Here is a 144,179-nt window from a genome sequence, read left to right on the forward strand (position 1 = left end):
AACACAATAATTGTGGGGGACCTCAACATGGCTTTGTCAACACTGGATAGGTCAACCACACTAAAACCCAACAAGAATATACAAGACCTAAAAGGAGAAATGGAAGAAAGAGGCCTAGTGGATATATACAGGACACTCCATCCCCAGAAACCTGGATACACATTCTTCTCAAATGTACATGGGACATTCTCCAGGATAGACTACATGCTGGCACATAAAACATGCCTCCATAATATCAAGCGGATAGATATTTTGCAGACTACCATCGCTGACCACAAGGCTCTGAAATTATTTGTGAATTCCAAAGGAACACAGAAGAAAAACTTTAACACCTGGAAGTTAAACAGCCTCATACTGAATAACCAGTGGGTCCGAGATGAAATCAAGGAGGAAATCAAAAGGTTCCTGGAAACAAATGACAATAAAGACACAAACTATCAGAACATATGGGACAAAGCAAAAGCAGTACTGAGAGGAAATTTTATAGCTTTGCAAGCACACATCAGGAAGGAAGAGGAGCTTACCTGAGGAGCTTAATGACACAGCTAATAGAACTAGAAAGTGCTCAAGAGAAGGACCCAAAAATAGGGAGACAGAAGGAAATAACAAAGCTGAGAGCTTTTGTTTGGAAACCCAAAAAACAACCCGAAAGATCAATGAAAACAGAAGTTGGTTCTTTGAAAAAATAAACAAGATTGATAGACCCCTGGCAAAACTAACAAAGAAAGAGAGAGAGAGAAACTTGATAACTCGTATTAGGAATGAAAAAGGAGAGATCACTACTGATATGACAGATTTTCAAAGGGTAATCAGAAACTACTTTGAGAAACTCTACGCCACTAAAAATGAGAACCTGGAAGAAATGGATAAAATCTTGGACTCATAATCTTCCACGGTTGAAGGAAGAGGATGTAGCATATCTAAACACCCCCATCACTATTGATGAAATTAAAACGGTCATCAAATGTCTGCCCAAAAACAAAAGCCCAGGCCCATATGGATTCACTAATTAATTCTTTCAAACTTTCCAAAAGGAACTACTACCAATCCTGGCAAGACTCTTTCATGAAATTGAACAAACGGAAACACTTCCAAATAGCTTTTATGAAGCCAACATAACCTTGATACCCAAACCAGACAGAGATGCTATGAAAAAAAGAAAATTACAGACCAATATCGCTGATGAATGCAGATGCAAAGATCCTCAACAAAATCCTGGAAAATAGGATTCAAAGCCACATTAAGAAGATCATCCACTAGGATCAAGTAGGTTTTATCCCAAGAATGCAAGGATGGTTTAACATCCGTAAATCTATCAACATCATACGCAACATTAACAACAAGAAAAATAAAAACCACATGATCATATCAATAGATGCAGAGAAAGCATTTGACAAGGTCCAACACCCATTCTTGATCAAAACTCTCAGCAAGATGGGAATGGAAGGAACCTTTCTCAATATAGTTAAGGCCATCTACCACAAGCCAGTGGCAAATATTATCCTCAATGGAGAAAAACTAAAAGCCTTTCCTCTAAATTCTGGCACAAGACAAGGCTGTCCTCTCTCACCACTCCTATTCAACATAGCACTGGAAGTACTCGCTAGTGATTAGGCAAGAAAAAGATATCAAGGGAATCCAGATAGGAAAGGAAGTAGTCAAGCTCTCACTGCTTGCAGATGACATGATAGTCTACTTAGAAAACCCTAAAGACACTACCAAAAAGCTTCTAGAAAAAATAGACTCATATAGCAAGGTGGCAAAATACAAAATTAACACACAAAAATCAATGGCCTTTCTATACACCAATAGTAATAAGGAAGAAAAGGACATTAAGAAAACAACCCCTTAATATATTCCCATCTGTTAATTTCTGCTTTCACTTGCTTGGAGAGTGCAGTTTCTTCCTTGAAGATGCCTTTAGCCTCAATGTCCTGGAGTGTTTTACCTACGTATTGTTCTATATATCTTATGGTTTTGGGGCTGATATCGAGGTCTTTAATCCATTTGGATTTTACCTTCGTACATGATGTTAGCTGGGGGTCTAAGTTCAATTTTTTGCAAGTGGCTACCCAGTTGTGCCAACACCACTTGTTGAAGAGGCTTTCTTTGTTCCATTTAGGATTTTTTGCTCCTTTATCAAAAATTAGGTGATTGTATGTCTGGGGAATATTCTCTGAGTATTCAAGCTTATTCCACTGATCTGAGGGCCTGTCCTTATTCCAATACCATGCTGTTTTGATAACTATTGCTTTGTAGTAAAGTTTAAAGTTGGGGAAAGTAATTCCTCCCATATTCTTTTTCCCAATGATTGCTTTAGCTATTCGAGGGTGTTTATTGTTCCAAATAAATTTCAAAAGTGCCTGGTCCACTTCTTTGAAGAATGTCATGGGTATCTTTAGGGGGATCGCATTAAATCTGTACAGTGCTTTGGGGAGTATTGCCATTTTAATGATGTTAATCCTGCCAATCCATGAGCAGGGTATGTGCTTCCATTTCCACGTGTCCTCTCTTATTTCTTGGAGCAGAGTTTTATAGTTTTCCTTGTATAGGTCCTTCACATTTTTAGTCAAGTTGATTCCAAGATATTTGAGTTTGTGTGACACTATAGTGAATGGAGTTGTTTTCTTAATGTCCATTTCTTCCTTATTAGTATTGGTGTATAGAAAGGCCATTGATTTTTGTGTGTTAATTTTGTAGCCTGCCACCTTGCTATATGAGTCTATTGTTTCTAGAAGCTTTTTGGTAGAGTCTTTGGGGTTTTCTAAGTAGAGTATCATGTCATCTGCAAACAGTGAGAGCTTGACTTCTTCCTTTCCTATCTGGATTCCCTTGATATCCTTTTCTTGCCTAATCGCTATAGCGAGTACTTCCAGTGCTATGTTGAATAGGAGTGGTGAGAGAGGACAGCCTTGTCTTGTGCCAGAATTTAGAGGAAAGGCTTTCAGTTTTTCTCCATTGAGGACAATATTTGCCTCTGGCTTGTGGTAGATGGCCTTAACTATATTGAGAAAGGTTCCTTCCATTCCCATCTTGCTGAGAGTTTTGATCAAGAATGGGTGTTGGACCTTGTCAAATGCTTTCTCTGCATCGATTGATATGATCATGTGATTTTTATTTTTCTTGCTGTTGATGTTGTGTATTATGTTGATAGATTTACGGATGTTAAACCAGCCTTGCATTCCTGGAATGAAACCTACTTGATCGTAGTGGATGATCTTCTTAATGAGGCATTGAATCCTATTTGCCAGGATTTTGTTGAAGATCTTTGCATCTGCATTCATCAGCGATATTGGTCTGTAATTTTCTTTTTTCATAGCATCTCTGTCTGGTTTAGGTATCAAGGTAATGTTGGCTTCATAAAAGCTATTTGGAAGTTTTCCTGTTTTTTCAATTTCATGAAAGAGTCTTGCCAGGATTGGTAGTAGTTCCTCTTGAAATGTTTGAAAGAATTCATTAGTAAATCCATCTGGGCCTGGGCTTTTGTTTTTGGGCAGACATTTGATTACTTTCTTAATTTCCTCAATAGTAATGGGTGTGTTTAGATATGCTACATCCTCTTCATTCAATCGTGGAAGATTATAAGATTCCAAAAATTTATCCATTTCTTCCAGGTTTTCATTTTTAGGTGCATAGAGATGGGAATATATTAAGCTGAGAAGCTTCTGCACCTCAAAGAAAATAGTGCCCAAGATACAAGAGCCACCAACTGAGTGGGAGAAACTATACACCCAATACCCATCAGATAAGGGGCTAATCTCCAAAATATACAAGGCACTGACAGAACTTTACAAGAAAAAAACATCTAATCCCATCAAAAAATGGGGAGAAGAAATGAACAGACACTTTGACAAAGAAGAAATACAGATGGCCAAAAGACACATGAAAAAGTGCTCCACATCACTAATCATCAGGGAGATGCAAATCAAAACAACGATGAGATACCACCTCACACCACAGAGAATGGCACACATCACAAAGAATGAGAATAAACAGTGTTGGCAGGGATGTGGGGAGAAAGGAACTCTTATCCACTGCTGGTGGGAATGCCGTCTAGTTCAACCTTTATGGAAAGCGATATGGAGATTCCTCCAAAAACTGGAAATCGAGCTCCCATACGATCCAGCTATACCACTCCTAGGAATATACCCTAGGAACACAAAAATACAATACAAAAACCCCTTCCTTACACCTATATTCATTGCAGCACTATTTACCATAGCAAGACTCTGGAAACAACCAAGATGCCCTTCAACAGACGAATGGCTAAAGTAACTGTGGTACATATACACAATGGAATATTATGCAGCTGTCAGGAGAGATGAAGTCATGAAATTTTCCTATACATGGATGTACATGGAATCTATTATGCTGAGTGAAATAAGTCAGAGAGAGAGAGAAAAACGCAGAATGGTCGCACACATTTATGGGTTTTAAGAAAAATGAAAGACATTCTTGCAATAATAACTTTCAGACACAAAAGAGAAAAGAGCTGGAAGTTCCAGCTCACCTCAGGAAGCTCATCACAAAGAGTGATGAGTTTAGTTGGATAAATAACTACATTTTGAACTGTCCTAATAATGAGAATGTATGAGGGAAATTGAGAACCTGTTTAGAGTACAGGCGGGGGTCGGGTGGGGAGGAGGGAGACTTGGGACATTGGTGATGGGAATGTTGCACTGGTGATGGGTGGTGTTAAAAAAATATAAAAAAAATAAATAAATATAGATAAGATGGAAGACTCCAAAATCAAAAAAAAAAAAAAAAGAAATGTGTTGCCTAAGGTTACATTCTGATTCAAATGTATAGCAGTCTGATTTTAATTTCCCACCTGCTCCCTAATGTTGAAAAAAAAAAAAGAAAACAACCCCATTCACAATAGTGCCACATAAACTCAAATATCTTGGAATCAACATGACTAAAAATGTGAAGGGCCTATACAAAGAAAACTATAAAACTCTGCTCAAAGAAATAAGAAAGGACACATGGAAATGGAAACACATACCCTGCTCATGGATTGGCAGGATTAACATCATTAAAATGGCAATACTCCCCAAGGCATTATACAGATTTAATGTGATCCCTCTAAAGATACCCATGACATTCTTCAAAGAAGTGGATCAGGCACTTTTGAAATTCATTTGGAACAATAAACACCCTAGAATAGCTAAAGCAATCATTGGGAAAAAGAATATGGGAGGAATTACTTTCCCCAACTTTAAACTGTACTACAAAGCAATAGTTATCAAAACAGCATGGTATTGGAATAAAGACAGGCCCTCAGATCAGTGGAATAGGCTTGAATACTCAGAAAATGTTCCCCAGACATACAATCACCTAATTTTTGATAAAGAAGCAGGAAATCCTAAATGGAGCAGGGAAAGCCTCTTCAACAAGTGGTGTTGGCACAACTGGGTAGCCACTTGCAAAAAATTGAATTAGACCCCCAGCTAACATCATGTACGAAGGTAAAATCTAAATGAATTAAAGACCTCAATATCAGACCCAAAACCATAAGATATATAGAACAACACATAGTCAAAACACTCCAGGACATTGAGACTACAGGCATCTTCAAGGAGGAAACTGCACTCTCCAAGCAAGTGAAAGCAGAGATTAACAGATGGGAATATATTAAGCTGAGAAGCTTCTGCACCTCAAAGAAAATAGTGCCCAGGATACAAGAGCCACCCACTGAGTGGGAGAAACTATTCACCCAATACACATCAGATAAATAGCTAATCTCCAAAATATACAAGGCACTGACAGAACTTTACAAGAAAAAAACATCTAATCCCATCCAAAAATGGGGAGAAGAAGTGGACAGACACTTTGACAAAGAAGAAATACAAATGGCCAAAAGATACATGAATAAATGCTCCACATCACTAATCACCAGGGCGATGCAAATCAAAACAACGATAAGATACCACCTCACACCACAGAGAATGGCACACATGACAAAGAATGAGAATAAACAGTGTTGGCGGGGATGTGGAGAGAAAGGAACTCTTATCCACTGCTGGTGGGAATGCTGTCTAGTCCAACCTTTATAGAAAGCGATATGGAGATTCCTCGAAAAACTGGAAATTGAGCTCCCATATGATCCAGCTATACCACTCCTAGGAATATACCCTAGGAACACAATAATACAATACAAGAATCCCTTCCTTACAGCTATATTCATTGCAGCACTATCATAGCAAGACTCTGGAAACAACTAAGATGCCCTTCAACAGACGAATGGCTAAAGAAACTGTGGTACATATACACAATGGAATATTATGCAGCTGTCAGGAGAGATGAAGTCATGAAATTTTCCTATACATGGATGTACACGGAATCTATTATGCTGAGTGAAATAAGTCAGGAGAGAGAGAGAAACGCAGAATGGTCTCACTCATCTATGGGTTTTAAGAAAAATGAAAGACATTCTTGCAGTAATAATTTTCAGACACAAAAGAGAAAAGAGCTGGAAGTTCCAGCTCACCTCAGGAAGCTCATCAAAAAAAGTGATGAGTTTAGTTAGAAAAATTACTACATTTTGAACTGTCCTAATAATGAGAATGTATGAGGGAAATGGAGAGCCTGTTTAGAGTACAGGCGTGGGTCTGGTGGGGAGGAGGGAGATTTGGGACATTGCTCCACAATATTTTCTCAATTTTTCTAAAAGTCTGTAGAATAACTGTGGATGAGTGCTCCTTCAATGGTGTTTAACCTAGTAGTTGCATTGCAGATTTAGTGGGCATTAAGGCTTTGGTGAAGAGGTTTTGAAAAGACCAATGTCACATGTTAATATTTTGTTTGTTTGATTCTTGCTTCTTTTTTGTAATTTTTTTTGGGGGAAGTTTACACTAAGTGATTCTCAGGGTTTTCTTCTGTCTCTAACCTTAAAAATCATTTTGGGGTGCCTTGGGTGGTAATGTGGGTAGATGCTGGGAAATTGAAGCTATGTCACACATTCTTTTTTTTTTTAATACTATCTTTATTTAAGCAACATGATTACAAACATATTTGTAGTTGGGTTTCAGTTATAAAAAAATGAACAACCCCTCTTCACCAGTGCAAACTTACCACCACCACTGCCCCCAAACTCACTCTTCTCCCTCCCTTTGCCTGTATTTGAAACAGGCATTCTAATTCTCTCACTCACTAACATTGTCATAATTGTTAGTGTAGTTATTTCTCTAGCTGCACTTACCACTTTTTGTGGTAAGCTTCATATTGTGGTCGTGAGGGTGATCTGACTGTGACATGTAATTTCATTGATCACGAGGGTTGGTAGGTCACACATTCAAGAAAAGTGTGCTTTCTGCTGTACTCTCTCCAGCTGAGACTCCTTTTATAAAAAATATTTTTATGTACCATGATTTACAATATTGATATTGAAAGGGTTTCATGCACAAAATATTCCAATACCACACACTACACACCAAAGTGCCAGTTTCCTTCTATCGTATTTCAGTGATGCCCCTCCGTCCTTTCCTCTTTTCCCGTCAATAATAGGCTTTATATAAAAGACCAATTCTCACTTTCTGTTGTCTTTGAATAACATAGTAAAAAAAGCATCTGTTTATCTCTACACCAGCCTGAGACCATGGGTTGAGTATCATCCTTAGCCACATCCTCCTCGGCCACAGACTTTTCATCAGAGATGTGTTCTTCCTTTTTAATGTTATGAGAATCTCTTAGAAAACAGATGTGAAGATGATTTCCTGCAGGAATCCACTTGAGGTAGTACTACGCACATGCAGTATGTGCCAGAATGGTGCCCAGAACCTACCACATCAGATTGGCAGTGAGTATTGTTGTTACTTTGTTCTAGAAAACTTCATAGGGTAGAGTCTGTATTATACAAATAAATGGCAAGCAGGCTAACTTAAAGAGCCTCTGTCAGAGTAAAATTGAGCCCTGGTTCTTGTAACCAATAGGAAACATAATTCTTGAAGAGCTAAAGTTCATGTGTTGGTAGTTTTTAAGAGTGATATGGTCAACCAAACGAATGGATCCATTAGTTAGCAGCAAGCTTCAGCACAGCTTACTGGTCAGCATTGCTGGAAGATCTGATTTAGACATTAGTTTAATCTACGTTTCTTTTTCTGTCTACTTTTTAGACAAATGTTACATAACAATTTACACTTTCTTTTTCCTAAAAATAGACTGTAATATTAGAAAATTTTCTTTTTTTGTCCCTCCCCCATTCACAATACAGACCAGGCAAAGGGCCTGGGCTGAGGTTTATATGGGGTGCATTTACTGTACCTCCTCTTTCTATAAAGTCAGTGTAAAGAACACTAAGCATTGGGAGGCCTTATATTTTCTTTTCTTTTTCTGGATTATTTTTATATATAAAAGAAAACCTTCACCAGTGCAACATTCTCATCACCAATATCCCAAGTGCCCTTCCTCCCCACCCACCCCACAATGGCCTGTACTCTAGACAGGCTTTCTACTTCCCTCATTCACATTTTCTTATGATAGTTCTCAGCGTAATTATTTCTGTGACTTCACTAAACAATCCCTGTGGTGAGTTTCATGTCGGGAGCTGGACCCTCCAGTTCTCTTCTGTTTTGTCTCTGAGAATCATTACACAAATGTTTTTCATTTTTTCTCAAAACACATAGATGAGTGAGATCATTTTGTGTTTATCTCTCTCCCACTGACGTTTTTCACTCAGCATAATAGATTCCATATACATCCATGTATAGGAAAATTTCATAACTTCATCTCTCCTTATGGCTGCATAATATTCCATTGTGTATATGTACCACAGTTTCTTTAGCCATTCATCTGTTGAAGGGCATCTTGGTTGTTTCCAGTCTGGCTATTGTAAATAGTGCTGCAATGAATATAGGTGTGAGAAAGGGATTTTTGTTTTGTATTTTTGTGTTCCTAGGATATATCCCTAGGAGTGGAATAGCTGGATCATATAGGAGCTCAATTTCCAGCTTTTGGAGAAATCTTCATATCGCTTTCCACAGAGGTTGGACTAGATGGCATTCCCACCAGCAGTGAATAAGACTTCCTTTCTCTCCACATCCCCACCAGCACTGCTTGTTCTCACTCTTTCTGATGTGTGCCAATCTCTGTGGCATGAGATGGTACCTCATAGTTGTTTTGATTTACATCTCCCTTATGATTAGTGATGTGGAGCATTTTTTCATGTGCCTTTTGGCCATTTTTATTTTTTTTTTGTCAAAGTGTCTGTTCATTTCTTCTCCCCATTTTTGATGAGGTTAGATGATATTTTTTCGTAATTTTTAATTTTTTTTTTGTAATTTGAAAATTTTTCTTTGACTATTTTAGTTGAATTTACTTACTTTAATTGAATCCCACAAGTTTGCTGCCATGTTTTATTATGCTTCTTTTTTTTTTTAAATACTTTTTTGATTTTTAACAAGACACAATTTTCTGGGTTTCTGTACTAACTTACAGGGATATTTTACAACATCTGGAATCCTTAATAACCTATAAATGAAGAATGCTTTCCGTTTTTCTTCAGAAAAAATTCATTCGTATGGCTTTCAGTCTTGTCTTCCAAATGGGACGATATGTCTATAAAAAAGAACAGTGTCTGTATTTTTGGTTAAATCTGAAGAAAATACAAGAGAAGTATATGCAGCAACTCACATTATTTTGCTATTGAAACTCAAAAGAATTTAAAAGAAATATTATATTAAAAAATAACAGATACTAAATCAAAAACATCAAAGAAAATAAGCACTAATAATATCAGTGCATATCAACAAACATATTAAGAAAAAATATTAAAATCATTAGCGTGGGGAGACTTGCTTTGGGTCAAGAAAGCCAGCTCTGCCCTAAGAAGTGTGATGTGTCACAAGTACTAACATCAAGACAATGGATTTGTCAGGCATTCTGAAATTTCCCTCGAAAGAAGATAAATTTCATTTGTGATGACTCTTTGGTCTATCTTATATAAAGAATAAGCTAACCTAGAAAAATTTATTTTGGGCGGGGGAGAGGTGATCTAAAGGGCCATAACCAATGGTTCTCTGGGCTTACTCCAGGTTCTGTGCTCAGGAACTATTCCAACATTGCTCAGGTACCCTTATAGAGTGGAAGGAATCTAACCAAATGGAGAACTTGCAAGGGAAGTGCCTTAACACCTGAATTATCTCTTCAGTGTTCACCTGGGAAATATACGGCATAAAGTTGTAAATAAATCGATCTTTCTCCAAACAGCAACTTAAATCTCAACGTGTTCCTTGTATTTTAGATTTTCTCTCACAATCAACTCATTTCTTGTTAGTATAAAAGTTTTATAGCCGTGAGATTTTATAGAATCTGATAATTAGGATTTACTGACGTAATATGTATTTAATTTTTTTTGTTTGATTCTGGATAGTTTAATCCACAGCTGCAACTGGTAACATGATTTTGTCCAAATTCTACACTTTAGTCTTAGCAATTAAAAGACTCTTATGCAATTACACTTGAGTCTAAACACTGATTTAAAAACAAAGAACTTTTTCCTGATGAAAAAAATAGTTTAATAGAATCATGGAACTGCATTTTTAATTAGCAAGCTATCTATGCTATGATTTTGCATTGGCTAGAGAAAATACCTTCAAAACAAGTAAAATAGTAACCTACATTTTTCATAATTGCATTCCAATGTTCTTTATTTTTTTTGCTAAAGGTTCTAAAATTATGGATTAGTAGAAAGTGTTGTAAATGTTAAAGGAAAACTAAGTGTCTCAAATAAAAATTGTTTCTAAATATTTATTTAACTATTATAGTTTAATTATTAATAAAGTTGCTTAAATGTTAAAATGTCCAATAAATTATAGATTTTAAATTTTTGGGAATTAACTTCTTAACTTTGTTTTTGTTTCTTTGTATGCTTGCTTGGGGGCATATCTGGCCATACTGGGACATCATTCAGGGAAATGCTGGAGGAATCATGTGGTGCTGGCATTGAAAAGCAACTGACCTCTCTGGTAAATGAACTAAAATCGCTAAGCCTCTAGTTAACTAGTAATTAGAATATGTTATACTTATCATCTGGTAAATATTTTAATCTCAACTGGTTTTAGCCAATGATATATGTTTTTGTATTATTCAATATGACCAAATCTTGCAATGCAAAACATTGCTAAATGATGTCGCCTCTTTAAATATTATTTGAAGATATGACTTTAGCTGTTCACCTGTAAAAGGATTTTACTTTAAGAGAAAAACATGTATATAAATATAATGCTAAGATTTTATCAGTTTTACAAGCAGTGCTGGCAGGGATGTGGAGAGAAAGAAATTCTTATCCACTGCTAGTGGTAATGTTGTCTAGTCCAACCTTTATGGAAAGCGATATGGAGATTCCTCCAGAAACTGGAAATCGAGCTCCCATATGATCCAACTATCCCACTCCTATGAATATACCCTAGGAAACAAAAATAGAAAACAAAAATTCCTTCCTCACACCTATATTCATTGCAGCACTATTTACAATAGCCAGAATCTGGAAACAACCAAGATGCCCTTCAACAAATGAATGGCTGAAGAAACTGTGGTACAACCCCACACTGCTGTGCCTTTGATCACTCTGAGGACTTCAAGGGAAACTTCTCCTGTGCCTGTCTGTATTTCTGAATACCTGAAGGTCTCCTCAGAGGCCTAGGGAGCGCACCCCCCAAAAATTGTCAAGTAGAGACAGCAGAAGAGCACAGCTGCTCTGCTTCACTTTGAGGCCGCGCACTCTTTCTAACCAATGAACCCCACCACAACACGCAGGAAAAACCACACTACAAGCGTGACAATAGGGAAACCTCTCAGGCAAACACCATCCACAGAGAATGAAGACGAAAGCTCGAATGACCTAATAAATTCCAACCACCTGATTAACCGCTTGGAAAGGAACTTAGAATAGAAATATGGAAGATGTTTGTAGAACTCAAAGAAAGCATAGATCAATCTGAACAGAACACAAAGACAGAAATCAGAAAACTCCAAACTGAAATAACGGATCTGAAAAAAAGGTAGCTCAACTGAAAACCTTAATGAATGGCCTCGCCAGCAGGGTATCAGCAGCTGAGGAGAGAATCGGAGTACTGGAAGATATGATGCAGAAAAACTCAACACAGCAGAAGAAACTGGAAAAGAACCTTAAGACAAACAATCAGGCAATGGAAAAAGTACTCAAGGAATGTGAACAGATGAAAATAGAAGTCTTTGATAAACTCAACAGACACAACATAAGAATGATTGGAGTCCCAGAGACCCAGGTAGGAGATCTCTAGAAAGAATCAACTGTCAAAGATATCATCAAAGAGATACTCCCAGAGTTAAAGACTACATGCAATCAAATCCTGCATGCCCGAAGAGTACCAGCTAAAAGAGACCCAAAGAAAAACACCCCAGGACACATCCTCATTACAATAAAAATTTCCAAAGATAGAGAAAGAATACTGAAAGAAGCAAGATCAAAAAGTTAAATTACATTCAAAGGAGCATTTCTAAGACTTACAGCAGACATGTCACAAAAAACTCTCAAGGCCAGAAGACAGTGGTGGGATATTGTGACAAGACTGAATGACATGAATGCCTCACCAAGAATACTGTACCCAGCCCAACTCACATTCAGGTTTGAAGGAAGAATACATAGCTTCATGGATAAACAAAAGCTCAGAAACTTCACAGATGAAAAACCAGCCTTAAAGGAAAAACTGACAGGTCTACTCTAAGACAAGAGAGACCAACAAACACAGCAAACTTATCTACAAAGATGACATTAAATCCTATGACAATCATCTCCCTAAATGTCAATGGACTAAATTCACCAATTAAAAGACACAGAATGGCAAAATGGGTCAAAAAGATGAATCTAACCTTCTGCTGTCTACAAGAAACATATCGGAATAGTCAGAACAAATATAGACTCAAAATCAAAGGCTAGAGGAAAATTATCCAAGCAAACAACAAACTCTAAAAACTGGGGTGGCCATATTAATATCTGATGACACCAATTTATACTCAGAAAAGTGGTAAGGGACAAAGATGGACACTATGTACTAATCAAGTAATATGTGCAACAGGAAGAAATCAGACTATTAAACATATATGCACCCAATGAGAGACCAGCAAATTATCTAATACAGTTACTGACAAATCTGAAAGAAGAAATTTATAATAACACAATAATTTTTAGAGACCTCAAAACGGCCCTATCAACACTTGATAGGTCAACCAGACTGAAACCCAACAAAAACATACTACCGCTGAAAAGAGTAATGGAAGAAAGAGGACTAGTATATATATATACAGGACATTCCATCCCAAAAATCCTGGATACACATTCTTCTCCAAAGTACATGGGTCATTCTCCAGGATAGACTACATGCTGACATATAAAACATACCTCCATAAAATCAAGAGGATAGAAATCTTGCAGGCTACCTTTGCTGACCAAAAGGCTCTGAAATTAGATGTGAACTACAAAGCCACACAGAAGAAAAACTTTAACAATTGGAAATTAAACACCCTGTTACTGAACAACCAGTGTGTCTGAGATGAAATCAAAGAGGAAATCAAAACTTTCCTGGAAACAAATGATAATGAAGACACAAACTGCCAGAATCTATGGGGTACAGCAAAAGTGGTCCTGAGAGGAAAATTTATAGCTCTACAAGCACACATCAGGAAGGAAGAAGGGGCATACCTGAATAACTTAATGACGCAGCTCAAAAAATTAGAAAATGACCAACAAAAGGAACCAAAAATAGGGAGACAGAAGGAAAAAACAAAGCTGAAAGCAGAACTCAATGAAGTGGAAAACCAAAAAGCAATCCGAAAGATCAACAAAAGCAGAAGCTGGTTCTTTGAAAAAATAAACAAGATTGATAGACCATTGGCAAAACTCACAAAGAAAGAGAGAGAGAAATCTGATAACCATATTAGAAATGAAAAGGGGGAGATCACGACAGATATTGCAGAGATCCAAAGGGTAATCTGAGACTACTTTGAGAAGCTTTATGCTACTAAACATGAGAACCTAGAAGAAATGGAAAAATTCTTGGACACTTATAACCTTCCACATTTAAGTAAGGAGGATGTAGCATAACTAAACATCCCCATCACTACTGAGGAAATTGAAACTGTAATCAAACATCTACCCAAAAAGAAAAGCCCAAGCCCAGACAGATTTCCTAATGAATTTTTTCAAATCTTTCAAGAGGAGCTACTACCAATTCTAGCCAGGTTCTTTCATGAAGTTGAAAAAATGGGAACACTCTCAAACAACTTTTATGAAGCTAACGTCACCTTGATACCAAAACCAGACAGAGATGCTGCCAAAAAAGAAAATTACAGACCAGTATTCCTAATGAATGCTGATGCAAAGATCTTCAACACATTCTTGGCAAATAGGATACAATGCATCATCAAGAAGATCATACACTACTACCCAGGAATGCAAGGATGGTTTAACATCCGTAAATCTATTAACATCATACACAACATCAACAAGAAGAAAATTAAAAATCACATGAGCATACCAATAGACACAGAGAATGCATTTGATAAGGTTCAACACCCATTCTTGATCAAAACTCTCAGCAAGATGGGAATGAAAGGAACTTTTCTCAGTCTAGTTAAAGCCATCTACCACAAGCCAATGGCAAATATCATCCTCAATGGAAAAAAATCTAAAAGCTTTTCCTCTAAATTCTGGTACAAGACAAGGCTGTCCGCTCTCACTACTCCTTTTCATTTAGTACTGGAAGTTCTTGCTGTGGCGATCAGGCAAAAAAAAAAAAAAAAAAAAAAAAAAAAAAAAAAAAAAGATATCAAGGGAACCCAGATAGGAAAGGAAGAAATCAAGCTCTCAGTGTTTGCAGGTGACATGATACTGTACTAAGAAAACCCTAAAGACTCTAACAAAAAGCTTCTAGAAACAATAGATTCATATGGCAAGGAGGCAGTCTACAAAATTAACACACAGAAATCTATGGCCTTTTTATACACCAATAATGATAGGGAAGAGAAGGAAGTCAAGAAGGCAATCCCATTCACATTAGTGCCACACAAACTCAAATATCTTGGAGTCAACTTGACCAAAGATGTGAAGGACCTATACAAAGAAAACTATAAAGCCCTGCTCCAAGAAATAAGAGAGGACACACAGAAATGGAAACACACCCTGCTCATGGATTGGCAGGATTAACATCATTAAAATGGCAATACTCCCCAAAGCATTATACAGATTTAATGCGATCCCCTTAACAATACCCATGACATTCTTCAAAGAAGTGGAACAAACACTTATGAAGTTCATCTGGAACAATAAACACCCTCGAATAGCTAAAGCACTCCTAGAGAAAAGGAAAATGGGAGGCATTATTTTCCCCAACTTTAAGCTGTACTACAAAGCAATAGTTATCAAAACAGCATAGTATTGGAATAAAGACAGACCCTCAGATCAGTGGAATAGGCTGGTGTTCTCAGACAATGTCCCTAGACATACAATTACCTAATTTTTGACAAAGGAGCAAGAAATCCTAAATGGAGCAAAGAAAGCCTCTTTAACAAGTGGTGTTGGCACAACTGTCTAGCCACTTGTAAAAAAGCGAACATAGACCCCCCAGTTAACATCATGTACGAAGGTAAAATCAAAATGGATTAAATACCTTGATATCACACCTGATACCATAAGGTATATAGAACAAAACATTAGTAAAACACTCCATGACATTGAGACTAAAGGCATCTTCAAGGAGGAAACTGCACTTTCCAAACAAGTGGAAGCAGAGATCAACAGATGGGAATATTAAGCTGAGAAGCTTCTGCATCTCGAAAGAAATAGTGCCCAGGATACAAGAGCCACCCACTGAGTGGGAGAAACTATTCACCCAACACCCATAAGATAAGGGGCTAATATCCAAAATATACAGGGCACTGACAGAACTTTACAAGAAAAACATCTAATCCCATCAGAAAATGGGGAGAAGACATGAACAGACGCTTTGATACAAAAGAAATACAAATGGCCAAAAGGCACATGAAAAAATGCTCCTTGTCACTAATCATCAGGGAGATGCAAATCAAAAAAACTATGAGATACCATCTCATATCACAGAGATTGACATACATCACAAAGAATGAGAACGATCAGTGCTGGCGGGGATGTGGAGAGAAAGGAAGTCTTTTCCACTGCTGGTGGAAATGCTGTATAGTCCAATCTTTGTGGAAAGCGATATGGAGATTCCTCCAAAAGCTGGAAATTGAGCTCCCATTCGACCCAGCTATTCCACTCCTAGGGATATACCCTAAGAACACAAGAATACAATACAAGAACCCCTTCCTCACACCTATATTTATTGCATCACTATTCACAATAGCCAGGCTCTGGAAACAACCAAGATGCCCTTCAACAGATGAATGGCTAAAGAAACTGTGGTACATATACACAATGGAATATTATGCAGCCATCAGGAGAGATGAAGTCATGAAATTTTCCTATACATGGATGTACATGGAATCTATTATGCTGAGTTAAATAAGTCAGAGGGAGAGAGAGATGCAGATAGTCTCACTCATCTATGGGTTTTAAGAAAAATAAAAATCATTTTTGCAACAATCCTCAGAGACAATGAGAGGAGGCCTGGAACTTCCAGCTCACTTCATGAAGCTCACCACAAAGAATGGTGAGTGCATTTATAGAAATAAGTACACAGAGAACTACCATAGTCATGTGAATGAATGAGTGAACTGGAAAGCCTGTCTGGAGTACAGGTGGGGTGGTGTGGGATGGAGGGACATTGTTGGTGGGAATGTTGCACTGGTGAAGTGGTGTTCTTTATATCACTGAAACCTAATTACAATCATATATGTAATCAAGATGTTTAAACAAGGGAAAACAAACGAACAAAAAAAGAAATGGAACAAGAAAAAAAATCTGTGGTACATATCCACAATGGAATATTATGCAGCCATCAGAAGACATTAAGTCATGATTTACCTATACATGATTATACTTGGAATCTATTATGCTGAGTGAAATAAGTCAGAGGGAGAGAAATATATGCAGAATAATCTCACTCATCTATGTATTTTAAGAAAAATAAAAGACATTTTGGAATAATTCTCAGAGACAAAGACAGAGGGCTGAAAGGTCCAGCCCACGACATGAAGCTCACTACAAAGAGTGGTGAGTACAGTTAGAGAAATAACTACACTGAGAACTATCATAACAATGTGAATGAATGAGGGAAGAAGAAAGCCTGTCTAGAGTACAGTCGGGTGTTGGGTGGGGAGGAGGGAGGTTTGGGACATAGATGATGAGAATGTTGCACTGGTGAAGGGGGGGTGTTCTTTACATGACTGAAACCCAACTACAATCATATTTGTAATCAAGGTGTTTAAATAAAGATATTTATAAAAAAGATTTTTATCAGTTTTGCAAAATTTGTTTTCTATGAGTTCTGAAGTGAGCAATCCAACTATGTATGGAGGTTGTAGACACTGAATTACCACGAGTCTCTTTAAGAATACCATACATTCCTGACAGGATTCAATTTGAAAGAAGAAACAGACTTATATTATTTAGCAACTCTGTGTTGTTTACATCTGAGAAAGTTTAAATCTCTTGAGTTCTACTTCTGGAACCAGGTTAATGTTTTTTGTGAAATTCTGGACATAAAAATCTTTGACCTTTAGACTGGATAAGTGTTGACAATAATATTGAAAAATATTTAGATGAAATATCTATCTATTGTTTAACTCCTAAGGCAAGTCACTCTGCTACTGATACTATGATTAATCCATCAAATTCTTCCATGTTGTCTTGTATAAAAAAACAAATGGTTTTGGATTAATTCCAGTGCTTCCTCTATAGCTCTTGACAATAAAATTTGAGTTGCTATTATGTATCAAAAAATTTAAATACATGCATGTATTTAAATATGGACTCATATTTAGATCCAGTCTCTAAACAATGCACTAGTATTTGTCAATTTCTAAAACTCCCAATAACTCAAAAATTGCTATATTAAAGAATTAAAAAAAACATTAGATCTTGATAAAAACGAGCCAAGTTGCCATAGGAACATTTTAACGAAAATATTTAGGTAATTTGTAAAAAAAAAAAAAAGAGTTATTTAGTGAAGTTTTCATCCAGGGAAAGTTACAAGATTGCAAAAGATAATAAAGTCACTTTGAATAAAGTTTCTGGAAAGCAAACCATACCATTCTAATGAGCTATGATTAAATAGTTCTGATATAAGTGACATTTTTGGAGGCACATTTAACTCTTAAGGTACAAAATGGATGGAAGGACTAGGAAGATCTCTCCAAGGATTAGTATGCAGACCAAGCTTGAATCCTGGGCTCTCCATGGTTCCCTGAGCATCACTAAAAGGGACTCATGAGCACTCAATTGTCCCCCAATGTGCCCCCTCCAAAATTTATTTTTGGCACATACAGTGGCACTCAGGGTTTACTCCTGTTTCTATGCTCAGAAATTACTCCACATGGGATGAAAAAGTTTGAACAGGGGTTAGCAGCATGCAAGGCAAATGCCCAATCTACTGTGCTATCACTCAGGCCTCTTACCCAATTTTTGTTTGTTTGGTTCTGAGCCACACACGGTGTCTGTCAGAGGTTACTCTTGGCTCTGCACTCAGAAATTACTCCTGGCAGGCTTGGGGACCTGGGATGCTGGAGATCAAACTCAGGTCTGTTGCGTGCAAGGCAAATGCCCTACCTGCTTCTCCCAAATATTTGGGTGATGGTTTTTGGGTCACACCCAGTGGCGCTCAGGGTTACTCCTGGCACGTCAACAATGGATCTTTCACTGCTATTGGGTTTGGGGGAGTTGGGCCACATCTGGAGGTGCTCAGGGGTTACTCCATTCTCTGCACTCAGAAATCGCTCCTGGCATGGGGGGACCATATGGGACGCGAGATCCATCCTGGATCAGCCACGTGCAAGGCAAATGCCATACCGCTATTGCTCCGCCCCCCCAATATTTTTAAGAAAAATAAATCCTGAGAAAATTTTCTCCTTTTTCTTTACATTTAAATAGTAGTGAAGGGGCCAAAGAAATAGCACCGTGAGTAGGGCATTTACCTTGCATGCAGGTTACCCAGGACTTTCCTGGGTTAGATCCTAGAATTCCATATGGTTCCCCAGCTTGCCGGGAGCGATTTCTGAGTGCAGAAAATGGAGTAACCCCTGAGCATCTCCAGATGTGACCCAACTCCCCCAAACCCAATAGTAGTGAAAGATCCATTGTTGACGTGCTACTTGCTGTTCCTTTTTAGTATTAACAAAATCATGGAAACCACCTTCTTATTTGGAGTTGGTGCTTTTTTGATAAGCATCAAAAAAGAGACAGCAAGAACAGCTTCCTCATGGGTATTGCTTTATCTCATGAGTATTACTTGAATCATTCTAGCCAGGTCCAGATGCCTGGTTTAGGTTTGCAAGGTTGTTGCATATTGTTGGGAAGCAGAGGCCGAACAAAATCTAACGATTGCATTTGTGAACTGGATTAAACAAAATCTACCCTAAATCAGTGACTGTTACCTAGGAAAACAGAGGGACATCTGGTGAATATTTTCACTATGTAGAATTAGTTTGAGTATAAATGGAGGTGTTGCAGAGATGTGCTGAGATCGTCACCATCATCAATGTTTCTATGTGATAGTTTGATAATTTTTTGAGGGAGGGAGGTTGTGGATAGTAGGGGGTTGAGCCACATATGGCAGTGTACAGACTTTATCTCTATCTCCATGCTTGGGGCTCAGTGCCAGCAGTATTGAGATCTAAGGCCTGCACTCAGTCCTTTCAACGATCCATTGAGTCCCTTGACTAATAATTTTAAGAAAAAAAAAAAGTAGCGTTTTGTGAAAAATAGATGCCATTCACATGCTCTTCTCCATACTATGGTGCAAATAATAATTTTTCTATTTTTATGATTGAGGAAATCAAGACACAGAGAATTAAAGTAATTTGCTTTAACTCATATTAAAAGGGATCAGAGAGGTGGCACAGAACGATAAGGCATCTGCCTTGCTGGCGCTAACCTAGGATGGCCGCGATTCTATCTCCCAGTGTCCCATATGGTCCCCCAAGCCAGGAGCAACTTCTGAGCACATAGCCAGGAGTAACCCCTGAGCATCACTGGATGTGGCCCTAAAAAACAAAACAAGAAAATCATATTAAAAGCTAGGGCTTAAAGTAGGTCTACCTTTAAATATCTATATGGTATTTACTAACCATGTAACTTTGGACATTTAAAAATTATGTGAGCTTGATCATACCCATTTTGTATCTGATAGGAATGGGACAGAAAAATTGATAAGTTTAAATAAAGACTCTTGATGACAGAGCAGTAATGTATCAATATAAAATTACTCAATTTTATCCTAAAATTAAACATACATACATGTGAATGGACTCATTCTTTCAACCAACCTAAAGCCCTTGTTTTCAAAAACCAGATATAGTATGTCTGGTATCAGAGAGATAATACCTTGGGCAAGGAGCTTTCCTTGCACATTACTGACCTAGGTTTAATTCAGGTCATTATGCTTAGAATCCCATCTTGAAGGCCCTACGGAGAAGCTCACACATAATGAAAGCTAAACACTGGCTGAGCATCAAGTTCATGACAGCATTACTTGCTAGTCAAAGGAAGACCCAGCTTTGAGAATGATACAGTTGAACCAGGACTACTTTGAGTGTTGCTCCTCTGAATAGATAAAAGAGATCTTCCCTTGAGAACTGCCCAAGTTGCAGACTTGATGAGTCACTAATTTTAGGGGTAATTGCTTTTCAGAATTAAAAAGTCAGAACTCTGAATAAGCAGCATATACTCAATGTATCTGTATTCGTATAGCTTCTTACAGGGTTAAAATAGCAAAATAAAAATTTAAAAAGTTCACTTAGAACTTAAAACTTAGAATTTGTCTTCAGAAATTTTCTTTGTGTAGATAGAAATGTATGCTTTAAAACAATAAAACAAGTCAAGATGGAAAAATAAAGATGTCTTGAGAGACTGTGATATATATCTTTGCTTGTAAACCATTTATTTGGAGAGAAACAAATTGAGCACAACAGGAAAAAGTATGCTTTAATATTATGTTAAATAAAATTATGCTAGAAAATGTTATGAAATTTAATAACATGTAGATTAAATTTATAATACCATATTTGGATTTTAAAGTTATTACTGGAAGTCGAGCCCCAAACAAATATTGTCAGGGATGCAGAGAAAAATGAATTCTAATTTTCTGTTGATGGGAATGCAAATTAGTTTAGTCTTTATGAAAAATAATATTGATATATCTTTAAAATTTTAAAATAAAAGTGGGGTTGCTGAGTCTTAAGTCATATGGCAGTTTGGTTCTGAGTTTACTGAGAACCCTCCACTACATAAGGTTTGAACTAGGCAGCATTTCCATTAGTAGTAGATGAGAGTTCTTTTTTTCAACACATCCCACCAACACAAATTGTTCCTAATATTTTGATATGGGCCATCTCACAGGTGTAATATGATATCTCATTGTTGTCTTATTTGGTTTTCCTAATTATAAGTGATAGTGAGCGTTTTTTCATATGCCTGTTTGGCCATCTGTTGTTCTTCCTCAAATAGGATTTTATTCATTTCTTCTTCCCATTTTAAAGAGAATTGTAGATTTTTCAGGGTTAACCATTGTGAGTACTTTGTATATCCTAGACATTAACCCTTTGTCTGATGAGTTGAGTGAATGTGATTTTTTCTACTCAGTCAGCTGTCTTTTAGCTTTAGCCCATGTTTCTTTTACCATACAGAAAGTTTTTTTATTTTGATGTTGTCCCAATTGTTCAGATTTGATTCTATAGTTCTAGCCATTGGCATCACAACTTTGAAGACTCCTTTGAGGTCTAGATCTGAGTGTTTTGCCTATGTTATCCTCAATGTACTTTATGGATTCAGGTATGATCTCAAGGTCTTTGATTCACTTTGAATTGACTTTTTCATAAGGCATAAGAGAGCAATCCTACTTGGGATATCTATATCCAAGACAGAAAAACATTTATTTGAAATGATGTACGCACACTGATACTCTTCACAGCATACAGTAAAATAGCTAAGAGTTGGGATCAATCTAGATGTCCAATAATAGAGGAGTATATTATGGTTTTTGAGAGCAATCTAAGTCTCAGAATATACTGAGGATAAGGAAAGAAATTAAGTGAAGGAGAAGACACATATGATATGAGAGGGCAAGGAACTAAGGGTCTCAGGTGTATTGGTGGTATTAATAAAGAACAGAACTAAATATATAAACCAGAGTCATCAATAATTAATTATGAGATCAAATTTAACAACCAAACTTAAATAGTGGCCATTAAGTTTATTTTATTATTTTATTTATTTATATGTTTATTTTTAATAATATCTTTATTTAAGCACCATGTTTACAAAAATGTTTGTAGTTGTGTTTCAGTCATATAAAAGAACACCCACCTTTACCAGTGCAACATTCCCACTACCAAGTTATGAAGGCAGACTGAGGCAGGGAGGTGACATGGGTTGCACTCTGGGAACATTGGTGGAGGAGGGATGTTGACACTAGTGATGGGATTGGTCCTAAAACATTGTATGTCTAAAATCCAATTATGAATAACCTTTAAATCATAATAGTTTGAATAAAAAATAAAGCAACTGGGAGAGAACATGGAGGTAAAACATTTGCCTTGTATGCAGAAGGACGGTGGTTCAAATCCCGTCATCCCACATGGTCCCCCGAGCCTGCCAGGAGTGATTTCTGAGCTTAGAGCCAGGAGTAACCCCTGAGCGCTGCTGGGTGTGAGCCCCCCCAAAAGACCCCAAAAATAATTAAATAAAATTAAAAAAATAAAGCTACCGCATAATCTAAAAATTCTACTCTTAGATGTCCAGCCCAAGAATATAAAACCACAAATGCAAAAACATATATGTACATCTTTGTTCATAGCAGCACTATTTATAATAGCCAGCAACTAGAAATAATCCAAGTATCCAATAACTCATGAGTGAATAAAGTTCATATAATGTGTATATACATGTATAACTATATTTCTACTCAACTATAAGAGAAGATGCAATTTTGCTTTTAGCTCTATCATGGGTGAATTTAAAGGGTATTATGATAAATAAAAGAAGTTAAAAGGACAAAAGCAAAGCCCAATGACCTCATTCATATGTGATAGATAAAGAAACAAAGAGATAAGACAAAACAACGTACAATGAAAGCAAACCCTAGGCAGATGGGCAGAGCTTGGAGGTAACCCAATGTGAGAGAGAATGGATTGGAAGGATTGGGTAGAAAGTGGAGAAAGTATATAAGTAAAGCCAAGATGTCTTCTCTGATCTTTACCTGCAGATCAGATTTCCAAATATTTTTGTCTTAAGTATCTTTTCATTTTTACTATCAACCTCAATAATTTAATTAAAAATTTTGTGATTTATAATATGAATTATTTCAGTGTCTTCTACCTAGTTTTCAGCATAGATTAACTACTTACCCTCCCTTTTAAAAAATCTATCATGTTTAGTATATTCAAGCTACTGCATGTTACTCTTGATCCAAGTTCTTTGTGTTCTCTATCATGGACATACTTAACTTAAAATTTTAAAAATAAATCATGTGGCCAAATAATGGCTTCTTATTCTTTCTGACTTTATTGCTTGTCACTCTTAAATTTAATGTATCATTTTATTTTCTATATTCCTGAATATACTCTCTTCTCTCAAACTTCAGCATAGTCTTCTCTGCCTAGAATGTCCTCTTTACGTCTGTATCTGGACTCTGGAAACTTTCTACTAATGCTCAGTTTTAACCCATTAAATATCATCTTCAGTATAGGACTACTCGTGTGTTCCAGTGTTACATATGAAATCATTTCCATAAGATTATTATTTCTGTCTGTTGTCTCACCTTTACCTTTCATGTGGGGGCGCTGTTGAGAGGCTAATAAATAGTTTGGGAGCAAGGTGCTCGGGGTCTCTTGGTAGAGTTTACTGACTGGCTCCAGGTGCTTTTTGGGAGCTGGTAGTAGGCTTACAAAGGACTCTGCACACAACCTTCTTACGCCTTTACCCTCCTGTCTGTGTGGATTATTTGCTGCGGATAAATATTACCAAGATCTCCATGAGAATCAATTCCTCATTCTGAGAGCTCTTTGAGGACACACTAATAACCAATCAAGGGGTAAATGGGACACAGCATTCCATGAAGAAATTTTAATGTATTTTTACCATAGAAAGTACATTGATTCAATATTCAGCATGTTTCTTAAGCATGTATTGTATGCCTGGCTTACTGTCCTAGAGAAGCTGAATTATATTGCAACTGTTCATTTATCTTCTTTTCTCTCTCTAATGAATAAACAACTTGAGAGCAAGAACTTTGTCTTAATTATCTTTGTATCATCTGTGTCAAGAACATTGTCCAGCTCCTTGCAGGAAGTGGATAGCAATTGTGACAAATAATGAATAGACATATTATTTTCCAAAAAGTTGAATCAACAAAAATAGATGTCAAAGGAGAGATTCCTTTTCAAAATCCTTGTTTCAACTTTTTCTTTTAATATTAATATAATAAAAGGCAATAATAATCTCTCCATGATGTCTTATCTTTGCATTTATATGTTTTATTTTCTCCTAAATAATTAAGTCATCACATCGTTATTTTTAGAATAAAAAAGGTGAAACTTCTAAGAGAGAGGTCTAAGTAAACTAAGACTCCTCTCTGCCACCTTTAAACTCTCAACCATCCTAGAAGTTCTTTTTCTTAGACCAAGTATCACTCATTTTCATTTCAGGGAAGGATTTTGCATTTTGGTATCAGGCGATTATTTAAGTCTTAGTGATACTGTGTGTATATGAAAGTATATTACTTCTACTGAATTTGTCTGGATTCAAGCAGTCAAATGGTATATTTGATTTTTAGAAAATTTGAGAGAATGGGATATATATCTTTGATGTAAGATTTTTTCTATTTCTCTGAAATCACAGAATATATGTTCATATTCTTATAGACCACTATTCTTATAAACTACTATTACTTGATTTTAGTGGTCACCCCTGAACAATTCAAATGAGAGTTGATGGCTGTCATCATAAAACTGACAAGCTCAGACACAGTCAGATAAATTGGAGGTTTGAATGGAGTTAGCAAGTTGTCTTTGGTGTAGAGAGGCAGGCAATGGACATGAAAACTGTCATTCTAATATTCACTTTCAAGGGAAATAAGTTTGATTTTGCTGAAATGATTCTAAATATCTCCAAAGCAAAAATATTCTTGCCTTGAATAAAACTCCTGTGGTTTATTGTTTCAAAGCTTTAAGCTGTAATGGTTCAATCTAGGGTAGAATTACTTAAAGGAAATGGCCCTAAAATCCTTTCTGTGCTTTGATTTATGAATACAACTTTAGTCTGCACAACTCAGTGAGCAGAAGCTTACCACAGAAACAATTACAGAGCACAAGGACTACTAAAATCCTACCTGTAGAGTTCCTAATTCTGTTTTATTTTGCTTCTGTGCTGGGAACATATTTTTATTCTTAGGTTCTCTATATTTTATTAGGAAAAAAGTGTACAGATTTTAAATATTTAAAAGAACATCAGGATGTTTCTTTTCTGGGCTGATTAGATACAGTCATGCTGAGAAGGTGGAGATGGTGCCTGTAACTGATTCATTGGGCATGACTATCTCAGTTATTCCATAAAGGAAATTATTTCAGTGTGACCTTAAAAAATTGGAAGTGTACATTTAATATTCAGTATTCATCAGCCAGCATACATTGAGCATCAATCTTAGCTTCTGTGGTAAACAGTTGTCCTTTTCCTACCCTCATGCGCTTGTGTAGAAGGTGAATATTTGACTAAGTCTCAAACATTTAAGTGAAAAGACATTATAATAAATATCATGACATGCATTAAAATCATTATTCATGAGTATAATTTATATTGAGATCATATTGTGCAGTCAAGAAGCCTTTACAGAAACCACCCCCCACAAGTGATTTCCGGTCACATTTTAAATCAAGTTTCCAGCACTTACTTACCTGTCTAAAGCACTGCATGGTTTCATTGCAATGATTTAGCCATCATTTACAAGGAGCTTCTTTGCTTACATACCTCTACTCAGGGACTTCTTTTCTTTTCCCTTCTTTCCTCTAGTGAGCTTGTATCTGAGCTCTTGTTTTCTTAGCTTGAGGTGTTTGTCAGATTTTTTTACTGCTGATTTTTTTAAGTTTTTGGACCATACCCAGCTGTAAGTAGGGTTTACTGCTCACACATCACTCCTGCCAGGCTCAGGGGACCATATGGGAGGCCAGGGATCGAACCCCAGTCTGTCCTGGGTCAGCAGTGAGCAAGACAAATGCCCTACCACTATCACTCTGCCCCTGATTATTTCTTTTTGACAGACTTCAGCACAACTGCAACTCATTTGAAAATCTTTCCTTGCCTCTCTAATTTACACAGCGTTTTACACTCACTTATCTTTTCTCTATCCCATTACCTGTCTGAGTTTGTTCACTTAGAAATTTGATATTCCTGGTGTTTGTGTGCATTCATTTATTTACTTTTTAATTCTTTCTCTTTCCTGAAAGTTAGGTTCCATATGATCAATTGTGAGACCATGTCACCAACTCAGCATCTAGTATAAAACTTAGCATGTTAAACTTTTTATTACTCTCAGATTCAACAACTCTGATTCAAATATGCAGAGCATTGTTATACCTAACGTATTTTCTTGATTTGATGTCCACTTTTAATCAGTTAGTAAAGGACTCAAGTTCTAATTGAACTTCCTATTCAATCACATAAATCCTTCTGAAAAATAAAATTTAGTATAAAGTTTCACAACAGAATTAAATCCATTTAAAAATAATCTTCCATAGAGGCTCCTGCCTTTCTCATAGAACCTTAGAACATGAATCACTTGTTTTGCCTCATATCTTCATGTCTTTCTACAAATTGAGAAAGTAAAAAAGAAAAAAACAAACAAAAACAAAAACAAAACATGGATGGGACCCAGAGGCCAAGTGGTCTCAGATGCACTAAGTGGGGAAATAATGGTCAGAACTAAACACCCAAGCCAAATCAATGACAATAGAATCAAGAGACACAAACTATAACAAGATAAACACAAAATGGGCCTGTTACATTGGTAGTCCTGGGGAGTTGGGGTGGAGGTATGTATGGGATGCATGCTAGGAACTCTGGTGGTGAGAGAGCAACATGCACTAAAGGGAAAGCATAGACATGTTCATGTATTGACAGTATAAACCCAAATCTATTTGAATGATCATTGAGCAACAATTAAACAATGTTATAAAAGAACAGGCAACTTTTGAAATAAATTCCAAAAGAAAATTTTAAAATGACAAAATTTATTGGAAAGTAAATTCTAAAATGGCAATTAAAAATATAAAGTTGTAATTATTATTATTTGCTGTGTGCTGTTTTTACGGGGGACTCACTTTTGATTTAGGGAACCATGTGGTGTCAGAGACTGAACTTGGGATTCTCACAAACTCCAAGCACACACTCCAGCCCAACTCAAACAGTTGTTGTTAAATTGAAAAATAGTTCATTGAAATGTTAGTTTTACATAAAGAACAAAATGAAACATAAAATTGTAAAAAGATGAAGCATTTGAAAGAGATCCTAAGATCTATAGCAGACAAAAAGTATTCATCAAGTGTGCTGATAAATTTATGGACAAGAATCCTCAAATGGCTGGAAGAAATGTTTTCAATGTGGAAACACATTCCATTCAGTACTACATGTTCCCCTTAGCATGGCTGAGAGAAACCTGTGAGCTCTCCACCTGTAGTGGCCCCTAAGTATTGTTTGGTGTTTCTCCCCCGACCCCTGCCATTTTTTTGTCTGGAAGAAATGCAGAGAATAGGTAAGTGTTATTAAAAGCTATAATGACTATTTTCTAGAACTGTGGATAATTCTCAGGGTGAAGGAGTACACCATGATTTAACAGAAAAGAAAAAGAAATTACATCTAGAAACGTTACAATGAAATTGCAGACTGTCAAATAAGAAGAGAGTAAGAAGAGAGTAAGTTAGTATACCAGAGGATAGAAAAAAACCCCGAAACAGACCCTTTAGACTCACTGAGTTGAGACTGACAGCATGTTTCTCAGCACCTGCAAACATGGCTCCAAAATAGTGAAACACCAGCTGTAATGTTCTAATGTTTTTTTTATTATTTTATTTAAACACCTTGATTACATACATGATTGTGTTTGGGTTTCAGTCATGTAAAGAACACCACCCATCACCAGTGCAACATTCTCATCACCAATGTCCCAAGTCTCCCTTCTCCCCACCCGACCCCTGCCTGTACTCTAAATAGTAATGTTCTAATGTTAAGTCTATGTCAAAATAGAATTCTATACAGCTAAAGTATAGCCTGGGAATGAGAATAAGTGAAATTAAGGAATAAATGTTTTCTCAGGATAAATTGAATTATTTTATCTATCAACCTAATAGTACTGACATTCTTTTTTTTTTTTTTTTTTTGGTTTTTGGGCCACACCCAGTAACGCTCAGGGGTTGCTCCTGGCTTGGGGGACCATATGGGACACCGGGGGATAGAACCGCGGTCCGTCCAAGGCTAGAGCAGGCAAGGCAGGCACCTTACCTCTAGCGCCACCGCCCGGCCCTGAGTACAGACATTCTTTTTTTTTTTTTTTTTTTTTTTTGGTTTTTGGGCCACACCCGGTGACGCTCAGGGGTTACTCCTGGCTATGCGCTCAGAAGTCGCTCCTGGCTTGGGGGACCATATGGGACGCCGGGGGATCGAACCGCGGTCCGTCTCCTAGGCTAGCGCAGGTAAGGCAGGCACCTTACCTCGAGCGCCACCGCCCGGCCCCCCGAGTACAGACATTCTTATTAGGAAGCTAAAGCATTGTGATACTGGTGCTAAATAACAGGGGAGGCAGATGGACTTGAACTGACATTAACCTTCCTGATGAAAGAGGCGAGTGTAAGATAAGACTAGACTTCTAGACTCTGAATCTAATAAGGAGTTAGGCTCAGCCAAGCAGGTATAGTCATAGAGAATTTGGATTGGCTATTTTTGCCCCTGGGCGACAAGCCATGTTGGTAATTGAGACTTTCTTTCCCACAAGCATCTAGCCTGTTGTTCTCTGTCACTTCGTAACAAATTTATACAATATTAACCCTTGGCAGGTTTGTGTATTGGCTAGAAAGTATATGTTATATTGTTCTCTGACCTTATCAGTATTTTTAAAACTGTTCAAGGGAAGTGAGTGGCAGGGTTTTGTAGCGGTTATTAATATGAAGTTGTCTTTGCAAATGAAGGTTTGTCTATTTTATTTTTATAAAATTGAATTACTATAAACACATAATCAAGCTGGTCAATTTTTGACCTTTTATTATAGGTTAAGCACAATGAAATTGGTATCTATACACAATGAAATGCTGCCAAGAAAGGATGCAATCATGTTATTTGCTTCTGTATGGATTGATCTGAAGATTATCATGAAGTTAGTCAGAAGAGACACAGACACGAATTGTTCTCTCATATATAATATAAATATAAAAAAACAGTAGTAGAATAACAAATGTCCAAGGGCAACAGAAACTGAGAACGTGTCTCAGTAGGAATCAGACCACAGGGGAGGGGGAAACTGGGACTATGGTGGAGGGAAGCCTGGGCTTGGGGTGGGGTTGGAGGAAAATTACCAATGTGGGGGGAAGAAAATTGACACTGGTTATAGGATCTATGTTGACATGTTATATGACTGAAACTCAATCACTGAAGAGCTTCATAAGTCATAGTGCTTTAATAGCAATCTTGAAAAATAGAAGTGTATAAAAACATTATTCAGTATATATGTTTATTCCTAATACAGGACTTTAGATTTTAATGTGGAAAGCCTTAGAAAAAGGTTGTTGCTACTCTGAAGATTTTGGTTACTATTTATCAATATTTTTTTTAATTTAAGGAGTATTTATTTACTTTAAATTTTTTGTTCATTTGGAGACTTTTTTTTTCTTTTCTTTTTTTGGGCCACACCCGGCGATGCTCAGGGGTTACTCCTGGATGTCTGCTCAGAAATAGCTCCTGGCAGGCACGGGGGGGGCCATATGGGACACCAGGATTCGAACCAACCACCTTTGGTCCTGGATCGGCTGCTTGCAAGGCAAACGCTGCTGTGCTATCTCTCTGGGCCCTGGAGACTATTTTTTATTTAAATTTGGTGCTACTTATTTTCTGATTTGTTTTATTTAGGCACAACACCCAGGGGCTAGTCTAGGCTCCATACATGGGGTTCATTGCTCCCAGTGTTCAGACCATATGGTGCTGGGAAAAGAACCTGAGCTTCTTTCACACAAAGCACGTGCTCTAGCCCATTGAGCTGTCTCTTTAGTCCCTCCCCCAAATGTTCACATTCCTGATTAAATGTAAAAAGTCACCAGAAATGGGGCCGGGAAGGTGGCGCTAGAGGTAAGGTGTCTACCTTGCAAGCGCTAGCATAGGACGGACCGCGATTCCATCCCCTGGTGTCCCATATGGTCCCCCCAAGCCAGGGGCGATTTCTGAGCGCATAGCCAGGAGTAACCTCTGAGCGTCAAATGGGTGTGGCCCAAAATATCCCCCCCCCAAAAAAAAATCACCAGAAATGTAAAAGTTTCCTTTTTATTAAATGAGATGCAAGTGCTGCTTTATTCTGAATAAAGATATGATGTATCACTTATGGCATTTTTAAAATTAATATTAAAACACAGTGGTTACAAGTTTTTCATAATACAGTGTTTTCCTCACAACTGGAAAGTTGTTTCTGACTGAATTTCAATCTTACAATGTACAACAGCCTTTACCAGTGCACATTTCCTACCAATGTGCCCATTTTCCCTCCAACTCTTCCCCTTCTCTCTCTCTCCCCCCCCCTTCTCTCTCTTCCTATTTTTTTCCTTTAAGGCACTGTGGTTTGCAATATTGTTGCTAAAAAGATATCATGCATATCACTGTATCTCCTTTCAGCACCTAGAGCACCCTAGAGTAATTATTTTGAATTATGTCATAGTGGTACCTTCTCTGCCCTAACTGCACTCTCAATAGTTTCATTATAAGATTGTTGGCATTGGCCAGAGTGATACTATAGCAAGTAGGATGTTTTTCATGCATGCAGTTGACTCAGGTTTCATTGCCTGGCATCCCTATATGATCCTCTAAGCCCCTGAGTACTGTGAAGGGTGGCCCTAAAGCCAATAAACAAATAAATCAATACTACTACATCATCATTTTTTGTTTTTGTTTTTTGGGCTACACCCGGTGGCACTCAGGGGTTACTTCTGGATATGCACTCAGAAATCACTCCTGGCTTGGGGGAACATATGGGATGCCAGGATCAAATAGTTGTCTGTCCTAGGTTAGCGCGTGCAAGGCAAATGCCCTACTGCTTGCACCACTGCTCTGGCCCTACATCATCAATATTTTTAACTTTTCAGTAATATTTAAAATTCTCTTCAAAAAATAATTTTTCTCCTAATAAATTGTCTTTTTCTGCTTTGGAAGCCACATAGTAATTAATTGCTGTTATTTTAATTCAGTTTACTATAAAATACAATGGGATAATATTTAGCTTAAATACTTAACTGAATACTTATACATATACATATATATTAAAAGATATAAGTCATTCATTCTTAGCAAGATTTTATAGGTGATTTCAAGACCTCACCTGTAGCATATGAAAAAGTTTCCATAAGATGATTCTTGGAATTGTATATAAAAGTGTTTCCTTAGGATTGTTCTGTGACTATTGCCCCACCTAGCCCTTCCAGGTGGGGCGCTGTGGACTTGGGAATAAATAGCTTGAGGGACAGGGGAGAGGGGTCCTTCTGTGAAAGCTGCTGGCTGCAGGAGGATTCTCTGGCTCTCCTTGCCCAATCTTTTAAACCCTATCCTTCTTGTCTGTGTGGATTATTATTTGCTGCGGATAAATATTACCAAGGTCTTCCCCAGAAAGGGGACAAGGGGTTGGGAAGTAATTTCTCATTCTGGGGACTGTTCTTGGATTCACAAATACCCAGCAAAGTTAACAGCGAAGATACATTGCAAATGGCGCCCGAACAGGGACCTGAACCCTGGACCCTTAAATAATTAAGGATTGGGCTGGATGGCGATGGATGGAGGCCTTTGTGCTTAGGCCCCAGCCATGTGGCTTCATCCCTCATCCAGCCGGCGGGTCCCAGTCCCAGGTGAAAGGCGAAATCACTCACTCACAGGCCGGCTTCAGGAAACATCAGCTTTATTCATGCCCTATCCACCACATGTGTGTGGCCTACTCATAACCTTTCAAGCACAGCAATACTTTGCTAGCCCTGCATCTTATCTCCTGTTAGCCATCTTCCCTTTGGGCTCCATGCTGGTCAAAAACCAGAACACAGAGGCCCAAAAGCCAGAGTGCCCAGCAGCGCAGAAAAGGCCGGAATTCCCTTCGTCCAAGGCTTATCTAACTTTTCCAAGACCCCTCCCAGGAATGGGCGGGGTCTTGCAGGTAAGGTAACACCTAATATTCAGTTCCCAAGACCCCTCCCAGAAATGGGTGGGTCTCAGGTAGCTACACCCAGATCCAGGGTCTCAGGTACGTACACCAACATTTCCCCCTTTTCTGAAATATAAAGACCCTTTTGCAATTGTGACTCCACCTTTAGCCAAAGGTGGGTTAATATTTTTATGCACCAACGTAATAGATTGAAAATTAATATACCAGCCCTTTTCAAAAACATAACATTTCTGCAAAATATACTATACACTTGTAACTTAAAATTCTCTTAATGCTTTTTTACCAAGCACTATTTTGGAACTTTCATGTTCCTATACTATTAAACTATATTGGGGGAACTTCCTGTTCCTATTAACCTTCCCTACACACAAGTACTAAAGCATAAATGCATAACATACATTTTAAAAACAGGCTAAGTACATTAAAATACACACAGTAAAATATTTTGCAATTGAAAATATTAACTGGAAAACAAAACACATTTAAATTATAAAGAAAATGACTTAATTAAGACAAAGATGCAGGCAGTTAGAAATCAGATGTTAAATGGGCTAAGTTGTATTACCTTTCTATTTTTTTTAAACCACTAACTCACTAAAACTTATTCCATCACCAACTGTGAGTGAAATATATGACTACCCGCTTAGTCCCTACACCTAAAATCATAAGTTCAGATGATTAATTTGTCCCACGCTGATCTCACCACGTGGCTTCTGTAAACTTTGTGCAGGCCGGTTTCGCTCGTGCTGTTGTTGACCATGTGGTTCCAGGTTTCGCAGCCGGATTGTGCAGTTTCACCTTTGTGATTTGGAGGGTGGATCCCAGGCTCGCCGCTTTTTGCCGGATTAGGCACTTTTTCGCCACTTTTTCCCTCCGGGCGGCACTTAACAAGCAAGTTTTCGGCCACAGCTTTACAGGGCGCTTTTGGATGTTCAGAGTTCAAAGTTATTTAAACTAAAAGTCCAGTCCGAAATTTCCAAAGTCAAAATCCAAATTCAAGCTGAAGGTTGTTTTCAGAAAATCAGTCCGCTTTTAATACAGCTTTTTTTTTTCTCCTCCGTTTCCAATTTAGACTTTTAATAAGTCTGTGAGGAGGCTGAGGTTTTTGTTTATTGTAACAAAGTTTCAGTCCTGGGCCTGGGCCTGGGCTGGAGGTGATGCAAGCTTCCACCTCCCTTGTTTCAATGGCCTTTGAGTCCACAGATGGGGTGTCGGCCATCTTTGAAAATTGTTGCACGTGGCCCAGGGTTTTGGGCTCAGTGCACCCAAAAAGAGCCAAAATGAAACTGAAAAGTAGAAATCTCACCATCATCGCTGTTTTCTTGGGTACAGGTTTCAGGTCAGAGTTTGGAGCGCCAGTTGTTGTATTAAATAATTAGTGATGGGGCTGGATGGCGATGGATGGAGGCCTTTGTGAACTGCTGACTGGACTAGAACTCATCTTGGATTGAATTCAAGTACCTATGGTTCTTCTTTACTTTGGCGCCCATTGTGCAGGTGTGTGTGTGCCTCTTCCTTTGAAATAGGGGCCTAATTCACTGCCTCCAAAGATGGGCTTTCTTCTGCTCAAACTGGACTGGAATGGAAAATGTGTTTCTTCTCGCCTGCTACGCAGCCTTGTGAGCATCTCATCTAAGGATCTCTGTCTCCGAATTACTTTCGGGCTTTGTGATTTCCCCGGGAGCTCTCCATGGCCTATTAGGTCCTGAATCTTGGAATTTCTTACTCGACTTCTGCTTTTCCAAGGGAATACTTACTCGGAATTGATCATCTTGGACGCTGTAGATTTTATTCTACTCTGGAGCTTATAGTTGATTCCTTTACATCTGTTTCTGGTTTTGAACACCCTGTGTTAGGCTAAAAAAATTTTTTTCTATACTTTTTCCAGTGATGCACTTATGAAAACAGCCACTCTTTTACAATTGCTTAGTTATTCTTTACAATTATAAAAAATATTATTTATTTCTGTACATTATTATTGTTTATTGTTTCTTTACAAAAAAAGGGGGAATTGTAGCATATGAAAAAGTTTCCATAAGATGATTCTTGGAATTGTATATAAAAGTGTTTCCTTAGGATTGTTCTGTGACTATTGCCCCACCTAGCCCTTCCAGGTGGGGCGCTGTGGACTTGGGAATAAATAGCTTGAGGGACAGGGGAGAGGGGTCCTTCTGTGAAAGCTGCTGGCTGCAGGAGGATTCTCTGGCTCTCCTTGCCCGATCTTTTAAACCCTATCCTTCTTGTCTGTGTGGATTATTATTTGCTGCGGATAAATATTACCAAGGTCTTTCCCTGAAAGGGGACAAGGGGATGGGAAGTAATTTCTCATTCTGGGGACTGTTCTTGGATTCACAAATACCCAGCAAAGTTAACAGCGAAGATACATTGCACTCACCCACTTTTGTTTAACTTTCATATCAAATTTACTGAGTGTCTTATTATTTTTATTATCAATAAGATATCTTTGGAAAGGAAACTTTCCCTAAAGTTTCAAACAAATGGCCAGTCCTTCCAAGTCATATTCCTAGCTGTTCACTAGGAAATTACCTTCTATTATATTAAGTTATGAAAATTCTCTGAGTGGTTCAAATTCAGGATAATCTGTACTGTTCTCAAGAAAATAGTTATATTTGAGGCATTTACTGAAGCTACTTTTCAGGCAATGAAACAAATGAAGTGATTTGACCTGGTACATTAATATTAAGGCAACTGGGAGACTCTGCGGGGCTCTGATTGCCGCTTTGCTCCTGAGACAAATTGTTGCTTCTCTCCTAAGTACAAAATGAGGCTGTTACATCACATAACAAATGACAGTCCTTTCTGCATGGTAGTGCTTTCTGTCTAATACACAGACATGTTCAAGGGAAACATTGATCTCTGGTCAATATAATTAACTATTTATGCTTTAACATGATTACATTTCATAATAAGAATGTGCTAATGAGGGCTGGTTGGAGTGATAGCACAACAGGTAGGGCCTTTGCTTTTCATGTGGCCAGGCTGGGTTCAATCCCTGGTATCCCATATGCTCTCACAAGCCTGTCAGCATGTTTATGAGTACAGAGCCCAGTATAGCCAAACACACAACAACAAAAAGAATGTGCCAATGTTGTAAAAACAATATTTTGCATGTCTGGTTTGATCTGTATATTTTAATCATGGTTAGTTATGAACTCTCATTATTCCAAATACCAAATGTAATTTTAGGCCACATGGATTTTAGCATAAGGAAATAAATTAGGTGTCTTCAATCCATTTGTGAAGCCTAACTAAATTTGTGTCTATGTTGACAGAGCTTTGACATCATACTTTTTTGAGATGTTATTTTCTTTCTTTCTTTCTTTTTTAAAAATAATATCTTTATTTAAGCATCATGATTATAAATATGTTGTAATTGTGTTAAAGTTATAAACACACACACACACACACACCCTTCACCAGTGCAACCTTCCCACTACCAATGCCCCCCTCCTTCTCCTTCCCATCCCCTGCCTGTATTCGAGACAGGCATTCTACTTCTCTTACTCACTACCATTACCATAATAGTTGTTAGTGTTATTTCTCTAACTGCATTCACCACTCTGTGGTAAGCTTCACTATTTTCTACTTAGTCTAAAACTTTGGGGAATAGAAAAAGTAAGTTTGTGCAATGGTTATATAGATCTGGTTTATGATGAACTTTGTCATGAAGTTAAGTAAAATACAATGACAAACCTTGGTTCTATGAAAATATGTAATAAACGTTAGTGGTAATTGACAATATCTATTACCTCACAGCAAATATTGCATTAAAAATTAGCAAGGAGACTCCCCTGAACTTCATCACATGAACACTAACATCTGAAAATGGCATTCAACCTTTTCTCTTAATACTTCCTATGTTAGTGAAAATGGGAACAAATTTGGCTCTAAATTACCTATCATATTTGTGCCATGAAAATCCAATCCCAATTTTACTTGTTTTTATGACTTTTATTTCTTCAATTTAAATAATCTTTTTATTTTGATTATAGATGTTTCAAAATAAAACTTTATCAAAGACTTGAGAATTGAAAGTTTAATGTTCCTGCACCACAGGTGACTTCGGCAATAATTCTGATTTGAATCCTAGCAATGCATATAGTCCCCAAGCAGCAAGCCAGGAGTGTTCCTTGAAAACTGCCAGATATTGCTCAAATTACGAAATAAAAAATTATTCAATATGTCAATAAATATCATTCCATTGGTTGCATATGTATGTGTGTATACTGACATACATACACACATACATACATTACATTGGTGATGGAAACAAAGCTATGTTGTCCCTTTATTAAAGATATATCAGAGATTTCCCACCAGTAGTTTCTGTAGTATGAATCCCTCAGCAGTGGCACATGTTGTCACTGAGGTGGGCTTAAAAGGGAAGTAGGGGAACTAGGAGCAGAGCTTTTGTCAGTGTCTGAAACTAGTGAAGGTCTAGTGTGCCTCTGTATTAACATGAAGGCCAAATACAATTGATACAGATTACAAATTCAGCAAAACTAGTAAGTTGAAGCTGATTTTCAAAAAGTCATGGTCAAGGGCCGAAGCATTGGCGTAAGCGGTAGGGTGTTTGCCTTGTACGCACTAACCTAGGACGGACTGCAGTTCGATCCCCCAGTGTCCCATATAGTCCCCTAAGCCAGGAGCAATTTCTGAGCACATAGCCAGGAGTAACCCTGAGCGTCACCAGGTGTGGCACCCAAAAAAAGCAAAAAAAAAAAAAAAAAAAAAAAAAGAAAGTCCTGGTCAATTTATTACTGGAAATTAAGTTGCCTTTAAAAAACAACAAAACTATAACCTCTTTATTTCTTGTAACCCACCCCCATGCAGTGCCCGGGAACAAACCCAAGCTGCATACAAAATACCTCCGAGGTACCTCCCTGGCTCCTTGTACATGTTTAGGAAAACTTAGATGCTGGGATAAACCTTCATTAAGGCTTTTGTGAATGCTTGTCTTGCTATTGGGGGATCTGACTATAATTCTATCTCCGCTTTTAATTCATCATTCTGAGTAGGATACCAAATATCTCTGAACTTTAGTTTCTTCTATGCACATCTGAGGGTTAGAATAGGCTAGATAATCTCTATAATTGCTATGGTTCTATTAGTTTATGTTATTTTGTAACATTCATAAAAACAATTTATGTGATACATGATTTGTTTAAGGATGAGCATGTTGCATTTTGTCATTGTATTGACATTCTATATATCAACATTCTTGTTTATTAATTATTATTATTATCAATTAAGAATTGATTAATTATCAACTAACAATTAGTATTGTTTATTTCAAACTTTTCCTTCTTTATAAACTCTGATGTCTAGACTTCCATGTCTAGATTTCTATTGTTTAGTATTCTCAGTCACATTCTCTTTCTTTTCTTTATATTTTTTCTCCTTTATCTTGGGATCTCATCTGACTAGTTTACTGCTTGCCCTGTGCTCAGCAATCACTTCATTTAATGTTTGAGGGAGCATATATTTGCAAGGCAAATGCCCTACCACTGCGCTATCTCTCCAGCCCTGGTGCTGCTTTATTGTTAATTGTTAGTTATTGTTCATTGTTATTTGCTATTTATTATGGTCAATTGTTAGTATTATTAATGATAGTTTGATGTATGAATTATTTCAATATTATATTCACCACATGAGTACCCATTTATCTTCACCAATGTGCCTGGCACTAAATCTTTGATTCTTCTCCAATAATAATATCACCGCCCTTCTTTGTCTCAAATAAAAAAGCCTTTCATCTTCTCTTCTACTCAATCTTGACTACTACATATTTCACATACTTCACTTGGTAAGAACAAAACTTTTGTTCCTTACATTTAATGCCAACTCCCCCCCCCTTTTTTTTTTGGAAGAGAGGGAGCTTTATGCAGTAGCAATCTTTACAAGGTGGGTATCTGGTGCCAAGGTGATAACATAGCAGCCTTTCACGCTGCTGACCTAGGAAGGATCTGAGTTCGATCTCCAGCATCCCATATAATCCCCTCAGCCTGCCAGGAGCAATGGTTTAAAATAATTTCTTTATGTAAACACTGATTACAAACATGATTGTTCTTGGGTTTCAGTAATAAAAAGAATCCCCCTTCATCAGTACAGCAGTCTCATCACCAATGCCCCCATCTCCTCTTTCCCCTGCCTCTATTCGAGACGGGCTTTCTACTTCCCTCACTCATTGACATTGTTATGTTAGTTCTCAGTGTAGTTATTTCTCTAATTGCACTCACTTCTCTTTGTGGTGATCTTCATGTCATGTGCCAGTCTTTCCAGCCCTCATCTCTGGGAATTATTTCAATAATGCCTTTTATTTTTCTTAAAACCCATAGATGAGTGAGAGTATTCTGTATGTGTGGGTCTCTCTCTCTCTCTCTCTCTCTCTCTCTCTCTCTCTCTCTCTCACTCTCTAACTTATTTCACTCATAGATTCACAATAGATTCACCAGTAGTGATTTTTGAGCACAGAGTCAGGAGTAACCCCTGAACGCTGCTGAGTGTGGCCCCAAAACTAAACTAACAAACAAAAATAGAAGATGGGTATCTGATTACATTTTCAAAGGCTAATTACCCCAGACCAAACTAAAATTTACTTGATTATCATATTGTCTATGCTAGATAGTTAATTTATGCAATAAAAATCCTCATAATAGACTTTTATAAATGGCATCTTAATATCTTAAGAAAACAATAGCAATGCTCAAAAATAATTCTACTATTTAGTAAGGCAAAAAAAATCTTACAGAACATCGTCTAACTTCACTAAAGTTATGTTAATACAGATTAAAAACAAGTGTGTTGTTCACATAAAATAAATCAAAATGTCATTTTTTAACTGATGTCAGCAATTATTTTTTGATTCCAAAAATTGTCCAGGTTTGTGTCTAATAAAATTCACTTTTTATGAGACTCATCACCAGACTTTAACTTTATGGTCTTCTAATTGCTTCTAATGACTTTTAACCTAGAATTATGCGGAAAAAGAGAACAAATGGTTCTATGCTAACTTGTAGAGAATATTTGGATTATATCTTTACAGATTTTGAAAGCATCCTGTGAGTTCAAAAGCTCTTAGTTTCCAGAGAAATAGCAAGATAAGGGAGAAAGCTAGACAAGTCTATTTCCATACCCGACCACATGATCTTTCTCATATAATTGCACATATTTTTTATTTCCTCCTCTCTTTTAAACCTTAGAATCTTTGTATGATAAGGACTATGTACTGTTTGAATTGTATTTATACAAAGCCAGTGAACAGGCCTGGTTCACTAACAGTATTCTTAAAAACCTTGTAGGTTACAGCGGTGGAGGTGACATATAGGTGAATAACATAAGAAGAATCAGTACTTCATTCATGTATGTGTGTACAGAATCTTCCTTTAACTGGGCATTTTTTCCCTGCACACTTCACTTTGAACCTAGAGTCTTGAATAGTGTATGGCTCTTTAAAAAACAAATTTTTAACATAATAACTGAATATTAAAAACTTTAATATGTAAAATGTAAATCTAGCAGTTATAAATGTGAGGTTTATTGGACCTTATTTTCTAATTATTGTTAAGGGAACATACTTTCGTAGTGCTAGTGTTTATGTTTCTGCATAAAAAGTTAACTCATATTCATCTTAAAGTAAATATTAGTGTTTATCACATATTTTTAACTTTTCAGACACTTTACACTATTTAAAAATGTTTTCTTCTCTAAAATTTAAAATAGCTAATGAAAATATATATAAAAGTCTGGAATAAATAATTTTAAGAATGAATCATAATTAACAACGTAATAAATTGGAGGGAATTAGTGGTGTTTGAATTAGCCTAAATTGAAGTTGTTTGGGATAACTTTTAAATTTTGATATAATGTCATGTGTGAAGATAAGTTGGAAAGACTTTATACTAAAATACCAATTTCTGATTAGTATTTCATCACATTTTCTTTTATATAGGACACTGTGTGCAACTATACATATATTATTAATATATATCATTATTCTTATTATATTTGTGAGGACCAGACAAATAGCTCAAAAAGCTGGAGCACATTTGCTTTAAAGGCAAGGTAATCTGGTTTTACTTCTGACACTCTTGGTCACTGATCGAAGCTTTCCTGTATGTAGATCCAAAAGAAAAACAAAATTAACCATTGATGCTTCTTTCTTGAATCATTTTTATTATTATAATATGATTTCATTATATTCATGTTTTTCAAGTAGAAATTTTTTCTCTCACTCCCTTACACACACACTCTCTCTCTCTCTCTCTCTCTCTCTCTCACACACACACACACACACACACACACACACACACACACACACACGCACACACTCATATACACCAGAAATAGAATTTATGGCTTCATGGCAAGCGTTTACCCCTGAGCTTCATCATAAATCCTAATTAGTAATTTTTCAGTTCCATTACTCCTTCAATATTTGTTAGCTAAGCTCCTAGTTTCCTTCTTATTTATGTGTTGTTTTTAAGAGTTTGGATTTTAGGGGCCAAAGTGATAGCATAGCGGAAGAGAATTTGCCTTACATGCTGCCAACCCAGAACCTACCCAGGACAGACACAAGTTCAATTCCTGGCATTCCGTATTATCCCTCGAGCCTGTCAGGAGCAATTTCTCAACACAGAGCCAAGAATAACCCGTGAGCACTGCTGGGTGTGACCTGAAACGCCCCCCCTAAAAAAAAGTATGGATTTTATAAATTACAATTTATTTGTCTTCTTGAATTTTATCTTTGGTCAGTAAATATATTTGAATTGTTTTCTGGGTTACTGGGGAATTTTAGATAGGTTTCAGTCATTATTGAGAATTTCCTCATACCTAGTACAATTTGAGTATAAGTTCATCTTGTACTTTCTCTGCCCAACTCTTGGATCTGCCATTACTGTAAGAATACTTAATTCTTTTTAGTATGAATAATATTTAGAAACTGTACTCTAGTTATTTTGGTCAGTTCAAAGGTTTAATTTTACTTCAGGTTATAGTACAAGATTAATCTCACATGTAGCTTCCTGCACTTATCTGATCTGAAATAATCTTTTTTTCTTTTCAATTCACTTTTCTTCTAATCAATTGCTAATTCATTTCAATGATATACTTTCTTAATTTAAATGGCCAATATTAATCTTTTTCTGCTTTTTTTTTATTGAACTATCTGCTATTCTCCCCCTTCAGTGATAGCCAGTTAATTGAACTTTTAAGTATTTTAAAGTATTGTGGTGGAATTAATATACAAGCCAAAGTCAACAACAATGAAATCATGACACCCAAACTTTAGCAATCAAAACTTAAAATCGGCCTATTATGCTAGCAGGCAGTCTGGGGGCCTGGGTGGTGGCATAGGATGTACTCTGGGAACATTGGTGGGATTGACCCTGATTCATTGTATGTCTGAAGTCCAACTATGAAGGACTTTGTAAATCACAATGGTTTCAATAAAAAGTAAAATTTAAAAAAAGTATTATGGTGGATAGAAAATAGTTTGATGCTGCCTTTCATGTCTCCTTGATGAATTGATAATAAGTTTTATTTTCTTTTCTTTGGTTTTTGGGGCCACACCAATTTGATGCTCAGGGGTTACTCCTGGCTAAGTGCTCAGAAATCGCCCCTGGCTTGGGGGGACCATATGGGACACCAAGGGATCGAACCACGGTCCTTCTTGGCTAACGCTTGCAAGGCAGACACCTTACATCTAGAGACACCTCTGAGGCCCCTGATGAATTGATATTAAAGTGATTTTTCATTAATTAAAATTTAACTTAGGGATAACTTTAAATAACATTAAAAAACTGCTAAAGTTAACATAGTTATAAAAGAGAAACACATATGTTGATTATATATAAAGTTCTGGTATCTATTACATACTTAAAGTTGATGGGAATTGAATTGAATTGTATATGTCTGGTTTTTACAGACACATGTTTTAAAAGACATGTTTTTAAAATCTCACTCATTTAGATAAGAGAAAGCAAATAATATAGAAATAAAACAATTGGTGAAAATGCTTAAAATGATAACTTTTGTAATTATAAATAACTTATTATAAATCATTGAAAAATGCTAAATTAATACTAAATTAATATTAAGCATATTTAGTGCATTTGGTCTCAAGGTAAAATAAGTAACATATTTTGTTCTGAAAATCAAAAATCCATTAGAATTATAAGCTACTTTGGTTAGAATTAAAGATGAAAATGTAAAATTTATTTCATTCTCTCCCACCCCTCCAAATATTAAGAATCTATGTGCCCATGTCTCTAATTTCTAGCGAGATCAAATTTATTCTCAGCTTTAAAATATTTGTTTCCAAATATAATGAAGCTTTACTAATTAAACAGCACATATAGTGAGAGAGCCTCACTATAATTACAGCCTTACTGCTCTGTTATATGATGATTAGAGACTGCTATTTATTCAATTATTGAGGATATAATTTTTTTGTTTGTTTTTGGGCCACACCCGGCGATGCTCAGGGGTTACTCCTGGCTGTCTGCTCAGAAATAGCTCCTGGCAGGCATGGGGGACCATATGGGACACCGGGATTCGAACCAACCACCTTTGGTCCTGGATCGGCTGCTTGCAAGGCAAACGCCGCTGTGCTATCTCTCCGGACCTGAGGATATAATTTTTAACAAGAATTTTCCCCACAGAAGCTTTGCCAATAATCTTAAACATTAAAACTATATCTGTGCATTGATGTTCAACATCAGTGATAATTTGCAGAAACTAATTGCTTGAATGGGTTATTCTGATACCATGCTTTATAAGAAATAATATTATTTTAATGATATTCATCTATAGGTTCTGATTCATAGTGTTCAGAGCGACACATATATCTTTGGTTATGTAAATAGGATGACTACTATTTAAGTAAATACTATTTACTATTCACTATTTAGGTGGGCTTGGCTTACAGGAGAACCAATCACATGACTAGAAGCTTAGAGCTTCCATTCCTCTGAGAAAGAAGAGAGAGGACCATGAAATGAAGTCTCTCTAGAAACCTAAGAGGGAGAACTTCTTGGTTACTGAATGCAGAGAATGGAACAACTAAAGAAAACAATAATGCGCCATTTCTTTTCCTTTTTTCTTGCTTCTGTGTCTCTTCAAAATGTCTATTCCCTAGCTAGAAAAGTGATCTAATCATACTTCCTGGGTTCTAAGAGATGCACAATCAAATAAATCATCCTACATGGAACTTTCATAAAACTTATATTTACAGTCAGTAACTCAGAAAAGACCAATTGCTTGTAAATAAAACGTAAGGCTTGCTCCCAAAATAATATTTAGAAACTGTCCTCTAGTAGTCCTTTGGTTCGAAGCACAGATAATAGCCTGGGGCTATGACTAGCATCTGAAATGGAGAGCAGTCTTGGGAAACTGAGTTCTTAATCTGTGGAATATTAAACTATCTCAAGGTAGAGCATGTCAGACTGGTCTTAGTTGCCTTTTGATACTGAAAAGTCTCCACACCCAGCTATATTATAATTGGATCTAAGAAATGGTATTGAGTTAAAATTAGAAGTTTAAAAGAACAATAATCTCTCACATCAGATTTAAGGGAGCCATATATGTTGTAGCACTATACATTCTAGGACATATAATATGGGTAGAGTTTGTTTTTAAAGAAACTAAAAGAAGTACAGAACAAAAGCATTCAGGGACTAATGGAAAATTGTCGCTCCACTCTCTAATCCACTTCTAATTAAGTGAATTTAACTCAAGTGCTTGCCATGCATGCAGACAGCATGGATTCAAACCTCAATATCATTAGGTTGCCACAAATTCCATAAAGATTCCTGAGCATGGAGTGAGGAACAATCTAAGCACAGCTGTGGCTCCAAAACCAGTAACAACAACAACAACAACAACAACAACAACAAAAGCTTATGGAAACTCAGACAAGCATGAGGCTCTAAACCAAGGTTCATAAATTGGGGTTAAGGCATCAGCAGTTCTCTGTAATGAACTATTAGGGACCCAGAGAAAGAAAGGAGAAAAGAGAATATGTAGGGATATAATCAAAAAATGTGTAAGAGAACATGCTGGGGGAAATATATGATTAAAATCTAGAGAATTTACTCAGACTATTACTGAAATTACTGAGAGGCTGCAGAGTGATATGAAAGAAAGTATCATTTTGGCTTCAAATGTGTACTTTTCTATTATAGAGAGATTAATATATTTTCATATTATGCTATTAAAGATATATGCTTCAAACATATATTTGCTGAAAACGATGCACTATTTAAAAATATCTATCTATTAAACATCTATTACAGCATAATAGTGAAAAAGCATAAAAGATGAAGCCCTGCCCTGAAAGACTCCCTACTGAGAAAACATCTATCATTGCCTTGTAAAGAATAATTTTCTCTTTTCTTTCCTTGGAAGTATTTTGGTTGTTCTAATTCAATTCATATAACAAATTAATGAAAGAATAAATTAAATTCATGTGTATTAAGTTTCCAAAGATGAGATCCCCAAAAATTGCTAAAGCAGGAAACTTTTACATCTTCTTCAAAAGGAAATCATCTGTGAACAATTGACAAGATGAAGAAATTTTGTCACGGACAAGTAAATTAATAAAAATCCTAGCATGGGTTGTTTACATAGTTTTCTCTCTGTATCTGGTGATGGGGCATCTTTCATAGCTTTCTTCTGGGAATTTTATCTCCTGTTTTCAGGACCACAAAAGAGAATTGGTGTGTCTGTTTTCACAAACCCTCAAGTCAATTTAATTTCAAATTATTAGCATGCAAAAGTGTCTTGTTTTAGAATGAGTTTACTTGTCTTGAACTCCACTAGCACAGATATAGTAAGTGCTAGATTGGTGAACAAATAAAACATTACTGGAGGAATGATTAATCCCATCTATCTGCAATACCTGAAGATAAATGGGTATTTTTTCAAGAAAATCAAACATTTATATTTTAAATTGCTATGTAAAGTAAACAGAATTATGCCTAAAGAAAGGGAATTTCATGGGCAAGGCAGTGGAAGCAATATGTAAACTTAATTTACTGAAATATTTTCTTTTCCCTGTTGTTGCTGGTGGGATTACTTCATTTACTCTCATGGCCCACCAAAGGATTGCTGGTGAGTGCAAAGTGGATGCCCAGAGTTGGAGGAGGCAGGCACAGCAGGATTGCTAACCCCTCCTACTAGGTACTCTATGACCTTGATAGAGGGAGATCAGGACTGAAGAAATCTTTCCCTTAAAGGAATTTAAGTTTTGCCAGTTTTACTAAGGTAGCTGACAAGCTACATTTGAGATCCACTAGATACTATCAGGTGAGAAAAGCTAGTGCTGGTGAAACCCTAATCTAGATTTGTGGAAGAATTTACTAAAACATTTATAGAGATTAAAAAAATAGCTGATTAGGAAAATGGGATACTTGCAAAGAAGGGGGAAATGTATCTTAATTTTGGAATAAAGCTGTTCTTTGCATGAATGTAAAAAATTGTTTTCTTAATAACATCTCAAAAGTCAGGACAATGCCCTGGATAAAACAAATTTAGCTTAGTTTAGACCATGAGGATTGCAAACCTGAGCCCAAAGTAGGAAATGTTCTGTTAGAATAGGAGAGTGTATACATCAGAGATATTTACTGAGAGCTATAAATCAAAGGCAGACTGCCTTTTGGCTACAACTCTGTAAATAACCTCACCTTTGTATGTTTGCATAGAATGGCCCTCCTAAATGAAGCCAGGGAAAGGTGATGCGAAACTAAAAGTATAAACCCAAATGACCCCCTGCAGGGAGGTATCCTGGCTAATTTGCTGTCTGGACACTAGTTTTCTCTCATTCTTCATAACCAACTCTGGATTGAATGGAATGTACTGGTTCCTGGCTTTGTAGTGGTCACCCTCCACCTGTGACCGCCGTAATTACCCCTTCTAGGATGTGGGTTTTGACTCCTTGGAGGATACTCTCTGGCAGTCAGTTCTAGGACAGTCTCTTTACATACTCATATGCTACCTGCAACTGGCTAAGTATATTTACTGACTTGCAATAAGCTCAGGAACTTACCAACCCATTTTGCTTGCTTGAGAGGATAGAGTCTTGTATCTCTTCCTGGATTCCATGCTAAAAGTTTTTGCACTCTGGTAGGGCCTACAACAAGGAATCTTTTGAACAATGGTATTGTAGAAATGTTATCATTCCTCCGCTTCAGAGTGGAGGTTTGGTAATACTTATCGTCTACCACCTGAACTTTGAGAGAACTTTGTTTTTCTGGGTGGAAGGGTGAGGTTATTCTCTTCCTAGAAAAAGGAAAAAGTCAGAACCCATGTCCACCAAGATTATTTTCCTTATTTTCATTTTATATTCTCATGAAAAACTATTTCAGAACAAAATTAGATACAGGATTATGAGAGAGAAGGAGAATTTTGTGAGAGCTACATTGTGATGTAATGTCATCTCTGAAAAAAAGTACACACAAGTTGCTTTGCAAATCTCACTACATAGGCTTTAGGAGTCACTCCTGGAGGTGCTATGGTACCATGTAGTGCCAAGGATACAATCTGGGACCCCTGCACTTGCACCCTAAGTTTGTGCTCCATCCATTGAGCTATCTTTCAACCCTGGCAGATTTATTTGAAGCCTCAGTCAGTTCCCAAGCAATTTTTATGGTGGCCTGAAATTCACTGTCAAGAGCCCCTCTACTTGACTTTGTACCACTTTCATATGCTAAAGGCTCTGGATACAAATGTCCATGGAATCTGTGATGTTACATAGGCAGTGATATTTAAAACATTTTAAAATTTACCTTTCCTTTAAAAAAGAATCTCTATCACCATCAAGAATGGAAAACCACTGTCATGTTTAGAAATTAAGAATAATTGTAAGACTGATGCCAGCCCCAAAATTGAGAGTGGAACACAATATTAAAAAAAAAGAAAACTTGTCTGGATAGGGATGGTTGAAATTATGTGACTGTCCACCTTATTTTGTCCTAAAGGATTATAATAAAAAAAACCTTAATTAGAAGTCTTTATTATTTTCCAGTCACAAGAAAAGTGTGTCTTAGGTGATCAGCCTTAGAATGAAATTATTGAATACGGTGTCAATAAACCTATAACTAGTCTTCCAAAAACATGGTTCCACATCCCCCATCTATATAAATGTTGTCTATTGAATATAGGCCAAGTAAAAGAGTTAAGGTATTTGCCTTGCAACCTAATAACCCTACTTTCATTCCTCAGTAACACAGAAAGTCTCCAACTACAACCTGAGCATAGAGCTAAGAATAGCCATTGAGTATGTCAAAGCAAAAACTAATCATACAACTAACAAACAACAAAGAAAAACAGTTTTTTTTGTGTTCATACAGAGAAGACTTTATTGGCATGAATTTGTAATCTTCTCAAGTTGATAAACTCTGAATAAACCAGTTTTTCTCATTTTAACTATTAGTGCTTGTAAATTGTCCTTTACTCACTTGATGTGCATATGGTAACAACATTAAACAATAAAAAGAAAAAATTCAGAATTTTCATATTTAAGCAAAACAAAACATAATACCAAAGTAGACATTTTATGGAATGTAAAAAAATTTCAGCTTAATATTTTGTAGTAAAAATAAGGTTTATTATAAAGTCAATACTAGCTTTTAAAAATATTAGTCCATAGAATTGTAAACACATATTACAACCAGATTAAAATTTTCATTAAAATGTTTTTGTTTACATAAGCAGGCTGTCCTAGGCTCTGTAATGTAATGCACTAAAATAATCCATTTATTTAGTAATATCCTTAAAATGATAAAAAATAATTCTTTGCTGCCTTCTAATTAAGAAAATATGTAATAAAGATATTTTATTTTCTTTTAATTATTTCTTCAAGATGTTTTTTTAACAGTTTCTTAATGTTGTTCATGACATTATTTAAAAAGTAAAATCGACCACTAAATCAGAAGGAATTATGTGCATAAATCCTATTTTATCATCACAGTCTCTTAGTACTGATGATGGGAAATTGATGCACTCTGAATTTTAGCTGTTCAACACATGAAATTAGTGTCTACCAATATGCTGCAATACCAAGTAATTCCTGATCCAATTTGTGATTTTTCAAATAAAAAAATTTGTGAAAAAAAAAGTTTATTGAGAAAGTATGAAACTCCTCATTCAGGGAAGAAATTAGTATAGGACTAAGTTCAAATTCAACTTAAAAAATCATTAATTCTTGAAGCCAGAGTGATAACACAGAGGGTAGGGTGTTTGCCTTGCATGTGGCCAAATTGGTCCCTTGTGGTCCCCACAAGGTCCCTCAAACGCTGACAGGGGTGATTCTTGAGCATTGCCAGATGTGGCCTAAACCAGCGTTTTTCAACCACTGTGCCGTGCGAGGCACACTAGTGTGCCCTGAGATATTGTCTGGTGTGTCATGGGAAAAATTCCAATTCCATCCGTAAGCATGCGGCTTCAGCTCACAAATAATAATAATAATAATAATAATAATAATAATAATAATAGAAATAATAATAAATCATAATGAAGTAATTATAAAATAACTTCTTTGTTTATTTGATTCCTATTCAAGGGAATTACTTTATATATAGTTAATATAGGCACAGAGTTAAAAAAATTTTTTTTTTTTGGTTTTTGGGCCACAACTGGTGACGTCCAGGGGCTACTTCTGGCTATGCACTCAGAAATAGCGCCTGGCTTGGGGGACCGTATGGGACACTGGGGGATCAACCACAGTCGGTCCTAGTCTAGCACTTGCAAGGAAGACGTCTTACAGCTACTGCCACTGCTCCGGCCCCAGAGTTAAATTTTTTTTTTTAACATTTTCTAATGGTGGTGTGCCTCATAATTTTTTTTTCATGAAAAAAAGTGTGCCTTTTGGGGACAGAGAGAGAGCATGGAGTAGTGCGTTTGCCTTGCAGTTCGTATCCCAGCATCCCATATGGTGCCCAGTGCCTACCAGGGGGCTATTTCTGAGCACAGAGCCAGGAATAACCCTTGAGCGCTGTTGGGTGTGACCCCAAAACAAAACAACAACAAAAAGTGTGCCTTTGCACAAAAAAAGGTTGAAAAACCCTGGACACCACTCTCAAATCATTATTTTTTGATACTTTAGGAAACCAGAATGCAAAAATCTGGAACAGAACGATAACTTTGTAGACAATGCCCAAATCTATCAAAGGTAGAGAAAATAATAATTCAGTGTCCCATGCATAGACATCGCTGTTAATTTCAATAGTATCATGAAGAAATTAAATACATTTATGTAAAAGATGCCTTGGGAGAGAGTAAGGGCTTTCCTTTATAGGAAAGAAAAGTATAAATAGGTTTGATTTTTAAAGCTAATGCTTGTATGTGTGAATTAATCATTATTTTTAAAATCCATTTTGCTTTAGTACTAGCTTTCTATATAATATTCTACTTTCAATTAGGTATGGTAGAAAGATCATTTTCTGAAAACTACATCTTTCTCTTATTAACAAAATTATATAATCATGTAAAATATTTGTCACTAGTAATATTGTCTACTTATCTATTCCTTTAGTATATATAACTTTTATAACCATACATATTCATCTTATACATTTATAGAAAAAGGCAAATTATTGTATTTAGAACAATAATGTCTTCAGATTTTTTGGCACAATTCTTTTCTTTTGTATGACAAAGAATAAGACCTAGATGAGCTAACCTCCAAGTGTAAATAAGGTGTTTGTGTTTTTTTTTTTGCAGAGAGGAAGCTTTAAGTTTGAGAATTGTGTAGCTTATCTAGGAGCAAGATATGTATTCCATCTCCTTTGGAGAAACAAAGAAAATTTCCTACTGTCAACATGTTCTTTTGGTAAGAAAGATGAAGTTATCTGAGTTCATATTCATTGGAATCTCAATAAACACCTTCAGAGGGGAGGGGAGATAAGCAATCTAGTTTGTAATTCAGGGCTTGACATTTATAGGTAACCAGAGAACGATTGTTCAGTTTCTGTATGTCTTTAGAAATTACTCTAGCTTAGAGATAGCCTCCAGGGTTTTCCAATGGAAGAACAATATTTTACTCTGCCATTTAGTGCCTCTTCTCCAAAATCCTTGTCTGAAGGATATCTTACCTCCGTGGTCTCTCATTTGTTTGGTTCCACTGAAATTATTGCTCAGAACTTGGAAGTTTAGCTCTGATTTTATCATGATTCATTTAACCTTTGTTAAATGAACCTGGGCTAGTGCATTACTTTCTCCAACTGCCTATGGCTTTGATGCTTTTCACAGTTGTAACTTAATGCTGAAGGAAGCACACTCGATTTTGAGCTCCCCTGGCCATTTTCAAAGAACTCACTACACCTTAGATCATATTCCAATATTGCTAAATCAGCTAGCTCTCTTTAGGTTCAGTTTCTTGCCTCAATACAGCCGTTGATTTACAATCCCCTAATTAATACATTATAGGCTAAAAATGGAAAATGTTCTTACCCAGAAGTCTAAACATATTAAAAGGCAGGATTGGTAGGAAAAAAGCTGTTGGCAAAAGTGGTAGAGCAGTTGCAGAAGTGGGTGGCAATGGTAAAGAAGATTTAGTTACCAATGGAAAAAATATTCCTGGACGAAACATTCAATGTCTTTTTAATCCTGTGACTTTGACATTTTAAAAGTGCATGTCTCTTGGCATTGTTTGACAAAGGAAATAGATAAGAAGTGCATTCAGAAAAATGGGAAAACACTGAGTTTACTTAGTACTGTGCTAGCCTAACAAGTGTTTCCAAAACTGAGGACCAGCCCAAGGTCAGGTTCTTCCTGGGACAAGGGAATAGTCTCCACTGCCGGAAAGTGTAAGGGACTGAGTTACACATAGCCAGTGATACAGGTGATTTAATATACATATACGGTAAAAGCTAGACTAGGAATCAGCCTTTCTGTGATAGGGTAATGAGCAAAAGTCAGCTACATGAAGCAGATCTTTCCTTTACAGGAATTATATCTCTCCTCATTGAATGGATATAGGCCTTATAAACTAGGTGTAGTAATTAGGCTTCCCTTTGCCTCATAGATTTCCACAGTCTAATTTTCTTTTCTCTTTAAGAGCTAGAGAAGAAGAAAACTATTAAACAAGTACTGCAAAAAAGAATAATTCTAGACACCTCTCCTGCTACTCATCAAAAACAAAGTTCTATTGTGAATACGCTTCTCAACATCCCTAACTTTATCACCAGGGACATTATTTTTATAGGCTCTCAATATTAAGGTGACTTGTCTGATAGAATAATTGAGCAACAGAAAGGAATTTTAATGTAATTAGTTAGCATAAGGTGAGAAAATGATGAGATTCTAAGCCATAAAAAATTATATTTTTATTTTTGGCTATGCCTGGCAGTTTTCAGGTGTTACTTTTGGCTCTGTGCTCCAAAATCACTCCTGGCAGGCTCAGGGGACCATATGCGATGCTGGGAATCAAAGCTGGGTAGGCCACATGCAAGGCTAATGCCATGCCCTCTGAATTATCATTTCAGATCCAAAATTGTATGTTTTTGTTTAAATACAATTAAAAATATTTTTGGCTATATCTGGTGTAAACCTATACATCCCGAATCATTCAGGGTGCTGGGGATTGAACATAGGATAGCTATGGCAAAAGAGGTCTCAAAATAATAAAATTTTAGTCAAAAATTGACTTTTATTTCTTTGAGGTAAGCAGGGGTAAAGGTAAAGACCATTCATGGAGAAAGGAAAATAAATTAGATGTTAGGAATATTGCTGAGACACTAAGGGGAATAGCAAAACTTTTAAGATAAAGAAAATAACCTAAAGCGCTTACTTAGAAGATCAGAAAATATTACTCTAAAAAAATGGACTTTTATGCTTACAAGAGTTGTTGTAAAATAATTTAAGGTCATTATGATTTTTTTGTCTATTATGTCAGTCAGAGGAAAGCTGGATAGTAATAGAAGGAAAGAGAAAGGAGACAGAGAGAGAGATAGAGAGAGAAGATGTAAGTATTAAACATATCTATTCAGTTTTGAATCAAATCTCCAGTCTGATCTTGGTTTTATGTAATTATTATAAATATAGTAGGTATAGGAGCAATGGCCTTTACAATCCACTCTTGAGCTTTATGGTGAGTCTAAGAATTAAAAGTAAGATTCTGACAAAAAGTTAACAAAATAAAAGTGTACATAGTAATAGGAGGTTTAGGATCTCAGTTATCCACTTTAAGTGAAAAGGTTTGATTTTATTACTCAAAGCAACTGCATATAATTTACAGTTTTATTAGTGTGGGGAACTGTAAAGCCTCCACACTCCATGATCCTACTCTGGGGAAACCCCATTTGGGGCTGCCCCAGGAAATAATCCAAACCAGACTGATCACACTCTCTTTGAGAGAGAGAGAGAGAGAGAGAGAGAGAGAGAGAGAGAGAGAGAGAGAGAGAGAGAGAGAGAGAGAGAGAGAGAGAGAGAGAGAGAGAGAGAGAGAGAAAGAGAGAGAGAGAGAGAGAGAGAGATATGCCTGCCAGAACTGTAGGCTTTTTTTTAAGTTCAGATACCATCCTGGGTGAGGAACTGAGGACAAGAGACTATCCTGAGTTTACATGCTTCAGAAATGTAAATCAAGATGGTAAGTAGAAAAAATATCTACATTTTGAATAAAGCCAAGTTTTAATCAAACAGATGCAAAGAAACCAAGAGTGGTTTTGTGTGAAAACAACTTAAAATTTGTGAATAAACAGGGAGATAGGGAGTTCATACTGTATTAACACATGTAGACACAATAGTACTTCTCTAACTCAATAGTCCCTACCTTTCTTCTGTAGGGGCCATTAAGTCACTAGCTAGTTCCTGAATGTGGGTCCTTGAGAACTTCATGGAAAGTTAACTATATAAAACGACAGTTAACTATAGAAGACAGATGCTTATAGTATTTAATTATCTTTATTATACAGTTTAGGTAATTAGTTTTTGGTCTCCCTGATATCCAGACGTCTGTTTCACCCTGTCCTCTTGTCACTGGTCTGGACATACCTGTCTTCTGTGTTTTGCTTTTCCTCTTGGTATGTGGTCTCTATAATAGACCAGTAGTATAGTAGTAGTATAGTAGTAGACAATAACACTCCACAATTTGCCTATCAAGGCCTCTAACACCACTATTTCTTGTCCCTTTGGCTCTCTACTCTCAGACCATGTGGGTGAGTATTGCTTTCCTGTTCTCTGCCCAGAGGTGGTGGTGTGGGGGGAGAGTCCATGAGGAAATTATGTACACTGTGTTCCTCCTTCAAGATATTCTTATTAACACCACTTATATATTTTTATAATCTGTGGCTATCCCTTATGCGGATGAGATTTTACATGACTAAATTAACTAGAGTACCTGCTACCCTCACACCTCCAACCTTCTTCTCTCTCCACCATAATAGTTATGGTGCCAACTCTCCTAGCAATGAGTGGGGGGCAAAGGATACAATACACTTATCTTGAAGGCTCTAAAGACCATGTAGCTGAGAAACATGGCTGGGTGTTTGGAGAGTTTTTTTTGTAGTGCTTTGCCTGTAGGAAGAAAGGAACTTTTAAGTAAGGCCAGCAGGACTGACTGAGGACTCACTTCAATGAAAGTGAGAAGGCTTCCTGAATCGAGCCATATCCAATGCCCTAGCTTATACCATGCTTCAGAAATATGTTATCAGAATAACTTACCTGTTCATTTTATTTTAGGTGGGACTTCATTGGTTTTATCCATCATAAATATTTCTGCTTATCAACATTTTCATACATAAGGGATTGCTTTTGATTGATTGTGTAAGTCATTTTGCATGTGGTCTCCACTTGTATCTAGTAGTGTACCACTCTATTTTAATGGCTTGACTTTTTATCAGTTGTGTAATGTAATGTAACATCTTGAGCTGTCAGGATCATTACAGTAAGAATATGCAAATTGTACAATTGGCTTTGATATTGTGTCTACATATATACGAAGGCCTTTTTACATAAAAAATAAAGGCTCCCAAAAGAATATAAATTGAGAAGTTATATTCCATTTTACAATGAAAACTATGGAGTTGTGATAGTACAAAGGGAAAACAGATTTTCACAAGGAGGGAATATCATGGGAGAGTTACTAAGATATATATGGGGTAAAACTAATAGATGACTTATTCTGATATGTTTGTTTGCAAAGATTTATCTCTAACAATTCCCCATCTCCATGACAAGATTTCCTTTCTTGTGGGGCAAGAAAGACAATTTTCTCATGGGAAACTTTTCTCAGGGTTCACATGACAGAGAGCTCACATTAAAATAATGATTTATATTTGTCTTTTATGAGTTTTGATTCAGGATGCTGAGTATAAAGTCAATATTCATCTCAAGAGTGGCGACTGTACCCTTTAAATGGGCATGTTTCAGTCAATATTTCAAGCTATTTGCCTGGGTAGAGTTCATATTGTCAACACTGAAATAATGCAATAAGCAGTAAAGCTTGGAGAAAGACCCAACAATTCAGGATGAAATTTTAGGCTAAGTGATATACTGCAAAAGACAATTGGAGGTATCTTGACATAAGAGCATGAGAAGAGAGGAAGAGGCCTCTTCCATAATTGATAGTCTTTGGCAGTCCTTTGCTGGAGGTAGTTTTCAGGTCTGAGTATGGAATCTAGAGACATCTCAAATCTGGCCAATTTCATGTCCAAATTTCAATATTTCAGAACTGTTGTAGAGAACCTGTTCATTTTTGACTTAGGCAGGGACTCTCATACAGTGAATTCTTGCCTTTCTTCTACATGTCTGTTCTATCAATAACATGCCACTTTATGATGCCTGATTTTGCAGCTGTGGGCGTCCCTCTGTTCAATGGCTCCCACCATTTTATTATCTTGTGTGCTCTTATTTCTCAATGATCCTCACATTTCATCAGTGAAGATCATTGAAATGTCAATAAACCTAACAATGTAATCAGGATCAATCTAGTATCGGTGCACATAATGGTGGGATTCTCTAATCTGGGCCTCTAACTAATTTTTTGTTTAAGAGTCTAACTAATATTAATGTCATTTGTGGATTTCTAGTGAAAAATTAGCTGGTGACACACTCTTATTTTTAGACATTCTATGAACATTCTATGAACATTCTGTAAGTAGTATAGCCTACATTTTGCAAATGAAGAAGAAACTGAAGTTTAGATGGTATATTACGCCAAGTTTTACCAAGGAGAAAAGTGGCAATACTAGAGTTTAAATCAGGTCTATAAATGGTGCTGTGGTCCTTACACTATATTCATAAGCAACACAAGGTATTGAGTAGTAAACAACTTGGATTAACTGCCAATTCTTATTTTACAAGATTAACTTTGCGATACATATTTGTTAGTCCTTGATCTAGCATGAGGACAGCCTAATTGCTACATATTAAAAATACAAGTTAATAAAAGTTATAAGATATATAAAAATCCTCAGTAACACAGAGATTTTATTATTTCATATCTTAATCCCTTCTAATTTATGCATCAGACATTTAAAAAAATAATTTATGTGACGACTACCTACATTTACATTTTCTAGAATAACGAGGTAAGTGAAACCTTGATTAGGACAATGAGAAAATAGTAACAAGTATTTAGTGTTGCTGAACAGCATTTTACTTAGTAATGCTTTCATTAGCATTGTCTCTTGTTCTTTCAAATAACCCTATACGAGGGTTGTTTGGTCATTTTAGAATTTTATTTATATTATAAATTGGAACTTTTTTCTCGTAAAACTACATTGTTAGATGTGGTTCTCATACACTTTGAAAAGTCCAGGATGAGGGACCAGAGAAATAGTACATTAGGTAAAGGTGTTTTCTTTCTATGCATTTTACCTGGGTTTGAGCTCTGGCTCAATCACTGCCAGGAGTGATTCCTGAGCACAGAGCTAGGAGCAACTCTGGAATATCACTGAGTATGGCCCCCAAACAAAAGAAAACAAAAAGTGAAATTGAAGATGTGCACCTGGCACAAGACAGAAAGAAAACTTCTGACTTCTGACAGGTACATTATCTTCCTTTCTTGTGACTGACATACATCTTGACATTACTTTCTTCTCCTAGCTGCTATTATGCTCTCTGTTCCTGCTACCCAGCTGTTCGTGTATTTTGGGGTTTTTTTTCTTTTTATGAATTCTACCTTGCTCTAATGATGCTTCATTTTATTTTTCTGGGCTTCCAGTATAAGCACTCAGTTTCTGCATCTTTGTGTGACACATCTCTGGAACTTTGCCATTTCTTTTCTCATCAGCAGTTGGACAAATTGTGAATGTTTTCATAATAGAATCAGAAACCAAGGCTCAGATAGATTAATTAAATCAACTACCTTAATTAAATTCGTAGAGTGCCACTCAATGAATAGGTGGCAATACTGGACATTTTACTATTGTTTTTTCTCACATCAAATACATATTTTTATTAGCTAACTAGCAAACTAGAGGTATGAATAAAGTCTTGAACATGATTATTTAAACTACTTTGCATTAATTCTAATAAAACTTCCCAAATCTAATTAAAACTTACCTGTAAATTTTTAGTATCAAAGCAGAAAAGAGTCTCTTTTAGTAAATAGTAAAAGTAAATGTTCTAAGTAGGATTGTTAACTAGTAAGATATCAAAGCTAAACAGGTAATAGGGAGCAAAGATTATTTTCAGAGTTTAAGTTTGGAGTTAATGGAGAAAAAAGGAACTGAAAAGAATTCTATTTTAGTTGTTTTTCTCCCTCTTGTAACACCCATCATCAAGAAAATTTATGCTAATAAACCATGTGACAGTTATTTTTTCCTTTTCTAATATTTAAAAATTATTTACAATAAAGTTTGATAAAATATTTACAACATATATAAAACAAGGTGATGAGGTTTTATAAAGTCAGACTACATAGTTTTAAACTATGTGCCAAATTATAGTTTAGAATCTCAATTTTTCTGACCATTCTTAATAGAGGATAAGTTTATGATTATAGTTGGGAGGTGAGAATACATTTGTCTTTGATGGGCACATGACAGTCCTCAACATCCTGGTTAAAGAAGAAAAATGCATTTTGGTGGGGCTACACCCAAAAGTGTTCCGGGATTACTTCTGGCTCTGTGTTGGGGGCAGGGTCATAGCAAGTGGTGCTCAGGGGATCTGGGATTAGTCACTTACTAGACCAGAGCTATAACCCCTGCTCTATCTCTCCAACCAAGATAACTGCATTTTAAATTTTGATGCCTTTACCCGAGATAGGACATGTGCTAGGCACATAAGAAAGCAAAAAGGGAACAATTCATCATAAGATAACTTGGGTAGACAGACATTTAGCCAGCCTTTACCATTTTTCAGCACAGGGCTGAAATTGGATGGGCTCTGGCCAGACTTTATTTATTTATTTATTTATTTATTTATTTATTTATTTATTTATTTATTTGCTTTTTGGGCCACACCCGGTGATGCTCAGGTTACTCCTGGCTATGCATTCAGAAATCGCTCTTGGCTTGGGAGACCCTATGGGACACCGGGGATCAAACCAAGATCCATAAGGATCAGCTGCATGCAAGGCAAATGCCCTACTGCTGCACTATAGCGCCGGCCTCCAAGTTCTTTTTTTGTATAAAATTAGTGTGATCATGCAGGCTAGACAGTTGGTCTCTAAGAGGTGATCAATCGTCTTCCAACTGGCTGACTTGTTACCAATAAGTGTTTTAACCGCCCACCATCTTGTTTCTTGGTTGACTTTGTTGATTGATAGTAGAACCAGACTCTTGAAGTTATAAAATAAAGTGTGGACTAATTCAATAGTTGTTTCTGACACAGTTTAAAATAAAACATATAAGAAGGCATCCTTGCTACAAAAGGACTATGGAATTATAGTAAAACAAGATGTTTGTTTGGATATTAAGGATATTAATTTCTTCTGACACTAGTTGTTTTAATTACTTAAATTTTTTAAATGTTGGTAGTACCACCTTTGGGATCGTATTAAAAACGTCGACAACTCTTCAAATATTTTTCCATTAAAATGTTCAACCCCTATTTGATATTGTTTCTCTTTATGATTGGCTTCATTTGAACTAATTTTGTGCAAATTAATTTATGCTCTGTAAAATTATAAAAGTCAGTAAATACATTATTCTAGTCACTAAACACTGATTTCAAATGCCGACAGTGCTTTAATAAAACAGTTCCCATGGGTGCAATGGTTCTAAATGCTATAACAAGAACAACTTTCATAAATCACACATAGCAAATTTATGAGCAGGAAAGACACCACCAAACACTTTTTCTATTTTCTTCATCCAAAAAGAGCTGAACAAGATTATTTTTGGACAAACAATAGGGTCTTTTCTATTTGTTTCTTTTGACAAATATTTTTGTTGTTAGTTTTTGATGATATTCAAGAGCTACTCCTGGCTTGGTGTTTGACAGTCCCAGTGATGCTTAGGAGACAGACAGTGCCAGAATCAACCCTGAATTTCCCATCTGGAAGTTTGTGTGGCAAACTTTTGAGGCATGTGTGGCAGCCCTTTGAGCTGTCTCCTCATCCCTCACAAATACTTTTGAGAATGTTTAATCTGTCTTGTTTATGATTTGGCTGCTTTTCTTGCAGCAAGTTTTTTTTTTTTTTTTGGTTTTTGGGCCACACCCGGTAACACTCAGGGGTTACTCCTGGCTATGCGCTCAGAAGTTGCTCCTGGCTTGGGGGACCATATGGGACACCGGGGGATCGAACCGCGGTCCGTCCAAGGCTAGCGCTGGCAAGGCAGGCACCTTACCTTTAGCGCCACCGCCCGGCCCCGCAGCAAGTTTTTATTTTAAATTAAACATGATTTAAAAAGTTATTGATGGTGGAGTTTTAGACATATAATGTTCTAGCACTGATCCAAACCATGAGTGTCGACTTCTGCTTAACAGTCCCCCCGCCCCCAGGTTCCCTCCCATTCCCATAGCTTTCCAGGCACATTCTTTGGTGGTGGTAGTTTGGATCTCACATTTTCAGTGTTGTTGACTCTGTGGTTTAGCTTTAAGCTATATTACTTCTCTACATTGCCTTTGTACTTGAGTCTCTTGACAAATTGCTCGCCAACCCCAAATCTCCAATCATCATCCTCATTGCTTCATGTTCTCCTCTTCTCTGCCTCAATTTATTTTCTCATCTGTCCTTTTCCTACCTATATTCTGGGGTTAAAGATGATCTAGGTATTCATTTAATACAATTCATTCCCTCATCCACTTATTCTGTATACCACAGGTAAGAAAAAACTAATGTGTTTGTTTGTCTTCTTCTGTACTACTTCACTTAAACAGATATCTTCCAGTTTCAGTGAATTGCAAGATTTCTTTATTCCATTGAGTATATTATTATTTAAAAGGGCTTGCTTTTAGTAAGATATTATAAAGTAAGCCATTTATTCAAAGTGAAATGAAATAATTTCCCCTTACCCAAAGCCTTTCAGGCTTTCCAAAATTATATTAAATTGTAGTAGTTATTGCATAAATGGTGATTGCATGTCATTAGTCAATATAAGGTAGTACTTAGGGCAAGGTTCTTTAGCCAGACAACCTAAACATGAATTTTGTCTCTTAAAACTATTAGCTCTAGACTTACATTATCACTCAGTTGCTTATTCTGTCAGATGAGAAAATTAATAGTGAATATAGACTTATTGTGAGGATCAAATATTCATATAACAGGGGATAAAACTATCTCCCTCTTAAGTTTGTAAGCTCCCAGTTTTTCACAACTGTGTTTCTTTCCTGAACGTCTGCTTTTTAACCTTTCACATCTCCCACTCACCACTTCACCCCTAACACCATAATTCCCAAATTCATGAAGCATTTTCATTTTCTCATACATTAAACAATTCTTGTGATACCAGCTGAATAGCCCTTATTTTAATTTTGACATCATCTTCTGTAGATGGCATTAAGAGCCCAGTCTCATAAGGTTGTCATTACCCTACTTCAGGTGAAGTTCAAAGTAGTAGGTTCCCAATTTTATCCACAATTTATTTATTTATTTATTTATATTTATTTATTTATTTATTTATTTTGGTTTTTGGGCCACAGCTGGTGACACTCAGGGATTACTCCTGGATATGCGCTCAGAAATTGCTCCTGGCTTGGGGGACCATATGGAACGCCAGGGGACTGAACCGAGGTCCGTCCTATGTCAGCCATATGCAAGGCAAGGCAAACACCTTACCACTGTGCCACCACTCTGGACCCTTTACTTACAATTTCTATCCACTTAATGACAAATAAGAGATTCTATGGAACTTAAGCTGAATTTCCCAAGTTTTCATAGGTCTTGAAAAAAAGCTAAGATTTTCCAACTTATTGAAAAACATAAAAAAAACATAGGTAAACATCCAATAAAAATAAATAAGATGATACCAAACAGAGTCCAAGTCATAAACTTCTGTTCCCAAGAATTTGAGGTTTATCACACTCTCCCTATGTTGAAGAGTCACCAGTGTGGAAACTCCTTGAAAACTGTTCTATTAGGATTTTTCTGGAGGCTTCTTCAAGTTGACACAATAAAATATTAAGGCATGATTAATTAATTGCTAGTCTGTCTCCTTTCTCTGGAGAAATGGGAGCTGGTGCTAAAATTTCAAGCTTCAAAACATGGCTTGGTCTTTGTGGTGACTATTCCCCATTTAACTTACTCAGTTACCACATAAAGCACAACATGTTCCCAGGGCTCTTATCACTTGGGGATTTTCAAGTGTTTTATGATATTGTGTCAGGGCCTAGGTCAAACCAAATAATTCAATAAACAATGTTCCTAGGTTCCAGCCACTTAAGAGAGTATCAAAGTTTTAAGAGCTTGATGTCAGGAAATGGAGGAAGAAGCCAATTAATTTATTTTATATGATTTTCCATAAGTGAAAAGTATTTAGGACATATATATGGGTCATGGTAAGTATTCAAAATAATAACAGTTATTATACATGAGTATATTAGGTTATCAAGAATACATTATTTGAAAAATTAACAAAAATGTGCAGGGTATACACTATATTCTCTGGATTTGTTTTGCATTGCATACTTTTCTTTTGGCTTTGCTTTTTAAAATTTTTATGAAGCCTTGGTTGACCCATTCCTAAAATGAGTAAATTTTTTAGCCCTATAATTAAAAGTATAAAAAACAACTACTTACCTGCATCTATTAAAGTATTATTGATATAAATCTTAAATTCCTCACACTAATCAGATTTCAATTGTTCAATAGGTAATCATCACTTGTGGTTACCTTGTGCAGGTAATGAACAGTTCAACATTGTGAAATCTGGGTGGTGCTGATAGGGAGTTTTGTATTATTTATCTCTATTTTTCTATCATGACATAGAGGTATTTTAAATAGCTTCCAAGTTACAAATGTGATGCATTCTGAAAATTTATTTGAAAGCTGGATTAAACTATGTCCCAGTTGAAAATATGATAGCATAAAATATCTAAGAGATTGAGACTATGATATATAAGAAAATTTCAAGTTTATTAGAAATGAGACTTAACAGATAGCAGTAAACTTAGTTTTTATTATATAATGAATATTCAAATAATGGTGAGGTCTGGTGCAGATTAATGTGAAGTGAAATATGTGCTGAGTGGTCAGATGAGGTACCAGGAGAGTAAATGTGACAAAGAACAAGGAATTATACAAACACTGATGGTGGCTCTCAGGGGTTTCTACACATCATATTTGAGGAAGTAAAATATCAAACCTAGAAGTGACTAAAATAGATCTTAACACATTGAATCCCACCAAAATATTCCTTTGTATACTTTGAAAAGGACTGAGTGGAGAGTAAGGAAATTTTCTGAATATTATTAGGTAAAAAAATATATAGCTAAGGATAAAATTTAAACTAACTGCCCTCTTTTCAGTCATAGATATACTAATTTATTTAAGCAGAGATCAGTGTGGGTACCATAGCCACTGAGTTAAATTTTCTAGAAAAACAATATTAGTATAATCTCAAAGTGTACATTTGTATGATGTACTAGTCTGATGAGAGATACTCCCTTTAATCATCATCCCTCTCGACGTAATGCAAGCTAAGTTTTTGAACTGAAGCTATGAAGAAGAAAATAGTTGGTCCAATCAACATTGTAGGCTATTTAAAAAAAGCAGTAGTCTAGATTCTTTAACAATAGTCATTACAATTAGGGATGAAATAATTAAAGACAAAAATAATAGAGAAAGATATAAATAAAAAAAACTTTAAAGAAATGTGATAGCTAAATTTAATGTAGAGACTTGAACTTACTCTGAATCAAAAATATGATTATGTTAACATTCAGAGTAATTTAAATTTAGACTAAAATTCAGGTATTTATTTCTGTGCAACAAACTCAAACTCAGTATATTAGACATGGGTAGTATCCCTTAGTGTTTTGGAATTGGTGGAGTGGTTCTCCATGTGTTTTGCCTACACTCATTTATGTACCTAACTGCATGGGCCACTTGATTATTGGCCTTTTCTACTGATATACTCTTTCTTTCATACACTGGGCTAGGCCAGTATTATTTCTGTGGCAGCAGCAGCTTTCCAACAGGGAAGACCCCTTTATACGTTGTTTAGCCTCTATTTGTCCTATTTCTTTTTTGATGCCTCTGATTGGCTAGTGGGAAAAGAGGAGAGAAGAGGGAAGGGGAAGGGAGGGTAGAGAGAGGAGTAAGGAGACAGTGATAGTGAGTGAGAGAGAGAGAGAGAGAGAGAGAGAAGCAAGGAGAGAGAGGAGTAAGGAGACAGTGATAGTGAGTGAGTGAGAGAGAGAGAGAGAGAGAGAGAGAGAGAGAGAGAGAGAGAGAGAGAGAGAGACAGAGAGAAGCAAGGAGAAAAGGAGGACAGGGAGGAACAACAGGAATAGTACAAAGTACACAATGTTAACAATTGCTAACAGAAAGGAATGCAGGTTTTTTTTTAGACTATTATTTCAGATTTTCACTCTTTGTTTCTATTGCTCAAATTTTTAATGGGTTTGAAACTTTACAAACTAAAACTTGGCGGAGTTCCAAGCTTAGCAATCTTGTGATGACCAACTCACTCCCTCTTCCAGTGTGAGATCCTGTATTCAGTAGGTCTAAGGTCTTCTTGTGTAAATAAAATGACTGCTAATCCGTGGAACTCACTTTTAGAAGTAATGCACAAACTAGAAAAACTTAGAGGAGCACATATGTTCACATATGTTTTCCAAACTTCAGAGGCTTGGGACACAAAGTAGAATGTGAAAATTACAAATTTTACCTTTAAATAATAAAAATATAGCTGGAATAACTGTTTTTGAGTTAATAATACAATATCAAACTTTAGAACGTAAACCCATGGGAAATGCAAAAGCACATAAATAGAAAAATAATACTTCAGGCTGATTCAATTGGCAGATTAAAATATTTGATTGAGCTTATGTAAACATAATAATTAGTCAAATTAATTTAATGGGTGTATGTTGAATTCAATAACCTGCTAACAATGAAGACATCTCATTTTTAAGTTACAGTAATCAGGGGTCCTCAAACTTTTTAAACAGGGGGCCAATTCACTGTCCCTCAGACCATTGGAGGGTCTGACTATAGTAAAAACAAGACTTATGAACGAATTCTTATGCACACTGCATATATCTTATTTTGCAATGAAGAAACAAAACAGATACAAATACAATATGTGGCCCGCGGGCCATAGTTTGAGGACCACTGCACGTTCAAGCTTAATAATTTCAACAGATATTTTTGATTAGGGACCACACCTGGTAGTACTGAGCTTAATTCTGGCTCCCTCCTCCCTCCCTCCCTCCCTCCCTCCCTCCCTCCCTCCCTCCCTCCCTCCCTCCCTTCCTTCCTTCCTTCCTTCCTTCCTTCCTTCCTTCCTTCCTTCCTTCCTTCCTTCCTTCCTTCCTTCCTTCCTTCCTTCCTTCCTTCCTTCCTTTCCTCCTTCCTCTCTCCTCCCTCCCTCCCTCTCTCCCTCCCTCCCTCCCTTTCTTCCTTACTTCTCTCCTCCCTTCCTCCCTCTCTCTTCCTTTCTTCTTGAATGTGCGAGCAATTCAAGCAGTGTGTGGGATTGCTTCCCCAAATCCAACGATCATTGCAATAATGACAGAAACAGCAGCAGCAAAAATGGGAAAGGCAGGAGAAAAAGAAGAGCCATTAACTTAACCCTAAAGAGCCATAGAGCTGAGGCTGGAGCAATAGCACAGCGGTAGGGCATTTGCTCTGACCATTTCATCTTTAGTGGCCATAGAGCTATGTTTTGCGTGTGCCAGAACCTAGAGTGATTTCCAGCCCCTCATGGTACAGATTGGTGGTCTCCGTGCACTTTCAGGGTGACCCTGATGTTCCTTGGCATTGCAGTTTGAGCAGCACTGGAACCTCACATTGAATCTTGGGACTAGTGGCTAAAAGTTGCCCGAGTGGCCTCCAGGGCTCCCCAAGCACCATTTTAGAGTACCCTCCAAAAAAAATTGGGGGTTAAGGGATGTAGCTCACTGGTAGAGAACTTGTCTGTCCTGTGTGAGGCTCTTAGTTTTATCCCCAGTGTTGAAAGAAAAACTGTTAGTGCAGTTTTAAATTCTAATCACTAGCCACTTAAATAGTAAAGCCTTCTTTCTTGGCCCTGCTATTTGTTAAATTTTTCTGAAAGGGTTTCCTTAAGAATAATAAGTCAAACAGCTGGGACACAGAAATCAGTAAAATAACCCAAAAGATGAATAAAATTATGGTTCTTCCTGTGTTACAGTTTTGAAACATCTCTTCTGGAAGAGAAATCACCCTACAAAGCACTGAATTTTAGCAATGATCAGGCATTTTGGATTTTGCAACAGCCATAAAAAAGAAACCCACATTTACATGAAATACTGCAGATGTAGAGAGAGCCAAGAGTTTGAGAAAATTCTTCCTGTAGGAATGTATCTGTTGCCAAGTTGTCTCTCTGCAGGCATAGAATTCAATGAGATATAGTTTATTTTCTTACTGCTTGTGTAAGAAATATGGCATGTTAACATATCAAAGTTGATCATTTTATTACTCAGATTGTACACCTATATGAATTAGACCCCAGGTTCTCATTAGGATCACAATGGAGACACTATTTTTGAAGAAAGAGGACTCTAATTGACCTTTGCTGGGTCTTTTACCAAATATAAAGAAGTTTTGGAAAATGTTTATGATTGGTCAATTTTATATAGCCTAACTTTCCAATTTTCATAGAATTAGCTTTATGATAATTTTCCACTAGTCATATCAGATCTTAAATAAACATCAGGCTTGTTGTCCATTTGAAACAAACATTTTTATTAAGATAATACTGTTGTTTATATGAAAAAAGAATCTGAGGTCACACCTTCCTTACTTTGGTTAACTAGTGATGGACATATATTTCTAGAAATAGATCCATAGGCAAAATCCAAATGATGGATTAATAGCTTATTGGGAAACATTTTAGATTTCCGATTGCAAAAGAACTTCAAACATAGTTGGCAAATAGTGTCTGGTCTCTGTGGCTTAACATGTCAGTGAAGATGAAGAATTATTAGAGAAACTTATATCTAAACCATTTACTTTAATGATTTAGTAATGATGTCTCTTCATTGGATGAGTGCAATATTTTCATAAGTAACATTCACTAGTGTTAATAGCAATGACTGTGTGAAATGACTTTTGTGTGCTGGAAATTCTAAAGCAACAATGTCTAAGTGACTTTAAAAACAAATTTATATTTGGATAACATTTATCTCCTAGGAAATTAAGTGATAAAATCCAAATAGAAGTAAAAAGTTAATGAAAATCTAATGACACACACAGATGGCACATTAAGAACTAGTTTGAATTGTATAAAACACAAAATAGTATTTATTTCTGTTTTGTATTTTGAAAATCTGTAGATGGCAAGGTCATTTCAGAAGAGGCAAAAAGGGTAGGTGAGAGAAACGAAGTTCAAATAAAAAAATTTTATTCTTTAACATAAGATTTCAATAAACCCATACTGGCCTCTGGTGGACAAATTTGAAAGTGCATTCATAAAGAAGGATTAACTATTAAAAACAAATGAATAGCTAGACAAGCAGGTGCCTTGTTTTATGTGAAAATTTCATTTTAAACTCACAAGACTAAAAAATTTCCCCAATTATTTAAGCTGAATGTCTGCTGTTTGGAGAGATCCCAATTCTAAACTTTTTAACTTATTCGTGGCTACATGAGTTATACTGGATGCTATTTATGTACTTGTAATTTGAGGACTTATTCATGTATCTCAACGTATGCAAACTAAAATAACATTTCATGTGTTTTGTAAACTAATTTAAAAAAATTTTATTATAATTTACTCAATGCTTTATATTGAATTGCATACTGATCTTGGTTTTATCCCTGGCACTATTTATTATGAGTTATCTACATCAGATTAGAATACTTGTTACAGTGTGTGTGTGTGTGTGTGTGTGTGTGTGTGTGTGTGTGTGTGTGTGTGTGTGTGTGTGTGTGAGTGTATGTGTGTGTGAGTGTGTGTGTAATTCAACCTATTTTACAGAGATATAACTTGGGCACAGAGAGATTATGGTATGTTCAAAGTAACATGTACATAAGCATATGTGTGAGCAAAATTGGCATATATAATTTTTGATATTTTACAGATACAAATTTTTAGATAAATCATATCATTTTAATTTTTTGAATATGCCTAACTGGCATAAATTGTGTACATGGTTTCTAGTTTTTCACTGTGTGCTTTACAACTCCACCAATACTGACACAGACAAGGATGTAATTAGTAGCTCCAAGAACACCAGACAATATCCATCGCATAGTCAGATGATCCAGGAACCACTGTCTGCATTAGTAACACTCCATTCCTTTACCAGGTCCTGATCATGTGACGTGCTTGTATCTCTCTCATCTCTATTGTTTTGTCTTTTTTCCTATCCTTTCTCTACCTCCTCCCTATCAGACTACTTAATTTATTTAAATAGATATTCCTTCTGATAGCACTTGGGACTTTTGAGCTTAGAACAACTTTTGAATATCTGCTCTTTGATCAATTGACAGGTTGGCTTATAAGAGTAATAATATTTTTCACAAATTCAGTTCCCAAGGGTCCTGAGCCTCCACGTTAGGACATCTGTATATCTGAATAGTAAGATCCACCATAAAAGAAAATGTATCAAGAGTAAAAGATTTAGTAGCTTGGGGAAAATGCTGGGCTATTTGTCTTTCAAAATAAACAGAAGAAGGTAATAATACAGTGGGGAGGGCCAAAAAAAGTTAAAGTGAACTCATGGAGTTGACTGGCTAGGCTAAGAAAAATAAAGCTTCAAAACTCAATATAGGCATTAATTTTCAAAATTGAGCAAAGAAATTTAGATTTAACAATGGCTCAGACAAAGAAATTGTTTGCTTAATAATCATTTTGAAGAAGGTTGTTTTTCCTCACACTATTCATTTTTTTGTTTGGTTGGTTTTTTTTGGGGGGTGGCACACCTGGTGATGCTCATGGATTACTCCTGGCTATGCACTCTGAAATCACACCTGGCTTAGGGGACCATATGGAAACTGGGGGACTGAACCAAGGTCCGTCCTAGGTTAGTGCATGAAAGGCAAACACCCTACTGCTTGTGCCGTCGTAGTGGCCCCTCCTCACACTATTCTTACCTGATTGGTATGACTAGCACCAGAAACTAGGAATTTTAGCAAATAGCTAAAAATTATGACACTTAAATGAAAAAGAGTTACTCCTGAGCACTCTTGGTGGTGCATGTGGCTGGGGGACGAGATGTGATTCTATTTATTGAAGTGTGATCAGCTGCATGGGAAGTATACACTTTATGTTTCCTATAAGAATTCTCCCCCACTTATTCTGCCAATTGTTTTACTTTTTATTAAAAGTTTTGTTTATAAACTAGGAATTTTAGCAAATAACTAAAAGTTATGACTTTTAAATGAAAAAGTTTTCATATCATATTCGTTCATTCAAACAATGTGACATTGATAATGACAAATTATGTTAGAACTATTATTGGTATTTCAGGTTAGACTTAAGGTAAGTTTTATGACTTTATTATAATTAAAGTTTACTTTGCAATTCATCAAAAACCAGGGAATCTAGCACTTAAATTGTACTCTGAGAGAGGAATAATTATATTGGTAAAGGAGGTAGTTGCTACAAGGTATTCTATAACCTACAGATGATACCTGTTTCCTTTCTCAAACATCTTATAATAACAATAGCTAAGAATAATACTATGCTTGCCAATGGCTAGATTCTTGAACATATTGACAAATGTGAATTCATTTGAACTTCCCAATACCATATAAGAATATCATCACTCCCAATTTATAAATGAGAAATCTGATACATGGGGCTCAGGAACAGATTCAAATTTATGCAATAAAGAGATGAGATTTAAACCAACACAGGTGGGCCCCAGATTGTTCACACATAAAAAGAATTCTATTCTTCTGTATCCCTGAATAGTCAACTGATATAATCTCAGTTTGGAAAGAGGAAATTCATCGCTGACTAGATGTTCTATTATTTTTTAATGTTTGGGGGAACTTCTGTAATCAACTTTGTACTAGCCAGTACATTTTTTTAAAGATACAAAACCAGTGTTGTATGCAATTTTCTCATGATAGTGAAAAGTACCAGTTAAAACAGGAAGAAAACCTCCCTTCTTAAATGTAGAAAGGTAAATATGAGAAAAACATATTAAATTATACATCCAAAAGAGTGTTGCTGTTTGTACTTCTACTGTGAGAAACTAGAGCCTCAGTTTAGTCTATGGAAATCCATTCCTAATCCCTTCAAGGCCAATTTTAAATAATGTATAGGTGTATGTGAATGTATATATATGCATAAATTTATAAATAAATCTGGGATACTTTGTTTTCTGAGAATGAATTTTATCCATAGATAATCAAATGCATTTTGAACAAGAATGTTATGACATGAATCAGATGATATCTGAAAATAAAGACACATGTGACAGGGGCAGGAGACAGAGAAGATAAAGTATTGCACATAGATGAACCAAGTTCAATCCCTGGATCAACAACATAGCACCACATATTTATCTTTTGATATCCACCAGGAGTGATTCCTGAGACAGAGCCTGAAATTACTGGGTACCATGGGCAAGGTCCTACCGCTTCAAAGTGTTTTGTTGAAAAATCATAAATTTGTCCTTTTAGTTACCAACTCTGACATTTAGTTTTTATAGCAAAGGATTGACTGTCTTTGAAATATAATTCTATTATAATGTAAATCATTTCTCTTCTTTTCCCATTCCTCATTTTTCTACCTCTTCCTTCTTTCAATGAGTGTTGAACTAAACTCTTTGTATATGAACACCACACTTTCCTCCATTGTGAAACCCTACATGTTTATTGTAGTAAATCTTACACCGTTAGATTAATTGATATAAAATATAAACATAAGTGAAGCTGTACCTTTATAAATAGCTTGTTAGAAGTATTTTTGTTTATACCACACTGAAACTCAGTTTTTGCTCAGTTTCAGTTCTGTCAGGGAGAAGTCAATTATCCATTCTATGCCAGGCTGAAATCTATTTGCAGGAAGAAAATGAACTGTTCTCAGCTTTCTTTCTGGCATCAAGAAGAGGCATTCTCTTAGCTACTGCTGCCATCTGCTGGTATTGTGATTGTTAGAGTTTTGAAAAGGCAGTGCATAACATTCCAGTCAAGATGATGCAAAATGCAAATAACATCAATAGGTAGTTCCGAAGACCCTGAATCATAACAAAGAGTTACTGGCAATTATGGAAAGTTGAATCAAATATACAAAATCAATGATACTCAGTATTGCTAGGAACTTTACCAACCATCACTGCAGTCTTTCATCTCTTTTATGTTTCTAACCTTCTACATAGTCATCTAAATTCTCTTGAAAATACACTAATCAGTTATTCAGTAAATCCCCAAGAGTTCTCCCTACACATTAATATGTATAGGGATAATTATTATTATTAAAGGCAAGCCAAAGAGTGTTTATAACTAAATGTGACAATGCATAGGTGATAGTGACTGGTACCTAAAGATAGCAACAATAGAAAAAGATGTTAAGCACAATATGCTTGTATTCAGTTATATACACATATAATATGGAAGATGGGAATTAATAAAATAATTCCAGAAAGCAATGCTACAAAATGAGAAGGGTGTTATTAGCAAAGTCATTGTTTGAGACAAGAGAAATTTAAAGCTAGTTAGGAGTGTGGAGAGTTGAATTTCTAACCAGGAATATAATATGAACTCAGTTGGATAGAAGGCTGTAAGTAAAAGGAATTCGAGTAAACATTCTCCCTGTTGTGAGAGAAAGTATGTTTGGAGGCTAGATAGAGTTCAGGTGAATAGGCCCATGAGAGTTCAGTGGAGCAAATGAGGTTGCAGAGCTAGAAGCCTGATTGAATGCGGAATTTACAAAAGATATTATCAAGCTGGGAGTTTAGCTTTTTAAACAAAAGCAAGACTTAAAGGATAGGGAGTTGATAGTAGTGAACAAATCAGATTTGCATTCGTGAAGTCAACATTTCCTTTGGAAAATATTAAACAGAATGAGGGGCATTAGAATAAACACAAAGAGACCAAAAAGTCTCTGGCTAGTTTTTTGGCTAGAGCCCATGAAAGCAGATGGAGAGATAATGATTGATTGGAAGAAAAACGAAGAGCCACAGACCTATGTTTAGTTGCCTTTGCTAAGTTTGGATACACTAGTTTAAATGTGGGAAGTACTCAGAACTTCTTTTCAATGTCCTCAATTTACTTCCAGAATGATAAAGAAACATCTTCCTGGTATGTAGAAATATTTACTTCCTGTAGAATCTATCTCTAGGGTTACAGGTACATTGAGTCTAGTCACTCTCCCTCAGATAATTTTCAAGTATTAAAAAATATCTTTGAAGCATCTTTTTCCTGGTCAGTATTTTACGTTTTTTTGGGGGGGCGGGGAGGGCCCACACCCAGTGACACTCAAAAGTTATACCTGGCTTTGTGCTCAGATATCATTCCTGGCAGGCTCAGGGGACCATATGGGATGCCAGGAATCAAGTCGAGTTTGTCCTGAGTCAGCCGCGTGCAAGGCAAATGCCCTACTTTTGGGCTATCTCTCTGGGCTCCAGTATTTTAGAGTTTGGGGCCATTTTTTTTAAAATGAATATTTTCAAATTTTTTCATTACTTTTTTTTTTAAACTCCTTCACTAATTTGAACGATTGATAAGTTGCCTATATCTTTCTCCAAATATAGACCCAGGATCAAAAAGAAAGATCATGAAGTTGGAGCTCAGGTTTTGCATGCTTGATCCCTAAGTTTTATTGTAGCACTGCACGATAATCTGGAGCACTGCTGGCAGTGATCCCAAGTACTGAGCTGGCAATCATCTCTAAGAAGCAGTATGTATGGCTAAAATTAAAAAAAAATAAAAATTAGGGGGCCGGGCGGTGGCGCTAGAGGTAAGGTGCCTGCCTTGCCTGCACTAGCCTAGGACGGACGGCAGTTCGATCCCCCGGCGTCCCATATGGTCCCCCAAGCCAGGTGCGACTTCTGAGCGCATAGCCAAGAGTAACCCCTGAGCGTCACTAGGTGTGGCCCAAAATTCCAAAAATAAATAAATAAATAAATAAAAATAAAAAATAAAGAAAACAAAAAATTTCAATCTCCTATCAAACAAACAAACAATAAAAGAATGAAAACAAAATCCAACCCACCCCTCAAAAAGGAGAAAATAGTGACTCCAATATTCTAAGGTAAGGTTAGAATATCTCAAAGTAAAACAGGACTGGTGGCATCTAATTTTAGCAACCTGGTTTAAAATTACATTGAGCATTCCTGGTAGTCAAATCATATAATATTAAAACTAGTAGGTTTGTTAAGACTGATTCCCATGCATATATGTCAAAACATTCCAAAGCACATACTTTTTCAAGTGAATAAATAATTGCATTAGAGGAGATGGTTCTTATTGTCTAATTGTTTGAGGACCAAGAAAAAGTATTTGTAAATTACCTTGGGGCCTGTTGAATTGTTTAGTTCACAGAAATCCTAAATTTTGACTTCTGAAGTCATTCTAGCAGGATTCAGCTAGTGAAACAGCACTAGGAAGCCTTTTTAGGAAACCACACCACCCATGCTTTGCCTCTATATTGTAAGTTTAGACTTTTAGGTTCCTTATCTTTTCTTGACTTATTTATGCATTTATTCATAGTTTCTGAGCCACATCCAGCAGTGCTCAGAGTTTACTCCCGGCTTTAAGCTCAAAGACCACTCCTCGTGGAGCTCTTGGGACCTTAGTGGGTGCCAGGTCAGTTGAATCAAAACTTAGGTGGCTGGGACGGGTAGAAGAAAGAAAAAAAAAAACTTAGGTGGCTGGGTGCAAAGCAAGTCCCTTACACACTGTTCTATTGCTCTGACCCTACTTTTCTTAGTTTTGATGGTTAAAAGTCTTTCTAAAAGCCTTTACCTAGAGAACAGCACTGGCACAGAGTACACTCTCCATAAATATTTCTTTAAAAAAGAATATACTCAAATTCCAAATGTACTTTGTGAATTAAAAAATTGATGCAATCACTGAAGTATTAAAAAACCTTAATATATAAAGAGTCAATTGTGAATGCTTTATCTACAATCTGAATATTTTGCTAAGCTCTGTTATATTGTCTATGCAAAAAGCAAAAGAATAATGTTTCAGGGATTAAAATCTTTTTCCCATTTAAAAACATTTGTTCAAATTCATACTCTTATAGAAAAAGACTGATAATATTTGGGCATTAGAAATAGATTTCCTTTCCCAGAGGTGAATGTTAACTTATAGGAAGATTGTCCTTACATTGTTTCCCAAGGCACAAAGATTTAACTAGAATTTTGGAGGCAGCTACAAAGATAACCCAGAGAACCTGGTTCTTTATCTGTGAGAGCTGTAGGCCTATTGTAATAAGTCCCTGTGCTGATATTACAGTGGGTATATTGACTAAAATGTGTAGCTAAAAATATAAGTGTCTCTAGCTTAAAATAACTAAGTATAAAATTCTAAAAACAAATTCCCAAGGAAGAATAGCTATCAGGTATAAAGAATATCTGCAGTGCAAAGCTTCCAACCGGTGCACTTGATGTCATTAAGATGAAATAAAAATCATTAAATTTCTTACAAAAAGCACAGGATTTCAGATTAAATTCTTACTACTGTAACTTAATAGACTCTAAATATGTGCCTTCAAGGATTGCTTCAAGACATATCTGAACATTTCAAAATGTCACGCAGATAAGAATCTTATTTTTGTTTTCCTCTAGGGGTTTATCTTATTTCTAAGAAAAAAAGAAAAACAATTAAAAATTATTTTCCCAGGGTAAGCGGTAAGGCTCTGTCTTGCCGACACTAGCCTAGGACTGACGGAGGTTGGATCCCCCGTGTCCCATATGGTCCCCCAAGCCAGGAGCGATTTCTGAGTACATAGCCAGGAGTATACCAAAAAACCAACCCCTCCAAAAAATTCTCCATATGCAGAACACAGCCTTTGGCATGCTGTTGCCAAAATCATACTTAAGAATTCTGTGTTCAACACTAAAAAAGCAATTTTAGAGTCACATTTTTATTTAAAGCAACGTAAGACTCATTTTTAGGGGAAAGGTGGGGTGGGGCTCACACCTGGTGGTGCTCACAGCTTTCTGCATTCAGAGACCATTTTGCAGAGAGCTCAAGGTATCATGTGTTATGCATTACAGTTCAATGTAAGCAAGAGTTCTACCTGCTTTACTATCTCTACAGAAATTTTTAAAGCTCCTGTTGGATTCTGTTCTATATTTTCTTGACAAGTCTAAACTAGTTGGCATGTAAAGTATTTAAAACTTTCCTTTAAATCAGTTGTTTGGAGGGAAGGAGTTACTACATTGAAGGATAGTAACTCCTTCCCTCCAAACAACTGATTTTGTTTAAAGACAAATATATCATTTAAAATTTATTTTTATTATTCACCTACAAAGAAATGTATATCTATAGTGTTTAAGGTATATAATTTTTTATGGTAAACAACCCTGATTAATATAAGAAAGTTGGCACCAGATGAGAGTTCAAAGGTTTCCATCTCAGAGAATGGAGCTATAGTACATTGGGTAGAGCATTTGCCTTACGTGTGGTAACCTGTGCTTTTTGTAAGAAATTGAATGATTTTTATTTCATCTTAATGACATCAAGTGCACCAGTTGGAAGCTTTTGCACTGCAATCCCTGTCATCCCATCTGGCCCCCTTAGCAGCACCAGGAGCAATTTCTAAGTGCAGTCAGGAGTTGTTCTGAGCATCACCAGGTATGACCCAAATCAAACAAACAAAGGGATTCAATCTCAGGCACCATTTAGTTTTCCAAACATGGCCAGGAGTGACCCAGAAGCACAGAACCAGGTATGGTTCAATAAACAAAACATTTGCACCCTCCCCCCAAAAAAAAATCCTGAAAAAAGTACATAAAGTCCCCAAACTACGAATTCATTATATTTAACCTGAAAATTTTGCAAAATTATGGCTTTTAAAAATCAAAACAGGAGTCAGGAGATGACTCAGAGGGCTGGAATATATATATTTGCATGCAGATAACCTGCATTTGATTTCTGGTTCTACATAGTGTCTTTGGTAGCAGCTTTGGGCACTGCCTGGTGTGATCCTTAAATTTAAAAATCAAAATATTTTATGAGTAAGAAGTTGTGTGGCAAAATAAAAAAAAAGGAAATAATCAACATTACATGAAGAATGATTGATATACTGCCTTAAACTTAACATTTTTTAGAAAAGATTTTTTTGGTTTTTAACACAGTATGTTAAGTTATACATTAGCATTACATTGTTTTACAATCAGGAGTTATATGCTACTGCAGATATGTTTTAGATATGTTTTATGTAGAAAACACTGAGACTCCTTGACAGATTATCTCCAGATTCACATCCTTTTTAATATTAAAGATCATTAAAAAATACATGTAGATAGCTAATCTTCCTCAGATGATCTTTTTAACAAGATATAAATAGGAAAAAATTAAACAATCTGAAGTGAGAACAGAAGCATACACCTTAAACTATTTGATAAATTCCTATTAGTTTAAAGCACCACAATATACATTTGAATAGAATGTTGCTGCTTATCTGTTATGGTGGCAGGCCTTTGGAAACAAAAGAACCAAGAAAAAAAAAAGACTATTTTCAAATTCCATTGGTTTCAGGGACATTCTAACCTTTGGGATAAAAGATTTTTTGATTGTATTTGAATATATATTAAACAAATTTTTCTTAGCATAGTCTAGGAGTTAAAAACATTTTGTTGTTTTTTTTTTTTTTTTTGGGGGGGGGGTTGTTGCTGACATATATTGCAATGCTCAAGGCTTACTCCTGGTCCTGAAGATCATATCCAAATCAGCCTTGTACAAGGCAGTGCCTTACCTCTGAACTCTCACTTTGGCTCCAAACTAAAATCTCTTAAGAAAAAGTAAAGCTGGACTGGGGATATGACTTAGTGATAAAATCTCTGCTTTAATGTGTGAGCCTCTGGGATTTCACAAAATGTTGTTTTCATTGGTATGGTAAGACACATTCAGAATTATCTTGAGCATTTTCTTTTCTAATTTAGGGATGCAGAAGTTTGATTGTCTAACCAGTCAACTCCATTCATATGTTTTTTTTTTTCTGTCATACATAGAATTCAGAAAGTAATGCAAACATAAGATTAAATCCATTTCTTATCTGGATATACTATTATTTGCTAAAATATCCCATTTTTATACATACCTTTATTTCCTTGAACATAAAGACACCCCACAATGCAGCTATAAATCCTGGGCCCTTAAATACAAATAAGAACTGTAATTCAATTGAATATTTTTGTATTACTGTATATTAAATGAACATAGCATTTAGAAAGCTGATCTGATACTCAGAAAAATAATTTTATTGTGAAAAAATCAGGAAAATTTATCTGTGAGTTCAAGCCTTAGTAACATGACGTATCATTAAGTAAAATATGAGGACATATTTGCTTTTTGATTTTTAGTTTTAAAGATATTATATTTGTCATAAACAATTTTAGACTGTTTATAATAGAATGCTAGTAAACAACTTATTTAGTTTTTCTATTAAACTAGTTTTTTTTATGATATTAGACATGGGATTAATATTAGCACCTAGAGGCGAGAGGGTACAGCAGAAAGAGCATTTGCCTTGCATCTGACTGGCCTGGGTTCAGTTCCTTGCACCACATAGGTTCCTTGAGATTAGAGTCAGGAGTATGGCCTGTGTACCCTTAGGTGTGGCCTCAAAACAAAACAAAAACAAATAAAAATGTGAGAAAACCTGATATTTTTTGCCACAAGATAGCCAACTGGTGAAATTTTAGTATGTTCTTTTAGGACAGAAAAAGTGTACATGGAAGCAGCACTAATGTATTTTTTTTTGGCCATACCCTGTGTTGTTCAGTGGTTATTCCTGACTCTGCACTCAGAAATCAGTCCTGAAAGGCTCATCGAACAATATAGGGTGCGAGGGGTCAAACCCAGGTAGGCATCTGTGGAAGGCAAACTTCTACCACTGTAAGTACTATTGCTCTGACCCAGCTGATGTTTTTTTTTTTAACATAAACTACAATACAGGAATTAACTACGTTTAAGATTCAACTCTGATGTATCCTAAGAATCTTACAGGAAGATAAAGAAGTCATGTGATAAAAAAACCAAATGAGTTATAGTGAGTAGAAGACAAAAAAAATTAAATAATATAGTACAGAGGGATGAGAAGAAGAAAAATGGGGCATAAGGTGACTGCAGTTTTATAAATTTAGTGTTATAGTTTATTAATCTGTTTAAATTAGAAGGAAACATTTGGAATTTGGATTAAGTGTGGTCTTTGTGGAGAAAGTATATTTTCTTTTTTATATAAAAAAGCATCAGCATTTTTATGGTTCCTCTTGGAATCTTGCATCCAGCAAGAATTTCAAATAAACAATCCTTGCATGGCTTTCCCTTTGCCTCCTCCAATTCTCTAATGGACTGGGGCATCAAACTTTGGCTCCACTCCCAGAATGTTAACAAAGCAATAAACATTTGACTATCAGCATCTAGAAAAGTTAGCACCAAAATAATCAGAGAAGGGAATCAAAGGAACTGGCTTGTATCAATAATCAAAGATCCTATTCTCCAAAATCCAAATCAAACAGAAATAACTGGGATCCTTAGGAAACTTCACACTCAAGTGCAAAAGATGGAAAGAAATATTATAATCTAGGAACTAAAACTAATAGTTCATACAAGATGCTCAAGAAACGTTATTCTCTTTGATTTGGAAATTCATTTTCCTTCACATTACATGATGGAAGACAATATCCAAAGATTTACTTGACCTTTTAAGGCTTTCTGGCTTATGGTTTTTATAAATATTAGTTTAGACAGGGCCAAAAGGTTCTTCTGAGGATAATGTGATTACAGGAAGTGGTGTTTTGCAACAAGTAAAGCAAACACAGGTCAATATGTACAGACTCTGAAACAGAGGAACACCAAAGAGAGAGGATCTCTTAAATAAGCTATACATCTGTTTTAGGAGTTGGGAATGTACATTTCCCTTTTGTAAATTAAGAAAAATTCATTTTAAGTCATCTTTTGAAAATAATATAACCTTGAACCTTTTCTGTTTTTTTGGTGGATGGGGCATGCCTAGCTGTACTCAGGGTTGACTCCTGACTCTGCTCAGGATTACTCCACATGGCACCATTTTCAGTGCTGGAAATGAGGGGTCGACCTCATGCAAATGCCTTAGTCTCTGTATATACAAAAATGGACACTGGTAGAATTAGAAAGATGTCTCTGGAGAAATAATATTGCCTACATTTATTATTGTTGAAGCTGGGTGATAGCTATATTTAAATTTATTCATTAAAAACAAAGCTTAAATTAGCCAAAAAACTAAGAATGTAAAAATCCTTGAAGGTAGAGACTGAACCATTTTTGAATGTGAATATATTTAACTGAAAAACAGAAGACAAGCAAGTGTCTCATAACAGTAGTAATTGTTCTTATAAAGCCCTAGATAGCAGTATCATGCACAGAGAGAACTCTCTAGTGGGTGGCATACAATGGTTCTGGTATCATTATTCTGATCAGAAAGATTACAATTTATTTACATTGGCTTTAATGCTGGTCTATTAGGCTTGTTTTTTTTTTTAAATTATTTTTGGGGGGTGCATACCCAGAAGTGCTCAAAGCTTACTTCTGGATCTGTGCTCAGAGATCACTTCTGGATTACCTGGAGGACCATAGGGGAATGTCATCAATCAAAGCAGAATTGGCTTTGTGCAAGTCCTACCCACTATTTCTCTGGTTCTGGCCCTCAGTTTTTCTCTTAATTTCACACATAAAATAAATTGAGGGAAAGTGTCTAAAATAAAACATCTGAATATTATGTATCACTATTCAAGTGTCTCTTGCAAATGATCTTAAGGGATAATAGTACTAGGAATTTAGTGCTAGAAAATAATTGGTATTTTGTGAAGAAATATATTACAAATTAAAAAAGCTAGACATAATTTTTAATTAAAGTAACCATGTACTCCTGGTTCTATGTATTTAATTTATCATTATTGTTTTGATTGCTACTTGTCTTGTGTGATTTAACTGGAGCTCTGCATTTCAAAAAAATCCCTAAATTTTCATTGGAGAAATCATAATTGTTCAATAATATTATGTAATAAAAGAAAAATTTTTATATAGTAAGGTTGACACTCAATTTAATTAATATCAGTTATTTCATTTTATTTTGGGGTTAGGGGCCATACCTTACTGTGCTCAATGCTTATTCCTGACTCTGTGCTCAGGGATTGTTCCTGGAAGTGCTCATGGGACTAGTACTCAGGGATCATACCAGTGTCAAGAGCATGTAAAGCAAGTACCTTCCCCCCTGTACTATTCTTGGGGTTAATAATATTCCTCTGTGTGAGTCATCACTGTCGGCTAATATTTGCATCCCTAGTCATACTATATAAATTTTCTGACAAATATAGTTTTTAAGCATTTAAATGGTCACTTTATCTGGAGCAGTAGTGGTCACTAACCCATTGTCCAGCCTTTTATGGAACAATATAGATATTCCTAAGAAAAACTAGAAATTGAGAGTCCATATGATCCACTAATACCACTCCTAGGAATATGCTTTAGGAACCTAAAAACATGCAAAGAAGTTCCCTGGATTTCTATGTTCACTGCAAAATAATTCACAATAGCCCAAATCTGGAAACAATGCAAGTACTAAAGACGAAATGAATGGATAATAAAATGGTGTTACAAACATAATGGAATACTGTGCAGCTGCTAGAAAAATTTTCTTATACATGAATGGATATGAAAAGTATCATACAGAGCAAAATGAGTCAGAGAAAGAGACATCGAAGAATAGCACTCATTTCTAGGAAATGAAAAAGAAAATAGTGTAGTAACACTATACAGAGGCAATAGAGACAAGGGCCAGGAGAAACAATCAATGGTAGGAAACTTGCCACAAATATCAGGAGAGTGCAGTTAGGTCAGAGAATGGACCACTTTGACAATGATAGTTGGAAATTATTACTTTGGACAAAAACTGGATGCAGAGAAGAGATAGTGAGATGCATGATACTCCTTCAATAATAATATTGCAGTGTCTAAAAGGAAAAAATGGAAGAAAAATTAGATTTGCCTTTGAAATTCAAAAATTTTGGAAAAGCAACCAATTACTTACAGCAGTGATGATGGGAAAACTGATCACAGGACTGAGGGAGTGATTAGCTATGAAAGAGCAGAAGGTAGCTATTCCCCAAAGGATGCCGGATAGGAATCCTGAAACAAAGTAGACATCATACATATTAGCGAGGATCCTCCCAGAAATACACTATAACAGAAATAGCAAAGCTAAGACTAAAAATATTTCAACTGGCCTTTGGGCCAAGGTGTGCTCAAAATGAGATAGAAAGCAAATGATTTCTTTGGCTTAACTGTTGTGGGTATAATGATCATTCCCTTTTCTTTATTAAGATTAAATAAAAGGCTCAAAGGAATAGGTAAAGTAAAGACAGGATGCATAAGGGCCTAGATAAAAAAAACTCAAGTCAAAACATACTTAGCAAACACTAGCTACTCTAAATTAATAATGCAAAAATAGGTAATTTGGGGGATGATGCTAAAAGTCATCCTTCCAAAAATGAATCACCCAAACAAAAAACCAATTGAAACAAAAGAAAACAACCATAAGAACAGAACAAACAAATAAAATCACTAACCTAGAATTTGAATAGAAATAGCATATTCTACTTTGAGAATGCTTTAACAATATGAGTTTTGACAGGAAATAATTAACTGTTCAAAGGTGGCACATTTTGACTTCAGGATTCAAAAGGAATGTCTATCACATGCTTTATTTTGCTTCTTAGTAAATTAATTTTTGTACATATATGTCAAATTAAATTATAGAAAACTATCCAAAGAAATTTTATCTTGTAAATATAATTTTTATAACATTATAACTGTGACCTAATATTGCAAAGTATCTAAGATATTTCATAAGTATAATTTGGAAAATTACAATGGTAAAATGTTATCATTAATGCCTAATGTATTAAGTTCAAACACATGTTCATTAAGCATTTACCTCTTTGAACTCTAGATACAATTTTCCAAAGTGACTACATTTAATCATTTGCAGACAATATTATGTTTAAAGAAATAAAATCACAGATTTTGAATGTGAATCCTTAAATAATAAAATTTGGTGCCCAGCCCAGATGTTTAGACAAAGAAAAATATATTAGATTCACTATTACTTAGGGTTTAGATTCGTCAATAATGACTGGGGTGCCTCACATTTGGTTTCATAGTTTTAAATTAACTCATATGGACCAAATTCATTAAGCATAAAGTACGTACACACAGGATGACTCAAAGTAAGAGTGGGGGATAATACTTCCATATACAAAGATTATTTTCTGAAGAAATATTCTTACCTGGCAAGACTGCTTCAGGATATAATTTAGGATGATTTTTCATGGCTACACAGTAGACCAGAAAATAGACTGTACTTGTAAGAAAGATGCCACTGAAGTGTGCAAAAACATAATCTACATCTGAAAAGAGATTTTAAAACTCTCAAGCATATAATTTCAACTATATCTGTATTTCTAAAAATAAAACAAATAGCCAAATCAACCTTAACAATAAGGGAGTATTATTATTTATATATATTAATCACTCTATTTTCTACTCTTTTAGTTATCTAATTATATCTCATTCACCTATTTTTCTTGGTCATATAATTTTTTTTTTGGTTTTTGGGTCACACCTGGCAGTGCTCAGGGGTTATTCCTGGCTCCAGGCTCAGAAATTGCTCCTGGCAGGCACAGGGGACCATATGGGGCGCCGGGATTCGAACCGATGACCTCCTGCATGAAAGGCAAACGCCTTACCTCCATGCTATCTCTCCGGCCCCGGTCATATAATTTTTTAAAAAAGTTTTTGAACCATACCCAGAGGTATTCAGGGGTCACTCCTGTCTCTGCACTCATAAATCACTCCTGGAAGGGATTGAACTTGGATCAGCTGCATGCAAGGCAAAAGTCCAACCTATGGTACTATGGCTTGGACCCCTAAAATTTTAACATGCTTAAAATCTAGAAATAATAAGATATAAATTATTACTATTATCAAATATAAAAATCTGTTTTCATAATTTTTCTGGAAAGTTAAATAAGTGTATTAAACATTTTCCTAATGTGTAAATATCTCCCTTAAACATTAGGTTCATTCAAACCTCACTTTACAAAGGGTAATGGCAGCTGTAGCAGGTCTCCAAGTAGACTGTAGTTAGGGAAGATCTAAAGTATTTTGGGATGCTAATTTAAAATGGTTAACTGACTACTCTGTATTGCAGTAACTGGCAGAAAACAGAAGCCCAGAGGATATTCAGGAACTAATTCCAAAGAGGGTATTATTTGTTTGTTTGCTATAAACTTAAATGCAGAGGGGTATAAATAACATATGAAAATGACCCAATATCTGAAAAACCCCAGCACCACCAAGCTTGAAACAGAAACTGTTCTGGTTATACAGACTGAATGTACTAAGAAGTGGCTGTTTCACAGATGTAGAGATAGCTGAAGATATGGTTTAATCTGACCAAGAACAGCTGTAATTATTAGCAATCAGTTATTTTCCTCTGGTGTGCATTGAACAGCAGGACATATCATATTTTCTATGTAGTTAAAAGAAAAAATCTTAAGGGAGAGTGTCTAGGAGTCAGTTAGTGGCATGTGCCATTCATTTAGTGCATAGCATTGTGTAGCCCCAAACACTGCGAGGCACACACTGGAGGATACTAGCTCGAACAGCTGTGGACCAGATCACCTGTACATTGCAGGACCTCAGTGGTACGGTGAACTGCATCCTTTTCTGACACTTTTGTCCTCTGTTTATCTAATTTTGGACATACGTGATTTACAGATGGATTGCGTAATTCTCATAAAATCCGATTTAGGGCTATATTACCTATCATCTCATTCTTGTAATTCTCTAGGTTTGTTTCATTTGAACACCATTATAAGATCTCTAAAGTGGTTACTTTTTCATCTTTTGAGTCTATAATAGGGTACAATGGTGAGTAAAGTAAAACATTGATGAGTTGATGCCTAAGAAATTAATTATAAAATGACATGAAGGAACATCATTTAGGCCTTTTCATGTGCTTGAAAATAACAATCAGTGATACAAAGGCTTCACTTTAATGCTTAAAAAAGCTATACTTTGGTCTTTACTTAATTTTGGAATGTTATATTTTATATTTGAGCTTTGATCTTATTTATTTTGAGTTTTACTTTGGTATTAGTGCCCACACCACAATTAAATGGTGCTGAGGGTACTAGGTAGCCAGGAATTGAACACAGGCCTCCTGCGTTAAAGGTAAAGAAAGATCTCTAGCCTCCAAGGCACCTCCCAGCCCCTAGCTTTATTTATTTATTTTTTTAAAGAATATGTATCTCTCTAAGGATCACCTCACTAGAAAATAACCTCTAAATCATATTGTAAAGGCAGAAGCCATAAAAGGAGCTGAAATGAATTCTACTAAAGTTGATTACCTTTGTTATATTAAAGATCCCACAGAAATAACTTACTTTTACTGCATTTAGTCTTCAGTATCTAATTTATCACTTATATCAAACAAATCAAATCAAAGCAAGGTAGCAGTATTTACTAGGAATACATTCTCTTTATATGGTGTAGTAGGAAAACAATTATGGCTTTTATTTTATTCATAAAGTAAAATAATACTGGTTCTTACCAGACTGGCTTGCCCCTGCATATATACTATCATTTATTTTGCTGTGATCCTTGATATAAATGACTGGCACAAACGTACATCCATAGAGAATTCCAGATATCACTGCAAGACTACAGCCCCTTAAATGAATAAAACAAATTCTATTAATCTTGGGCCAAAGAGGTATTTATGACAAGCAGACAAGTTTGCTTTAAAATGTAAATATCCAATCATTTCTCAGGAATCATACATCTATTTTAAGCTGTAACTAACAGAACTCAAAGAAAACTTCTCTAGCAAAGTGGTGTCTGGACTGAACATAGCTTTTGTCCTCTATTTATCTAATTTTGGACATAAATGATTTACAGATATATTGCTTTTATAGTCATTACATAAATGAAAGTATTGTTATTATATTAGAGTAGACATAGATAAATTTGACTCTAGATTTTGAAGTTTACCTACAAGAATCTCTATGCTTATAATTTTTATATTTGGCTTTAGGATCACACTCAGTAGTTCTGGATTTACATCTGGCTCTGTGCACATAAGTCACTCTTAGAGGGTCTCAGGGGATGGAACCTATAGGACATACACAAGCAAGCACTGGCTCCTCTAAACTTACCATAACATCTACCCAGGGCTAAGGTAGACTAAAATTAAACACATGTTTTTGGGTATTTTTTGTTTTTTTTTTGGGGGGGGGAGGGGCACACCTGGTGACACTCAGGGGTTATTCCTGACTATGCGCTCAGAAATCGCTCCTATCTTGGGGGACCATATGGGACGCTGAGGGATGGAACCGTGGTCTGTCCTAGGTTAGTGCATGCAAGGCAAATACCGTACCACTTGTGTCACCGCTCTGGCCCTAAACATGTTTTTAAAAATACTGTAATACCTACCACAGAAGTAAAATAGACTAATATTGAACCTATGTTCAAAGCAATGACAGACCCATGGGCTTTCCTCTATCCCTATTGACTTATCACACAGGTAAGAGGAAGAACTAAAGTAAACAATATTGCTATTTCATGCAGAACATTATTTTTCATAATTAAGACATCTATCATTTTGAGCACTAGTCAAATTGACACCTTAGAATTACACCATCTCTACAGGAAGCAAGCATTTCCAACATTTTCAGGTGGAGATAATTAATATTTTGGAAAAATTGCTTTGACTTACTACAAAGAATAATGACATGAAATAGAAAGAATTTTAGGTGAAAATAATTACTTTCAAAGCCTAAAAATGCATTCTACAAATCTATTTTAATAGTGCTTGAAGGAATATGGGACTGTAGAATCATGGGAATGAGCTCTACTGAAGCTGGAAATTCCTATGTCATAGAATGTACTGGAGCAGCATTCTTCAACCACTGGTCTGGTCTGTGGATGAATACTGCGGTACTAGTTTGCAGATGTAGAAAGGTAGAAAACTACTGGTCTACCCCATTAGTTGTAACTGCCAGTCCATAAAATGGTGGGAAGAACAGGAGTGGATCCACAGGTATAAAAAGGTTGAAGAACATTGCCCCAAATTACAGCCGTGCTAGCTAATCATGAGACAACTGGTTTCCATGTTTTAAAACAAATATTCTCATAACGAAGGCAATATTTGTGAATGGAAATTCAGTAGAAGATAAGAAAATATCTCACCATGAAGCTGGGAAAGTTAAAAATGTTGTTGCAATTTAAAAAAACAAATCTGAAGGATATCATTATATTCACAATTCCTGCTGAAATCAAATCTTTAATTCAAATCATAATCCCGTACAAATCTTTACTTACTTACACAATGCGTTGTTGTGTCTTAGAAAGTTTATCCACCCAGGAGTAAGTAGGGCCAGAACATGATTCTTGAGTTGTATTGATGACCTATTGAAAATATTTGTTCAAAGTAAAACAAAATCACAACAATGCTAATTTTCTCCCCACTTTTTCCTCTCCCAATTAGAATATAAATATGACATTGAGTGTGCTGATTCTTCTGTAGATATTGTAAAATCTAATTTCTAATGTTCTTCTATTCCTCTTTATTTCAGAATGGTTAGCAAGCCTAAAAAAAACTTTAATTGATTTGACTGCTTAAGATCCTATATGCTTATAAAAACTAATACTAGTTTAGACTCCTGTAATATGCTTGCCTATTTTAACATGTACAGAAATGAAAACTAATGATAACTCTAACTCTTTTGCTAAGATATGCATATCATGTTCATTGTTTCTTCTGATTTTTATTTCAGAATTAATAGCTTAAGTTGAAAATAAATAAATAAAATAAATTTAAAAATTCATGAAACAAGGTAATGTTTATTGAAATGTATAAAGATATGAAGAGGGGGAGAGTATGTGTTCAAGGAACAACATAAACTTATGGATTCAGGGGTTATCTTGAGAGTTAGTATAGGGCCCGAGGCAGCTAAGAGGAAAATTTATAAAAAGAAGGATTGAGACAAAACATTCATCAATGATTACTGCCTTTAAATTACTCATGTGTATGTAGCCACAAGACCCTGTGCTGTATTGAAGCTTTTTTAATGTGTGTCTCGATTTAATGCAATAATATTTCATATTAATTTGATACAAAATAAAAATGGTGAATTCTTATATGTCCTCCTTATTAGTAAATGAAACAGGACACGGCAGAAAGGAGTAACTTAGAAAATCAAGTCTAGTTTCTATTTTCAGATGATTTGCTATACCTTGTCCTGGGCTTCCTCTAGTCTGGCACACTCTGGTCTCCCTGGTGTCATTCAAAACTTCTTTCCAAATCCCATCTATAGTATTTTTCTCTCCCTGGACAGTACTTAGGGCTCTTTATTTTAAACATTTTAGGCTATTTAAAAATATGCATATTGTAGAGAACTCTATCATTAATAAAATTAGATTTTGTTATAAAACCTTTCTGTGTAGAAATACTGATTTCTATGTAGATTTACACAGTGAATATATTAAGATATTTTATGTAGGGGCCGGCGAGGTGGCACTAGTTGTCTGCCTTGCAAGCGCTAGTCAACGAAGGACCATGGTTCGATCCCCCGGCGTCCCACATGGTCCCCCCAAGCCAGGGGCAATTTCTGAGTGCTTAGCCAGGAGTAACCCCTGAGCATCAAATGGGTGTGGCCCGAAAAACAAAAAAAAAAAAAAGATATTTTATGTAGTCCCAATGAAAAGAGAACTTTTTCACCTGCTTCAAAGCTAACAAAGTTAATCTATGAATTTCCCCTTTCTCTTAATTGTATATCTCAATTCAGGTCTCAATATATACTCACATGTTCTGTCATTAATGGTGTGGTTTCTGTGAAAGAGGCAGCACCTAATACTTCACTTTTGATGAACAAAAATACGAAGGCACTGTAAAGGAAGAAATCATATTTATATCTACATAAGGATGGTCTTATACCAAGCTGCCTAAATTTTAAAAAAATTTTACATCAAGTCCAAATTAAACAATGATTTATTTCAAAACTGACTGCCTATCAGAACTGCAATTCTTTTTGGCTTCCCTTGTTATCTTTTTAACAATGGCTTCACATGGCTTCACATATGACTTTATTTTTTTTACCATGCCAACCTATTTAAATGATAAATTAATTTAACAAAACTAAATTTTGGGGTGATTTTTATAACTAATTTAAGCACCATGGTTACAAAATTATTCATGATTGAGTTTTAATCATACAATATACACCATCCTTCACCAATGCATGATTCCCTTCACTAGTGTTCTCAGTTTCCCTCCCACCCTTTTCTTTCCTCCACTTTGCCTGCCTCTTGGTAGAAATTTTATTTTCTCTCTCTCTTCTTTTTTATCTTTATTTTCTTTCTATTCTCTGACACTGTGATTTGCACTATTGTTAAAGAAGGGGTATTTATCATGCATATGACTTTATCCCTTTTTAGCAACCCATTTTTGTCCAATTGTTAATTCCAACTATCATTGTCATAGTGGTCCCCATTCTACCCTAACGGCAGTGCTCCACTATTTGTGGCAAGCTTTCTAACATGGACTGGTCTTTCTGTCCCTCATCTCTATTATTTCTGCATTGTATTGCCATACTTTTTTCCTTATATCTCACAAATGAGTGAGACTATTCTATGCCTCTCCCTCTCCCTAATATTCATTTCCCTCAGAATAATAATCTTCATATCCATCCAAGTATAAGCAAATTTCATGACTTCATCTTTCCTGACAGCTGCATAATATTCAATTGTGTAGATATACCACATTTCTTTAGACACTCATTTGATCTTGGACACTAGGGTTGTTTCAAGATTTTGTCTACTATATATAGTCTGTGATAAACATAGGAATGCAGAGGATTTTTCTGGGTTTCTAGCATATATCCCTAGGAGTGATATTACTCAAACACAAGGATGTTCCATTTCTATTTTTTTGAGGAATATCCATATTGTTTTGACTTGGATACATTTTTTTGGGGGGGGCTACACCCAGTGATGCTCAGGGGTTACTCTTGGCTATGTGCTCAGAAATCTCTCCTGGTTCAGAGGACCATATGGGACTCCAGGGATCGAACCAAGGTCTGTCCTGGATCAACGGCACGCAAGGCAAATGCCCTACTGCTGTACTATTGCTCCGGCCCTCACTTGGGTAAATTTTTAATATTCCTTTTGTATCAAGTTTGCATAGTTTAAAAGTTAAATAAATTTGAGGCAATTTAAAGGGTCATATGGAACTGAAATAATATGGATGACTAAGTAAGTGTATAAACATTAAAATTTCCTAGTTAACATCCTTAGTCAGCCTTTATATGCTTTAGAAACTTAAATAGATCCATATTCCTTTAAACATAAAACTGAATATAGCTTTTCAATTCTTATTTCTCTCTCCATTATGTTTAACCAATTTGTCGCAATACAATTTCCTATATAGACTTATTTAAAATAATTATCTGCACCAAACTCTCCACATCCCAATATCTCAAAACAATTTGCTCTTGTTTTTCTTTCTTAATTGGAAATATTCATACTATTTTTCTGCCCAAACTTAAGAAGAGTTGAAATGAGAAGATTATGAGACAAGAATACTCCTCAGACAAATCCTTACTGAATCTGATCTGAATTCTCTTAATGAAAATATTAACTATAGATTCTACATAATAATTTATCTCTGAAATTTTTTAATTCTATAAAATTTAGAAACATATTTTTAATTTCTTTAAGGTCCTCAAAGTGTACATAACTCAGTGTTTTGAGTTCATAAAAATCTAACTATAAATAAAATTAACTTATTAATTAAGTACGTATAGTATTGTATATCACAATATATGTAAATATAATTCCAAAGATAATATCAGATATCTAAATAGTATTTTCACTCTCCAAATTATAGAATAAATTTCCCTATTTTATATATTTTCTAACAAATAATATTTTGTTATATTCACAAATTTTGATATATAAACAAATTTTGTTATATACACTTGCAATAGATATTTATTATTTATATTTTCTTCTAATAGCTCTACAACTCTCATCCTGTTTGATTTTTTCCATTAAAAATATTAGGTGATTAGACAGCGACCGTACAACCTTGAAACCTAGATCCCAGACATAGAACCAACACAGTTTTCCACAATAGCTCCAGTAGCCAATCTCTCTCTGGTACATTCTTAATACTGCTCTGACACCAAGATGCATCAGTTTTGATATGATATCCTGACAATGAGAAAATGGCAACAACTTGATCTAAAAGCAGGTTGTCTTTCTTCACCACCTAACAATAAGATGAAATCAGAAGACATGTCATCCTTTGATCTGCACAAAAGCCAAGATTGCTACCTACAAAAAACTGGCTGTGACAACTATGACTGGGCAGAATTTACAAATAAAAAGGACCCTAGTCTAGGCTTTGGCCTACGATCTGTACAACAACCAAAATCTCTAACTCCAGACTGACTGAGACAACTGCAACTGATCTTCTGGAAACATAATGAAAGACTCTATCCTAGGCATAATCCTGGGATTGGAGCAAAAACCAAGACCACCAACTACAGAAGACTGATTGAAACAACAGTGATGAAACAGAACTTCTAAAACTGTAAAGAAAGACTCCATCCTAGGTTCCATCCTTCAACCTGTACAAATACCAAGATCTGTAGTTACAGAGGCCTGATTTTATCAACCACAATGGAGCAGAAAGTTTTCAGACACCACAACAGGACCTAGGGGAGAGCAAAAGAACATATATGGAGCTTGTAGTTATTCCCATGACAGTATACTTCAAGGGCAGAGAAACCCTGTATCTCTTAGGCCAAGGGAATTACCTTTCTAATCTCTCCAATATTTACTGTGCCTATGGAAAAAAAAAAGAATCACAAATTAATTTTGTAAGGGGTTGTTGTTGTTGTTGTTTGGTGTGTTTTTTTGGTGTTTGTTTTATTTTTATTTAAGGACTATGGTTATTGTGTGATTGTTGTCTTCATTTTTGTGGTGCTTTTCAGTATTTTTGTTTGATATTTTTTGTATTGTTGTTATGTTTTTCTTCTTTTTATCTTTTTTTCTCTTAAATTGATATTTATAGCCTCTAGAAGGACTCCTCCCTGTTTTTGTTTGTTTGATTTTTGCCCTGTTTTATTTTTTCTCTCCTTCAAACAGAACCACTTAACTTGAACCATCTTGTTCTGCCTCACAAATTGAGGGGAAAATAATGGAGGGTACCAAGACCAAACAGTTGTATGAACATTAAGTAGAAATAAAAATCATCAGACTTAAATACCAAATCCAAAGTCAATGACAACAGAATCGGTACCCAATCTACAACAAGCTAGACACAGAGTGGACCACTTATACTAGCAGCTCGGCAGCAGGTAAAGGAGGGGTATATGGGATGCATGCTGGGAATAGGGGTGGAGGAAGGACAACATTGGTGATGGAAATGCCCCTGATTCAATGTCACTATGTACCTAAAATATTACTGTGAAAGATTTGTAATCCACTTTGGTCAAAATAAAGATTATTATAAAAATATTAGCTGAGGGGCTGTAGTAAAAGTACAGTTGGTAGGGCACTTGATTGTATGTGGCTGACCCGGATTCAATCGTCAGCATCTCATATTGTTTTGCAGCCTGCCAAGAGTGATTCGAGAGTGCAAGGCCATAAATTAACTGAGAACCTCTGGGTGTGGCTCAAAACCAGCAAGCACTAAAAAAAATTGCTGGGCTGGAGAACTAAATAGGACAGGGGATAAGGCACTCTTTCACACAGGTTACCCTGATTTGAACCCTGTGTACTGAGCACAGAGCCAGGAGAAAGCTCCGAATACCAGTAGGTGTGCACAATATTCACTGTGCACTTTTTGTCACATAATAAAATATAATATGTAGATTAACACAAAGTTTAACTATTTTTTTATATGGAAAAGATGTGATGGATATTGGAAAATGCCAAGATATCTTAAGTTTTTGAGTCTGTGACTACTCCTAGCCATAAAATAGGTATGGCAGAAGAGTTTCATCTCAATTATGTCAAGGTAGAATAAAATAGAATGAGTTAGATAGCAATGAATTGCTTCTCGGATTTTTGGGTAAGATCATGTGTAGAAAATAGTGATATTTATCTTATGTCCATGAAAACAAATCAAATAGTTAACAAGACTTCGGGGGCTAAAAAGTTAAAGTGGGAACAGTGTGTCAAACAAAGTTTCAATTACATTTATTATGTCAAGAACTTTGTATTTAAGAGATGAGAATGATTGAAGAACATGCAAAGAAAATAACTAATTGTATTTAACAGGGTTGTTTGAGGATAACAAATGTATAAATAATATAAAATAGATTTTATTATGCTGAATGAAGTGAGTCAAAGGGAAAGGGACAAATTCTCAGTGGGCTCTCTGATCTGTGGGGCATAAATAAACATAGTAAGGGAGTAAACAATAGCCAAATGATAGCAGAACCTGAGAGTCAGCCCATAGAGTAGAGTTTGCTTAGTTGTGTGGAGTAAGACAGGACCTTAAGATGCAACAGAGAGATGCTGATACTGGGGGTGAGTTTGCTAAACTGTTTGCCTGGAACAACACTCTAACAATATTGTAAATCATGGTGCTTAACTTAAAATAAATTTACAAACCAAATAAATCAAGCTGAAGAGACTACAAGATAAGCAGAGAGACTCTGAGACTTTTGATAACTGAATTAGTACAAAATGGAATGGATATTTAGGAGTGATTAAATATAACTAGAAAGGAGAATATAAGTTAAAAATTCATAGGATGAAAAATTTATTTTTTATCTTAAACAAATTATCCATTTTATTGAATTATATGAATAAGAATATAAGATGAGTGGCTATCACAAAGACCTAAAATGTAAGGTTGTGAAATATCCTCTTGGTAAACAGAGGGCAATCAGGCTGCTGTAGAGAAGAATCCATTCATTTCATTTCTCTGCCACAGACCAAGCTCCAATCCCAGCTATTGGAGTCCTAAAGTGTAACAACTAGCTTCATGTGGGGTCGGGCTCAATTATGCATAATTGACCATAAAGTCACTTTTAATTAAAATTATTAGTTATTATATCCAACATAAAGAGTATAATCGAACCACATAGCTAGCTATTAATCAAAGCACTTAATTATTTTTTTCATTAGAGCCTCAAAATATCCAGAGCTTGGTGCTATTATGCTTACTTTGCAGATAAATAAATGAATACCTTGGAAATACGTAGCAATTCTAAGGTCAAATTGATAGAAGTAGCAAAGTTATTTAAGAGAGAATATGCCTTTCTACAGAAAGGCATAAGTTTGCCTAAGTTAGCATTAAATCAAAATCAAATATGTAACTTTACCATTTGGGTTGGTGTTAAGACATTTTTTTTTCTTTTCTCCTTCCCCTGTTAAGATATTTTTGAGAGAACTAGTCAAAGCTCTGTTATATGAATTGTAAAAAATTGCCTCTAACTCTAAAGGTCAAGAAGATGTTATTTTAAAATAATGTTATTTTTTTCTCTATTGTCCTAGAAACACTTTCTAAAGGTGGTATTTCAATGACAAGATGGTTCCTGAATTCCAAAGAGAAGCCATAAGTAAAATCCATGTATTTTTTTCTTGAAGAACAAAAGAATAGTCAAGTCTTTCCAGATGGACAGAGCTATTCATTACCTGAGGCACTGATAGAAGATATAAATGGAGTGGAGAGGAAAGGGGACTGAATTTAAGGGGAACTTACTCATGTTTAAGTTTTATTTTCTATTTACTTTTGGTTTGTGGGCATAGTTTACTCCTGATTCTGCTCTCAGGGAATACTCCTAGACAGGATTTAAAGACTGTACAGAGCTCTGGGGATTGAACTCAGGTCATTTGCATGCAAAGCAAAAATCCTTCCCACTGTATTACTGCTCAATCTCATGCCCAAGTTTTACTGATTGAATACAGACATACAGATTCAGTCATTTTTTTCCTTATTCATATAGTTCATATACAAGGCAGACACTTGCAAAAGTCAATACTTAACAGAGTGTTTTCACAGGTAATAGAGTAGCCAACTGCTGAAGAGTAAGTGCAATGCTGATAGGGCAATTCATGGACTTGGGATGCTGGCTTGCAAGCACAAATACAAACCTCAGCACCAATATATGATCTCAGTATCATCTTGCACACTCTGCTTTCTGTGCTTGGCAACTCTGCTTTTTTGTGATCTCCAGCAGTGCGATTTCTGGGTGCACCAAAGCCAGGTGAGTGGTATGTGTATGAAAATAACAGAAGGGTTTGCCTTGAGGAGTACCAATAAAAAATGAGTTGATAGGGAAGTGGATCATGGGTGGTAAAGGTAAGTGAGCAACAGAAAATCAATGACTTTCCCAGTCACATTAAGAAATCTGCATAATTTTATGCAAATAAACTGAGCTAAGATAAGGTTAATTTGAAGCTTTAAATGGAAATATATCTGCTTTGGGGCCATGATCATGTCCTTCTGCTTCGGGCCATTTGCCTACCACCCCTGATCCAGGCATGACCCTGTGAATGCAGATTCATGCTAGTAGCTCTGAAGATCAGGGTTCAAGGTTCATTAACCAAAAACCTTATATATTTTAGCTCTTAATTTGCAAGATTATGAGATAACAATCTTGAGTTGAAGTTATGCATTTCTTGTTCAGTCAGAATGGTAGGAATTAACACTGGTAGGAATGTCAGTCAAAGATAAACCCTTAACAAGATTATTTAATGCACATATTTTCTTTACCAAGGATAGTCTCACTGTGACAACTGCATACATGTTGGAACCTGTCCTGGAACAGAATTGGGGAATCAACTTATGAAACATTTGTTGGCTTTTTCCCTGCCCTCAACTTAAACTCTAAAAAGAATAAAGATTTTGCTTATATTCTTTCTAAGAGGCAGCAGTGATACTTACTTTATTGATATTTACTAAAAGAACACTTTAGAAAAGTTCTAATTGAGCTGAGTTATAATCTATGTATTATGATTTTTACCTATTACAGAGTCAAAGTGAGCATCAAAACAGTCAAAATTTCCCTAGACTCTTAGAGCATTTGAGAGCCAAAGTTGAGGTTCCTGATCCCAGGAATGATAAAGTATGTCATTAGAAATAAAGAAATGGAATAAACTGTCCTATGAATTTTATGAAATAAGACTTTTAAATAAAAGTAAAAAGACTTAGAAAGGATTTTAAATATTCAGAATATTGTAAATTCTTAGATAGGGTTGGTGGTACCTTACTACTGAAAGCACAGCTCCAATGTAATTAAGCAATGAGTTTGATACTTCTTCTGCATCCATTCCAAACCAGCCAAATCTACAAAGTAAGAAAATGACATTAAAGTAGATGTTGTAGACTGGAGAGTAGAGGGGAATTTGGTACTTGTTCTGTATCCATTCACTCTAACTAGGGTCCACCAAGCAGAACCAGGAATGATCTTTGAAACAGTTGAATCTGCTCTGCCAAAAAAAAAAAAAAAATCTGTCAGAAGTTAAAAAAAAAAAAAAGTAAATGTTCTTAAGAACATACTCATCATAGTGGGGTAAAATTTCTAGGTTCAAATTAAAATTCCCTCAGTTTATAACTGGTACTTGGAGAGGTTACTCATCAACACTGGGCTTATTGTCCTATGTTAAAATGATAATTATACTGCTTTGGAAGTTCCTTTTGAAGATTAAATAAATTGGCATAAAAGTATTTGTTAGTAAGATGAAGAAAAATAGTGAAGTGACTAACAGCCAATGAGTTGACTTTAAGTATGGAAATAAATTTTTAAAAGACAAATTGAAGTAGTGCAACAATGAGGAGATTCCCCCTTAATTCCAGAGTATAGGTAGGAGAAGGACAACAAGAAAAGAAAGCAGAGAGGAAATAAGAAGGCAGTAATGGGGTAATGGAACAACAAGGGTACATCGGTGAAGTGGGGAATGGGCTAGCTAGCTGTCCACACTAGAGTCAATAACACTGAAAAATGAGATCTAAATTGCAACATTACAACTTTAAAATGTGCCTGTTAAGGTGGCAGGCTGGGTGGGTTAGGGGAGGGAGGTGGCAGACAACATGGGAATACTGGTGGAGGGAAGTTAGCATTAGTGATGGACTGGTGCTAGAATATCAGTGTATCTAAAACTATCAATATCTTAGTGTAACTCATAGTAGTTTAATAAAATTCAATTTTTTTAAAGCTTGGTTAGAAATTTCTACTTTTTGGGTCAATCATGTGTGTGTGTTTGTGTCTGTGTGAGTCTGTGTGTGAACTCATTTTTATTTCACAGTTACAAAGTTGTCTGTGATTGAGTTTCAGTTATATAATGTACAACAAATAGCAGGGAGTTGCTGTTAGGGCAAGATAGACTACTAAGGCAATGTTACTTGGAAATGATCACCCTGGAAAAGAATTCGGTGCTGAAAGAAGATAAAGTAATATGCTTGATACCCCTTCAGTACTGACATGCAAACCACAGTGTCTAAAAGTAATTTATACGTTTTGGCATCCCCTTTGATTCTGTACCCCACCTCCTGACTCTGCAGTGTTCTTATCAACAATCACTGCAAATTATGAGGGCAACAGAAAAAGATGTAAAAGAATGTAAAAGAAAAAGAGGATAGCAGTTGTAAAAAGCAGTGCAGGGAAAGGGGAGAAAACAAGTAAGAATGTATTGGCAGTGATTTGGTTTCTCTGGGGCTGTTATACTTTAATTCGAAAGATAAGCCCCCCAAAGTAACATCTCTTCTATTTACTTTTCAAACTCAACTTAAATATTAATCGAAATGCTTACAAGAGTCAGTGTCATCCAGTAAAAAGTAATGTCAGGATAGAAACATTCTACTGGACAATTCAGAAATTTTGGACCGTACTATGGGCATTAAACCTTGCAAAGTAGCTAGTGTTACTGAGATGCAGTATATTTATCTTCAGGAACGTCTGATTGTGATTTCTTCACTGGCCAGCTATATTTAGACTTGGCATTCTTTCTCTTCAAAGGTTATACAGTAAATATTAAAAGCTTTGTGAATCACAAGGCCTTTTGCAACTACTCAACACTGCATTGCTGTATATAGCAACCATGTGCAATACTTGAATGGATGAGTTTGGCTGTACTCCAGTGACAGCTTACTAAAGATGGCTGGGAGGCTGAGTGTTAGTTGACTGGCCCTGCTTTAGCTTCCAAAGAAAAAAATATTATGTGCTCTAGAAGTAGATAACTGACAGGTGCCAGATGGTTGAATTCAATTTACTAATTGATTCAGACACCCTGTGTCTCTTAGGAAAATAGGATGTTGGTGGAGGGTAGTGGACACTGTTGGAGGGATTAGTGCTGAAACATTGTATGCCTGAAACTTAATCATGAATAACTTGTGACTGTTTAATTTAATAAAAAAAAAGTAGACAACTTGGGTTTGAATTCTGGCTAATCAACTAAAGTTAAGCTAATTTATTCAATAAGCTTGAGCAAGTTTTTCTTTTCTTTTTGGTTTTTGGGCCACACCTGGTAAAACTCAGGGGTTACTCCTGGCTATGAGCTCAGAAATTGCTACTGGCTTGGTGGACTATATGCAACACTGGGGATAGAACCCAGGTTCTTCTTAGATCAGTCACATGCAAGGCAAACACCCTACTGCTGTCCTATCGCACTAGCCCCTGAGAAAGTTTTTCAATGTCTATGTGAACTAGCACTCATCAAGAAAGAAGTGCTTACCTCAGGTAAAAGTGAGAATTATGCCTGTAACATATTCAGAAATTGTGTCACAAAGGACGTGAACTAATAACCATTTTCTTCTCTCTCTTCTTTCTTCCTGTGTCTATTTCTGACATAGTTATCTACTCTATCTTTTTGAGGGGAGGATGCGCTCTCAAATAATGAGGGGGTCCAGGCCACTCTAGGCAATGCAGAGTCAATATCTGTAGAGCCTGAATTGCAGTGCTACTATGGCCCTGGGGTTCTTAGATCAACAAGATCACACCAGGATTGCATGGGGGTACTTAAAGGCTATATTCTGCAGTCTCAAGGATTCCAGGGTTATACTTTATGTGTGGAAAGTTATGCCATGTGGTGCCAAGGAACAAATATGTGCTGAAGGCATACAATGCATGTTCCTAATCTCTATACCATCTCTCTTCACTGTATGCCAATTAAATATCTAGATCAATCTCTTCCTTGAGGGATTTGGTCTATGGTCATACACAGTGATACTCAAGTGAGACTCTGTGCTCAGGAATGACTCTTAGATGTGCCCAAGGGTGCATAGGAGGTGCTGAGGGTATAAATATGGTTGGTAACATGCAAGTCAAACACCTTAACTCCTGCACTATCTCTATGGTTACCCGGATCAATAGTTTACACCCTTTACATCTGTGGACCAGCATTAATTCATGGACTGGTGGTTACAAAGCAGATCACATAGTTGACATTTAAATAAGATACCATTAAAGGCACACTGTGTTTTCTATCAGCTGCAACCTCTGCAAGGGTAAGAACCTCCTAGCTAGCCCAATCTTTGGCACTAACTAGTCTTATCAAATATGAGTGCAAAAAAATCTTAATTAACATAGTTTTTTGGTGCCTGTTACCTTGAACTTGCCCAGCCGGTTAAGGTGTTAAATGATCCCCAGATTAAGATTCCAAGGCCTAAACCAATCGTTTTGATAATTGGGACAACAGCAATGTTTCCTACAAATGTAACATACAGAAAAATAAATGTGTTATTTTCAGTACCAAAAATACATTTAGAAACTGAATTAATTTCTATTTTAACTTTAGCCAAAATTGAAAGTGTTTGGGGGAAACTCCAGTAAAGTACAATCCCTCCTTTGCTAAAAATGGAAATGTCACATTTTAGGGCTTAAAATCATGATTATGGTTGATACATGAGCTATTTTGGGGGAAAATCTTACAAAGATATTGAATTAGGACCTAGCCTAAGTACATTAGTGTTCTTCATCTTTAACATAAGTCTTTGTTCTTGATTTTGAACACAAACTGTTCATGATAAAAGTAGTAGCAATCATCCTCTTAGGGTCAAGCAGAAGACTAGTTTAGGATGGTTCTAGACTTTGCTCCTCTGTGCCTGCCTATTGGTTAGCCATTTGGAATCAAACACTGTCATTGCTTTGGACTCTGGAGGAGTGCACAGCTCCTGATTCTTTCAATCTCCTCTTGGAAGTTTCTTGATTATCTGTGAACTATGATCTCTGATTGATCCTTCTTACTACACTTTACAGAAGTAGATTGTTCCAGCAACATTTTCCCTTGAACAAATTCCATTTTTTACTTTTCTGTTTGGGTTTTTGGCCTAATTTTATGATTTTAACTATACTGCTATGTGTACTTTAGACCAGAACTTTTCTTTTTTTTTTTTTCTTATCAATGGGCTCTCAATTTTATTCCATTGGTCCAGCACTACACACTTTGATTGCAATAGTTACATAATATAATTTTAAGTCAGGATTTTTCTCCCAGGTTAGCTTTGGCTACTCAGAGTGGTTTATGATTCCATACAAATTTTAGTAGCATTTATTCTAAGTTCTTAATAACGGTCATTGAACTTTCGATAGAGATTACATTGAAACTGTATGCTTTGGTTATGATGGTCCTTTTGACAATGTTCAATTTTTTTCTTTTTTTTTCATTTTTTTTATTTAAACACCTTGATTACATACATGATTGTGTTTGGGTTTCAGTCATGTAAAGAACACCACCCATCACCAGTGCAACATTCCCATCACCAATGTCCCAAGTCTCCCTCCTCCCCACCCGAACCCCGCCTGTACTCTAAACAGGCTCTCTATTTCCCTCATACATTCTTATTATTAGGAAAGTTCAAAATGTAGTTATTTCTCTAACTAAACTCATCACTCTTTGTGGTGAGCTAGACCAGAACTTTTCAACCTTTTACCTACATAAATTCCATTCCAACCTTAATTCCTTTCTATGGCTCCTATTATCCCTCAAATCTGATTGATTGGCATCCTAATGTCATGATTTTTCAAGTGATGTTTTTATCTGTCATTCTTTTAGGATACCTTGTGGATCCACAGAGATCTATAGACCTACAGTTAAGAGACACTGTTTTAAACTATCAAAGATAGATCTCTGATCATATCTACACCGGAAACATCAAGATACTCAAATTCAGAAACTTCCAAGCTGCTTTCATAAATTTTCCTTTCAAATTTGTCCTTTTACTCAGTGAGCCACAGGTATCAATAATATCATTGCCCCCATAAAATCACCTACAACAAAATACCCTTCATCATAAATGATTTATCCTTTTTGAGTGGGGTTTGGGGTTGGGCTACACATGAGTGTGAGTGTGCTTGGGGTCCCAGCTCCGTTTTCAGGGATTATTCCTGGTGGTGCTCAGAGGACTATACGTGGTATTGGGGATTAAATTAGTGCTACTTGCATGCAAAGCAAGTGCTTCATCTACTATACAATCTCTCTGGCTACTACAGGGTCTCTTTTATCCATTCCACATTGTTACTCTTTCCTACATAGCCCACATTTGCAACATTTCCCAAATTTGACCCTGTTTTCCCCACATTCCAGTGGAAACTGGAGGGTGAATTTAAACACTTTGGTGTATATAAAGATGAGCAGAATGAATGGATGCTTGATCTGTTTCCCTTTTTCTAATGTACAGGATCTCTACCATTATACTAAAGTATAAGAAAGAGTAAGACTAAAATTTCAGTAGAAATTTAAAAGTTAACTCTTGTCCTTCAACTCATGAACATCATGCAATCATTTAATTCTGTAGAAATTCAAATGGAATATAAGATAAATTCTCAATATTTTGAAATCTATTTTCATCTAATAAAATTTTGTCTAGAGAGCCTTGAATTTCTCTTGTTAAAAAGATACTCGTTATTTGGAATTCTCCTTCTGAAAGAGAAGGTAGCTCTCCTGAGATACATTTTTATTAACGGGAAATGTTCCTGATTGGTCAGACGAAGATATAAATTCTAGTATTGGACTTCAAGTATTCACATATAAATAGAAAGAATACTTTTGTTTTTTTATGACAGTAATTTAGAAATGTGTTTATATTTGCTCATTTAGGAAGAGAGATGGCACACTATTCAGTTATAAGGGCACAATGCAGTATAAGGAATTGAGCACAGTCTTCTTCATGCAAAGCATCTGCTCCAGTCCACTGAGTTATTTCCTTGTTCCCTGTAAGTGCCCTGGAAATGTTATTATTAAACACTATCTTTGACAATTATTTTCTAAACAGAATGCTGAAGAAATGACAAGGTATTTAAAATAATGACTTATGCTTGACCAAGCTGAAAGCAATTCATTCTTTAAAGAAATTAGAAGAAAATCAAGAGGAAAGAGAAAGGAAATACACCAAAAGTATTTATGAAATATCTAAAGAATGAAATTGTTCATTTCCAGAATTTAAGAGAAATTATTCAGATTTAAAATTACTGTTTGTAGTTTCCTTAAATTCTGATAAATTTTACTCATAGTAACTGAACAAGTAATAAAATATATTATACATCACCTGTTGCCCAAATACAGCCCCCTACCATTGCAAAAGGCCAAAACTTAGGACAATGCAATATAAGATTAATCACACAGGCAACCAGCCAGATGGCAGCACACAGGATCCACTGAAGAAACATTCCTGGAAACAGAAGTTGGTGTCAGTGATTTCAAGAGATTTTTAAGTAATAAATGCTTAGAAATACCAGAGATTATTACAGAAAAGGTCAGAATACTGAATGTGTATCTTATAATGTCTATCTTTTAATGTCTATATAATTCTCTATATATTATATATTATACATAATGTCTATGATTCTATCTTATAATGTCTATCTTATAATTCTTACAATTAGTCTGCCTCATAATTCAGCCTAATTCAATGATAAACTGAATATAAGATGAAGAAATTTGTCAACTAATCATTGGTAGAATTATACTTTAAATAGGTTCCATATCAAATTCCAAAGCCATATATTCACAAGGCTTAACTTTGTGTGTGTGTGTGTGTGTGTGTATGTGTGTATGTGTGTTTGTGTGTGTGTGCACATGTGTGCATGCTGAAGATTGATCCCAGGGTTTCAGACATGCAAGGGAAATGCTCTTCTACCAAGCCCCATGTTTGGTGCATTTCTTTTTAAAATCTAAAAACAAATAACTTTTCAGCTATTAGACAAGTCAAGAAATTTCTACTCAAAAATGTTGTCAAGAAAAATTTATTATTTTTATTCAGATTCCATACTTAGAGTTACTATTTAACAAAAATAACCCTTTATAAGTTTTATATTAATACTGGGTAATTTAAAAAATCTAGAGATAATTTATGCCATGCTGGGTTAGAAGCATTCTTGGTCACAGGTCAACTCATATAGTCAAAGCTAGTGCTTGTGATACCAGATATTCCAAATCTTAAAATTAGAATAGGTCATGACGACTTACATATCTATACTCTGTGTTGTCATTTTCTAGTTACCTGGAGATTACATTGTGGTATGTGGTATATATGTGCATTTCTAAAACTTTATCCATTATTTCAATGAGAATAATTTTTAAAAACCAACATTGGAAGTAATTTCTAAGGCAAGTATAACTCAATGTTTCAATTTTACCACAACTTTGGAATATATCTAAATAGATAGAAAATATCTATTTTATCCAATCTTACAATAGAGAAAAAACTAATAATTAATTAATAAAAATAAAGGCAAAATAATAGCATTAGAGAGCTGAAAGGAAACTTTGTTTTAGAAATAAGGGTTATGTAAGACTTACCTATGCCCATAATTATTTTGGGGGTATAATACCCCCATACTAGGATCTTTCCCTTTTCTGTATTTTCTGTTTATTTTCTCTAGTACTTTTCATTTTTGTCCTCATACCAAGGGTAAATAAAGAAAATACTTGTAATTCTAATATCTACTATCCAGAAAATAGGATTGGAGAATATTTTAATTACTCAAAACATGTATTGCCTTCTCCTGAATTTAATATGAAAGCAAAACTGCATCTTTTCTTCTAAAATTCACACTATTATCAGTTTTATCATGATGATAGTGAGTATTAAAAATATATTTTTAAACTATGCTAAAAAATTAAAATCATAGAGTCTGGGTGAAATGGATTAAGTTTATAACACTCAGATATTTCAAAATTATATCTTTAAAAATAGTGGTTTTTGAGGGGTTTTGGTTTTTCTTTTGTTTTTTTTTTTTGGGGGGGCACAGTGATACTCAGATTTCTCCTGGCTCTCTGTGCACAGATTTAGGGGACTATATAAGGTTCAGGGAATCGAATTCAGGTTTGAATTCAGGATTAAATTCATATTTGTCTCCTGGCAGATTTAGGGAACCATATAAGGTGCAGGGGATTGAATTCAGGTCAGTCATGTGCAAGACCAGTATCTTACCTTTCTACTATCTCTTTAATCCCTCAATTAATTAATTTTACATCAGTCAAGTTTGTTATGACACTACAAATGCTGTAATAAATACAATACTTTAAAAAAGACCTCAAGTTTATTGAGAGAAGAAAGTTTAGGAAAGGGTTGTAATCTGTGAATGCTTATGAACTTGGTGGATGGAAGGTACATCTGATGCAGATGGGTGCTAAATTCTCTGGGGAATTGAAGGAACTGGGAGATGCTGGGAGACACTGGGATACATGTGAAAGCATTGTTATGCAAACATAAAATTGATGCCATGCTTCATTATGTCAAGCATAATGGAAATTTCTGTTTTCCAAATATACTATTAGCAGAATAATAAAATATATAGCTAGAAATATTTCAGCTATAAAATCATAGTTTTGTCATAAAATAGAATATTTAGGTACTGGGAAAAATCGTACAAGTTATGTGGTCAATACTGGTTCAATCCCCAGCACTGCATAAGGTCCGAGCCACCAGGAGTTTTTCTGATCACAGAGGTAGGAGTAGACCTTGAATGGTGGCAGGGCAAATGTGCTCCAAATATGTTTAAGAGCAACAATAACAATAACAAAATTTTTTAACAATATCAAATTTAAGATTAACAAAACTAATCAACTTTTAACTAACTAGGTCTGGGCAATATTAAGTAATTATTTTAAGCTATATTTATTTGTTAATTTAAAAAACTTACTTTATGGCCATTACTTTAAAATAGTTAAAAAAAATGCTATCTTAAAAAAGGACCAGAGCAATAGCACAGTGGTAGGGCGTTTGTCTTGCACGTGGTGATCCCGGACGAACCCGGGTTCGATTGATTACAGGTATCTCAGATGATCGCCCCCCCCAAAAAAAAAACTGCCAGGAGCGATTTCTGAGTTCAAAGCCAGAAGTAACCCTTGAGTGCCACTGGGTGTGGCCCAAAAACAAAAAATAAAAATAATTAAGAAAAAGAATAGCTAAAAGAGAACATTATATTTAAGAGATAGTTTAATAATGAAGGAAAAAATTACCATCACCAGTGTCATATTTTTTTAGTGGTACAAAATTTGAACCAAACAAAATGACAGCTACAGAAGAGGAGATGAAACCAGTGGCTAGGTTTGTTCCATTGTTGTTCATGGTTCCAGTACTGCCAGGAGAAGAAATCAATCACTTTACACTAGATGTGCTTTTCAGAGTCACTGAGAAAAAAAGAAAAAAAAAACCAATTAAGATGTTGTGAATCTATGATAATATTGTTTTGATTTATTTTTTTCTTTTTCTTTCTTCTTTTAAATTTATATTTATAGCTTCTAGACGAGCTCTTCCCAGCCTTTTTTCCCCTAAGGAACTGCTTGATTTTATCTAATATTAATTTTGATATTGATCTCTGATTTTAAAAAATACTTTTTATTTATAGCTTGAGAATGTAATTCTTTCCAAGATTCACTATATATTGTTTTGTTTTGGGGGAATAAATTAGTAGCGGATAATCATTTTTTTGTGTTTTTTGCTTTATTTTCTTTTGGGGGTCACACCTGGCAGTGTTCATGGATCAATCCTGATAGGGCATGGGGAGTTGAGGATTAAACTCAGGTGGGTGGTATGCAAGGCCCTACTCACTATACTATCTTCTTTCTCACCCCGATATATCATTTTTATTATTATTTAAAAAATGATCTGGAGCAATATTACAGCAGTAAGGGCATTTGCCTTGCATGCAGCCACCAGGCATTTGATCCTCAGCCTCCCATATGGTCACCCAAACATTCCAGGAGTAATTTCTGGGCACAGAGCCAGGAGTGATGCTTGGGCACCACCAGTATGGCCCCAAAACCAAAAAACCAAAATCAAAACAAAAAACAACAACAACAACAACAACAAAAATGTCCTTGTGGCTGATGAGGCAAAATAAAAATTTTCTAGCCAATAACTCTTAATTTCCATTGGTTGTTGTGACAGTCAAATGAGAAAGCAGGTACAAATACTTAAAAAGTATTGCAAAAAAGAGTTTGTATTGCATTTCATATATGAAAAAATTAAGAGTACATATTAGGGTGTACTGCTGCCACATAGTTAGGATCCAATAATGGTAAAGTCACTTTTCTTCATTCTCTGGTATCTCTGTATGCCGAGGAGTTTAAACAGTTCATAAAATCTTCCATCTTTATGACTTTAGCACACACACAAAAATACTGAACAGAAAGAACAATGTGAGGCAGTGAAGAGTCAGCTGTTTTTGCAATCTGGGAGCCAATGCCTATGAATAGTTAACTGAGTAAAGTGGGTGTGACTCAAAAACAAACAAACAAAAAAAAATAGCAAGTTTTTGGTATAGTTTTTGGAGTTGCTTCCAGAGGTTGTTAGGACCATATGTTACCAAGGAGGATTGAACTTGGACCTACTGCTGGCAAATCATGTGATCAACTGTCTTCTCAACTTGATGATTTGTTGGTGGGGAGGAGGGAGACTTGGGACATTGGTGATGGGAATGTTGCACTGGTGATGGGTGGTGTTCTTTACATGACTGAAACCCAAACACAATCATGTATGTAATCAAGGTGTTTAAATTAAAAAAAAAAAGAGTAAAAATTAGAGGCCAGAGAGATAGCACAGCGGCATTTTCCTTGCAAGCAGCCAACCCAGGACCTAAGGTGGTTGTTTCAAACCCCAGCGCCCCATATGGTCCCCCGTGCCTGCCAGGAGCTATTTCTCAGCAGATAACCAGGAGTAGCCCCTGAGCACTGTCAGGTGTGGCCCCCAAAGCAAACAAACAAACAAACAAACAAAAAGAGTAAAAATAACTTCCTTAGGCTAGTTGACAGAAAAAGAAATGTCCCTCAGAAAAGTGTGGGTCCATTTTAAGCCTATCTTGAAAAAAAATTTTTTTAACTGCAGTAAGCCATTGGCAGAGAGGCCCCCAAATCTCTTATCTTCAGCAAAAATACCAAGTCACAGTACTGCTGACAGAAAGTTTCCAAGTTCTCGTGACTTCTGTGAAATTAATAGCCCCAATTCTCTTATCTACATTAAAATTCATAACGTGTAATGAAATTGATAGTTCAACCTCTCCAGGGCTTCTCCTCTAATCCATATACTACATTAAGAACCTCCATGATAGTTCTGGGTTGGCCAGAAAAGAGTTCAGGAGGGATGGGGACTAAAGTTCAGTAAAGGTGTTGAATTTTCCAGAGACACTAATGCTCACCCCTTGAATCAAATATTATATCCCTCTTCATGGTAGGAAATAGAACTAGCTAGCACTTATGTCCCTTGAAGCATCCCAACTTTTACTCTCTCTCTCTCTCTCTCTCTCTTTCTCTCTCTCTTTCTTTTCTTTTCTTTTTTTGTTTTTTTTTTTTGTGTTTTTTGTTTTTGGGTCACACTTGGCAGTGCTCAGGGGTTACTCCTGGTTCTACACTCAGAAATCGCTCCTGGCAGGTTCGGGGGACCATATGGGATGCCATGATTCAAACCACCGTCCTTCTGCATGAAAGGCAAACACCCTACCTCCATACCATCTCTCCGGCCCCTCTCTTTTTCAATAACACTGAGTCAGCTGACAAATGGAATATTTGCAATTTATTTTATGTTTTGCATTTTTGCCCCAATATCTTGCTTTCACCTCAGTTATCACCAACCATATTTCAAGTGCTTGAGAGCTGCATAAAGTTAAGGGCTGCCATACCAATGCAGACTATAGAGTATTCTTTTCATTGCACAAAGTTCTATTGGACAGTGTCACAACAGTCATTAAAAGTTCTGACACCTTTAAAAAGTAAAGGATCAAAACAGCAATTGCCCAGATCCATATTTTTAAAATAGTTTTTTAAAAGAATATGGAATACAATAACCTTTAGATGTACAAACTAGATATGAAAAATTATGAGCATTTTATCACAGGAGAAAGTCAGAAGAGTCCTACCTTTCTAATAAAATACTACATTTATATTTATATGTAATTATATACATAATCCACATAAATCTTGGATTTATATTTTGCTCACAGGCCTTTTGTACCACTTTATTAAAACCAGTTGAAATGGAATTGAATAAACCAAATACTACCCCATCCCCTCAAATTTAATGTCATAGTGATTTCTTCCTGTGATATGTATTGAATAAAGTTCACCTGAAATCACTTTTCCTGATTATTTTACTTTATACTGGTAACATTTACATTTAAAGTGTTCCGTTTTTCCATGTAATTTCTTAGATATTTTTGTAGAAGATGTTAAACACATGTTTTGGAGAGAGTACAACAGACTAGAGACCCTGCTTTGTATGCAGAGGTCTGGGTTAGGTTTCTGACCTCATACAATCTTCAGGGCACTGTTAGGAGGAACTCCAGAACACAGAACCAAGAGTAGTTTGTGAATGCAGCTGGTTATGGCTCATAACCAAAATTGATCATTCAATCAATAATGTTTCCTGAAAATGGATTTACTAGAATTACTGTGGATAATTTAACTTGAATACAGAGAAGATTTCATAACTGGTCAATATGTTTTAGTAAGAAAAATACTTGAACTCTATATGCTGCTTTGCCTTCTTTAAAATTAAAAAAATGCAAGACAAAACAAAGCAAAGAATAAACACTGCTAGTAAAAAAGGACCAGAGAGATGATTCAAACAAAGGTCTGGACACAAGCTGTGTACGTGGGATATCAGGCAAGATTTTGACAAAGCATGATCCTGCCCTCCACCCCACTCTCAATCTCAACCACGACTGGTCTCTGTGCATTGTGGGATGTGGACCAAGAGACAAAACAAAACAAATAGAAACAAACAAAACCAAAATTACTTCTAGTAAAACAACCTTAATGGGAATTTATAGTTGGGGAAGAGTCACAGAGGTATATATAACACTACTACAGCAATACTATTTCAAGCAATATAATAGTCATTTTACTACAGTGCCCACAGAAAGTCAGCCTTGCAACTAGCTTTCCTGTGCTGTTACTCAGGGCCAGGCATGTGAGGACAGCTTAGACAGCTCTGCATTGATCAGGGTCTGAAACTATCTGCAAAGGTTGTCAGGGTACTAAAATCATATATAGTTAGTGGTTTGCTAACAAAACTTTTGTTTCATTCAAATATAAAAAGTGAATACTTCTAACAAAATTTTTTTCATTAAAATAAGAAAAATGAATCAAAACTTGAAAGTGTACACTAAAAAGGTACATAAAGCCTTTAAAAATGTTAAAGATGTGTCTATTAAAGAAAATTAATAGATCTAAATCTCTCCGGTTCCATGCTGTTGGAATAATTTAAAGTCACTTTAAAAAGCACATAAAATATATTTTGAATCTGAACATTAATCATTGTTAATTTACTTATATTTATTACCTGTGATCAATATTTATTTTTTTGCACACAGCACAGGTATGTATTAGAAAATATAACTAATCTTAATGCGGATTGGCAGTACTATCATCTGTAAGAAAAATCTTGTCTAAATCAATGACAGTTTTGGTGATGATGTAAGCACTAACGTATACTCTATTCCTGACTTTTTTTTTAGATCAAATCTATCATCAAACTAGTTTAAAGAAAACTATTTTATTCATGTTTACTTTTAACTAGTTACTTTTAAACTACTTTGGCATGTTTTCTTTTAAACTACTTTTAAAGAAGTATTTTTCATATTTTGTTTTCGCTTTGATTAAAAGATAATCATTCTTTATTTTGTCCTACTTCTACTTTATTAATCGGCCAACTTGTCCTCTTTAAATTCCTCCCAGTAATTCTATTCTGTGCAGACCATTTTAAGATTAACAATCTAGAAATTCCAAACCACGTGGTTTCTTCTTCTTCCTGCAACTAAGATTTCATTTTTAGTTCCGAGTTTAGTTCCTCAAATCACCAAGCAAATCCTGCGTGTCTCTCGGCTTTCAGCGCCGTTTTAACGTGTTGATTCTGGACCTTGATTTTTCTTTGTGATCATAAACACGTTTGGGAAACTGTGGGGGGAAATCCCCCCTCCACGCGGCCAGCTGGGGTTCCTGCAAATTCTACTCACAGCGCTCGGGGTAGGGACTGGGGCCGCCGGGCTGGACTCAGCGCGCCTTCACTCGGCCCCGCGGTGCAGAGCTGGGGTGCGCCCGGCCTCCCGCCTGCTTTATTTCTTGGGCAAAGCGACCTTTGCCAGTCTTCCTGTCCGGACAAATACCTAACCATGCACCCGCCTGGGGGCCGGGGAGGGCGCTCCTATCTCTGGGACCGAAGCCTCTTTCCCACTGTCCAGGTCAGCCCTTTCTCCCAAAGGGAGTTAATTACCTGCAGGACAGCAGGGAGGGGACTGAGGGGCTCAGCAGCGACCAGGAAACAAACACCTTCCTCCAGCTGTTGTGCCAGAGTTCGGGTCACGTGACGCCCCGTGGCTCCAGGGAAGCGTCATCATCTGTGTGCTAGAAAGGCCTTGATGTGTTTAGAGATGATTGTTCAGACAACTCAGGGCAAGTCAACCTCTTGAAATGTCACAAGCCTAGGTTATTATTTGCACCATTTCTGGCTTAAAGTCGAAGGCACGCTAATGGAAAAGCTGACGTTGAATTTTATTTATGCAAAAACATGAAAAGGAGCCACGAAGGTTCAAAATCTATCGGCTAGCATCTGATTGCACTTCCGACTACTATTTCTTTGGAAATGCACCCAGGCTATTTATTTGTATATTAATCTATTAGGAGATGAGTGATAATATATATTTTAAATCTCTGATGTCAGACTGCACACTAGAATTTTGCCCTTGGTGGTGCTTTTACTTTATTTTGACATTTTTGTTATTATTTTTAACTCTTTTTATTTTAATTTTTGGACCACACCCTGTGAAGCTCAGGGGTTACTCCTGGCTATGCGCTCAGAAATTGCTCCTTGCTCGGGGGACCATATGGGATGCCATGGATCCAACCAAGACCCGCCCTACAGCTGTGCTATATTGACTTATTTTTAATGACCAACACTCATTTCTCTGTGGAGGGTATGCCACACAAGAGTGTAGAGAATGTGGCTGTATATATAATATTACATATTATAATGTAATAAAAGAAACAAGAATGTGGTCTTTGACAATATATCATATCACATAAATGTCTATAGGTAATTGACCTGGATAAAGTGGAACTATTGGATCTGGACTCCAGATCAGAGCAACTGGAATAAAATTCTTGAGGCTGTTGCTTTGGAATACTTTTATTTTAAAATTTTGTCTGGGTAGTTCTATCGGGAAGTCAGGTTTAAGAATACTACAATGACCCAAGACTGAACAAGGATGTAGAAAACATGAGTTTTTACTAGGTTTACAACCAAATACCACCATGCATTTTGAAATAAAGCTCTAAAACAATTTTTCTTTGGGTACAGAGAGATTGCAAACATAAGTGTTTATTAAATATGTAAGATGATATCTTCAAATTTACTTTAAGTTCATGAATGCCTGAAGCAAATAAGAATAGGCATGAAAGACTAGTCATGAGCTGATAAATTGCTGAATGTGGATATGGTGATGAGGATTATTATAATTTATATTATATTTAATCTATTTTAATTGCTTAAGTTTTTATAGTAAAAAATGTAATTCAATTTACAATCAAGTAGAAGTTATCAGTGCTTTTTCTTGCAAGATATAACACGATCAAAGAGAATAGAGAAATGTAAACCCATCTTTGAGAAACGCAGATGAAACCAAATCAAGAGAAGGCAGAAAAGGTAACATTTTAAAAGCAGAAATCACAGTATAGAAATTAAGTAAATAATATAAAAAATCAATTACATTAAGAGTCGTTTTTTTCCCTAAAGAATAACTAAGATGAATGAATCCTTAGCTAGTCACACAAAGAAAATAAACTGTATCAGGAATGAGAGAGAAGTTTTGAGATTTAACTCAGTAGAAAAATTCTAAATTACTATGAACTCCTCTATGAAATTGAAGCACCTAGAAGGGACAGATGAACTTTTAAAATCATAAGTCCTCCCTGCACTGAATCAGGAAGAAGGAGAAAAGGTGAACGGAGGAATTAATAGTAAGGAAACTGAAACAGTGATTAAGTTTCCCCCATTAACAAAAGTCCAAGTCTTGATGGTTTTATTGGTGGGTTCTAAAAAACAGTTTAAAAGGACCTTCTCAAGACTTCTTAGTATATTCCAAAGAATCAAATAAATGAAACATTTTTCAACAATTTAAATTCCTATATAGGCCAATATACAGAAAACAGACAGGCATTACTAAGAAAAGAGAATCATAGACCAATAGCCTTGTTAAACAAAGATAAAATAATCTTGTCAAACTTTCAAAAAAAGTGAATTCAATACTATATCAAAATTAATATACACTATGCTCAAGTTCATTCAGCCCAGGAATGCATGGTTGGGCAATACATGTAATAAACCACATCAAACAAAAGAAAGATAAAAATCACATGATCATATCAATAGGTGCTGAGAACAATTTTGACAAGATTCAACACTCAATCAACTCTTACAAAATATAGATTAAAAAAACTAGATTCACTAATGACATAAATGTTCATTTTTTACAAGCATAAATCAGCATAATATTGGAATTCCTAATCATAGAAATTAAATAAGACAAAAAGCTTAAGGTCATTTTAATTGAGAACAAAGTAAAGTATTACTACTTGCAGACAAAATGACAATATATATGGAAAACCTTAAAAACTCCACCAAGCAAACTTTTAGAAATAATAAACCAAAGTAGCAAGCTAAAAAAAATATCAGCACACAAAAAAACAATTGTATTTCTCTATGCAATGAGCTATAAAAGAAAGAAAAAGTCAATGCAATTGTTTCCCAAAAAGATAAGTTATGTAGGAATTAGCTTTAAAAAGCTCTCTTGGGGCTGGCGAGGTGGCACTAGAGGTAAGTGCTAGCCAAGGAAGGACCAAGGTTTGATCTCCTGGGGTCCCATATGGTCCCACCAAGCCAAGGGCAATTTCTGAGCGCTTAGCCAGGAGTAACCCCTGAGCATTAAACGGGTGTGGCCCAAACCCCCCCCCAAAAAAAAATACCCTCTCTTGTCTTTAAATTGTTCGCAAATTGACTAACATAATTTCTAGCTAAATTCTAAGCAAAACTCAGAAAGAATCCATACAGGAGTGTTCCTTCACTTTGGGAATGGATGTCATAGACTACAGAATACTAGTTTGTGCTACTTATGATTATATCCAAGTCAGAAAACATATGAAATTACAGTTCCACAATTTTTTTAATTTTTTAAATTTTTGGTCTAATTGGAGGAATGAACCTGTAAGAGAAAGACAGTAAATTCCAAAAAATTTACGTTAAGAGATAGAGACCCCTCGGGTAGGAGAGATAGCACAGAGGTGTTTGCCTTGCAAGCAGCTGACCCAGGACCTAACATGGTTGGTTCGAATTCCGGAGTCCCATATGGTCCCCCATGCCTGCCAGGAGCTATTTCTGAGCAGATAGCCAAGAGTAACCCCTGAGATAGCTGGGTGTGGCTCAATAAAAAAAAAAGGAGATAAAGGCCCTGAAGAAAATAACTTCTTAACACTCAGCTTTGAGTACAATTATCTGTCTGATCAAGTGTTACATCACAGGGGCCTTATCATAACAGACCTAACATTAGGAATAGGTTGCAAATATTGGCTTTGGGACCCAGCTCTCTATAAAGTGACTTGATCACAATTTAGCTCTGGCACATATATGGTAATGTTGGGACAGGTTCAGTAGGCTTTTCAAATCTACAGACACCCCACCAGGACTGCCATACTATTATCTAGCTAGATGATTTGGTGTTTGCCAAAGTGTGGAGAGATGAATCTTCAAATTTACAGATGGCCCTTTCTGAAAAGATCTTTTCAATGTTGTTCCCTCAATCTCACACTAGTGAGGATCTGTGGTTTGGACTCAAGCACTGGAAGGGAGAATGAGGAGGCCAGTCAAGTCCCTACAGGTGAATTCCTCCAGAAGAATCATAGATAAATATGTAATGACTTCACAGCCTAAGAGTGTCCATTACCACCACAGAAGGGAACACAACATCTGGGACTTTGTGCTTTGAAGTCTCCTCATGATAGTAGGGTTCACTCTCTGTCACAAAAAAACACATTTGCGTATTCCCACATTTCCTCAGACTATGCCTCTAACTCTGAAAATTATCATTATTCTGCAAGGCATTACACTGGTAGCTCCTCATGGTTGCTAACATCACAGAACTAGAAAAACACTGTCTCCTGGGGCCCTAGTATTGAATAGCCTGGGCCATGTCCCTATGCATTTTTTAGTAAGTTTTTATTTTCTGTTTTTCTGGACCACATCTGACAGTGCTCAGATACTTCTGACTTCTGACTCAGTGATCAGGAATCAGACTTAGCAGAAGTTCGGGGTGGGGCTATATGGGGTGCAAAAGATAGATCTCAGATTAGCCACAAGCAAGACAAGCACCTTTTTCCTGCTGTACTAGCTCTCTAGCTCTGCTTGAACCTTTTTTTTTTTTTTTTTTACACCTTTAGACTTGTACTCTTCTGAAATTCTGAGCCAGCAGCTCAAGTAACTGAGGTATATCATTTACTTTTAGTCTTTCTATACCTGTGGACTGCAGTGTTCTAAACTAGTGGTTAAAGACTGTCTTATATACTCTACATTTTTATATTTGTACATTAGACAAATAGTCTTGACTTGCCAAATTAAATTTGATTAATATATTGTTATATCTGAAATAGTTTTTGTGTAAATTTAAGTCTCATACCTTAAAAATTGTAATTTGTTTTATTTAGTTCTGGTGCCACAGCAGGATTTATTCTGGATTTACTCCTGGTTATGTATCCAGAGATTACTCCTACCAGGCTCAGGGGAACCAGAGCCTCAGAGTTCTGACTAGAGTCTAACTCAAGTTGACCATGTACAAAGGCAAATGTCCTGCCTTCTATAACTTTGAAATTTTGTAACTCAAGTTGACCATGTACAAAGGCAAATGTCCTGCCTTCTATAACTTTGAAAATTTGTAATTCTTAAAATATAAAATACTAAACAAATATGGTTTTAACATTGCATATTCAAGAGAACACACTTGGGGCCAGAGAAATAGGGCTAGGACCTTACATCAGCTGACCCAGGCTAGCCACCTATGATCCCCAGAAGCACCTAAAAGAAGGATCACTGAGTACCAGAAATAATCCCTAAGTACACTCTCACTTACCTCTTAAGCATTATATGCTCATTTATTTTTTTTATGATTGAATTTCAATCATATAATATACAACTCCACTCACCAGTGCATATTTCCTGCCACCAATGTCTCCAGTTTCTTCCCTGCCCTCACTCTCTGCCTGCTATCGCAGATATTTTTCTTATCTCTATCATTTTTGATTTTTAGGTACTGTGGCTTGCAAAATTGTTTTCAAAGGGGTATCATGCATATCACTTTATCTCCTTTCAGCACCCAATTCTTGGGTAAAGTAATCATTTCCAACTATCATTGTCATAGTTGTTCCTTCTTCCCTAAATGCAATACCCCACTATTTGTGGCAAGCTTCTCCTGCCCTGGACCAGTTCTCATAGACATTGCCTCTGTTGCCTTTAAATATTATGTTTGGCTTTTGTGACCATGCTTTTTTTTTTTTAATTTCCCACACATAAATTCAATTATTCTGTCTATTCTTGTCCCTATGACTCATTTCACTCAGCATATATTCTCTATATCCATCCATATTATGAAGCCATCCATCGCTTTTTATCTTAACAGATGTGTAATATTCCATTGTGTAGATGTACCAGTTTTTTCCACTCATCTATTCTTGGGCACTTGGTTTGTTTCCATATTCGAGCTCTTGTGAATAGTTAAGATCATGTATTAAACATTATAAGTTTAACAAAATTACTTAGATGAGTTTGGGCCTAAGACACCATGGTTTACACATATGGTTGACAAATAGGTTCCAGTAGTTGATGGGAAAATTCAATTTCTCTTCACCACAACCCCACCATAGGACTGCTTGAGTATTTTCATGAGATGGTACAACTTTACTTAGAATAAGAGATCCAAGACAGTAAAAGTGTCATTGGATAGTATGACTTAGTGCCTGGAGTCACACAGATCCTTTCTGTAGTATTCTATTGGTTGTACAGTTCAGTCCAGTTTCTGTGTGAGAAAAGACTATAAGAGTGTGGATTCCTGAACTTATAGATAACTGGAGGCTGTCTTGGAGTGGATGACCAGTGAGAAGAAAGTAGTGGATTACTGGAAGGGTGCCTGCCATGGGTTCTAGAAGATAGAGTCTAACTCAGAAACAGGGAATATGCTCATTAGGCACAGTCTGCAGTGGTCAGCAACCTTTTTTTTTTTCAGCTGAGCCAAATCTCGCCAAATCCCGCCAAATCCATGATTGAAATTTATTTTGAAAGCAACACAGGGGCGCACTGACAGAGGCTAGGAGCAGAGTCCTGACTCCTGGAGCGGCCGCTCGGCGCACAGAAGAGCCAAATTAAAAGTGTAAAGAGCCACATGTGGTTCGCGAGCTGCAGGTTGCTGACACTGGTTAGGGTCATTGGGAGCAACTAACTAGTAGATGCAGTTGCATTAAGGAGAAAAGAGATGGTGATGGAAAAATATAATTTTTGTTTATGGAATAGATTAAAGATTATTAAGTTTTCTAAAAGTTAAAAATACAACACTGGAGGCCGGAGTGGTGGTGCAAGCAGTAAGGCATCTATTTGCATTGCCACACTAGCCTAGGACGGACCAAGGTTTGATCTCCCTGTGTTCCATGTGGTCTTTCAAGCCAGGAGCGATTTCTGAGCACAAAGCCAGGAGTAACCCCTGAGCGTCACCAGGTGTGGCCCAAAAACAAAAACAAAAACAAACAAACAAAAAAACCAAAAAACAAAAAACGACACTGGTTTAATATCTACAACTAACCAGAGGTTCCGATTGATGTGGGGAAGACACATTACAGGAATAGTGCCTTGTTGCTTTAAAGAAAAGAAATTAAATCTATTACAGGATTTTGCATAATATAGAGGTTTATGAATAATATAAATAATGTTTTGATGGGCTCAAAGTTAATAATTAGGACAGTGTATAAAGCAGTCAATAATAGTTCTTTCTTTTGGGGGGCACACCTGGTGGCACTCAGGAGTTAGTCTTGGCTCTGAGCTCAGAAATCACTCCTGGCAGACTCAGAGATCATATGGGATGCTGGGGAATCAAACCTGGGTCCGATCTGGGTCAGCAGCATGCAAGGCAACACTCTACCACTAGTCCCGAAAGCAGTCAAAAGTAACAACTAAATGGAACTGTGATTCTGTTCTCAGATAAGCTAAATTGAGAGCTGTCCGTTGGTAAACCCAGAGATTTGCTGTTTGACATTCTGTCTGAAGTTCAGCTTTGGCCTGAAATCAAGGCTGTTTAGCTATATCACATGGTCTATCTCTAGACAAAGATGGGTTGTTTGAAGCAATTCCAAGGGTTGCTGTTATTGAAGCAATCCCAGAGACAAATGTTTCTGGTAATCTATGGTTTCAAAGATTTCATGGCTGACAAAATAAAAAAGAGTAGACATAGGTCAGAGAGATAGTAAAGGAAGTGGACACTTTCTATGCACATGGCTGACACTGACTAAATCATTGGCACTACATATGGTTCCCTGAGCACTGCTAGAAATAACCCCTAAGCACATACAGGTGTGAACCATAAACCAATAAAAAAAAAAAAGTAGCCATTTTCAATGGGTTTCTATAGCTTTGGTAAATATTTGGAGAGTTTTTTTAATTAAATTATTTAAAAATAAATTTTCACAGGGCTTAATTTGAGTTCCGATCTTGGAATGTTGAAAGGCTAAAAAAATGTCCACTTTCTTAGTTCAAGCATTTTTTTTCTAGTCTTTTTTATTATAACTTCTATGGTTCAAAATGTTGATGCATAGGTTATTGTCTTAGGTAATTTTGGTAAAAACACATAAAGAACTTGTATCTTATAAATTGTACTAAGGAGACTGGAAGAAATCCTCATCAGTATATGCAAAGAAATATCTTTTATGCTTAAAAAAACTAATTACATTATTGGTAAAAACCTTATAGGTGGGAAACATTTATTCCCTAACATTAGTGGCTCTAAGTAGTGGTGTTTAATTAAACATCCAATACTGGGGTTTGAATGGGGAATCTCTGCATATAAGTCATGTTTTCCAGTTCTTTGAACTATCTCTGACCCTAGTCTCTTTAATTCTTTATGCTGGAATTATAATGTCTCTTGCGTCGCATCCAAGAATTTGGAGTTTGCCAAAGTAATGTTAAAATTCTCTCAGTCTCCAAAGGGAGGTCTCACAAGTACTCAAACTCTTTCTAATTTGTCTTGATTTCCTTTCTGATTGTCATCAAAGCTGCCTTATGACCTACTTTGTTCTGACTAATGGGTAGATGCACTATACTGCTCTTCCCACAGCTGCTGTTCCAAAGAAACAACTTCGTTGTGTTCTACACCCTACCTTCTTAAAACTGGGTTCTGATCAGATGTCTAATGAATGTAAGATGTTTTCAAAAGGGCTCATCTGTGTTAAATTTCTAGGGTGCAAGAGGTGACAAGTGGAAACAGTTTAAGAAGACTTATTTCAAAAAAGCTAAAAAACCACAGAGGAAGTCATACATTTCTCTTTTCCCATATTTTAGTTTTGGAGTTCCTTAAGGAGTTTCACAGGACTTAATCCTGATTATGTAATCAAAGATCACTCTTAGCTTAGCTCAGGGGGCCAGATGGGGTTTCTGGAAATCAAATTTGGGTCAGCTGAACATAGGACAGGCACCCTACTCTCTCTACTATTGTTCTTGCCCAGGAGTTAATCTTTTAGAAGCTTTCAGTAAAGCTTCTGTTTTCTCTGTATCATCTTTTACATCTTCTGAAAGTAAACCTCAAAATTTAAAATAAATGAAAACAGCTATAAGAGGAACTCTAATAACAACATAATAATTAAAATATATGTAAGTAATGTTAGCAGAAATCTAGTTATGATTTAATCTTGCATAATGACTGATAAAACCATAAATTTCAGTTTATAACACACTACACACTATATAACACACTACACTTTTTATTCCCCATGAGCAAAAAAAGCTCATCTGCCAATTTTTTAGCTAGAAAATGGCCTAATCAGGTAATCTAAAGCTTCTAAAATTAGTTATTAAGTGCTACATTTAGTGAAAAATTTTACTTGAATTTCCCCATAAAAACTGGATATCTTGGAGTTGGAGAAATAGTATAGCAGGCAGGATGCTTGCCTAGGATATAGTTCATCTGGTTCTGATCCAGGATACCCCATATGATTTCCTGAGCCCCTCCTTGAATGCAGAATCATGAGTAAGACCTGATCACAATGAGATGTGGTCTCAAGACACAAAAATAAATCAATAAGAATAATTTAGATATATTTATTCCAGTCTTGATTAGATACCATATTAAATACCTACACTATTAAGTACATTATCAAATACCTAATAGATACTCTATTATATAAAAGACCTTGAAAAAGCCTTCCAATGAACAGAGTCAACCCCATTTGTACCTAGTTGATATGGTGGTGTGACTTTTCCTCCTCAGATTTTTTGGTTGACATATGATTGTCTCCCAGGTTCTTTAGCTTCCATTCAAAATAGAAATGGACATGGAGCCAAGGAGAATTTCAGGCTGTGTTGTTTATAAATTAGTGAACAGGGAGATAACACAGGCCAGGTGTCTTGACTGGCTCCCTGAATAAAAGGCGGGCAAAATTTTCATGAAGCAAGACTGGGAAAGAAGTGATGTCTAAGGGGTTACACAGTCACAGGGGCAACTTCCATTTTCATTCCAGGATGTGACTTACAAGACTAGGTTAAGGGTGATCTATGTTAGAGAAGGTGGGTTTACTTTGGTTTCTCTTATGCAGTTAAACATCCTCCTTTTACATTTCCTTAATATGGCTTTTTTTTTTCTTTTTTTTTAGTTTATGGGTCACACCTGGCAGCGCTCAGGTGTTACTCCTGGCTCCACGCTCAGAAATCGCTCCTGGCAGGTTGGGGGACCATATGGGATGCTGGGATTTGAACCAATGACCTTTTGCATGAAAGGCAAATGCCTTACCTCCATGCTATCTCTTTGGCTCCATTTCCTTAATATGTTACTCAAGGACATAGATAGCCTTTCTTTTTGAGGTGGAAAGCAAAGCAATGGTCATTGTGGTCACAGAGGGGGAAAAGGGGTGTCCTTGTTCCCTGCTTCTCCCCACTCTCTATTCTATCTCAAATGAATTCATATAATGCCTGTATAATATAATAACTAACAGTTTTTATTTAATTTTTAATGTTACTGACAATTTATGCTTTGAATACCAAGAGTCCAGTCAAAAAGGAGTGTCTCATTAAATGCACTGACAGTTCCAAAGACTAGGAAAACCTTCTGTTGCCTGCCATCAGAAATGTTTATTTTAGGGATCTTGACTTATTTCAATAATTAACTAACTTTTTTTTTTTTTTTTGGTTTTTGGTTTTTGGGCCACACCTGGTAATGCTCAGGGGTTACTCCTGACTATTCACTCAGAAGTCGTTCCTGGCTTGGGGGACCATATGGGACAATGGGGGATCGAACCGCAGTCCATCCTAGGCTAGCGCTGGCAAGGCAGACACCTTACCTCTAGCGCCACCGTGCTGGCCCCTCTTGCCACACTTTTAACTTTTTTTTATTCTTTATTTTTTTTTGACAGTTTAAATTTTTTATTTAAGCACCATGATTACAAACATGATTATAGTTGGGTTACAGTCACAAACAGAACACCTACCTTCACCAGTGCAACATTCCCACCCCAATGCGCCTCCCCCTCCCTATTTCCCATACCATGCCTGTATTCAAGACAGGCATTTTACTACAGTCAAGTTTTTTTAAGTTCATTAAGCTGGGTTTTTTTCCTTTCTTAAAGGTAAGTGTTAAAAAAATACAGTAGTAAAGATGTGATAGTGGCAACATTTGGGGAAAACAGAAAAAAAATTCTTGGCCTGATTACAAGAAGGCTTCACCCCAGAAGTTTATTGGCATAAGACTGACTCTGAGCTCCAGGCATACCAGTCTGTCCAACCCCTGTGTCCATGGTCCATGAGTCCATGGACCCAGTGAAACTTTTTCACACTTTAGCTGTTGTTGGTGTCAGGTTCCTGTATTTAAAGATTCTGGATTCTGTGCATTTCCTTTATCAAAGTCAGGCTGATGTGGAGCATCCTATAGTTTCACCTCACCATTAGATGTGGAGAGACCTGCCCTGCAAGCAGGTTGTTGCTAAGTCGTCTGGGTGTTGAGAGCACTCTTTGGAGTAAGTCAATGCCAGAGCAGTGTTAGGGTCTTCCCTGGTAGAGGTTTGCATCCTGGCAATGTTATAGACAATAGTCGTTGTTTGCAGATGGTATCCATTGTTCAGGGGTGTATGGGCAATGCCCATTCTTCTGAGGCCTAAGCCAAATCATTATGCCGATGTTCAGGATATAAGACCTAATTGCATTACAAAATTTGTGTTCCCATCTTTATTAGATAAGAACTTGTTTGCATATGTATTATTTTTCCATTTTAATGGGCCAATGCAAAAGAGAAACAATGCCACAAGGTACTGTTGGTGCATCTGGGGCTGAGGATCAAGTCCAACATTCCCATAACTTGGTTCTAAAGTGAATTCTATACAGAGATACTCTTCTACCAGCATTGCTTATTGAACAGATCTCAAAGGGGAAAAAGCAAGCAAGCAAACAAACAAACAAACAAACAAGAAAACCAGGAGATACGCGTGCCCCTTTTATGTTTTAGAAATAGTGGGGGGGGGAGGGTGTTGTTTCTGGGATGCCACTTTTGTCTGTGATTTGGCCATCTGTAGTCTGTAAACAACTCCCAGCACCCCCTATCAGAAAATGTCTTTGACTGGGGGCGTCTCAGAAACTGATTACGGTGGCAAGTACTTGTACCCAGTGAAGGGAGTTGGAGGATAGGAGAAAGTTGATAATAGATAGGAACAGAGTTTTGGTTTCTTCTCAGGTGGAGAGTCTATTTTTTCATTTTGGGAGCTGTCTGGCAGTTATCTTGAGAGAGGATAATAATTTGCTTCATTAGGAGCGAAGAGTTGAGGGTAAAAATGGTTACATGTGGGGTAATAGACAGTATGGGTGAGAGTAAAGGACTAGAAATGAGCCTGTAAGGTGATGGGCCAATGGGGGAAGGGAATAATACAACATAGACATTCTGTATATTGTAAACATAGATGAACCCCTATGATGTTCTATTTACCTATCTGTAATGTATAACACAAAGTGGATTAAACTATATGATATCCTATAAATCTATATAAATTTTACACTGGGGCAAAAGCTCCACATGGTTTGAGAATGGAGATTGAGAGAAGGCTGTGGGGGGCAGTCCTCTCCCCCCACCCCCGGTGCAGGATAGGGGAGGTCTGAGATCTTCTTTAAACTGCTTGCTATCATCCTAGGCAGGAGGCCAGGGGTAACCCTGGGGTCCGGGAGGAAGGAGAGAGAAGGCTGTGGGGGGCAGCCAGAGGCCGCATCTTCCCCTAAGCTTGACCAAAAAGCCTACAGCATGGAGCCATGCACTCCCCGTGTTGCCTGATGAAGCTTCCAGCTCCCAGAGAGGAGTTTGGATCCTTAATTATGCTGGAAGCCTGAAGTTCACTAGTCCCCTCCTCCCACCCCTGGTGCAGGATAGGAGAGGCCTGGGATCTCCTTTAAACTGCTTGCCGGAACCCACCTTGCTGGCATCCTGGGTAAGTGGTCAGGGGTAACCCTGGGGTCCGGGAGGAAGGAAAGAGAAGGCTGTGGGGGGCAGCCAGAGGCCGCATCTTCCCCTAAGCTTGACCCAAAAGCCTAGAGCATGAAGCCATGCTTTCCCCGTATTGCCTGCTGAAGCTTCCGGCTCCCAGACAGGAGTTTTTCACCACACTTTTAACTTACCAAATAAATGCAAATTTATTCATGATGTTTAAAATGTACCAATAAAGAATGTGCCTGAACAATAACATCTGAGACCCATGATTGACCCCAATATAGCAGACACTGGGTCATCTCTCTCTCCTCCATGCCTCATGATCTTGCTGCATAACCCTGACTGTGCTGTGTACTTTCTAGGTACTGCAAGTAATAAACCTCCTCTTTTTTTTTACTTTTAGTTTCCTGATGGTTTTTGCTAAAAGGCAGCTTGCTGTTATAATAAAAAAAACCACAAGAACTAGTGCAGCCACAACACTGAATGCACTGGCACCTAAAGAAGGCTGTCACAAAGGATAGATGAGAAAGGTGATTAGAGGTAGAGAAATAAATAAGGGAAGAAAGATACTGATGGGATTTTAAAAGAAAGCATTTTAGGTAGTGTATTGTAACGATGAAAATCATGACAATTCTGAGCATTTACGTAGACAGTGTTGCTTATCTGCATTACCCAGATCTTGTTGATTTCTTAGAACACAATGTGAGTTACATGTTCTTCTTATCTGTTTTTATGGACTAGAATACAGAGTTCAAAGTGAGTTGCTCAACTCACACAGGAAATCTACTGATTTTTAAGAAAAAAGTACTCTAGTCTCAGTTCTTGATTTGTGAATCAATATATTTTGCAAAAATATTTTTAGATATGTGCCTCATCTTGACCTCTTTAAATAGAACAGAGTGCACATGAAAATATCTGAAAGAGGCAAGAAAATACTGTGTCTCTGTCTAGGCATGCATTTTCGAACTGTATGTTGCTCAAGGACATGGCGCTTCATCCACTGCCAATCAACTATCTTGGATTCTTTTGTCTTGCACTTCAAGTGCACTTCCACTTTTGTTTATAACTTTGCAAGTGTTTGTCTCATTTTTAAAACGACTTTCATTGATTTGTCCTTTTTTAATTACTCAACTTTGGTTATTATTTATTTTGTATACCAAAATTAGACCATTTAAAAATCATCTATGTATAGAATTTAAATTTATTTGCGACAACAAGATACATATAGTAGGAGATATTGTGCTAAGTAAGACAAGTTCATCTCAGCTTGGAGAAAGCTATAGGAACTCACTTAAAAGTGGCATATATAATAGTTGAACTCACAGAAGATTGTAGAATAATAGTTGCTAAGAAGGGGCATAGAAGGCCTGCACAGATATTAATGCAAGGGTACAAAGAGAAGTGCCTTTCAGTCCTTTTAGTAAGTACTCAGCATGTACTCAGTGGCATGGTAGCTAGAGTTCATCATTTAGTATTATCTACTTGAAATTTTCAGAACTGCTCTTTTAAAATCTTTTAATTGTATCTTAATTATATCTTATTATCATATACAGAAGATAACTTTGTGAGGTGATGGGTATATTAATTAGCTTGTTTAGTCTCTATTTTAGTGTTATACACATGTTAAATCATTGCATTGTATACCTTAAATAATTATGGTTTTAATTTTTTCATCAGATGTCAAAAATTTATAAGAATAATAAAAATTTGGGTAATAAAACTTAATACAGGCCACAAGTCTAAACATTAGGATTAAGTTTGTTTTTTCAGAATTTTTCTAGAGCTGATTTGGTCTTTCTCTCCACCTGCTGGTACAAAGGGGAAATAAGAAACATTTAATTTGATTTAAAGGTCAGTTTGAGCCTCTAATTTCAAAGTAAGTTTTTTTTCTAATAATTTCAAAAGAAACTTTGAAAAGTAAAAAGAACACAGTGATAATCTATTAAATAGATACTATATTCTCCAATTCTCTCCCTCAGTGGTTCCCAGGTGGTAGGGTAAGGAGTGTGACTTATAAGACATGAATGAGTCAGCATTATAAGATGCTGTTAAGGTTTCCAGAAGACTTTTGGTTTTCTTCTAGCTGTCTTTACTGCAGTCTTTTCATTACAAACACAAAGCTTTGTCCTTTGGCCTTATCACTCTACAGAAACTGCAAAAAGCACTAATGGCAGAAGCACTGATTGCTAAATCTACCATCTGCCATACTTGATTATTTTTTTTCACATCTTTCATTGACATGGTTTCCAGAACAACACATTCTTCCTGGTTTTCCTCTTAGACTTTTTTTTTTTTTTTTTTTTTTTTTTTTTGTTTTGGGCCACATCCTGTGATGCTCAGAGGTTACTCCTGGCTATGTGCTCAGAAATCGCTCTTTGCTCGGGGGACCATATGGGATGCGGGGGATAGAACTTCAGTTCATCCTAGGTCAGTTGCATGCAAGGAAAATGCCCTATAGCTGTGCCATTGCTCTGGCCCCTCCTCTTACACTCTTAAAGCTTTTTTTTTCAATCTGCTCAGGCCTAGTTTGATGCATATTTTTGGAGCTGGACTGGTGTATCTGGGAGCTCCCTCCTCTTAATCTTAACCTTATAATACTGGAGGATTTATATTTTTCTGAAATATGGCCCCATATTTCTAATAGCTTTCCTGACATCTCCACTTGAATGTCTTTTTAAAAAAGCCTTGAAACTTAGCTTCATCCTATATTACCCATAAGCATTTTCTTTTCAATCAACCTAGTAATGGCAAAATGGCAACTCCATTATTCTAGTTACCTAGAAAATAGTACTAGGCTTTTGAGGTTGTGCTAGTTTTTTGTCTTTTTTATGACTATTTTTTAATATATATTCATGTCCCAATAAGGAAATAATAGATTGCAATATTTTGCTCTCCAGAACCTGCCATCATGACTAATATCCATATCTCTTCTTTTACAATGTATATTATATACTACAAGAGAATATAAATAAAAATGTGCTTTTTTGGTATATAGAGCCATAGATAATCTTGGAGTTGACCTAAATATAAAATTTTAAGTTTATATTAAGATGACCCATTTTTATCAAAATAAATTAAATGCTAACTTGACTTTATAAGAATCTGGATGAAATAATTTCAGTTGGCCTCATTCTAATAATCTCCTTTTAGACAGTATCAGGACTCAATTCTGCCTGTTGTAAACAATATGCTTCTAGAGCTGAAATAAGAATAGTATTAAACACCACCACTTTGGTGGTGGTGTATGATAACTTTTTATATTAATACCACATATTTAAAATATATTGTCATAACATTGCCTAAGCCACCCTAAACTATAATAAAATTTAAAAATAAATGAAATAAAACACTATAGTTTTGGAAAGAGAATTGTGTAGTTTTACTATCCATTATTTTTATTTTTGACACTAAGGGAGTAGTTTTTATGTCATACATGGTGGTACTCAGGGAGTAAACCCAGCCTTGTGCTTGGATGTTGATTCTGGAGGAGATCAGGGGACCATGCAGTGGTGGGGCTTGAACCTAGACCATCTGTATGCAAAGCATGTTTTCTATTTAGCCTATTAAGTTATTACTACAGTCCACATTTTTTTAGAATTAGTACTTCTGTTCTTGTAATTTTTATTTTTCCTCTAACTATATTTCAAAATTTTAGTTAACAATGAATTCATCTATTATGTGACACAAGGTGGATTAGAATTGTTTCTTAGTATTTTTCAAATTATAGGTCTAGAAATTAAAACGACTTGCTTTGTTTTCAGTAAAGAGAGACAACAACCAGTTTCAAAATAGGGCCTGGAGAGATAGCACAGCGGCGTTTACCTTGCAAGCAGCCGATCCAGGAGCAAAGGTGGTTGGTTCAAATCCCAGTGTCCCATATGGTCCCCCGTGCCTGCCAGGAGCTATTTCTGAGCAGACAGCCAGAAGTAACCCCTGGGCACCGCTGGGTGTGACCCAAAAACCAAAAAAACAAAAACAAAAACAAAAAACAAAACAACAACAACAACAAAACCCAAAAACAAAATAGAGACAGAACCCATGAGAAGCAAACCAGGGTGATTTTGGAAGTCACATTTACAACTCTGTAAAAGAAAGTGGTTTGTTGTGAGAGAGACTGAGAATAGTATCAGAGATATCTACACACTTGTAAGCTGCAGAATTAAATTCTAGTGATATTTTAGTTCCTAGATATACAGTAGTTTTTCCTGAACCTCAAGTTTATCTCTATGTTTTCAGCAAGTGTTAATAAAGAATCTTACACTATATTTCAAGTATCTATTGCTTACTGTAGCCTAAGATAAAACATTAATTTTTTACATAGTTTGGAAAGGATACTGGAGTTAGTAGGATAATCAAAAAAATAACTGCTTTTATCAGATCATTTTATGTCTGGAGCTGACACTTCAAAACTATTCAGTCACACTTTATCCATCTCTCAGCTTTGCTTGTCTCAACATTTCTCAGTCTCAGCTGAACTTCATACAGTTAGACTTCTTCTAGAGAACTGAGAAAAAAGCTACAAATGACTCCTATCTTTCACCATTTACTTTTTTTATTTAAAAAATGCATCATACAGTTATTAATACATTTGTTTCTAGATAAATAAAATAAGTTATGAAGATAGGAAAGAACAATTGAATAAAAGAGAGAAAAGAAAGGAAGAATAAAAGAAAGAAAAACAGTATAAAAAAGAACAGTAGCAAGTTCATTTGTGAAAATTATTTTCATTAATGCAATGACAGAAGGTTTAGAAGCTCTTGTTATATGTCCAGTTTGTTAAATTGGGGTGTTACTTTAGAGATGACTTCATCAAACAAATGAAGTTGTTCAGAAATCCAAAGCTGTAATACTATGAATTTTAAGGCCATTTACTCAGAGTCTCTTGGAAGACCTCCGGAGATGCCCATTTCTGTGCTATCTGAGCTGGGATAGCCATAATCTTTCATGGCTTGATTTACATCTTGTTCAAGAAAAGAACTGGCCTGGTTCAAACATGGTGACTTCATTTGTGGGCTTGGTTACAGCTGCCAGGATTTCCTGTAAAAAGTTCACCATTTTATATAGTAAATCCAAAGAGAAAAATCTCTATGGGAGAAATAACTACACATAGAACTATCATAACAATCTCAATGAGTGAGGGAAGTAGAAAGCCTGTCTCAAATACAGATAGTGGGGGGAGGGAGACAGGTGCATTGGTGATGGGAATGTTGTACAGACAAAGGGGAATGGTTTTTTTTATGAGTGAAACCCAACTACAATCATGTTTGTAATCACAATGTTTAAATATATATATATATATATATATAAAAGAAAAATATCTAGGAAAAATTCTCTCCTACATTAAATAAAATAAGACTTACGAAGTACCCTGATTAGCATAAGTCAGGCCCAGGTCCATCTTCAGCCCTTAACTTGTTACTCAAAAATGTAGGATACATGAACTGTCTTATTGCAACTTACACATTTCTGTGTCTGTAGGTCAGTCAAATATAGTTATATTTAATTAATAAATGCTGTTATTAGCAGGGATAATTTATATTTTGAAGAACAATACCATAGACCATAATCCATAGCAATGTTTCACATTTTTCTTATCCATACCCAGCCAGAAATATGGGAATTACTTCACTTTTGTGCCCATTAAAAGCCATCTTTTATGTCCACTAAAAGCAGTGCAATTGTCATCATCTCATGGTCTTTTGCTTGACTTCCCTTTTCATTTTCTTAATTCCAACCTTGTTTCTTTGCAGCCCTTTCTCCATCAGAACATGAGCAAAATGTTATTTTGGAACTCACTACCAAGAATTAAAAAATATTTTGAAGCAGGTATGGGGTTTGATGTGAAGGATGCCTTTTGCAGAGTTTGACTTATGTGTCCTCTTCGTGGTCAGAATTCAGTCTTTGTTCTTATTTTATGTATTCTATTCACTTGGTAGCAGAGTTATCTTGTCCGATTCCTTTCATTCATTGCTAGCCTGTTGCTGAACTCAAATGTCATCATTTAATGCCCTCCACTTGTTCTTGAGGTTCCATTATATACTGACTTTTATTTTTATCTTTGATATTTATCAGGTTTCAAAACCTGCTATTATATGCAAATCACTTCAAGAACTTGATTGAGGCTTGACACACTGCATGAGAAATAATGCTTCCAGCAGATTAAAAGTAGATGATTTGTAGAAGCAGTTGTTTTGCAAAGTACAATGCTTGAGGATCTGTTTTGTCTGCTTGCTGGTGTTCTCTGATGCTCTTTTTTGCATTGTCTGAATTTCTTGCTTGTTTTCTCCTAAAATTTCTGATTCAAGTCTCAGCAGATTTATATCCTAGTCATGTTTCCACTGGATCTTTGTGTTACCCTAACAAATATTTCTATTTGAACATGTTTCTTCTCTCTGATATTTATGCACTCCTTTCTATTATTTAGATTTATTCTTACCTTATTCAACTATTTTTGCTTTATCATCAATACTTTAATCTATGCTTGAAGCTTAAATTATTATCCCAAACTCATTTTATATATAAACCATAAATTCTCATTTAAATCTTAAACTAGTTTTATTAGATGAACTATATAAATTATTTATAAATTTGATATATATGGAGCATTATATGTTGTATGGACTAAGCTGGCAATATTAGAATGCATGCTACACATGTCTGATATTTGAGTTCAATACCCAATACTACAAACTAATAACAGTGATGATTATATCATAACTTTGAAGAATATAATATATATCTTATTATACTGTTGATAACAACCAGTATCCAAATAAATCTAGATTATTATGGTGGCCTATAAATGACTTCTTTATTTCACTGTTTTCTCCTTTACTAGTTGTTCCTAAAATAACAGAGTGATTTATTTCTATCACTTAAGTCCTGCTTACATTCTATCTAGTGATGACCCTTCAATGATTTCTTATTTCCCTAGAGTGAAAGCCAAACTAAATACAATAGTTATAAAGTCTTGAATCTGCTATGGTCTCTTTTCTTCTGTGATCCTTTCTGAGTTAAAACTAATCATCCTACTAATTTTAGAATTATATAAGAGAGGGAAGACCCCACATAAAATACAAATGTGTGACAATACAAGAAAAGACATAGCAAGTTCAAGAAAGACAAGCATGAAAGTTAGGCTTTATGTGGTTCAGGACTGAAAGAGTCAGGAATAGGCTAAGAATATTGTTCTAGTAGCAAATAAGTAGAAACAAAATTTATATCCAGTCTCTTGGAAGTGAGCCAGTGTAGTAAAGGCAACAAAACAGTCCTAACTATTATCATGCAGAGAACATGGAATGCCCTTGAGTCTTTGGTATAAATAGACCAAGGTTTTGCTGAGGTAGTCAACATTAGAAATTCTGTATAGAATTGACAAAATGTGTTCCATATCTGGTGGTAGACAGAAAAAATTTCATAAATAATCTTCATATTAAATCGATAAAGTTGAATGCTTTTTGCAGGGATCTTGGATGAAGACAAGAGTTAAAAGCATTAAGGAACAAAATGGTGTCAAGTAGAATACTGAACAATTCAGTTTCATTTAGCTCATTTAAAATCTAACTTTCAGAGCTAGAAAAGGCATAAAGCATTAGTAGAAACACTGAATGTAATATTTGAAATATTAACTTGGTATGTCAGATTTGTAGTTTAAACTTGCTGGTAATAAAAAAATAGAAAAAGACTAGCCTTTTATTTAACCAGCTTAAGTACTGCACTAAGGAAACAAACCACAACAAAATTGATTGGAATTTTACAAAAAAGTTAAGAGTGGGATCTTTTTTTATACAATTTTTATTGTGACCAATGTGAATTACAAATCTTTCACATTATACTTAAGGTACATAGTGACAATGAAATAGGACCATTCCTACCACCAGTGTTGTCCTCCCTCTACCCCTGTTCCCAGCATGCATCTGATACTTTCCCCTTTGCCTCCTGCACTGCTAGTGTACAGGTCCCCTTTGTGTATAACTTATTGTGGATTGGGGATCTTGTTTCTGTTGTCATCGACTTTGAGTTTGGTGTTTAGGTCTGATCATATTTTATTTCCACTCAAATTTCAAGTGACTGCTCCTGGTATCATTTACTTTGTTTTGCCTCAATTTATGAGGCAGAACAAGATTATTCAAGTTCTGTGGTTCTGTAGGAAAAAATAAAACAACAAAACAACAACCACAACAACAACCACCAGCAATAGCAATGGCAAAAAAACACAAGAATGAAAAACAACAAAACAACAATAAGAAGAAAGAAAAAAAAAGAAGAAAGAAAAAAAAAGAAGAAAGAAAAAAAGAAAGAGAAAGAAAAAAGAGAGGGCTAGTGTGACCAGTTTTTTTTGTTTTTTTTTTGTTTGTTTGTTTGTTTTTGCATAGGCACAGTAAGTATTGGGAATATTAGAAAGGGAGTTCCCTTAGCCTAAGAAATAAGGGTTACTCTACTCCTGAAGCAACTGTCATGAAAAAACCTACAGGCTCCAGACATGGTCATTATCAAACCCAACATCTTTTTATGGTGCCAGGAAATGTTTTGCTCAGTTGTGGTTGACAAAATTAGTCCTCTGTAATTAGAGATCTTGGTATTTGCACAGGTTATAGGACAAAGTGTAGAAGTTCTACTTCGTGATGGTTGTTGTAATCAGTCTTCTGTAATTAGTGATTTTGGTTTTGGCACAGATTCTAGAATGAAGCCTAGTATAGAGCCTTTCCTTATGGTTCCAGAAGTTCTGTTCAGTCATGGTTGTTGAAGTCGGACCTCTGGATTAAGCGATCTTTGTTTTTGTACAAATCCGAGGCCATAGCCTAACTAGGATCTTACTTATTGGTCTCAGGAAGAGTTCTGCTCAATCACAGTTGTCAAAGACTATCTTCTGTAATTAGTGATCTTGATTTTTGTACAGATAAAAGGACAGTATCTTCTATTTTCATTTTACCATTAGGTGATGAGGTAGGGCAACCTGCTCTTAGATCAAATTGTTGCTGTTTTCTCATCATCAGGATGTTCTATAACTATGGCTCAAGTTGGTGCCAGAGCTGTATTAGGAACTCCCAGGGGTTTAGGAGCTTGATTCTTGGTGCTGTTGCAGGGAACAGTGTTGGTTCTATGGTTGGTATATGGGGTTTGGGGTTGGATGGTTGCTGTCCGATCACATGGATTCTAAGTCTTCCCCATGACACGTGTTTAGAGTGGGAGGCAATCTGTATTATAAAATGTATGTGTTTTTATCCCTAGAAAATAAGAGCTTGTTACTATACATAAGATTTCCCTTTTTTAGTATGCCTATAAAAGGGAATGGCGTATTATTATATTGCTGATGATTTTGGAGGTAAGAATGACACGGTATACATTCTTTGTGCCCTGGTTTTGACCTGAGCTTTTATCCTAAGCTAGACTTTTCTCCTAGAATTTCATACCTAGCTGAAGCACAACAAGTGAAATTAAAATGATAATAATAAATAATATAGAAATATATTAAAATAATAATAAAATAGTAAAATATTTAAAAAATGGATGGAGGAGGCTACCTTTACATTTGGAAATAAATAATCTAATAGATATAACTTCTGGGGTATTAAACGTACAGAGAAAAAATATACATCCTCATTAAGTCTTTGGAGATATTTTTGGAGGGGATGAGATCCAGGGTACCTTTTCATCCCACATTGTGGGTTTCTTTTTTTTTTTTTGGTTTTTGGGCCACGCCTGGTGGTGCTCAGGGGTTATTCCTGGCTATCCGCTCAGAAATAGCTCCTGGTAGGCACGGGGGACCATATGGGATGACGGGATTCAAACAAACCACCTTAGGTTCTGGGTCGGCTGCTTGCAAAGCAAATGCTGCTGTGCTATCTCTCCGGCCCTATACATTGAGGTATTATTGAGTTTAAGAAATGGTTTACAACGTAAACCATTGAGCTGGGGTTATCTCTAGAGCTGAATTCAGTAGCATGCAACAGTCCACATTTAGGGGGGATTGTGAGAAAAAGGGTCACATAGAATGAGTCAGCAGGAGTGCTGGTTTCAATTTCTTGCTGGGGCATGAGATGTGGGGGTAAGAGGGTTTCTTTTCACCTTGAACTGGGTGGTGTCTTTTTGGGGTAGGAGGTCAGTCTCAGTACTGAGGTTAAAGAAGTTTAAATAGGAAGGGATAACACATCAGGATCAAGGAGACTAGAGGAAAGAATGATGGGGGAGGAAGGATAAGGTATAAGAGGGGCTATGTACAATATAGGCATGGATTGTTTACATTATAATTTGGGCAGACATAGATGAGTCCACTATATACAAACTCAATATCACTTATAGACAGATATTAGAGATCTATACATAAGTTGTTGTAGGAGGTCTGACCCTCATAGGATGGGTCTGAGTGCTTAAGAAATAATTGATTTAGGGGGCCGGGCGGTGGCGCTAGAGGTAAGGTGCCTGCCTTACCTGTGCTAGCCTTGGACGGACCGCGGTTCGATCCCCCGGCATCCCATATGGTCCCCCAAGCCAGGAGCGACTTCTGAGCACATAGCCAGGAGTAACCCCTGAGCGTCACCGGGTGTGGCCCAAAAAACAAACAAACAAACAAAAAAGAAATAATTGATTTAAGAAAAGATAAAAAATTAGCTAACATATAGGTTAGGAGTGAAAAAAAAGAAAAAGAAAAAAGAGAGAGAAAAGAGGGGGAAAAAGTTAAAAAATTTGGCTGGCACTTTCCTTGGAATTTGAAGGTTTTCCAATTTCTAGGCAATTAATCAATGGCAGGGGTGAACTCTGCTAAATGAATCATCAGAGTTAGATTGTGAATGGAGGATTTTAGGATAAGCATGATTTTCCTGTCGAGAGTAAAAAGCAATATGGAAGTGAGCACTATAAGAGGTGTCTACCCTATGTAGTATTATTTACTGTGTCTCGTACATTGAGGTTCCTTTTCTAAAAAGAAACTGACAGCATTGGCTTTATGATGTAATATTAACATAGGTTGAATTGAATAAGAAGAAAAAAGAGGAGGAAAGAAGAAAGAAAGGAGGGAAGGAAGGAAGAAAAAGAAAAAGAAAAGATTAAAAAAGGAAGAGGAATAATAGTAATTTGCAAAATTGTACTATATAAATGGGGCCTGTAACATAAGTCTGTGGTGCACAGATGTCTGTTTCAGTGGTCTCAATGTATATAGGCTTTAGGTTTTAATATAAGACATAATCAAAAGGAAATGGTTAAATTGAGTATTTTATCAAGATATTGTCATAATGAGCATTGTATATGCTATCTAATTTGATAGAGGACTAAAATTGCAAAATTAGGGTGACCACCCTTTTTCTCAATAAACCACTGTGGACAAAGATACCTAATACAATCAAGACATTAGAACTTATTGATAGTAAGCTTATTGATAGTAAGCACTGCATCAGGAGTCCCTAGCTTCAATCATATTATACACCTAGTTCTGTGGATAAATACATTAGAACTTTATTATAGGCCTTTGTAGTGAAAGGTTGATTGAACACCTGTTCGCTTAACACAGCTGTTCCTGGTGCTGCCAATTTTTTATGGTATATAAGACAGTAGAGATTTTATGTTTAACCTCTTCCACTGAATTTGATTGCTTCTTCTCGCTATACCCTGGTACCTATGGTGTACAGAGTTTCTCTCATTTAGACCAGGGGTTTCAAACTCAATTTACCTGGGGGCAGCAGGAGGCAAAATCGGGGTGAGGCAAGGCCGCATAAGGGATTTCACAAAAATAAAAGTCCTCAAACATCATTATTAGCAGTTTTAATTATTTCTTCTGAACACGAATAGAACATTGAGTGAAGATCATGAACAGTTCTGAACATGGCATCTTTTGCCTATTCCTTGCTACCAGAGACTTGACAGTGTTTCTTCTCACAAATCTGAACCACATTTGGCTTTAGAGAGGAAGCAGTTGAGACCCTCAGTATGGCTTGAAGATGATCATCATTAAGTCTAGACCTGTACTTTGACTTATTGAAGTTCAATGTGGAGAATAACTTTTCACACAAATATGTGCTCCCAAAAAACACATGGTGTGCTTGAACATTCGGGAAAGCTCAGGGAAGCTGGGGGGGGGGGGGCAATTCTCTCAAAAATTGTCCATGCATGTCTGCTTTTCCACTAATCTCCCTGAACTTGGCTTTGAGATCAGAGTTGCATTGCAGGTCAATGAGCTCCATTTGAAGCACAGGAGGGGCATCTTGCACATCAAAGGAAAAGGGGTCCACAAAAATTTGGAAAGTGGCTCTGTGCTTTTTGAAGTCTGCAAATTTGTGATCAAATTCCTTCTCCAGCTTAAAAATAGCATCAACATATTTCTCACCACTGAATGGTATGCCTGCATCCACAAGTTCCTTGCATGCTGGGAAATGGCAAAGGTTTGTCTGAGAGAGCTGGGATTTCCATCACACAAGTTTTGTGGAGAGTGCTCTCACGTTGTCATAGGCAGCATTGATAAGCTTCCCTGGGCCTTGTAACATCTTGTTTGGTACACTCAGTTTTTGTGTGATGACAACAAGAAAAGCTAAGTCCATGAACCATTTGTGATCACTCAACTCAGAAACAGCATTCCCATTCTTCTCCATGAAGGTTTTTCACTTCTACTCTCAACCAAAATATCTTTTCAGGACATTTTCCCTGCTGAGCCAATGTACCTCGGTGAAATAGAGCACATCTCCATATTCTGACTCCATTTCCTCTAAAAAAAAGCATGAAACCTCCTGTGCTTTAAGTCCCTGGATCTAATTTGGTTGATGCATTTCACAACAACAGACATCACATTGTCACACGGCAGGCATTTACTGCAAAGGGCCTGCTGATGGATAATGCAGTGAAGAGCAGTGGTCTTCTCTATATCTTCCTCTTCAAGTGTTTTTTGAACAAGTGCCACCAGTCCATTTTTCCTCCCTGTCATTGATGGCGCTCCATCAGTTATTATTCCAGCAAACCTCTTCCATGGCAAACCTGCATTCTCAATGGCATCACACAGATGCCAAAATATCTCATTAGCAGTGGTCTGGCCATGCATTGGAATTATTGTAGCAGCTCCTCTGTCAATTCAAAATTGCAATCAACACCACAGACATAAATTGTGAGCTGTGTAGTGTCTGTTATATCTGAGCCCTCATCAAGAGCAACTGGGTATGCATCAAAACATTTGACTTTCTCACACAGTTGATGATTAATGTCACTTGACATGTCAGAAATGAGCTCTGCCACAGTGTTGGCAGAAAGACTGATTTTGCTAAACTGACCTTTCTTTTCCAGACAGATAATACTTGCAGCCTGTAACATGAATTTCTTTTTTTTTTTTTTTAACAAACTCTCCTTCTGTGAATGGTTTCCCTGCCTTAGCAATCATCTCACTAACCATGTAACTAGCTTCGACTGATGCAACATTCTCTTTGGTTGCTTTCTTGAAGAAATCTTGTTGCCTTATTAGACATGCTTTAAGACTGGCAACCCGCTTGGCTCTCTCATTTCCTTGATATTTTGCACATTCCTCAGCATGTTTAGTTGAATAATGGCGTTTCAAGTTGTATTCCTTGTGCACTGCAACTTTCTCTGAGCAAATAAAACATGTGGGGATGCCCCTGTGCACAACAAAGAAATACTGTGTCTCCCACTTTTCCTGAAATTGTCTGTGCTCGTCATCAATCTTTCTTTTCACTGCATGCTTTGATGAATTCATGATGAAGGTATGACCAAATATAATTCTGTAATAATTTTCTCTCCCTTCCTTCTCTCCCTTCTCTCCCTTAGGCCTCCGATAATGCAAGGGACAGTGGGCAGGAGCAGCAAAAATGATGTCTGCACTAGGCACAAAATATTTGCAATTATTCGCTTACCAAAAATCGCAATTAAAAATCACATTAGTAAGAAAAAATCACAAAAAATCGCATTAAACATTTGCATACCCTAAATAGAACTGCTCAGGGTATGTAAATGTTTAATGTGATTTCTTACTAATGCATTTTTTATTGCAATTACTTGGTAAGCAAATAATTGCGAATGCTGTGATATTTGAAGGCCAGCCGCAGGTCACAAAATGTTGTATGGAAGGTTGCAAATGGCCCGTGGGCTGTGAGTTTGAGACCCCTGATATAGACTGTTGTGTTTCTTCATGGAGTATTATGTGTAAACATGTTATATATTCTGAATATCTCAAATAAGTGCTATAATTTATCCTTCTTCTTCTGGTTTACCTTATTTAACATTATATTTTCTAGTTCCATACATGTTGCTGCAAATTGTATGATTGTATAATTTTTTACTGCCATGTAGTATTTCATCTTCATTATTTACTCATCTGTTGTTGGACATCTAGTTTGATTCCAATTTTGGCTACTGTACTAAGTGCTGCAATGAATACTGGTGTGCATACATGTTTTTTTTGATGAATGTCTTTATTTTGGGGATAGATACCCAGAAGTACAATGGCTAGATCATATGGCAGCTCAATTCTGAGTTTACTGAGAACCCTCCATACTGTCTTTGATAGAGGTTGGACCAGGCAGCATTCTCAGCAGCAGTGGATGAGAGTTCCTTTCTTACTGCATCCCCACCAACAGAGATTGGTCCCATTATCTTTGAGGTGCTATCCTCACTGGTGTAAGGTGGTACCTCATTGTTGTCTTGATTTGGATTTCCCTAATGATGAGTGATGGTGAACATGTTTTCATGTGTCTATTGGCCTCTATTGGTCTTCCTCTGAAAAGTGTCTATTATTTCTTCTTCCTATTTATCTGTGGCTTTCTTAGGTTTTGTGGAGCTTTTTTGTGCGGCTTTTTATGGAGCACTTTCTGAGTGCTTTGTATATTCTAGATATCAACCTTTTATTTGATGTGTTGAGTGCAAAACTTTTTCCCATTCTGTTAGCTTTCTTCTAGTTTTAACAAGTTTTTTGTCCACCATACAGAAACTTTTTAGTTTGATGTATTCCCATTTACTTAGATTTGATGCTATAACTCTTGCCATTGGAATTCTATCATCAAAGACTTTTTTGAGATATAAGTCTTGAAGTGTTCTGCCTATTTTTCCTCCATGAACATTTTCCCCTTAGTGCTTTAAAGAGTTTATTCTTCTCTCTCTCTCTCTCTCTCTCTCTCTCTCTCTCTCTCTCTCTGCCATTTGGATTACTGTGTGTGTTGGTGTTGATCTGCTAGGGTATATTTTATTCAGAACTCTTTTTGCCTTTGGATTTGTACTGGTGCCTCTTATCAGAGTCAGTCAAGAGTTATTATTTCCCTCACTACTTGTTCTTCCCCTTTCCAATTTTCCTCTCCTTCTGGTACTCCTATAATTCATAGATTATTTCTTTTGTCTTGTTCATTAAGTACCTTACATTTTCTTCTAATGTTTTGTCTCTCATTTCTTTGTTAACTTTTTTGTTGTTGCTGGTTTGTATTTTGCCCTCAAATTCATCCATGCAATTCTCTATGTGTGTAATTCTGCTACTATGGCTTGCTAGTATGTTTTTTAGTTCCCTCAATTTTGTTTGTAAGGACTCTCTCATTTTCTGATAGAGTTCTTTGTTAGGTTGGATGAGTTGTTTGTCTAGGATTTCTTAATTTCTTTAGTTAGTGATTCTTTTAATTCTATTGCTAGGACATTAAATGCTGATTTTAGGTACTCATCTATGAAATTCTTATGTTTTGGAGGACTTGGGAATCTATTAGGATTTCTCTCCATATCTCCAGATGGTGCTTACCTTAGTTTTACATTGTTCTTTGCATAAGGTAAGTTGGGGTTCTGGAATTTCATGTTCTTTTTTTCTTTTGAAAAAGCAGTCTGTTTTATTATGTAGGAGGTGGTTGGAGGTAGCTCTATTTTAGTGTTTATTTATTCTAGGTGATTGAGTTTACCCAAGTGTGGTAGAGGTGTTAGAGTCTAGTTAGTTTGGGTTTGAGGCTATATATTTTCAAAGGAAGAAAAAAATTGGGTCTTCTCTGCTTAGGACTGTCTGGTATAGACTAAAGTGTCAATGGGCTTTGTAGGGCAGTGAGATTATGTGTAGGTACAGCCCCACCACCGCTGATGCACCATGATGGTGTTGATTGTACGCTCCTCCCTGTAAATTCTCTGGGCAAGGTCAGATCCATCCATCTGTTTCGGTTCCCTGCTCTTACCAGCCCCACAGTCAAGAGTGTGATCTTAACTGTTTTTCATCTCCCAACCTGCTGCCTCCTTTAGTGGTCTAGTTTACTGTCTGTTCTAGTTTCTACACATGTCTTTTGGCTTTGTTTTTTTGCCTGTATGTTCATTATTGATCACCTATTTCTAACATTTTATGCCCCTTATTATTAGTTGGCTGTGTCTACTCTCTTTCTGCCTGCTTTGTTTATATTCTTTTGTTTAGGTACCCATAGGTACAGTTGGATTTAGAATTAAAAATTCTGTCCCCCATTTACTCTTTGTTTTCTATATCTACACAATACTTTCTTCTTTCAGATGATGTCCTTGTGTTATACCAGGTTACATTCAGAGATTTATCCACAAATTTGCTCTCTGTAAACATCTCACAACAGGAAAGAAATTTAATCAGAGTACATCTAGCCAAAAAAATATTCTTGAATGCTAGCAAGGTCAAAACTTACTCTCATATAATGGAAAATTTATCCAGCTAAGATTGTAGAATCTGATGATAAAATTTTTTATTCATATGCTGTTTATACCCATTTTAGCCCACCATACTTACCATACAACTATATTTTCTGAAAATACTATAGAAGCTAACTACAATTTTTAGAACTACAACTTATTTTCAAAAAATTGTCCTCAGCACATAGATGTTTGGGAACTTACTTTTCCTTATCACTCAACTACAATAGATTTTCAAACCTTGTTTTCATGTATATGGAATTGGAGGTAAGGATGCTTCCCTAACATAATTATTGTACAGAGTTTGCTAAAATAATGATGGCAACCTTTTGAATTTGAGTGTGTGACTTTGTGGTGAGTTATGGCATCAATTAAAATAATCCTCATTCCACATTCATATTAAAATACCTTGTGACTTGGTATTTTTAATCAACTCAAAAGCTAAAGCCTTTCTCCAACTTTGATTAGGGGATTATTTCTAGATGAGATCTAGACTATATCTTTCCTGGACATGCTGTCAGCTCTTATGTCAAGTATGCTTAACATAGCAATGACTTGAGTCTCTTTGAGGTAATAGGTCTTCAGAAACATAAAAAAGAGGAAGAAAGTAGCATGTGAATCCTTCTCATAAAACTGCATCAATGTGAAACTCCAGAGAGGTATTGGATTCTGTTTCCATGGCAACTGCTTCACTGCTCAAGGGGAAAACAGGAAAAAGATTGAAGTCTTGTTAATAGTGGCTCTAAAAATAATCAGCGATGTGTTGAAATTAGGGTAAGACTCATAAAATAACAGGTAAAAATTAGAACTGCAATGTGGGATTAAACTATATTGTGCTCTGCAAATATTAAAGGTATTAGGTGTTTTTGAAATTATAGGAATAGTTGGTGACAATTACACTTTTGAATATGATAAATTATTTCATGTTATTCTTTATGCTATTATATAATGCATATATATACAAGTTTGAGATATGGATCTTAAGATAGATTTGTCAGTAGTTTGTCTTCTCAGATTTCATGGGCATATGAGTAATACAAATTCACTATTTTTATAATGGGTGTTTTATTTATTAACCCACACATTTTCTGACAATATTCCAATATGTAGGAATTGGGAGATTACGTATTTGTGTGATTGAACTCAACAATTCAAAATCATTTTATAATGCAAAGTAATTTGCAATAATTACTGGTTCTGCATTGAACATGTAAGTCATGTGGAAACATAAATGATTATCATATATTGAGAAATGTCTTCTGCAAAGAACTGGATATGCAAGCAAATACATTGTTTTCCTCTAGAAAACAAAATGAAGTGATCAGGAGAAAAGTCAATCTGAAACTGGGGACTGAAGAAGAGCAAAGTCAAGAGAATGATAGACAAACCTAGGCATTCTAACAAAACTGCATAGATACCAGCTTTGCCTCAGCCTATGAATAATATTGGCCAGAAAAATATTAATTTTGTAGAAATTTGAATTTATTTCTCACCTCTATGCTTGAAGTATGCAAAAAGAATTCAACTAGTTATAAATAACACTATCACTGAGAGAACAAAATTTTGTAAATAAGTCACAAAAATTATGAATGGGGGGAGAAGTAAAATAACAGAGAGAAGAGATAACAAGTAAGCTTGCGAAGTTTTCTACAAGATTTGAGAGAGGTTAGCTTCACTCCTGATTGTTCCATTTTCTAGAAGAGCTGTCATGGACAAAATGAGCTTCTCTTCACTGAGATTCTATGCAGAAGAATATATGAGTCTAAATCTTAGATAAAAGCTTTACTTGGAACTCTGGGATGAGGGCAAAAGTGACAACATATCAGAAAAGGTTTTTTTGTTTTCCCAGTTTGAAGATCACTGTAAATCTTAGTGATATATTTCACAACTTTATATAAGGCAAAGGTAGACTACCAGCAACCTTGCTGAATTTTCTTGATCTCCAAATAGTAACTGGTGGAAGCCATTGAGTACCTATTTCTTTGACTTCAGTGATAGGAATAGGACCTATTCCTATCTTTCCTTGAACATAAGCCACAGGCTTAGAACATTAGGTCATTTAGCTTAGAATATCTCCAGTCTTAAAGGACAAACAAAACAAGTGAAATGGATTAAAGAACCTGCTCCAAAAATGTGTATGTGCCTGCACAATCTTGAATTATTTCACAATGTATTTGTGTATAAAGTTATCACATCATATCACATCATATAACTTTAAATTTATATATTATTTTCAAATAATCAAATATTATAGGATAAGGATACCAAAATACTGCATTAATGGCAAAATATAAGATGAAGGTGAAAATGAACATATGGTTTCAGCTGTAATGTTTAAATGCTGTTTTTTTAATGTATATAATTAAAATAAGAGAAAGGATAAAAAAATTGCAATCAAGTTCAGATGCCTGAATTTTAGTCCCTGCTGTGCATTAATTTTTTATCTCTTTATACTGTCTGTGTTTGTCAATATGGAAGTCACTATCCCTGAAACCTCATATGGTTTTGCAAGCCCTCCAGGAGTGATTGATCAGATTCCTGGTGCAGAGCCAGAAATAAGCCCGGAGATTAAAAGCAAAACAAAACAAAACAAAACAATAAACAAACAAAAAGTAATTTTCTTGTGATCTGGTCCTCTGATTCATGCTAAAATGTATCTGCTCTGTAAGTCTGAATGAATATAGCCTCTCTCTATATCCTGTCCTTATATGTATAGACTTTTAAGGAAGAAGAAAAGGGATCATGAAACATTCTTCATATTCTCGAAAGTCCATGCTCAGTGTTCTCCTTTTCTCCCTTAGGAGTCAGTGTCCCTTCAACATGGCTGAGGTGACTTAGGACAGCTCTGGTGCTTTGTGTCATTATGTTTATTGACATCTTATAGTCACTTGATATAAATGATGAATTTGTGGAAGTTTAAACTTTCATGGAATTTTTATCTATTTATAATATCCCAAAGAACTTTATAAAATTTGTTTCTTATAGAGAAACGTCATACAATGGATTATACATATTTTGTCTTATTTAATGAGTCTAGGTTTAAAGCAGGAAATGCCTGTGATAGTAACTTATCTGACACACTACCGCAGCAGAAGGAATATGTTTTACTTTTGAATTGTGCATTTCAGGAAACTGAAAGGTGATTAGAATGACTAGAAAACTGCACAAATTCATCAGAATTCACAAATATTTAAAATAATTAGTAGTAAAATGTAAAATTCATCAACATTTTAATATTTATTTCAAAATTTTACCTACTTTAGAAAAAAAGTTAGTATTTGTTAGCTGAAGTTCAACTAATGTCAAATGATTTTTCTCACTTAAGGATTCCTCTAGAATCCATGGGTAAATAAATGAAATTAATCTTTTGTTCAAGTTTAAATTTATGATGAAGTCATATGAGAATTATTCATAAAACTATAGTGAGTTATCTCAAAAACTAATCAAACCAGTCAAGTATGACTATTTGGCAGATGGCAATTTGACATGATCAGAATGGTCATATTTGAGTTTGTAGTAGAAACATGATATGTTAACTATTTTGAGACAACACAGAATTAGAATTGAGATCTGGATCTTGGCATGTCTATTGTGTTTGAGCAGGTTACAATAGTGATAGATAAGGAAAATGGAGGAAAAATGACTGATAAAAAAAGTTGTAGATGGGAGTTTTTTTCTCTAGTGTAGAATCCTGAATACTCTATGACCCATAGGTTGCTTAATGTAACTTTTGATACTATATACAAATATCTGAACTGTATAAAATGAACACCATAAATGCTTTAAAATAAAAGCACTAAATATATATATATATATATAATTATCTAAATATATGAAAACAGACTCTCAAAATCAATTTAAAGTTCAAAATAGAGCTTCTTCAAAATAGAAATATCTATATTGACCCCATTATTGAATAACCTCTGCTGATTAATATGCAATTGGGCATAATTAACTCTGAGTGTCTTTTTGTCTATTATAAGTGAATATTTCTAAGATCTCTTTTTCTCCTTAACAGTGTCCTAGTAATGATAGTTAATTATTTTAAATACATACACATACTATATTTATTTATCTTTTATACCAGTCCAATAGTATAGGAATTGTTAAGAATATTAAAACAAACAGAAAAATATGGTATTATTATCATCAGTCATTGATAAATATTATTTCCAGAATCCAAATGAAGTTTTTTAATTAGTCTGAAGATTTTCAGTCATCTGATTAGATACAACTCTTCAATGTGTCATTTATACTTAACTTCTTGAGTAACAAGTGCCTCCAAATTTTAATTAAATTATCAAGAGTTTACTTTATGATTCTTACAAAGGTCACTAAAACCTCCTTCTAAATATTTGGAAAAATGACCAAAGGTTTTAATATAAGGTAAAATATAAATAATGTAGCAAAACAGTCTTCCTGATTGTCCTCAAAATATACTGTTAGATATAGAAAAAGCTAGTACAGGAAACTGTAAAGATTACAAACATTTCTTGAATTATTAAACATGTACTGGTCAGTGAATCTTTTCATCAACATTTTCTTAAGATTTATTTAAAAAGTGCCTAGACATTAGCATCATTTCTGAAATACAGAGGGCAAGGGTCGAAGAGATAGCATGGAGGTAAAGCATTTGCCTTACATGCAGAAGGACAGTAGTTCAAATCTCGGCATCCCATACGGTCCCCCGTGCCTGCTGGGGGCAATTTCTGAGCGTAGAGCCAGGAGTAACACCTGAGTGCTGCTAGGTGTGACCCCCCCCAAAAAAAAAGAAATAAAGAGGGCAAATAAACGAGTCAAGGTTGTTTTCATGTATCCAACACTGAGTTAAGTGTATACAACTTAATTCCTAGAATAACTGCTGGACTAGATATAGTCCTGCTGTTCAGATGAGGAAACTGAGTAGAATAATTTTGATTACTTAGTTTGGACTGCTATAACCAATTTCCATAGACTGGGAGACTTGGGTTTATTTCTCAAAATTCTGAAGACTAAAGAATCAGCATTTTTGGAGCCAGCGCAGTTGGCTTTTGGTGAAATCTATCTTCCTGATTCACAGAGGGCTGTATTTCTTACAATGTTTACACATTGCAAAAAGCAGAGAGCATGAGAGAAGACTCCCTTTTCTTTAACCTCTAAGAGCACTGATTTTATCATTAGAAATCTATCTTCATGATCTGAGTACCTTATAAATCAACTCCGAATATCACACGGGCCATTAGAGTTTCAATGGGTCAGTTTAGAATGGACATAATCAATTAGCCATAATACCTTCAAAAAAGCCTCTAGCTGATATACAAATATCTGTTTACAAATTCTCAGCTTAATAGAGCTAAAGACATCTTTACTGTCATAAACTATACTGTCAGGTTTTTTCTCTATGGTAAAGTAATGGTAAAGTAATGAGTAATGGGTACCCACCAAAATTGTCTCCTCAAATACAAAATAAGGTGTATTTTTATTTATTTATTTATTTTTTGGTTTTTGGGCCACACCGTTTGAAGCTCAGGGGTTACTCCTGGCTATGCGCTCAGAAATCGCCCCTGGCTTGGGGGGACCATATGGGACGCCGGGGGGATCGAACCGTGGTCCGTCCTACGCTAGCGCTTGCAAGGCAGACACCTTACCTCTAGCGCCACCTTCCCGGCCCCTAATTTTTAATTTTACTAATATTTCAGATGCTGCCTAGATGTGCTTAGGATCAAACCTAGAGTATCCAACTAGAGCAGGGGTCTCAAACTCAATTTACCTGGGGGCTGCAGGAGGCAAAGTCAGGGTGAGGCAGGGCCGCATAAGGGATTTCACAAAAAAAAAGTTCTCAAACGTCATTATTAACAGTTTTAATTATTTCTTCTGAACATGAATAAATCAGAGTGAAGATCATGAACAGTTCTTCTGAACATGGCATCTTTTGCCTATTCCTTGCTGCCAGAAATTTGACAGCGCTTCTTCTCACAAATCTGAACCACATTTGGCTTTAGAGAGGAAGCAGTTGAGATTCTCAGTGTGGCTTAAAGATGATCATCATAAAGTCTAGACCTGTACTTTGACTTATTGAAGTTCAATGCGGAGAATAACTCTTCACACAAATATGTGCTCCTAAAAAGGCACATGGTGTGCTTG

At 36.0% G+C, this 144,179-nt stretch overlaps 1 protein-coding gene and 1 pseudogene across 1 annotated transcript; both read right to left on the reverse strand.

Annotated features, from left to right (window-relative positions):
• Window positions 1-8,186: 8,186 nt before the first annotated feature.
• Window positions 8,187-8,311, reverse strand: LOC126005241 (uncharacterized; annotated as a pseudogene).
• A 61,866-nt stretch (window positions 8,312-70,177) lies between these two features.
• On the reverse strand, window positions 70,178-108,914 carry TMEM144 (transmembrane protein 144). Its single transcript, XM_049770231.1, has 12 exons — window positions 108,723-108,914; window positions 103,732-103,902; window positions 100,814-100,936; window positions 97,875-97,974; window positions 94,538-94,618; window positions 87,117-87,198; window positions 85,637-85,719; window positions 83,864-83,982; window positions 81,537-81,656; window positions 80,279-80,376; window positions 76,310-76,363; window positions 70,178-70,274 (listed from the first exon to the last, which is right to left on the reverse strand). The coding sequence occupies exons 2-12, from the start codon at window positions 103,838-103,840 to the stop codon at window positions 70,191-70,193; spliced, it is 1,053 nt and encodes a 350-aa protein (XP_049626188.1). The 5' UTR covers window positions 103,841-103,902; window positions 108,723-108,914; the 3' UTR covers window positions 70,178-70,190.
• Window positions 108,915-144,179: the final 35,265 nt, after the last annotated feature.

This window comes from Suncus etruscus, chromosome 3 (assembly GCF_024139225.1).
Source record: "Suncus etruscus isolate mSunEtr1 chromosome 3, mSunEtr1.pri.cur, whole genome shotgun sequence".
Taxonomy (NCBI): domain Eukaryota; kingdom Metazoa; phylum Chordata; class Mammalia; order Eulipotyphla; family Soricidae; genus Suncus; species Suncus etruscus.

Coding starts and splice junctions, on each gene's coding strand:
- TMEM144 (XM_049770231.1), bottom strand. CDS start 103,840: ATGAACAACAATGGAACAAACCTAGCCACTGGTTTCATCTCCTCTTCT. Junction 80,377..81,536: donor TCCTGAAGCAGTCTTGCCAG/GTAAGAATATTT, acceptor ACTTTGTTTCAG/GATTCCTATCCGGCATCCTT. Junction 70,275..76,309: donor TTATGTTCAAGGAAATAAAG/GTATGTATAAAA, acceptor GTTATGATTCAG/GGTCTTCGGAACTACCTATT.